The following is a 140,166-nucleotide window of genomic DNA, read 5'->3' as shown; positions in this document are numbered from 1 at the left end:
CAGAGCTTGTTCAGTGGCTGGCGGGGGCCCGGAGCTGCCACCCAGCTAAGCACAAGCAAGTCTGCCTCTCGCGGGAGGCAGGGGGGTACCAAGGCGACGCCCAGTCCTGGGCACCCCGAGAACCGTCACCCACACGCATGCCCCAGACCAGAGTCCTCTGCTCTGCTCTAGACACTGCCCAGCATGTTCAACAAACACAAGCCTAGCAACAGCCTATGCTTGCAGCCCCACTCACCCGATGACGCAGGTGTGGAACAACCCGGTGGCAGGGAATATGGTGAGAGTCACAGTCTCCCACCAGAGCCCCCCTCACTCTGGCTGGGCAAGGCCGAGAGTTCAAAGGAGGCTGGATCTGGCCATCCTGTGAGCCCTCATCCCTGTGGGATCCCTTGGCCGGCAGGGGAGAGGGGGCTGTTGTGAACTCAGGGAGAAGAGGATTTGAGAAGCCAGCTCCTAAAGGACCAGAGGGGCTAGCGACCAGGGGAGGCTGGTGAGGGAGCTTAGAGACAGAGCGTGAGAGCAGGATACACCTAATGAATGTTCTCTTAACACATGGATGGCAGGGAAAGCTTCCCCTTGGGGAGATGAGCCCCTCCCTCACTGTGGCCCCTGAGACCAGAAAAGTTCTGTGCCCCTGCCACAGGTCCAGGGCCACAGCAGGGAGCAAGATCTTCTCCAGCCCCAAGGATGTGGTGGGGGGAGATTTTTCTGGGGGCTCCAAATTTGCCACTGCCCCCCTGGTGACATGAGGTTTGGGGAGGCTTAATCTCCCCTAGCCTCCATTATGCACTGCCTATCCCTAAACTTGGGCCAGTAATACCCCCCTGCGCAAGTGTGCGCACACACACACTCACACCCACACACACGCCAACAAATCAACCCTGCACAAATAGAAAGAATGCAGCCGGAAGTGCAGCTGGTGTGTGTGTGTGCGCTCGGGGCAAGCAGCTCCTGGTGCTCACAGACCAGGTATGAGCTCTTGGGACCAGAGTAGCTGAAGTGGAGGAGTTAAAAGAGACAGAAAGGTACAGAGACGAAACTTTCCGGGCACCGTAGAATGGTCCCACCCCCCATCTGACAGCCTTTGTGCCGTAGGCACCGACTCCAGGGGTGTTCAGGGGCTGGATCACCCAAGGGGAAAAAAGCACCCACCAGCAGCCCACCAGCAGCTCCTCCTTTTCCCCCCAGCACCTCCTGCTCACCAGCGGGTCCTGCTAATCAGTGTCCCCCCCTTCTCTCCCAGTGCCTCCCGCCCGCTGCGGATCAGCTGTTTAGAGGTGCTCAGGAGGCTCTGGGTGGGAGGGGGAGGAGCGAGGGTGGGGCGTGCTCAGGGTAAGGGCTGGGAAGATGTGAGGCAGGGGCATGAAAAGGTGGGGCAGGGGGAAGGGGTGGAGTGGGAGCACAGCCTGGGGCAAAGTGGGGGGTCGAGCACTCCCTGGGAAAGGACAAAGTCGGCGCCTGTGCTCTGTGCTGTTGAGGAGGATAAAAGTCTCAGGGAAGGAGAGCATGCAGCTGGAGTGCAGAGAAATGAGTCCATAATTGGGACCCTCCTTCCAGCAGATGTCATGGGATCCTCTTGCACTGAGGACACCCCACCAGGGGAGGGGATCCTGGTTATGAGGAAGAGACCGGTCATAACGATGGAGGAGTCGATTATTAGAAATTAAGGTAGCTGGGTTTGTGATGACCAGAACAGCCTGGTGAATTGCCTGCTGGTTGTGAAGGTTAAGGGCCTCTCAAGACATCTAGCTAGATTTATGGGCAGTGCTGGGGAGGAGCTGGTGGCTGTAGTACACATAGGTACCAGTAACCCAGGGAAAGGAAGGAGAGAGGTTCTGGAGGCCAAATTTAGGCTGGTCATAGATTACAGTCCAAGACTTCCTCTTAAATGCATGTGCAGGACCAGCTAGGCGGAACTGCAGGGTCTCAACGCACGGCTAAGAGACGGCGTTTGGAGGAGGGATTTAGATTTATTAGGAACTGGGGAACCTTTTGGGAAAGGAGGAGCCTACACAGGAAGGACGGGTTGCACCTAAACCAAAACGGAAGGAGGTGGCTGGCATGGAAAATTAAAAAGGTCACGGAGGAGTTTTTAAACAACGGCTGTGGGAAAGCCGACAGCTGTGGAGGAGCACACGGCTCGGACAGGGACAGCCCATTAAAAATCTGAAATGACTCAAACAGTGCTATCGCATCTCTGTGGATAGCACAGGCGCCAGCTTCCTTCAGGGCCCCAGAGGTGCTCAACCCCCAGCTCCGCCCCAGGCCCCGGCCACACTCCACACTTTCCCCAAGCCCCCACCCCTGCCCCACCTCTTCTCACCCCTGCTCTGCCCCAGGCCCTGCCCCCACCCTGCCCCACCTCTTCCCACCCAGTTCCGCCCTCTCCCGCAAGCATGTCCCGTCCCCACTCCTCCCCCTCCCCAGCACCTCCTGCACGCTGCAGAGCACCTGATTGTAGCAGACAGGAAGCACTGGGAGAGATGGGGAGGAGTTGATCCACAGGGCTGCTGGCGGCTGGGAGCTGCTGGTGCGGGGTGGGGTAGAATTGGCTGCTGGTGGGTGCTAAGCACCCACAAATTTTTTTCCATGGGTGCTCCAGCCCTGGTGGATAGAAATTCAAGGCTTGAATAATAAGAGTATAGCAGTAGGAATATACGACTGACTACCTGATCAGGATGGTGATAGTGACTGTGAAATGCTCAGGGAAATTAGACAGGCTACAAAAACAAAAAAACTAATAATAACGGAGGATTTCAGCTATTCTATATTGACTGGGAACATGTCATCTTGGGGCATGATGCAGAGATACAATTTCTAGACACTATTAATGACGGCTTCTTGGAGCAGCTAGTCCTGGCACCCATGAGGGGAGGGGCAGTTCTTGATTTACTTCTAAATGAAGCACAGGATCTGGCCCAAGAAGTGAATATAGCTGAACCGCTTAGTAACAGTGATCACAGTGTGTCATAAACAGATAGCTAAGGGTTAATGTCTCTTTCACCTGAAGCACCTGACCAGAGGACCAATCAGGAAACCGGATTTTTTCAACTTTGGGTGGAGGGAATTGAGTGTCTGAGTCTTTTGTCTTTTGTCTGCCTGCCTGCTTTCTCTGAGCTTTGGAGAAGTAGCTCTACTTTCTAATTTTCTGTTTCTAAGTGTAAGGACAAAGAGATCAGATAGTAAGTTCTATGGTTTCTTTTCTTTGGTATTTGCATGAATATAAGTGCTGGAGTGCTTTGATTTGTCTTCTTTTTGAATAAGGCTGTTCATTCAATATTCTTTTAAGCAATTGACCCTGTGTTGTATCATCTTAATACAGAGAGCCCATTTGTATTTTTCTTTCTTTTTATATAAAGCTTTCTTTTAAGACCTGTTGGAGTTTTTCTTTACTTCAGGGAAATTGAGTCTGTACTCACCAGGGAATTGGTGGGAGGAAGAAATCGGGGAGATCTGTGTGTTGGATTGCTAGCCTGATTTTGCATTCCCTCTGGGGGAATAGGAAAGTACTTTTTGTTTCCAGGATTGGGAACAGAGAGGGGGGAGTCTCTGTGTAGTTTCACAGAGCTTGTGTCTGTGTATCTCTCCAGGAGCACCTGGAGGGGGGAAGGGGAAAAGGATTATTTCCCTTTGTTGTGAGACTCAAGGGATTTGGGTCTTGGGGTCCCCAGGGAAGGTTTTTCAGAGGGACCAGAGTGCCCCAAAACACTCTAATTTTTTGGGTGGTGGCAGCAGGTACCAGGTCCAAGCTGGTAACTAAGCTTGGAGGTTTTCATACTAACCCCCATATTTTGGACGCTAAGGTCCAAATCTGGGACTAAGGTTATGTCACAGTGTAATTAAATTTAACATCCTGGTAGGGAGAAAAACACCAAAGAAATCCACCCCAGGAACATTTCACTTCAAAAAAGGGAACTACACAACACAGAGAAGGATAGTTAAATGGAAATTAAAAGGAACATTCACAAGCGTGAAATGCCGGCAAGCAGCATTGAAACTTTTTAGAAACTTAATAAAAGAGGCTCAAACTATATGTATACCCCAAATAAAAAACAAAATAGCAAGAGGCCCAAAACAATCTTGCCATTTAATAAGACAGAAAATACCATATTGCCTCTATATAAATCCATGGTGTGATGAAGTGGGGGTGTTTCTTGGTTTTTCCTTGTTTTTTTTTCCAATGGTTTGCATGCAGGGGGGGTGGGACTCAGTTTCCCTGGGTGTTACTGGTTTAATTAGGTGATGGGAGAGGGAAGTTGTTATTACAGAGGACCGTGACGGAACTTGAGACCCCGGCCAATGGTCTGGAGAATGGATACCCCAGCGACTGGTGACCTGGTGGCCCAGCTCAGGAGTCACCAGGAGTCAGAGACGTTCTGGCCAGTGGGAGGACAATGGGCTACGAAGAGAGGACCCTGGTGACCTGACCAGCTAGTTCCAGTCAGAGCAGGCCAGAGGACAGAAGAGAGGAGAGAAGAGGAGACCCAGGTGACCCTGTTTATGACCCTGTTTACCTGGATAGAAGACAATGGACAGAGGCGGGACTTGGGGTCAGTGATATTGGATGCTCAGCTGGGAAGCAGGGGGCTTGGGACTGGAGAGGGGGAGCACGCAGAGCCCAGCTCAATGCAGGGGAGACTTGGATGTGCTGTGCTGAGGGAGGCCAGGCCTGATGCCATAAGAGTTTCCTATGTTGTGTTCAGACGCTCAATAAACCCTCTTGTTTTATGCTGGCTGACAGTCGCTCCGGTCTAGAGACCAGGGGGCATTATTCCCTCTGGGAGTGGAGGCCTGGGGGGTCCAGAGCGAGTGGACTCCCTGAGGGGGCCCATAGCAAGAGACAGGCATGCGAAGGCTCAGAGAGGTGAGGCTCCAGCAGGTGGAGAGGCTTAACCCCTGAGAGACAGTGGACGCCAGAGAAGGGCTGTCACACTGAAGGTGGTTCCCCCCAGGGACTGTATAGGGCCAAGAGTGGGCACAACCTGTGAGTCCGAGACACGTGGTACACCCACATCTTGAACACTGCGTGCAGATGTGGTCACTCCCTCTCAAAAAAGATATATTTGAATTAGAAAAGGTTCAGAAAAGGGCAAAAAAAGTGATTAGAGGTATGGAACCACCTATGAGGAAAGATTAATAAAACTGGGACTTTTCAGCTTGAAAAAGAGATGACTAAGGGGAGATATGATAGAGGTCTATAAAATCATGACTGATGCAGAGAAAGTAGATAAGGAAGTGTTATTTACTCCTTCTCATAACGCAATAACTAGGAGTCACCAAATGAAATTAATAGGCAGCAGGTTTAAAACAAACAAAAGGAAGTATTTTTTCACACAACACACAGTCAACCTGTGGAACTCCTTGCCAGAGGATATTGTGAAGGCCAAGACTATAACAAGGTTCAAAAAAAGAACTAGATAAGTTCATGGAGGACAGGTCCATCAGCAGCTATTAGCCAGGATGGGCAGGGATAGTGTGCCTAGCCTTTGTTTGCCAGAAGCTGGGAATGGGCAACAGGGGATGGATCATTTGATGATTACCTGTTCTGTTCATTCCCTCTGGGGCATCTGGCATTGGCCACTGTTCAAAGACAGGATACTGGTCTAGATGGACCTTTGGTCTGACTCTGTATGGCGGTTCTTATGTTCTTACCATGACTAATCAAAAGAGTTAGAGACAAAAGGACATTCTTTAAAAATTAAAAGTAAAATCCTACCGAGGAAAATAGAAAGGAACAACTTCTGGCAAGTCAAGCATAAAAGTATAATTAGGGAGGCCAAAAAAAGAATTTGAAGAGCAACTAGCAAAAGACACAAACTAACACTAAAATTTTTTAAAGCACACTCAGTGGCGCCACTGGACAGCTGAGGATCTAAAGGAGCACGCAAGGAAGACAAGGCCATTGAGGAGAAGCTAAATGATTCCTTTGCATCAATCGTCACTGCAAAGGATGTGAGGGAGATTCCCACACCTGAGCCATTCATTTTAGGTGACCGATCTGAAGAACTGTCCCAGATTGAGGTGTCAGTAGAGGAGGTTTTGGAACAAACTCTTAAATTAAGCAGTAATAAGTCACCAGAATCAGATGGCATTCACCCAAGAATTCTGAAGGAACTCAAATATGAAATTGCAGAACTACTAACTGTGGTTTGCAATCTGTCATTTAAATCAGCTTCTGTACCAGATGACTGGGGAGAGCTAGCACCAATTTTTTAAAAAGGGCTCCCGAGACGATCCTGGCAATTACAAGCCAATGAGCCTAACTTCAGTACCAGGCAAAATGGTTGAAACTACAGTGAAGAACAGAATTATTGGACATATAGATGAACACAATAAGTTGGGGAAGAGTCAACATGGCTTTTGTAAAGGAAAATCATGCCTCACCATATCTTCGTCAACAACTTAGATGTTGGCATAGAAAGTACGCTTATTAAGTTTGCAGACGATACCAAACTGGGAGGGATTGCAACTGCTTTGGAGGACAGGGTCAAAATTCAAAATGATCTGGACAAATTGGAGAAATGGTCTGAGGTAAACCGGATGAAGTTCAATAAAAACAAATGCAAAGTGCTCCACTTAGGAAGGAACAATCAGTTTCACACATACAGAATGGGAAGAGACTGTCTAGGAAGGAGTATGGCAGAAAGAGATCTAGGGGTCATAGTGGACCACAAGCTAAATATGAGTCAACAGTGTGATACCGTTGCAAAGAAAGCAAATGTGATTCTGGGATGCATTAACAGGTGTGTTGTAAACAAGACACGAGAAGTCAGTCTTCCGCTCTACTCTGCGCTGGTTAGGCCTCAACTGGAGTATTGTGTCCAGTTCTGGGCACTGCATTTCAAGAAAGATGTGGAGAAATTGGAGAGGGTCCAGAGAAGAGCAACAAGAATGATTAAAGGTCTTGAGAACATGACTTATGAAGGAAGGCTGAAGGAATTGGGTTTATTTAGTTTGGAAAAGAGAAGACTGAGAGGGGACATGATAGCAGTTTTCAGGTATCTAAAAGGGTATCATCAGGAAGAGGGAGAAAACTTGTTCACCTGAGCCTCTAATGATAGAACAAGAAGCAATGGGCTTAAACTGCAGCAAAGGAGATTTAGGTTGGACATTAGGAAAAAGTTCCTAACTGTCAGGGTAGTTAAACACTGGAATAAATTGCCTAGGGAGGTTGTGGAATCTCCATCTCTGGAGATATTTAAGAGTAGGTTAGATAAATGTCTATCAGGGATGGTCTAGACTGTATTTGGTCCTGTCATGAGGGCAGGGGACTGGACTCGATGACCTCTCGAGGTCCCTTCCAGTCCTAGAGTCTATGAATCTATGAATCACCAATCTATTAGAATTCTTTGAGGGTGTCAACAAACATGTGGCCAAGGGTGATCCAATGGACATAGTGAACTTGGACCTTCAGAAAACCTTGGACAAGATCCCTCACCAAAGGCTCTTAAGCAAAGTAAGCAATTATTGGATAAGAGGCAAGGTGCTCTCATGGGTCATTAACTGGTTAACAGACAGGAAACAAAGGGTAGGAATATACTGTCAGTTTTCACAGTGATAAATAGCATAAATAGCGGGGTCCCCCAAGGATCTGTACTGGGCCCAGTGCTGTTCAATGTTGTGACAGGCTGTCACCCCCCAGGGTGCAGTCTGGGAGCCGTGGGAACTGCTGCGCCCTTCTAACCTCCCAGCTGGACTTACCTTTCCTAAACTGCTTTGTTAGTGACTCACAGCCCCTTCAGGCCCTGTTATCACCCAACATGACAGCAGGTGGCGCCACACACCCAAACTGAGCTACCTGTGCATCTTAATCGAAAACGGCAGGAGACAAGGTCCAATTTCCCAGCTCCTCCGCTTTGCACTAGGGTGACCAGACAGCAGGTGTGAAAAATCGGGACAGAGGGTGGAGGGTAACAGGCACCTATGTAAGAAAAAAATATTGGGACTGTCCCTATAAAATCAGGACATCTGGCCACCCTGTTTTGCACCCTTGCTGGAGTATAAACCCAGAATGACACCGTCTTACACTGCACAGGGCTCTCAACGAAGTAAGCTTACGAATATGTTTGCTCTCCCCTCAATGTGGGGAAAATATGCACCACACGCTGGTGTTAACCAAGCTGAGATTTTTCTCAGACGCTTCACTTAAAGGCACACTGGTTTAGATTAAAATATTAAAAAAGTTTATGAACTACAAAAGATAGATTTGAAGTGTTTATGAGTGACAGCAAACAGAACAAAGCAGATTACCTAGTAAATAAACAAAAATAACAAATTAAGCCTAAAATACTAGAAAGATCGGATATGAATTAGCAAATTCTGATCCTGGCTGATGGTACAAGCAGCCCACCAGGTTTCCATAGAGAGGCTAGAAAGCCTTTTAGCCTGGGACCAGCACTTCCCCCTGGTTCAGTCTTTGTGCCTCAGGAGTTCTCTTGTGTGGGGAGTGAGGTCCTTAGATGATGTCACACCCTGCCTTATATAGCTTTAAGTTATGGCGGGAACCCTTTGTCTCAAACACAGTTCCCAGCCCCCTTTATGGAAAAATACAGGCATCAAAATAAGGTTCAGTGTCAGGTGACATGGTCATCTGCCCTCGCTGAGTCAGAGCAGTTGTCTGGAGCATTCTCAGGAAGGCTCCCCAGGTGGGGGATAAGCTTCTCCTAAGACCTATTGTTTTTCCTAATGGCCCATTACCTGAACTGGGCCTTCACAACCAGTTGTCCAGACTGGAAGCCTTTTGCCTAGTGAGCGCTACGCAGGTGTAACCACATTTGAAATACAGATACCTAGTCAATATTGCTAACTTCAGGTACAAAAATGATACATGCACACCAATAAGATAATCCCATTTAGCAAATCATACCTTTTCCACAGGCACCTGACAAGACACATCCGATACAAAATACATCATAGTTATGTCATAGCTAGTCAGTGATCCCTCGAGGTCGAGGATGATTTCTTTCACAGGTTTTACTTTTCATGGGTCCTTTGGTGACTGAAGAGTCTGATAGGTGAAGTGATCACCAGGAGTCCCTAGTCAGAGATACACACGCAGGCCCTGAACTGGGATGGGGGGGCATTTTCAGCAGCAGCAGTCATGACTGAGCAGGCCTCTTTAGGAACCCCTCTGCTCACCCCATATAGGGAAGGGGCTAGAAAAGGCTATCCCACCATACCTGCCTGGAGAACCACGTCCAGAGGGCTCACTCCCAATGCAGTCCAAAAACGAAAATGTTTCTTGCAGCTTGGAATGTCCGACTAGATGACTCAAAAAGTGGAAGACCCAAACGCAGACCAGCAATTGTTGCCCAAGAACTCTTGAGGTACAACATCGACATCGCTGTTCTCAGCGAAACAAGACATGCCAATGAAGGCCGCTTGAGGGAAGAGAGCGGCGGTTACACTTTCTTCTGGAAAGGAAAGCCAGCAAGAGACAGGCGAATACACGGTGTTGGCTTTGCAGTCAAAAATCTTCTAGTCAACCACCTGACTGAGCTTCCCGTTGGCATCAATGAGCATCTTATGACCCTCCGCATCCAACTGGTCAATAAGTCATCTGCCACTCTCATCAGTGTATATGCACCAACTCTTGATGTTGAAGAAGAACAGAAAGAATCCTTCTACACTGCCATAATAATATCATAATCATGCAGCTATGAAGAATATGGGGGTGCAATGTCACAAACATATTCATATGGGGAAAGAGGTAAACAGTGGGGTGGCAAAGTTTGCAGACAAAACAGAATTATTCAATATAGTTAAGTCCAAAGCTGACTGTGGAAAGTTACAAAGGGGCTTCACAGAACTGGGTGACAGGGTAACAAAATGACGGATGAAATTCAATGTCAATAAATGCAAAGTAATGCACATTGAAGAACACAATCCCAACTGTACGTATAAAACGAAGGGCTCTAAATTAGCTGTTGCCACTCAAGAAAGAAATCTTGGAGTCATCATGGAAAGTACTCTGAAAACCTCCACTCAATGTGCAGCGGCGTCAAAAAAGGGAACAGAATGTTGGGAACCATTAGGAAAGGGATAGATAATAAGACAGAAAATATTATAATTCCACAATATAAATCCATGGTACCACCTTGAATTTAGTGTGCAGTTCTGGTGGCCTCATCTCAAAAAAGATAAAATTGGTGCAGATACAAGGGGAGGGCAACAAACATGTATCAGGCCATATGAACAACTTCCACATGAGGAGAGATTAAAAGGCTTGGGACTGTGTATCTTAGAAAAGAGGCGAGTAAGGGGTGATATGATAGAAGTCTATAAAATCATGAAGGATACGATTCTGTCACAGAGGTCACAGATCCCGTGACTTTCCAGGACCTCCATGACTTCTTCCTGGGTAGGGTGGAGCAGCCATCAACCCCGGGGCCACCAGAGCAGCGGTCGGCAGTCAGCCCTCGGACCACCAGAGCAGTGGTCCGCAGGCCCCTGGAGCAGTGTCCTCAGGGCTGAAGCAGCATCTGGGGTTGGGTCGGCCGTCCAGGGGCTGGAGCAGCAGCAGGAGGTCAGCCCCCAGCAGCATTCTGAGTATTAGCCCAGGGTATTTTTTAAAAGTCAGGGACAGGCCACGGGCTTCCGAGAATTTTTGTTTATTGCCCATGATCTGCCCCTGACTTCTACTAACAATACGCATGACAGAATCTTAACCTTAAATAGCACGACTGGTGTGGAGAAAATGACTAGGGAAATGTTTCTTACCTCTTCCCATAACACAAGAACTAGGGGTCACCAAATGAAATTATTAGGCAGCAGGTTTAAAATAAATGAAAGGGAGTATTTCTTCCCCCAGTGCACAGTCAACCAGTGGAACTCTCTGCCAGAGGATGTTGTGAAGGCCAAAAGTATAACTGGGTTAAAAATAAAGTTAGATACGTTCCTGGAGGACAGGTCCATCAATGACTATTAACCAAGATGGTCAGGGATGCAACCCCATGCTCTAGGTGTTCCTAAATCTCTGACTGACAGAAGCTGGGAGTGGACGACAGAGGATGGATCGCTCAATAAATTGCCCTGTTCTGTTCGTTTCTTCTGAAGCACCTGGCACTGGCCACTGTCAGAAGACAAGATACTGGGCTAGCTGGACCATTAGTCTGACCCACTATGGCCATTCTTATTTTCCCTCAGAGCACTGGAGAACACAGGGGCTTTGCAGCCTGCCCTGGTCTGCAGAGCAATGGGAGCTGCTGGGTGCTTGGCTTCTTAGCAAATCTTGTCTCACTGATGGCCGCTGAACACTTTGCAAAGCCCTTCGTGCCCCTGAACATCCCTGCACTGAAGCAGGATGGGCCCGCCTTGCTGTTACTTATCTGGGTTGGTTCCACACTCAAGGAAGGGCTGCCATGGGGCAGGAAGGGTTCCATATGCACTGGGCCTTTGGACACCAGACTGTTCCCACTTTCATCACATCCCCTTGGGGTGGGAGCAGTAGGGAAAGAGGGGTGGGGGTTGTGTCCTCCCCATGGCTTAGAGGGAGGGAGACCTTGGGCTGCAACTGAGCTTGTTCATCCTAAAGCAGCTGCTGGTGGCTTCTCCCGTAGCATCTCTGTGGGCATTGTGAGCTGTCACCCAACAGCCCTGCTGAAACTCGCATCCTTCTGTGCCATGGCTCCAGCCCCCAAATGGCAGGGGGGCTGCGGGTCGGGATTGAGGGGCACTGGCAGAGCTGTGTGGGGAGGTTAGCAGGGGGCTGCAGCCTGCAGGTCAGCAGGTCATTGGCAGACTGGGCGGAAACATGGGTGTCATGGAATGCTAAACTGTATTTTACTGTTGAACCACGAGGTGGTGCGTGTGTAGCGTGGTTTATTCAAGCTAACCTCAGCGGTACCTGGACCTTAGGGAAGACACATCAGCTGTGTATCTCTCTGAGATGGAAGCTAGGTAGCCAGCCCATATCTGGTACACTTACCCCAGATCAACTGGTACTCCAAATCTTACACCACAGACAATGCTGGCAGCCAATTCTGTAGTAAACTAATGAACGGCTTATTAGCTAAGAAAAGAAAATGAGAGTTACTAAGAGATTAAAGCAGGTGAACGATACGCAGCGGTGAGTCACAGCTTGTAATGCCAAACAGTGGCAGTGATGTCATAAACTGCCAGTTTCCCAAAAGTCTTTTCAGGGTACCCAGATTGTCTCTGGGAATCTCTGCTTTGCATCTGCTACGTTTCCCTGTCAGAGTCCAAACAGTCCAGAGATGATGGAGCTTTCCTTGGATCCCTTCTTATAGCTTCTTCTCACAGAAAACAAGCTGTCAGGGTCACTACCCGCGTGGGCTTTTCCTCTGATGAGGGTGAATGAGGAATGCACTTAGATTCTTTGACCTCTGGTCATCACACACAATGACCACTTGCTTTGAAATTAGCACTTTTCTGTGAAAGTCCTTCATTAGCATTCCACAAGGCTTCTTTGCTGGGTTATATAGTTACAGGGCTATATACAGTGTAAATGTTTCCTGCTGCATCATAACAGGATACAGAGAAGTGAAAACAATGCTAGTAACGTCCCAATAGTTTTATGAAGTCTAAACACTAAACACACTCTTCTACCTTCAACAAGCACATTGATCTATACCAATACGCAAGTGAATTGACCTGAATACACTCTGGCATGACCTGGACTGCCAGTGTCACATTTTATACATCAGAGAATTATGATTTATGGAAGAGCATGTTTTCAGCGGAGAATTTAAGGAGCGGGGGAAATGTTGGATGTTTTATAAGGGCTCTGCATACATTGACTGAAAAATGTGATTTTGAAACTGCAAAATATGAAAATATCAGTGACAAGCTGGTTATTGGAGTTAACGGATAAAAATCTTCCACAACAGCTACAATTAAAAACAGATTTAACCCTACGCACAGCTATTCAGATAGCAAAGCAGTGTGAGCTGGCGAGACAGCAAAACAACTTGCCAAAGTTGCAAAACAAAAACTAGCTTACAAGTGTTACAATATGCAGCATGGGTGCTACAAGTCATTACCATTAGACATCTGAGGAAAGGAGGAGAGAACTCCCAGGCTAAGAGGAATAAATTCCAGTCATACACCAAAGCCTAACAGCCTAAATGCACAAGATGTGGAAAAATTCATATCCCAGGAGATGATGCATGGCCAGCCAAAAGCACAAGGTGCAATAAATGCACAAAATATGGACATTTGCAGCTGTTTGCCACACTAAAGCAGTTAGGGAGCTGACTTATATTACAGACAATCAAGAGCCATTGTTTCTGTGATCTTTCATGTGTGATCATAGAATCACAGAATAATAGAACTCGAAGGGACCTCGAGAGGTCATCTAGTCCAGTCCCCTGCACTCAAGGTAGGACTAAGTATTATCTAGACCATCCCTGACAGGTGTTTGTCCAACCTGCTCTTAAAAATCCCCAGTGATGGAAATTCCACAGCCTCCCTAGGCAATTTATTCCTGCGCTTAACCACCCTGTCAGTTAAGAAGTTTTTCCTAATGCCCAACCTAAACTGCCCTTGCTGCAATTTAAACCCATTGCTTCTTGTCCTGTCCATAGAGATTAAGAAGAATAATTCTTCTCCCTCCTCCTTGTAACGAGCTTTTATGTACTTGAAAAATGTTAACATGTCGCCTCTTAGTTGTCTCTTCTCCAGACTAAACAAACCCAATTTTTTCAATCTTCCCTCATAGGTCATGTTTTCATGCCCTTTAATAATTTTTGTTGCTCTTCTCTGGACTTTCTCCAATTTGTCCACATCCTTCCTGAAATGTGGCACCCAGAACTGGACACAAAACTCCAGTTGAGGCCTAATCAATGCAGAGTAAAGCAGAAGAATTATTTCTTGTTGTGACGGGTTCAGTCACAGAGATCCCCTTGGGACTGTCACCATATGTGCTGAAATTACCTCTGAGCCTGTTTTCCCTGCCAGCATGGAACTTCCAGAACCCTGCCTTGTTGAGCCAGACATGCTAGCCTGCTGCAACACAGACCCAGGGTCTGGTCCACACCCCCAAAGCTGCAGACTTAATGGAAAACAGCTCAGCAGGTTACCGATCTCCGGCACCCAGACACCCAGTTCCCAATGGGATCCAAATACCAAATAAATCCATTTTACTCTGTACAAAGCTTATACAAGGTAAATTCATAAATTGTCCACCCTCTATATCACTGATAGAGAGATATGAACAGCTGTTTGCTCCCCCAGGTATTAATCACTTACTCTGGGTTTATTAATAAACAAAAGTGATTTTATTAAGTGTAAAAAGTAGGATTTACGTGGTTTCAAGTAATAACAGACAGAACAAAGTAAGTCACCAAACAAAATAAAACAAAACCATGCAAATCTAAGCCTAATAAATTAAGAACCTGATAACAGGTAAGATCTCACCCTAAGAGATGTTCCAATAAACTTCTTTCACATATTAGACTCCTTCCTAGCCTGGGCCTAATCCTTTCCCCTGGTACAGTCCTTGTTAGTTCCAGCAGCATCTCCGGTGATAAGCAGGGGTTTTCTCATGACTGGCAGCCCCTTTTGTCCTGCTCCATCCCCTTTTATAGCTTTGGCACAAGGCAGGAATCTTTTGTCTCTCTGGGTCCCCACCCCTCCTTCTAAATGGAAAAGTACCAGATTAAAATGGATTACAGTATCATGTGACATAGTCACATGTCATTGTAAGACCCCCTCCAGTCTCCATTTTTCCTGTGTTGGCCCACATGTACACAGGAAGGCTTGCAGGAAAACAAGCCATTTACAACCAATTGTCTTAGCTAATGGGAGCCATCAAGATTCTACATCACCATTAATGGCCCACACTTTGCATAACTACAACAGGACCTCAGAGTTATACTTCATATTTCTAGCTTCAGACACGAGAATGATACATGCATACAAATAGGAGGAATATATTCAGTAGATTATAACCTTTGTTATGATACCTTACAAGAGACCTTTTGCATAAAGCATATTCCAGTTACATCATATTCACACTCATAAGCATATTTCCATAAAACATATGGAGAGCAACGTCACACTTGTGTCTTGTTTACAATACTCCTGCTAATACATCCCACAATGATATTTGCTTTTTTTGAACAGTGTTACACTCTTGCCTCATATTTAGCTTGTGATCCAGTCTGACCCCTAGATCTCTTGCCACGCTACTCCTTCCTAGGCAGTCAGTTCCCATTTTGTATGATGAACAAAACCTGCCCAGAGAGTGAAACTAAAGTTTCATGGCAAGACTACTGACTTTAAATTGATTCAGGAGCAGATCGTCATAGTGATCTCAGAAGGGACTTACAATAACCGTCAGCCCCTTCCAGAGCTGAAGTCACCTGACACAGTCCTGACTAACCCTGGAGTTATTCTGAACTGCATGAGCCAGTTCACCACAGAAACAACTTACAAAGACAAAAGCTTTGCATTCATAGTGCATGTGATCAACCAAAGACCAAGAACCTTCTCAGCCGCAGCATGGCAACCATGATGGACCTAGTGAGGGAGGTGGAAGAACTTAAGGGCGTATTGGATGATATTGGACTTTTGAAAGGACATTCAGTACAAATCAACTTAAGAGACAATGCTGAACCATACAGTGTACAAACTCCTCTACCAGAGAGACCTTGGATGAGACTAGCTACAGATTTATGTGAATTCAGAGGACATCATTATCTAGTCATTATGGACTATTTTTCCTGGTAGATAGAAACCATGTATTTGAAAGAGATAACATGTCACAGTGGTATGGAGAAACTGAAGTGCCTGTTGGCTCACTGTGGTGTTCCAGAACAACTAGCGATGGACAACGGACACCCATTCACTTCAGCAGAATTTAAATAATTCCAAAGGAAATATGATTTTGATCATATTACTGGCAGCCCACATTACTCACAAATGAATGAAGAGGGTGAGAGAGCTGTACAGACAGCCAAGAAAATCCAGCAGCAGGAAGTTCCATTCCTTGCTCTTCTGAGCTACAGAGCAACACCAATAGCAGCTACTGGATACAGTCCAGCACAACTCCTAATTAGGAGACACCTCAGAACTACTGTTCCAACTTTGGAACGGATCCTATCTCCAAAGTGGCCAGACATGAAGACAGTAGCCAAATCAGATAAAGGGGCAAAAGGACCCTACGGACACTTTTGCAACAGATGTCAGTCAGCGAACTGCTGGATCTAGAACCTAGTGACCGTGTTTGTGCCAAATAGGATGAGGGAAAAGAAGGACATCTCCAGCTAGCGCAAAGAAAAGGAATTCAGCAGCCAGACCATATGGGATTGAGACCGATGGTGGAGAGTTCAACAGAAACCATCATCTACAGTTTGTTCCTCAGCAAGAGCAATCAACGAGCAAATGCTACAGATGGTGGATGCAGAAGAAGAAGAGACTCAAGGATTCCAAACTGACCCCAGGCAGTTGTTGCAGCTAACAGACAGCCGGATGAGCAGGTTGCTATGCGTTCAGGTTGCCCTCGCCCCCCTGCATCCCAACCTCCTGGCCCAGCCCAGAGCCCCCTCCTGCACCCCAAACTCCGAGGCAGAGCACCTCTCCCACACAGCGCCCCCTACTGCCAGCACTGCCTGAGGATAGAACCCCCTACACACACTCCCTGCAGCACAGCGCCCCCTACTGCCAGCACTGCCTGAGAAGAGAGCCCCCCCACACACAGAGAAGTGGCATTTTCTGTAACCATCTCCCCTCTGAGGGCACGAGAGCCTCTTTAGCTCCTAGCAGCCACCAGTCACTCTGGGATGGGCCCTCAGCTGCCAGCCCCAATTCGTGGCACACACAGTGGCCCCCTGGCCTAGGCGTGGAGCTGGTGTTTGCCTGGGCAGGACACTGTGTCTGGCTGCGAGATGAGCTCCTGCCTGGCCGCAGCTCCCGCCGCGCGTCAGATGGCCTTGGGGCAAAGAAATGCTGGACTCTGCTGGAACTGCAGGGGAGTTGGGGTGGGGGGGGAGTTATTTGTATCCTGGCATCACCAACATGCTCCAGCTGAGCCCAGGGCCCCACTGTGCTGGGTGCTGCACAGACACGCAGTCAGACAACCCCTGGAGTGGGACTGGGGCCAAGGCCCAGGGAGCCGTGGGAGGCAGCTGCTGCAGCGACCCCACCATAGCGCTGAGTGAGGCCGGTGCCTGCACTGACAGGGGAGTGTCACCCCCTAGTGGCTCTGGCGACGGGAGAAGCCCTCCCATCACCAGGTGTGTGGGTGTGTGTGTCGGATTCCCCCCCACCAGTGACGCAGTTGTTCTGGCAGACATTTGTAGTGTAGACCAGGGGTCAGCCCCAGGGTGAGGGAGGTCCTTGGCCAGTAGGTGGCAGCATCCCCTCGCCAATCCCCAGGGATTCTGGAACAATTTGTATAGTGGGGGGGCTGAGAGTCATTGAACCAAACTATAAACCCGGGGGTAGAATGGAAACCACTTCAAGCCATGGGGTGCGGCAGCACCCCTAGTTCCAGCACGTACCCCGATCCCCCACCCAGCCGCATCTCCTTTTCTTCTGTAATGTGTCCTGGCAATCAGGACTTGGGGGGGCAGCTGGGAGCAGCACAGCGGCTGGGGCTGTGTCCCCCATGGGCAGTGAGAGGGGCAGGGTCATTCCAGACAAATTGGGGGCAACAAGTTGTGCCAGCAAATAGGCTGTGATCTGTGAGTCCATCAGATCCTGGAGTGTCGGGAGGAGAGCAGATAAGACCTATGAAAAGTGTGGGGGGGGGGCAGCACTGGCCCTCTTCCCCACAGCAAACGCTGCCCCTGGACGGGGGCTCCCAGGCGACACACGCCAATGGTGGTGGTGGGAGATGTCCCATGGTGTGTTCTGTGCAGCGAGATGCTCACGTTTGCTGTGGCTGGGAGATTTAGGGTGGGTGGGGTCTGAGTCACCAGGGCTCTGCCAGGCAGCAAGGCCCACGTGTACATGAGATGGGAGGGGGGCACTGGGGGCCAGGGTGAACTGCCTTGCCCCAAAGGGCTCTGGCTGATCTCACACACACCCAGTTCAGAGAACTACAGCATTAGCCCCAGCTCCCCCCTAGGGGGTGAATGTTCTTCTCTGTGCACCCCCCACAGTCCCAAACCACCAGACGCTCCCCTTTAGGGCTTTGTTACCCTATGATCTGCAGCTGCATCGGGGCAGGGAGAGGCCGCCCCGGTACTAGGCTGGCCCCTGGTACCACAGCACCGGAGCCTCTCCATCATCTGTGGCCTCAAGCCGTGCAGGCCTGTATTATGGAGGGGAACTGAGGCACAGGGAGCAAGGGTTCTGTGGCAGAGTCTGGATTTGAACCCAGATCTCCCACAGCCCATGCCAGTGCTCTGACCACTAGGCCAGCCCTCCTCACCACAGGGCAGGGGCGGTGCCTGGACTGGGGTCGCCCTTCTCTGGGGGCAGCAGAGCTTTGTACCTGGGGGCCTGGGACTGAGGCAGTGATGAAGGGAAGGAGTCCAAATGCTCCCCGCAGAAGGGCACCACAGAGTGGCAGTGCTGGGGGCCCCCAAAGAGGCTGGTTTGTTCTACAGGGGAAGCAGGCACAAGAGGCGGCAAGGGAAGCATGGGCTGGGCCAGCTCCCAGTGTGGGAGTCCCAGGATCCCTAGCCAGCACCGTTGGACCGACACCATTACATGTCACCCCGACCAGAAAGCCGGAGGTGCTGGGCTCTGCACACGTTGCTGAGTCACTGGAAACTTTATGGGGAAGGAAACGTCCTGTCCAGAATCTGCGGAAGGAAACAGGGTTGATGCCACATCCCTTGGGGCTGGTGTTTCCCCCGCAGCCCCGGGGCCAACGGGAACATCGAGTGTCTTCTCTCTTGACCAGCAACACCAGGCAGGGTCAGGTGGGAGGTGACCCCCCCCCCCACCTCCACAGAGCCTCTGAGCTCAGCAAGACGGGAAGCGGGGCAAGTTTTGTGCACGTGGAAGACAAACAGAGAATCCCCTGGAGTCTGGAACTCCCTGCAGCCCCCCAGCTTAGCCTAGCTCTGGACTCCCCCTCCCCCCAGCTCTGCTGGTGCCCCTCAGTCCCAACCCACGGCCTCTGTTATCCCAGCCCTCGGCTCCCCCCAGCTCTGCCGGTGCCCCTCAATCCCAACCCGCAGCCCCCTGCTACCCCAGCCTTGGGCTTCCCCCAGCTTTGCTGGTGTTCCTCAATCCCGACCCACAGCCCTCTGCTACCGCAGCCCTGGGATCCTCCACACACACAGAGCTCTGCGGCTGCTGCTCCTCAATCCCAACCCACTGCCCTCTCCCCGCCCCACGTCTCATTCTTGAGCTGAGGCCCCCCCTGCGATTCCAGCGCTGGGCCCCTCCTGGCCAAAACCGAGGCTGAACTGGGCTGTGTTTCATGGTGGCACCGAGCGTCTTGAGGCTGCGGGAGCCATGGCCAGGCACAGAGCGATGGCACTGCTGCCTGAGCACGCTCTGTGCTGCCAGGGTCCCTCCTGCTGTGCTTTGGGATCTGCCCTGCCCCTAATTCTAGTCTCTGGTGGGGTCAGGCTTGCGGGGACAGTGGGGGCTCAGAAAGCCGGGGGGACCAGGCTGTGAGCACACAGACCCAGCCTTCCTGCGCATACAGCCCTCAGCCAGGGGCCAACAGCAGGAGCAAATGCTCCTGGAAATCAGATAAACCAGCCCTGCCCCCTCCTGTGGGTGATTCCCATACCCCCTCCCGCACATGCAGAGACCCCCTGGGTCCCCCCTCCCCTGCACACAGAGACCTCCTGGAACCCAGACTAGGGAAATCTGTTATCAAGGATAGGGAAGGGCCCAGAGGACTCACCACATCTAGACAATTACATACAAAAAACCAAGCCAGGATACCTGGAGCTTGGCCAGACTCCACCTCACTGAGCACCCAGCCCAGACAAACCCCAAACCTGAGTGTCAAGCAGGCCCCCCACAGAAGAGCTTCCCTTTTCCACCCCCAGCTTTCACTTCCCTACCCACCCAGGAGCCACCTTCCAACTTTTTTCTTAGAACACCCCATCCACCCCTCCCTCCTCTTCACACATCTCAGTGCCTATTGCTTGTCTCCCCTTGTGGCTCCCCTTCTCTGCCCAACCAAAGCCCAAAGGTTGGGGTGACCTTTCCCCCAGGGCAGACATGACACGACTCCAGGGCTCCGTGTTGGTCACCACTGGGATATTTGTTTATTTTTAAAAGAGACGCTTAAAACAGACACAAAAATGCAACACAAACCTGGCAGGTGGAATTATGGGTAAATAACATGGCAATAAAGCTGACTACCTCTGCCATTCCCCTTCTCTCCAACACGGGGAGCTAAGAGCGGCTTGGGTCCTGGCCTTCCAGCCCCGGGGCACAGATACTCAGTGTAGCCCTGTGGCCCAGGCCCTTGGCTCTCTGCCCAACCAAGTGCAGAAGTTTCCCTTGAATATCCCCTGCCGCATCCCGTGCTGCTGACGAAACACCCGCATGCCCCGGGCCTGTCCTGCTCGTTTCCTGCCGGCTAGGGCTGGCTGCTTCCATTTCACAACACCGAGGAGTTTCAAAAGTGACAGAGGGGCCCAGGACAGGGAGAGGGGGGAGGCTGGTGCTGGCCAGAGCCCAGGCCTCTGCTGGGCAAGGACACTTATTAGCACCGGCCTGTCTGCTGGGCAACGCAGCTCACCGGCACCAGCCCCTTGCTGGGTGATGACGATCGTTGGCACTGGGCCCTTGTTGGGTAGTGCTGCTTATGGGCACCAGGCACGTGCCAGCAACAGCACTCGTGGGCGCTGTGACCACTAGGTCATGCTGCTTCTTGGAGAGGCCTGCAGCCCAGCTCCTGTCCCTTGTGCTCCGATGCCCCTGTGAGAGGGGACCTCTGGCCTGTGTCATGGACTTACAGGTCGTGCCCATTCTTGGACCTGTGCGGTCCCTGGGGGGGAACCCCCTTCAGTACGACAGCCCTTTTCGGTTGTCCACTCTCTCTCGGGGCTTAAGCCCCTCTGCCTCATGGAACTGAACCTCTCTGAGCCTTAGCATGTCTGTCTCTTGTCGAGGGCTCCCTCAGGGAATCCACTCGCTCTGGACCCCCAGGGCCTCCGCTCCCAGAGGGAATAATGCCCCCTGGTCTCTAGACCAGAGCGACTCTCAGCCAGCGTAAGACAGGAGGATTTGTTGAGTGTCTGAACACAGCACAGGAAACTCTCAGGGCCTCAGGCCTGGCCTTCCTCAGCCCAGCACATCTAGGTCTGTCCAACCTCCAGGTGGGCTTTGCCTGCTCTCTCTCTCCAGTCCAGAGACCTCAGTTTTCCAGCGGGGCATCCGATCACCTGCCCCCAAGCCCTGCCTCTTTTGTCTTCTATCCAGGTACACAGGGTCACCTGGACCTCCCCTCCTCTCAGCCATCCTTTGTTCCCCTCTGGCTGGAACCAGCTGCTCAGGTCACTGGGTCCTTTCTCCACAGCCCATTGTCCTCCCACAATAGGGCTGTCCAGAGGGTGGGGAAAGTGGGGCAATTTTCCCCAGGCCCAGGGCCTCACAGGGGCCCCATGAGCCCTGGCCGAGAATCCCTTCCCTGGCTAGAGATGCCTTTTTAATTTTTACTTACCCAGTGGTGGTCCGGGTCTTCGGCGGCACTTTGGCAGCAGGCCCTTCACTTTCTCCAGGTCTTCGGCGGCATGTCGGCAGTGGGACCTTCATTCGCTCCGGGTCTTCATTGGCAGTGTGGCCTTCACTCGCTCTGGGTCTTCGGGGCGGGGCCTTCAGAGCTGCCAAAGACAAGACTCGGAGCGAGTGAAGGACCCGCTGCCGTCGAAGACTCGGAGCGCCGTCCAGTGAGTACCCGCAGTGGGTGGCGCCTTTTTTTATGTTTGCTCCCCTGCTTTGCCCCAGGTCCCCTGAATCCTCTGGGTGGCCCTGCTCCCATGGGCCAGAACCAGCTGTGACTCCCGAGCTGGGCCTCCTGGTCACCAGTCACTGGGTTATCCATTCTCCAGGCCATTGGCTGAGGTCCCAAGTTTCATCGCTGGTCCTTTGTAACAATAAACTCCCTCTCCCATCACCTAGTTAAACCAGTAACACCCAGGGAAACTGAGTCCCACCATCTCTGCATGCAAACCATTGAAAAAAGAAGAGAAAAACAAGAAAATCTCCCACTTTGTCACATCTCTCCTCCCTTCGAGTCTGAACTGAGTGGGATCACTTATCCAGTGACCTGGGGAAGTTCAGGGGCCCTGCTCCGTGATAAACCATTGGCTATAAAATTGGCACTTCCCCTCACATAGACCACCTCCATGTCATACCCCTGGAGGAGTAGGCCCCATCTCAGGAGCTTGGCGTGAAGCCACGTCGGGGAGAATGGTCAGTATACACAGAGAAGCATCGCCTAAATGGATATGGCTGCAGTTTTTTAAGGGTCCATACCATGGCCAGGCATTCCTTCTCCATGGCTGTGTAATTCTGCTCCCGGAGCAGCAGCTTCTTGCTCAGGTACACAATGGGGTGTCCCTCCCCCTTAGTATCAGTTTGCATCAGCACCACACTCAGCCCACTGTCTGAGGCGTTGGTGAACACCAGGAAGGGTTTGTTAAAATCTGGGTTTACCAGCACTGGACTTTGGATGAGTGCCTCCTTCAGCACACAGAGAGCCCTCTGGCATTGCTTGGTCCAGACCACCCTGTCTGGCTTTCCCTTCCTACAAAGCTCCATGAGGGGAGCTGTCAGGGAGCTAAAGTGGGGCACAAACCTCCAGTAGTACCCCGCCATCCCAATGAAAGCCTGGACCTGCTTCTTAGTCTGGGGAGCGGGCCAGTCCTGGATCACCTCCACATTGGCCGGCTCCGGCTTCAGGTGGCCGCTCCCCACCTTGTGGCCCTCTTCCATCTCCATCTTGCATTTTGCAGCTTTTATGGTCAGTCCTGCATCTTGGAGGGGACCCAGCACCCCCTCCACCTGGGATACATGGTCCTCCCAGGTTTGGCTAAATACACAGATATCGTCAATATATACTAGAGCAAAGTCCTCCATCCTCTCAGTAACTGATCCACCAGGTGCTGGAAGGTGGCAGGTGCCCGCTTGAGGCCAAAAGGCAGGACCAGGAACTCAGAGCCCTACTAGGGTGATGAAAGCAGATTTCACCCTGGCCTCTGAGTCCAAAGGCACCTGCCAGTAGTCTTTGGTGAGATCCATGGTAGTGAGGTATCAGGCAGCCCTCAACTCATCTAGGATCATATCGGTCCTAGGCATGGGGTAGACATTGGACACGGTGATTGCATTGAGCTTCCGATAGTCACCACAGAACTGGACTGACCCATCCTTCTAGGGGACCAGTACCACAGGTGAGGCCCAGGGGCTGACGGAAAGCTGGATCACCCCTAAAGCCAGCATGTCTCCGACCTCTCTCTCCAGGTCCTGGGCTGCTTTCCCAGTGACACTGAATGGGGAACACCTGATGGGAGGGTTTACTCCCATCTCCACCTGGTGGACAGCCAGGTTCGTGAGCCCAGGCCGGTTGGAGAACAGCTGACGGTGTGAATGTAGCACCTCTCTGATCTCTGCCTGCTGGGCAGGGGTTAGCTGGTCTGAGAGGAGAATTGATTCCAGCGAGGGGTTAGCCCCAGCCTCAGGGAGGAGTCCCAGCAGGGCATCCTCTCCCTTCTCCTCCCACTGCCCACACACAGCCGGCACCAACATCTCCCTGTCCCAGTAGGGCTTCATCATGTTGACATGGTGCACTCAGTGGCTGGGTGTCCGGTTGGACAGTTCCACTATATAGTTCACCTTGTTTACCTGTCTGATGACCTCTAAGGGGCCGTCCCATGCAACTTGCAGCCTGTTCTTCCTCACAGGGATGAGAAGCATCACCTGGTCCCCGGTAACATAGGAGTGGGCACATGCTGAGCAGTTGTACCAGACCTTCTGCTTCCTTTGTGTCCTGGGTCAGTTTCCCCTGGCCAAGCCCATGAGCTCAGCAAACTTTCCCAGAAGGTTCATGTGACGAACTGGGACTGTTCTTAATGTGGTATGTGAATGCTGAGTGGGGAGTGTTGGCCTGGGAGGATGATCTGCACTGAGGGATGGGAGACTGGCCTTGAGGGAAGATACCTGAGCATGTAACATGAGAATCCAGGAAGGGGTTAGAGGCCAGGTGACACCTCTGCCCGGGAAGCTGAACAAATGCTGGGAGGAGGAGACCGTGGGGAGAGAGAGTTTCAGGAGCTGACTAAGGAAGGGAGGGGAGCCCAGACAGGGCTCTGACCCTCCATTGGGGCTGTGGTGTCCCTGGGACCCCAAGATGGACCTAATTGGGGAGGATCCTGTTGTCTGTACCTGCAAGACCTGTCTTGCACTGTGTTCCTGTCATCTAAATAAACCTGCTTTACTGGCTGGCTGAGAGTCATGGTGAATCGCAGAAAGCCGGAGGTGCAGGGCCTTGTGTCCCCCACACTCCGTGACAGTCTGTACATACTCCACCACTGATTCTCCATCGGGAGAGGCCTTCCCCTCCCACTCGTCCCTCATCAAATCCAGGGGTCCCCTCACTCTCTTCCCATACAGCAACTTGAACGGGGAAAACCCTGTGGCTTCCTGGGGCACTTCCCTGTATGCATACAGCAGGTGGGCTAAATATTTGTCCCAGTCCTGCAGGTGCTGGCTCATAAAGGTTTTCAGCATCATCTTTAGTGTCCCATTGAACCTCTCCACCAGCCCGTTGGACTGAGGGTGATACGCTGAGGCCCAGGTGTATCAGACCCCACACTTCTCCCACAAGCACTGGAGCAGGGTTGACATGAAGTTGGACCCCTGGTCTGTAAGGACTCTTTGGGGAACCCCACTATGCTGAAAATGGTCAGCAGCGGGTCTGCCACAGTGACTGCCTTGATAGAGGACAAAGTCACTGCCTTGGGGTAGAGTGTAGCGAAATCCACCACCACCAGAATGTTTCTTCCCCGACCTAGTCACCTTGCTGAGGGGCCCTACTATGTCCATAGCCACCTTCTGGACAGGCTTCTTTATGATGGGAAAAGGTCTCAGAGGTGCTTTACACTTATCCTGGGCTTTCCTCACCTTCTGACAGGAGTCACAGGACCTGCAATACTGTTGGACAGCATGATTCCTGCTACCGGAATCCCTTCTCCCACAGGAATCTCTCCTGGCGGTCCTCCCTCTAGGATCCTGCACTGCCATGGCCAGCAAGGGCCCTCAGCTTCTCTAAGGAGGGATTCTCCTGCAGCTCTGTCTGGAATTCAGCTGCTTGGTTTGAGGGTACAGCCCTGGCTGGTGGTGTCTCAGTTTCTCCACCTTGAGATAGAGGCTCCACCCCATCTCTGTCAAGCCCTACCCTCAGTGCTTCATGTCCCCGCCTTCGGGAGGTCCCGTTTTCCCTCTCTGGCTCTGATTCCAGGCAAGGACCAGGGCGCTCTGAGTGCCATCTGGCTAGTCCTCCCAGTCATGACCCAATAGCACCTTGGTAGGCAGGTGATCGTGCACCCCAACCTCTTTGGGACCCTTCTTAGCCCTCCATTTCAGGTGTATCCTTGCTACAGGCATCTTGATGGGGGCCCGGAACACTCCCCTCAGTGTCATGTAGGCCTCGGGCACTAGCTGGTCTGGGCCCACCACCTCAGGCTGTGCCAGCATCACCTCTGCACCTGTGTCCCAGAACCCCTGGACGCTCCTTTCCCCCACCTCAATGGGGATGATGTGGCAACTGTCCCCCCGCTGTCCCACAGTCACCCGGCAGATTGAGTACGGGTGCTCTAGACCTGGATCCCCGCCTTCCCCTGCTGGCCTGGCCTGGCGATCCCCTCCCTCTGGCACAGTAGGGTCGACTGCACCCCCCTGGACTGCCGGTGCCCCTTCGGGGTGGTCTTCCACCAGTTGACACTCCGTGGGTTCTGCTTGGCCGCCATTTCCTTCTTCTTCAGGCACTGCACTACCTTGTGTCCCTTTTGGCCATAGTAATTACATTTCAGGTCCCATGAGGGAGGTCAGCTCTCCCTGGTCTTCACAGGCACCCCTGAGTTAGGCTTCCTGGAGTCCCACCTTTGAGAGGTCTCTGGGTGACTCCCCTTCTGAGCTGATGTGAGTCTCTCTCCTCCCCACCCCGATCTGCTGTTCACAAACTCATCCGCCACTGTGCAGATCTTTCGGCTTCTGGTCCATTAACCACATCTTAAGGTCTGGAAGGCAGATGTCATACAGCTGCTCCAACCCCACCAGGTTATACACATCCTCTGCGGTAGTTTCCCCTGTGTCCTTCCCCCACTTGCGGAGATATTTCCCCAGCAGGTTGGCGAACTCCTTGTAAGTGACACCTGTGGTCCTGCATACACCCTGGAATCATTTCCTGTACATCTCAGGGGTCAGTTCAAACTTCAGCAGCAAAGCCTGTTTGAATGCGTTGTAGTCCATCCATTTGGCTGAACCCCTCTATGGCCTTGGAACCCAGCAGAGGGGTCAGACAGCAGAGTCTGTCTGCAGGGTCAATCTGATTCAGATCATAGGCCCTCTCAAAGGCTGTGAGATAGGCATCAACATCCTCCCTCTTCTTAAACTGGGGCAGCAGTTTGGTGTTTAGATTCTCCACAGAACTGGCATCTCAGGACCCTTCCCCACTTACCCCCCGGCAGGCCCTCTTGGCCCGCCTCTCTGTCAACTCCAACTCATGCTTTCACTGTTCTGCACGGTCCACCAGCCCCCGCTCCACCAGCTCCAGTCTCTGCAGCTTCTCCAGGGAGAAACCTGACTGGTCCCCACCCCTCCGCTGACTGAGGAGTTGGTTCTGATAGACTCCCTGCTGCTACATGAACTGCCCCCACAGCTCCTTGGGCATCCTGGGAACCCCACTGGGGTCTGGAGCCTGTTCCTCAGGCTGGTCATTCTCCACAAGCTGAACCATCAGCTGCTCCTTAGTGAGCCTCTCCACACTCACCCTTTTCTCCTTGCAGACATGTCAGGTCCCTCTTATGGAGCTGGTTATAGGCCATTTCCACGCTGGTTTCTTCAACTCCCTCGTTTTATTGCTAGCAGCCACTCAGTGAAAAGCACCTGTGCTCACAGCCACCTGTCTACATTGTGCATCCACAAACCATTCTCTGCTACCACCATGTCACAGACTCCCAGGTCGTGCCCACTCTTGGCCCCGTGCGATCCCTGGAGGGAACCCCCTTCAGTGCGACAACACTTCTCAGGGGTCCACTCTCTCTCTCATGGGCTAAGCTCCTCCACCTCCTGGAACAGCACCTCTCTGAGCCTTAGCACACCCGTATCCCAACGTGGGCCCCCTCAGGGAGTCCACTTGCTCTGGCGTCCCGGGACCTCCGTTCCCAGAGGGAATAATGCAACCCTGTTCTCTAGACCAGAGCGACTCTCAGCCAGCGTAAAACAGGAGGGTTTATTGAGCGTCTGAACGCAGCCTAGGAAACTCTCAGGGCCTCAGGCCTGGCCTCCCTCAGCACAGCACATCTAGGTCTGTCCCACAACCAGGTAGGCTTTGCCTGCTCTCTCTCTCCAGTCCTAAGACCCCACGCTTTCCAGTTGGGCATCCGATATCACCTGCCCCCAAGCCCCATCTCTGTCCTTTGTCTTCTGTCCTGGTAAACAAGGTCACCTGGGCCTCCTCTCCTCTCTTCCGTCCTTGGTTCCCCACTGGCTGGAACCAGCTGGTCAGGTCACTGAGTCCTCTCTCCTCAGCCCATTGTCCTCCCACTGGCCAGAACCAGCTGTGACTCGTGTGACTCCTGGTCACCAGTCGCTGGGGGACCACGGCCAATGGGTACCAAGTTCCGTCACAGGTCCTCTGTAATAACAAACTCCCTTGCCCATCACCTCGTTAAACCAGTAACACCCAAGGAAACTGAATCCCACCCCCTTAGCATGCAAACCACTGAAAAGACCAAGAAAATCCCCAGCTTCGTCACAGTCTGTTAGTAAACTTGGAATGCAAGAATCTCATTCCCCCACCCACCCCCGGCTCTGTGCAATATGTAATCCTGGGTACCCCCCTTCTCCACTCCGTCAGCAGAGAACAAAAGGGGTGGATGCAACTCGGAGCCTTGTGCAATCTCTTCAGGCAAGTACAGGCCACCCAGGCAGCATGGGACAGGGGCGCTGGGGCCACACACAGAGGAGGCTGGAAGTGACTGGAAGCTCATAGGGATGGGGATGGGGGGGAGGGAGGAAGATTGTGCAGATGTAGGGGGTGGGCTGAGCTGGGAATGCTCTGCCAGGATGTGTGTGTGAATCCCACTCCCCAGACACCAGGGGAGACCCAGCAACAGCTCTTCTGCCCCACAGAGGGGAGCTCCAGGGGGCATTGTGGCTGCTTCAACACCCCTCCCACCTCATGCACACCGTGTCTCTCTCTCTCACACACACACACACACACACACTGTGGAGGTGGTTCCAGATCTGAGGGGCTCTGTTTGGGGGCAGAGCTCAGGCCTGGGGAGGTTGGGGGGGCTCTGAATGGAGGTTCCAGGCCTAGATGTAGGCTCTGGTAGGGGGCAGGTTACAGGTCTGGGGGACTCTGGTGGAGGGTCCAGGCCTGGGGCGCAGTTCCCTGCAGTGGCAGAATGATGCACGGGTGTGTCTGGTTGGTGGGAAGGAAACGGATGTGTGGCCAGTGCCCTGGGGTCGCTGGGTGGGCACTGCCGTCTCTTCTCAGGGGCCCAGGCATCAGCAGGGAGTGGAGAGAGTGGGCTCAGCCCCTGTTTGCTGGCTGCATGGGCCCAGAGTGAGCCCCCAGCCGGTGATGACCCCTGAGCTGCGCTAGAGAGGAAGGAGGTGGTGCTAGCAAAGGACCAGGGTGAGGGCTGGAGGCGGGGGTCCTGAGAGGCAGTGAGGAGCGGGAGGCAATGGAGATCCCAGCATGGAACCAGCCCCGGCTGGGCTGAGCTTTGCGCTGGCTCAGAACCAAGTGCCGTCCCTTTGGCTTCAGCCTGTTTGTGCCCGGATGGACCCTGCGCTCCCTTGGCCACCTCACAACCCACCCACCTCAGCCCTGTGCCAAGTGTTGTTCCCCAGGGCCGCCACCTGCCCTGTTGCCCCTTGCACAAGCCTGGCTGGGTCTCTGTCAGCCGGGCCCCTCATCCCTTTGTAATGCAGGTGATGGGGAAGGGGTAACCCTTGGGGGGGGGGCAACCCTGTGTGCCAGCTGAGGGCCAGGACCAGCTGCTCTGCTGGGAGCAGGGGTGTGGCAGGCTCTGCCCCTGCCCCCCGGCTGAGCTCTGCGGGCATGTCCCACAGACTCGGGGCCAGTGGGTGCGGTGGGAGTGCTCTGCCACGGGGCCAAGCTCTGCTCTGGTGGACCTAGGGGCCAGGGCCACCCTTATCCCACAGTGAGTGCGGCAGGGGCCTCTCCCCACTAGCCATCAGGGCAGGAGCCCTCTTTGCGGATAAAGAGGCAGCAGTGGAACAGGATCTAAGCCCAGCCCTTCCTCATGCAGCCCCAACCCCCACCCCTGTGTGGCCCAGCCCTGCCATGGGTCCCGTCCCTTCCGTATTTACTCTCCATCTAGAGCTGACAGTCCCACACAAAGCAAAGGCTGGCCCTGGCTCTCTGCCCTGGGGCCCATCTGCCACAGCGAGGCACTGTGTGTTGGGGGAGCTGCACAGCCTCCCGCCCCCCCGACCTCCCCAGCCCTTCAGAGAGTTTGGGGTCAGAAATGCCCATTGGGCTCAGCCAGCTTGAGTTGAGGCCCCTGCGCCAGGGCAGGGCACAGAGCAGGGCCTGTTGGACTGTAGGGCAGCCCTACAAACCCCCCTCCTCTCCCTGGGGGGGCCCTGAGCTGCGGCGGCCCTGCAAGCCGAGGACTGGGCTCCCCCTGCAGCAGACCTCTAGGTGAGGGGCTGGCGAGGGGTCTCCCACCAGGATCTTGGCACCGGCTTCTCGCGCCCTTCCCAGCCAGAGCACCAGCACCTGCAGTGATGCCCTGCTCTGGGTCCAGCTCTGGGGGCTGCGCAGTGCCAGGCTGGGGCTCTCCAGGTATTGGTCCCCTTGCCCTGCATGGATCCTGGTCGTACCCTGGCCTGAGGAGCCAGAGTCCCAGAGAGCTCTGAATACGCAGCTGTGAGCCCCCCTTTACCACCTCTCGGGGCTCCCTGCCCCCCCAGCTTGGGCTGCACCCCAGATCCCTTTGCCAGATCAGCCACGTGGTGATGCTGAACCCCAATCACCCATCCCCCAGGGCTGGGCTCACTAAAGACCCCGTCACTGGGCTTTCGGCAGCACATTGCCAGTTGGAGGCCCAAGGCTGAGGATAGATAGGGGTGGGGTGGGGGGTATGGCCTTGGGGTGGGTTGGACCTAGAACAACCCAGGACCTCACTAATATCCCTCCCCCAGCCCTGGTGCTTGGATCCGCACACAGCCCAGACCTATGGTCGGCCACAGCCCCAGGTCCCCCCACCCCACGGCCGATGGGGGGGCTCGTCCGCTGGCTGGGAACAGGCAATGCAGCCGATACTAGATACACAGGGATCCGTTTATTGCGGCAGTGCTAGAAAAATGACAGGGTGTGAATCAGGGATGGCAGGGCCTAGCTGGCCTCCACCACCTCACTAGGCCAAGGACGGTGGGTAAAGGGACAGTCCATGCTGGCACTCTGCTAAGGCAGTGCTGGCGGCGCACGTGGGGCAGGGCTCAGCACCAACCTGCCCCTGCCACCCCCACCCCCCCGAGACAGGGCAGTTCCTCTTGCCACCAGCAGGAGGCACCAGGGCAGGGCAAAGCCACATCCAGCATGAGTCTGTGTTTGGGTCCAACGTCCTCCCCTGGGGAAAGACAGGATATGGGGTCCCCCTAAGGGCAGCCCTGCCCCCTGCCGCCCCAGCCCTCAGAGGCACCGGAGGCAGCGCGAGATGATGGAGATCACACGGGTGTAGGCCTCGCGGAACTGGCGGTTCATGGCGGCGTACAGCACCGGGTTGATGCAGCTGTTCAGCCAGGTCAGGTTGGCGGCCACCATGTGCAGCGCTGTGGGCGCCCGGTTCTTGGCATCAAAGATGTTGAGGAGGAGGAAGGGGATGTAGCTGAGGACAAAGAAGAGGAAGACCACGAAGCACATGCGGGTGACCTTCCGGAACTCCTTGTTGCTGTCCTTGGGCTGGGAAGGCAGGCTTTTGGGCACCGCCGGGGCCTGAGCCGTGGGAGCGGGGACGGGGGCTGGGGTGGGGGCTGAGGCTGAGCCATTGTCCGTGACCAGCGTCTTGGAGGTGTGGCCCTGCTCCGAGATGCTGGAGGGCTGGGAGACACCCGTGTCGACGCCACTGTCCAGCTCCACAAACTGGCCCGGCGTGGCCGAGCTGGCCCCAGCGACGTAAGCCCCCTTCACACTGGCCTTCTTCAGCTTGTAGCGGTCCATGGCGTGGGACGCCCCCTTCACCTTGCGGTGGATGAGGAAGTAGAAGATGCCCACGCAGCTGAGGCCCACCACAAAGTAGAAGGCCATCAGGATAGTGGTGTAGGGCCGGCCCCTGATGCGGTGGAAGCTGCAAGTGCAGACTTTGGGAACTAACACAAAGACGGACCAGAGCGGGGCAAAGCTGGCAAAGCCGAGGACCCAGGTGCCCAGGGCCACGAGCCCCACGCCCAGGCGGGAGAAGACCCGGTTGAAGAGGGCCGAGTTGGCAATGAGTATGTAGCGGCTGACAGCGATGAGGCAGAGCGTCAGGATGGAGACCGAGTTGGAGACGAAGAGCAGCATGCCAAAAACGCGGCAGAAGCTGGGGCCGGCCCGCCAGTGCAGGTGCAGGTAGGAGTCCACGGAGAAGGGCTGCAGCACGGCGCAGTACAGCAGGTCGGCCAGCGTCAGGTTGACGATGAGCAGATTGAAGCGGGTCTGCACCTTAGCGTCGACTGCGAAGGCCAGGAGGGTTAGCACGTTGCCCAGCGTGCCCACCACGGTGACCACCACGCCCCAGGTCACGGCCACGTAGCGGTACCCCACGATGGATGCCTCATAGCATGAGAAGTTATCCATGGTGACGTTCGCCATCGTCTCAAGGAGGGGGAGGGCTGGGTCTCGGGGAGGGGATCGGGTCCTGGAGCTCGGTCCTGGCCTAGATCCTCGGCTTCTAGGAACTGAAGTAAAAGAAAAGGGGGTCAGGCAAAGCACAACCCCCTGCCCCAGGAACCCCACCCTCCATTGCTCCAGCTGAGCCAGAATCAGCCACACATTCAAAGCATCCTGGGGAGGCACAGACGGGCTGCGTCACCAGGGCTGGGGGCACCACCTGGGTTGGGCCAGTGGGAAGAGGCAGGAGGGCAGGACATCCCTTTGCTCCATTTGCCAGCCACAGCAAAACCCAGGCCAGGGCATGAGTTAGGGCAGCCGGAGGGCTCCTGCCCCTGCACCCCAGCTGGCTGAGCCCCGGCAGCCTTGGGTCTGGGGAGAGTGAGCTGCTCGGCTCAGCTCCAGCCCAAAGGCAGCTGTAAGCAGAGAGGGCTGGGAGAGCAGTGGGAGGGGAGGCAGAGCTGGGGTGGGGGTGGGGAGAGGCAGGATGGAGGGGTGGGGGGCAGGGAGGGCAGAGAAGTGGGGCACAGATCCTTCTATTAAACCATCTGGGGCTGGGAGCCCATCTTGACTCACAGGCATCGGGTCGCTAGAAACACAGGGGTCTCTCCTGGCTGCTGTGGGCTGGACTGGCCTCCCCACAGCTGGGACCCAGACCCCTCCCCAGGGCCCAACCGCTCTGACATAGCTGTATAGTTACAGAGGCAGCATGTCCTAGTGGGAGGCCATGGGGGCTGGGACTCAGGACCAGCTCTGCCACTGGCCTGCTGGGTGCCCATGGGCACGTCACTTCCCTTCCCCATGCCTCAGTTTCCCCTTCCCCTTGTGCCTGTTCAGACTGTGAGCTCTGCGGGGAGGGAGTCTCTCTCACTCCATGTCTGTTCATCGGCTGGCCGGGGAGGCTGTGACGAAGTTGGAGATTTTTGTAGCGTTTTACATGAATAGCGTGTGCGTGCCTCAGTTTCCCTGTATGCTGCATGTTCAACAAGGTGATGGGAGAGGGTTGTTGTTGCAGAGGATCAGGTGTGACCTCGCCTAGCAGCCGAGACCCCCATACAATGGCCTGGAGATGGGGAATCCTAATAACTGGCAACCTGGTGACTAAGAGGATCACCAGTTCTGGCCAGTGGAAGGACAATGGGCTGAGGAGAGAGGACCCCAGTGACCTGACCCGCCAGTTCCAGCCAGAGGGGAACAAAGGACGGAAGAGAGAGGGCCCCAGCCACCTGTTTGCCTGGGACAGAAGACAAAGGACAGAGGAGGAGCTGTTGGCGCCCCAGCTGGAAGGAGGGGGTCTCTGGGCTGGGAGGAGAGAGCAGCCAGAGCCCACCTGGATGTGGGACGGACCTAGATGTGCTGGGCTGAGGGAGGCCAGGCCTGAGGCCCTGAGAGTTTCCTGTGCTGTGTTCAGATGCTGAATAAACCGGCCTGTGTTACGCTGGCTGAGATTCGCTTCGGTCTAGAGACCAAGGGGCATTATTCCCTCTGGGAGTGGAGGCCCCGGGGATCCAGAGCGAGTGGACTCCCTGAGGGGGCCCAGAGAGGTGCAGTTCCAGGAGGTGGAGGGGCTTATCCCCTGGGAGGGAGTGGACACCCTAGAAGGGCTGTCGCACTGAAAGGGGTCCCCCCCCGGGACCGTATGGAGCCGAGAGAGCACAAGTCCAGTGAGTCCAAGACAGAGGCTCCTGTTGTGACGCACCATTTCCCCTCCAGCCACAGCCCAGGGCCCCAAGCTGCCCCGGGCGGGGAGAGCAGGGAGCAGATGCTGGATCCCAGGCAGGCCCGGGCAGGACCCTGGAACGAGGCACCAGCGAGCACAGGCCCCTGGCAGCCTCCTGGAAGGGAGATCAAACGCGGCCCCATTCTTTCCATCCTGGGCCTAATTGGGGCGTTTCCACGGAAACCGATGTCTCAGATGTCTGCAGAGCAGGTGAGGCCCCACCTGGCTCCCTTGTGAGTTAGGACTGAGCCAGCCCCTTCCCCAGCCCTGGGCATGCCAGGGCGTCAGGGGACCTGGCATAACGAGGCCAGCCTGGAGCCAAGTGTCCTGCTCACATGCCCCAGCGAATGCACAGGAATCTGCACCCCTTTCCCTAGAGGGCATCATTATGTGACCCCCACCGAGCTCATCGCGCCAGGCGCTGCACAGACGCAGCCTGAGACAGTCCCTGCCCCCAGAGCTCAGTCTGAATAGACACAGGCAAGGGGGCAAGGTCTGTGACCCTCTGGGGAGGGGACATACTGCCTGGCCCGAGGGGACTGTGTCTCCCAGCTGACGCAGAGGGCTCAGGGCTGGCGCAGTGCAGGAGACCCCAGCTCTTGTGCAAGCTACTCCAGATATCGCTCTTGCTCTGCAGCCACCGAGACCCGGCCCATACACCCCACCAGGGCCCACGGGCTCGAGTCCAGAGGCCAGAGCCCTGGCTCTGTGGCAGGGGCGTGGCCCCAAAAAGGATTCAGTGAGCAGCAGGGACTGGTAACAAGGCTCCCAGCTCCGTAGCAACAGCCACCCTGAGCCCAGAGCCGCGTGCGAAAGGCAATAAGCATCATATGGAGAAGACCAGCAGGCTCGGCACACACCCCAGCTCAGCTAGCCTGCTTGGCAGCCAGGATTGGGGGCTGCTCCCCCCACACCAGCTCTCATCTGGGCGCTAAAGACCAGAGTCCCATCTCCTCCCTCAGTAGCCCCCTTACCCCATGAATCACCACACTGGGGATAGCATGGGCCCTGGGCACCCTAAGTGCTGCCCCTTCTCCCAAGCCCGATGAGCCGCAAGGAGCCAAGGACTCTGTCAATCAAGCGAAAGGCCCAGAAGACCGGCCAGCCCCTCTCCCTCCCATGCACTCTGTTTCCCAGCCACTCCCTAGCCTGCCATCAAACCCTGTGCCTGCCCTGCCTGCGCCACCCTCCCTCGCCCTAGGCACAGTGCCCGCTCTGGCTGGGAGAGTTCCCCCAGCAGGGCGGTCCATGACCCAGCCCCTCACAGATCTGATCAGCTCCAATAGTGGCTGCACACCGCCCCCTGCTGGACAACCCGGAGCCCCAGGGGCTGCACTACCATGAGCCCAGCTCCCCATGGCTAGGCGCAGACCATCCGGGAGGGTCAAAACCCAGAGCGACTTACCGAGCCGAGGGGCAGATGTGCCCAGCTGTGCTTGGAGCGATCTGCCGGCACAGCCTCGCTCGCTGGCTATTTATGGGCTTCACGCCCCGGCAGCAAGAGAGAAAAGCCCCGAGTTGCCAAAGCCTATGAGGCAACTTCCTCCTTCCTTGGTGCAGGCGTGAGCGGTGGGGCTGTTTGGAGAGAGGAGATTTAACGCAGTCGCTGAGGTTGGGGGTGGAGGCATCAATCACAGCTGAACACACAGGGCTCCCAAGAACACCAGGGCAAGCGCACAGGTGTTGGGTCGGAGGCTGCATGTTCCCTGCCAGAAGGGGGCGCCAGGGGAGCTCAGAGGGGAGGGCTAGTGCTTGCAAAGGGCTGTGGCAGGGCGTAGGGCAGGGCTGGGCTGGCTACGAAGGAGGTCAGCGCTGAGGCAGCTGTCCGCAGACCCCCCGTGGCTCTCCCTGGCTCCTGGCTGCAGGCCTGTGGGAGAGGAATAGTTCAGTGGTTTGAGCATTGGCCTGTTAAACCCAGGGTTGTGAGTTCAATCCCTGAGGGGGCCATTTGGGGCAAAAATTTGTCTGGGGATTGGCCCTGCTTTGAGCAAGGGGTTGGGCTAGATGACCTCCTGAGGTCCCTTCTGACCCTGATATTCTATGATTCAATGATACGCTAAGGCCTGGCCTGCCCCAGCAGTCACACAAGGGCCTGGCGATGAGCCAAAGCCCCAGCCCTGCCTCTCCCACCCCATGCTGGGGGAAGGTGAGATGTGGCCCAGCCAGCCCTTAGCTGAGTACCAAGCCCCCATGTTAGACTGGGTGACTGCTTAGGGCTCTGCCCTGAAAGGGGAGGGGTTCTGTCTGTTGGAGGGCAGGGCTCCCCTCCTGTGGAGCTCCTTACTGGCCCCCTCCCCAGCCATGGGGCAGCAGAGGAGGGGGCAGTAGGGTAGGGAGTTATTTGAAGCCCTGGCATGGAACTTGTGGGCTGGCCAGGGGGTGCCAGCTGCCCCCTTAGGCCAGGGCTCAGGAGCTGCCATGGCCTGAGAGCTGATGGGCCAGGCTACCCCGGGGGGAGCTTCTGCAACTGGCAAGAGGCTCCTGAACCCTGATATTCTATGACAACCCCCTGCCCCCCCCAGCATGGGCACCAGCAGCCCTGGTGCTCAGAACCAGGCTTCACCTCTGGGGAAGGGAGACCCCATTTCTCCCACCCCCTGCCAAGGAGCCCCAGACACCACAGTGCCCTGCCACCAGCATCTACCAGTCACGCACTTTGATGGTTAGCGCCAGCAGGGGGCAGCGCAGCCTGCGAGCCTGACTGGTGTGAGTACAAGTTCCAGGGGTTGGAGGGGGTTTGGATGGTTAGAAGTGAAGATTGGCACCCAGGACACCGGGGTTCTATTCTCTTAGTGAGCGGCGGTCAGGACTCCTGGGTTCTTTTCCCCACTGACGGACCCCAGGCAAGTCTCTTCCGTCTCAGGCCCAGCTACCCAGCTGGCTCCTGGGGACGAGACACAGCGGGCACTCTGCCACTCATGCCAGGGCTCAAAGTGTGGGAGAAGTGCCAGTGAAATAGCCCACTCAGCAGCAGGGGAACAGTGCCCAGAGCTGTGCTCTAACAATTAGGCTGCCAGGACTCACAGGAAGGTTCGACAAGAGCTGCAAGAACCAGTCAGAGACCCGTGGGGGAGAAGGGCGAAGCGCTGGTGCCTCTGGGACTCCCCCGAGGAATGTGAGGGATCCCTGACAGGGAGCTAAGCACCCTTCCATCCTGCCCCCCATTTCCCCTTCCTTTGTGGAGCTGAGCACCCCCTGCCCCCCTACTTTCCCTTCACTTGTGGAACTGAGCACCCTCCACCCTGCCCCCCCACTTCCTCTTCCCTTGTGGAAGTGAGCGCCCCCATCCTGCCCCCCACTGCCCTGCCCCCATTTTATTGCCCCACAAGCCATGGCCTGCAAAGCCTCAAGGGAGGTGGCACTCGGAACTCATCCACACAGCACAGCAGCCCGTGGTCAAAAGGGACGTTGCAGCAGGAAGGGGCCCTGCTCTGCAGGGTTTGGCGCTGGGGTGACGTGATTTCCCAGCATGCACCGAGGTGCTAGCCCACACTCTGTCCCGTGCATGGCTTAAGCTGGGTTTGCCATAGCTGAGAGCCCCCAGTCCACTGCCCCCATCCGTCAGCTGCATGGGGTGCTGCAGGCAGCACAGAAATCCGGCTGGCCACACGCTCCGAGAACCTCCCCCGCTGCTCTCCGCCCGTGGTGTGCCACAGGCCTGCTGAGTTCTCTTTAGGACTGTTTTTAAGCAGCGAAAGCTCTTGGGCTCCCAGATGAATTAATGCCAATAAAGCACAGATTTACACAACACGTTAACCTGTGGAACTGCCTGCCACTGGGACTCATTGAGGCCAAAGTAGCACAGTTCACAAAAGGGCTCCATGTGGATGCTGTGGACATGCACATTTACACCGGAGACTCGGCTACAGCCGTAAACCCTCGTGCGCCAGACCCAATTTATCCAGGGCCCTCAATCGGCCGGGACCCCTGGGCACAGGCCCTGTTGGCCCAGTGGCTAATCCGCTGCCACTGCCTGCAACGCTGCTGGGGTAGGGCTGCAGCCAGGGCTTTGCTAGGTGGCCCACCCCTCTCCACAGGCCATTGCCTGCTTCTAATATTAAATGCATGGGAGCCTGCAGACTTCCAAACTCCGTAGGGAGCCCTCCTGCCTTCAGCACCCACCCGGGGGCCCTGCCACGTTCAGCACCTGCCCTGGGGCCCTGCTGCTGTCAGCGCCAGCCAGGGAGCCCTGCCACACTTAGTGCCTGCCCAGGGGCCCTGCCATGTTCAGCACCAGTCTGCACGCCCTGCCTTCTGGGGCTGGCATTCTATCCTGTGGCTGGTAAATGCTCAGTGGCTGCATCTTGGGCCCAAGCTCTAAACTCCCCTGTGGCTGAGACCTTGAATTATGCTGTTGCTATATTCTGGCCTTCTGTAGTGTGCCTCTCTGGGGCTGGCCCATGTGAAGGGTAAGCACCTACTACTGCTGCTAGGTGCTGGTGTTACTCTGCTAGCTTATCAGGGAGCGTGCTGTCCTATGGGGCTGGCTTGGTCCCCCCCTAGAGACCCGAGCTGGGAGGGTTGTGTCACCGGGGTATCCCTTCACGTGGGCTTTGGAGCACTCAAGCATCTGCTTGGCTGGGGGATCTGTAAAGCTGTCCCCAGGCAGGGACATGATGCTCCCAGGGAGTCGGGGGCCTTCTCTGTGAGGAGCAGCTGGGCCTAGGGGAGCATCCACAGGGCCCAGTGGAGTCAGCACTGGATCCGTTGGGGGGCCCGGCCTGAGGCTACACTGGCTTTGTTTTCCATGGGGGCGCCCCTTCTCTGGGAGCACAGGCCCTTTGCCAACTTCCCCGCATGGGCAGGAGGCTGGTTCGTCTCCGGACTGTGCCCTTTGCAGAGGAAGCCAGCGTGGGCCTGGCGGGCTGGCCCAGAGTGCCAGGAGGGGCTCATGTGCTGGGGGGGGGTCTCAGATCCTGGGGAGGCGGCATTTGTTTATTTGCCTTTGAGTTGACGTGAGGGGGAAACGGAGCAACATAAACAAACCCAGCTCTGCTAAGTGTGTCTGTCCGGCCTAATCCAAACACTTTCCAGCACGGCGTGTGCCACGGGGCTCCGGGCCGAGGGCTGCACGGGCACCACTCGAGTCCAACCCCGAGCTGCCCCACCCCACCCCCTGGCTCCGGGACGAGCACAGCACGGGCCCCACTCGAGTCCAGCTCCGAGTCCTGACCCCTGTCCCCCGGCTTCGGGCCGAGCACAGCACGGGCCCCGCTTGAGTCCAGCTCCGAGCGCCCCCCGATCCCCCAGCACCAGGCCGAGCGCAGCACGGGCCCCGCTTGAGTCCAGCTCCGAGCGCCCCCCGACCCCCCAGCACCAGGCCGAGCGCAGCACAGTCCCTGCCCAAATTCAGCTCCGAGCCCCTTGAACCCCCCAGAACCCCCTGTGGGGCCAAGCACAGCACAAGCCCCTCCCAAGTGCAGCTCCGAGCCCCCCTCAGGCCTCCCACGTGGCACCGGGCCGAGCGCAGCACCTGCCTTGCCAACATCCTGCTCCAAGCCCCTGCCGCAGCCCCGCCCCACGGCTGCTCAGTGCAATAAGTGTTTTCATTCCCTTCCCCCAAACAGCCAGGACAAGCTGAGATTGTTGGCAATGGTGGCAAAGCCCTTGGGGTGACCACGCAAAGTTGTGGCCAATAAGAGCAGCCCCTAGCCCCTCCCTATGCTCCATCTGCCCCCATGCTGTGCCTCGAGCTGCCTCACACTGCTTCTGCCCTGCGATGCCCCCCAGCCCACGTGGCCCTATGCCAAGCTATGGTGGAGGGGACTTAGCCAGCCGCAGGCTGAGATATGAGGCGGGAGGCAGCCTCTGGTCCCTGAGAGCGGTTCCCATCTGATGGCCACTCAGCAGCAAAGGATGGGGTGGGACTCAGGCCAGTTCTGAGCCACCAGGGCATCAGGGCGGGTCCCGGGACCTGGCATGCAGAGATGCCAGGAGCGGGTGGGCTGCCAAGGCTCTCTGGCGATGGCCCTAGTGACGGGCCGAGCTGGGAATCCCGCCGTGGGTCCGTCCCAGATCAGAACCAGCACGTTTGAGCTAGTAGAAGCGATTGGTTTTGATACCATCAAACTGTTAGTGCAGGAATCAGGGACCGGCCGCTCCTCAGGCAGGACACGCTGCCCGTGGAGATCAGGGACTCTTCTCACATTTCTACAGGTAACGTCTCAGCTAATGAGTCCGATCATCCGGCATGTGACAGCCAGGACTCCCCAGGGCCCCCCCAGTCAGAGCTCCATGCTAGCCCAGCCCTCCGAGTGGTGTCTCCGCAGCCGGCTAGGCGTGAGCCGCGCCTCACTAGGGGCTGTAAGTCTCGTTTGCCCTCCAGCCTCGACCCATCAGCTGAATCTCAGGCCGTGGTCAGTGCTTCACACCCCCGAGCAGAGCTCACAAGCTCACAGGAGGAACACTCCTGTGGTTAGGGCCGGAAATCAGGGGACCTGGGCTCTGTTTCTGTCTGTGTCACATGCTTCCTGCATGACCCCTGTCCACTGACCTCACATCAGGCCTGGCTGACAGGGAGCAGCGGTGCCCAGATGATACAGCGATGGGCCACAGGACAGCCTACAATAAGCAGCATTCACCATCCAGCTGGGGCATTTGCCTCCGATGGCAGCATGGGTGCCCCTTGCAGGTGCCGCCTAGGAAAGCACCTCTGGTCCCAGCGCTGGGACCTCCTCTCTCTGCCCCCCAGCGAGGGGCTGAGACGACCCACGGCAGGCACGGTGCTGTGGCGGCTGCTCGCACCAATCTCAGCCAGCGGGGAGGAGTGCAGGGTTGTGGGGGAGGGGACAGGTTCTGGCAGAACTGGAAAAACCACCCCATGGGCTTGCCTTGCCCAGCTCGGTTCTAGGTTTAATTGGAACCCGGGGCACCTCCCAGCTCTGAGCCCTGCCCGGCCCCTGGCAGGTGGGGCTGGGACCAGGCACTTCCCGTTCTGCAGAGGGTGAGCTGGCTTTATTGCCTCTTTATGGGACAGAGGCCCCGGTTGCAGCTTTTTTTCTTTTTTGGCTTGGGCTTTTCACCCAATAAATCCAGCTCCTTGTTTTCCCACGACTGTCTGGGGATGGCTGGAGAACGGATGGGGTTCTGGCCCTGGGGCAGCAGGAGCCAGAGTGGGCGGGTTTTACTCAGCCAGCCCTCCTGCTCTGTTCGGGGGCTGCGTGGGGTCAGCTGTGATTTAACTCAAATGCCCAGTGCACAGTGGGAGAAAAGATCTCTGTGATAAAGTCACTGAAAGGTGGGGCTTGCCATGGGCCTTCATCACAGGGCCTGCCCCAGAGCCCCTGCCCAAGCAGGGACTGAGTCATTGCTAGTGTTCAATGTGGGCCAGAAAGGAGAGCCATGTGGGAAAAACACCCAGGCCTGGCAGCATCGACTAGTGCAGGGGTAGCCGCAGAGTGCGACCCCCAACTCTTGCTGGGGCCGCACTGGCAATTTTCCCTGAAATATTGAATTAACTTTAGAAAAAACAAATAAATATCCACAGATACGTCCATGGCTCTGGCTCTGCCTCCCATGGCACTTCAGCAGGGGCCTGTGCTGGGGAAGGTGGGCCAGGAGCACACCAGACTCCTGCAGCTCCCCAGGGTCATAGAATCATAGAATATCAGGGTTGGAAGGGACCTCAGGAGGTATCTAGTCCACCCCTTGCTCAAGGCAGGACCAATTCCCAACTAAATCATCCCAGCCAGGGTTTTGTCAAGCCTGACCTTAAAAACCTCTAAGGAAAGAGATTCCACCACCTCTCTAGGTAACCCATTCCAGTGCTTCACCATCCTCCTAGTGAAAACATTTGTCCTAATATCCAACCTAAACCTCCCCCACTGCAACTTGAGACCATTACTCCTTGTTCTGTCGTCTGCTACCACTGAGAACAGTCTAGATCCATCCTCTTTGGAACCCCCTTTCAGGTAGTTGAAAGCAGCTATCAAATCCCCCTTCATTCTTCCCTTCTGCAGACTAAACAATCCCAGTTCCCTCAGCCTTTCCTCATAAGTCATGTGCCCCAGCCCCCTAATCATTTTTGTTGCCCTCCGCTGGACTCTTTCCAATTTGTTCATATCCTTCTTGTAGTGTGGGCCCCAAAACTGGACACAGTACTTCAGATGAGGTCTCACCAATGTCAAATAGAGAGGAATGATCATGTCCCTCGATCTGCTAGCAATGCCCCTACTTACACAGCCCAAAATGCCATTAGCCTTCTTGGCAACAAGGGCACACTGTTGACTCTTATCCAGCTTCTCATCCACTGTAACCCCTGGGAACCCCTGGGTCCTTTTCTGTGGAACTGCTGCCTAGCCACTCGGTCCCTAGTCTGTAGCAGTGCATGGGATTCTTCCGTCCTAAGTGCAGGACTCTGCACTTGTCCGTGTTGAACCTCATCAGCTTTCTTTTGGCCCTGTCCTCTAATTTGTCTAGTTCCCTCTGTAGCCTATCCCTACCCTTCAGCGTATCTACCACTCCTCCCAGTTTAGTGTCATCTGCAAACTTGCTGAGAGTGCAGTCCATGCTGTCCTCCAGATCATTAATGAAGATATTGAACAAAACAGGCCCCAGAACCGACCTGGGGCACTCCGCTAGATACCTGCTGCCAACTAGAGATGGAGCCGTTGATCACTACCCGCTGAGCCCGATGATCTAGCCAGCTTTCTATCCACCTTATAGTCCATTCATCCAGCCCATACTTCTTTAACTTGCTGGCAAGAATACTGTGGGAGATCGTATCAAAAGCTTTGCTAAAGTCAAGGAATAACACATCCACTGCTTTCCCCTCACCCACAGATCCAGTTATCTCCTCATAGAAGGCAATTAGGTTAGTCAGGCATGACTTTCCCTTGGTGAATCCATGCTGACTGTTCCTGATCACTTTCCTCTCCTCTAAGTGCCTTGGAATTGATTCCTTGAGGACCTGCTCCATGATTTTTCCAGGGACTGAGGTGAGGCTGACTGGCCTGTAGTTCCCTGGATCCTCCTTATTCCCTGTTTTAAAGATGGACACTACAGTAGCCTTTTTCCAGTCATCTGGGACCTCCACCGATCACCATGAGTTTTCAAAGATAATGGCCAATGGCTCTGCAATCACATCCGCCAACTCCTTTAGCACCCTGGGATGCAGCGCATCCGGCCCCATGGACTTGTGCTCATCCAGCTTTTCTAAAGAGCCACAAACTGCTTGCGAGCCCCATGAGCTGCTTGTGGCTTTTTGTTCCTTTGCATTGACACAAATTGAACTCACAAAGGGTTAATAGCTCTCCTGGTGGAACGGGTGGGGGGTTACAGAGGCAGGACCTGAGTTTGCCTCAAAGGGGCCAGGGCTCCATGGAGGTATTCCAGACTGACATCAGAGCCAGGGAGGCTAGAATAGAACCAGGCCTGGGAGGTGGGTAATAAGCATCATTAGCTCCGTTGTACCAATAGGGAAACTGAAGCACAGAGAGGGGACGGCCATACAGCTGAGATTTGAACCAAGGAATCCTGACTTCCAGGCCCCCACTTCTCTAACCATTAGACCCACTCGCTTCCCAACTCAGAACCCAGGTGTCCTGGTTCCTAGCTCCCCTGTTTAAACCACTAGCCCCTACTCCCCCACCCCAGCCAATGGGATGTAATTCACCTGTGTGAATGCTGGCCCTGGCATGGGAGCCCAGCAGTCAGCCTGTCCCACTGTGGGCAGGCTGCCCAAGCATGCAACTGAACTGAGTGATTGGTGGGGCCTATAGCACACATCATTTACAAAGCAAATGAGCAGGATCAGGCTGGCTGACAGGCCCTGACTCAGCCATGGGGGAAAGAGGAGGAGAGGGGCTGGCACATGGCCCCACTTTGGCTTGGAGACACAGGGAAGGACCTTTGGGCTCCATATGCCTTGAGAACCCACACAGCTGGCTGAAGCTGTGGGGCTCTGACCACAGGGGGCAGGGGCTGGGGGATACTGATGTCGGGTTTGTGGGTTCCAGGGATTTCCCTACCCGCCCCCCCCCCCCCGAATTCCACCCCCTCAGTTTTGTGAACTAGTTACATGCAGTGTTGCCAATGTAGTGACTGTTGGGAAATTTGAACTGAAATTGAAACATTAATACACACTTTAAAAGCAGATACAATGTATGATAAAATACATGTATCTGAAAAAAATATAATGGATTTGAAAAGTATGAACAGAGACTAGCTTCCTTATACAGCTGCTGTTTTTTATGACAATGTCAGTGCATTCATTTCGGTGATGTTGGCCAACCTAATAATTTCAAATGATGATTTATAAGCAAAGTCTAAATGAGCTCTCCCTGACAGCCAGTGATGAGCTGGGGCTGGGGGAAACGGCTTCAGGACCAGATTGTATTTATAGTCACACCTAATCTACCTAGGTATCCAGCACACAGAGCTGTGTTGCCCAAGTGATAGATTTTGGCTGGGGTTGGGTTACAAATCACTTGAATGCAGGAGGTGGGGGCGGTAATGAAATGATGTTATGTTTATTGTACGAGTAAAGGGCAGTGGAACTGTACATGGGCTGTGCTGATTTAGGGCATCAAGAGAGAGGGTGGGGATAGGTGTTTTGCTTGATGGTCTGCCTGAGTCACAAGTACTATTTGACCTGCCCTCTCCACTGTTTAAAGACAGAGCTGATTAGGCTCCATAGATCAGAGGTGGGCAAACTACGGCCCAGGGGCCACATCCGGCCCTTCAGATGTTTTAATCTGGTTCTCGAGCTCCTGCCGGGGAGTGAGGTTGGGGGCCCGCTCCGCACAGCTCCCAGAAGCAGCAGCACATCCTCTTTCTGGCTCCTACACATAGGGACAGCCAGGGGGATCCACAGGCTGCCACAAGCACTGCTTCCACATCTCCCATTGGCCAGCAAATGGGGCCAATGGGAGGTGCAGTGGTGGTGCCTGCAGACGGGGCAGTGCTCAGAGCCACCTGGCTGCTCATCCGCATAGAAGCCAGAGAGGGGACATGCCGCTGCTTCTGGGAGCTGCTTGAGATAAGTGCCACCCAGAGTCTGCACCCCTGACCTCCTCCCGTGCCCCACCCTCCTCTCGCCCTCCAAATCCCTTGCTCCCACCATTCTGCAACCCAGAGCCCTCACTCCCCACCTGCACCCCAACTCCCTCCCCCAGCCTGGAGCCCCCTCCCGCATCCTGAACTCCTAATTTCTGGCCCCAGCCCAGAGCCCATACCCCCAGCCAGAGCCCTCACCCCCTCCAGCACCTCAACCCCCAATTTTGTGAGCATTCATGGCCCACCATACAATTTCCATACCCATATGTGGCCCTTGGGCCAAAAAGTTTGCCCACTTCTGCCATAGATAGTCTTTTGTTTTGTTAAGTGACCACTACAGCTGAAATCACTGATAATCAGGTCTAAGTGCTTAGACCTGCTGTGGGATAGTGTTTCTGTGGAAGAGACGTCCCAGTCTGCACGAGCAGTGAGGTTCCCCCACTGAGAGCTCAGCTGAAATCACTGAGAGCTGGGTGGAACCTCAAGAGACCAACTCGCAGAGGTTACAGTGGCAGGTGGCAGCAGAAGGTGACGGTGCAGGGCCATTGACAACAGAGCGATGGAGTGAACGGTGACACAACAAATAGCAGTGGCCGGGGTGAACAGTGAGCAGCTGGAGGAATGAGCAAGGTGCCTTCTTGCCCCCACACCTGAGAGCTGAACTCATGTGAAAGCACCTCTGAACTCTGAGTCGCCACTGACAAAGGACAACAGTGGTGAGTGTCAATGAGACTGTTAAGAATGCTGGAGGTACGACACAGTTCATGTGAAGAAACATGGCTGTGGCATGCTATTTTCTATTTAAGCAAGAGACACCACACACTACAAACTGGAGACCAGTGTTAAGTGCATTGTCACTTGTTCATCCTGCAGTTGAACACTGGTTCCGAACAAGACCAGCAAATGCTCACTATCTTTCTGCAAGAAACTCAACTGACTGGCTAGAAGCATGTGGTGCTAAGGTGAAAGATTCAACAGTTGAAAAAGTGAAGAACTTCCTTCACAACATTCAAAAAATTTGCATACATGGCTGATGAATGCACCAATGCAAATGTACGTCAAGTATCAAGTCATTGTGTACGTTATCTTGATGTCAGTGGTAGGCCAGTAGATGCATTTCTAGATGTTCAAGTCGTAGAAGACACATCAGCTGCATCTGTGACCCATAACTTAGAAGAGTTAACTGCTTGTTGATTGGACCCCAAAGAGATGGCTGCTTGTGCATTTGATGAAGCTGCAAACTTCTCTGGAAGACATGGTGGAATACAAGCTTTGCTCAGAGAAAAGTATAACCCTAATCTCTCCTACACATATTGCAGAGGCCATCTACTCCAACTAGCGCTAGTACGAGCTGCAGACTCTTCAAAAGACATTTAAAAAGCTATAAATGTAATGTCTTCATTATATTCTTTTTTCAGCAAGAGTCCAAAAAGACTGAATATCTTGGAAAATAGAGAAGATACACTGGGACTGACGTTCAAATTCGCCTAACCTGAGAAAACCCTCTGGCTTTCTCATGAGCAATCCTTGGCTCTTGTCTTAAAATTACTCCAGGCATTATTCCTTGCTTTGGAAAGAATCTACCAAGATGGGATGGATCTAAGTAGTGAGACTGGTGGATTACTTTTGCGACTATGTTCAGAGAAGACTATTGCCATTCTCTCTCTCGTAAGTCTACCGCTGAAACCACTTGGGTCATTAAATAATTCCATCCGGGCATCTGCTACCCAGTAGCAGATCTTTGTCCAGCAAGAGAAGCTACATTTGGATCAATCAGAGATCTGTCCATTGAAAAAGTACTGGAAGAAGCAAAGACTTCAGTTGACTGATGAAGGCATTTATATTGAATCCTTAAGTGAAGAGGACAAGAAGTGTTTGTTAAGAGAACTGAAAAAGTGCACAGACAGGATTCTTAAAAATCTACAACAGCAACTTCTAGATTCTACTCAACCGCTACGTAGCTTTGACAGATCCCAGTCCTATAAAACACAGACAGGTGAGTGGAGTGAGGCACTACCAGCAATGGGGCTGCCATGTGCTCAGGACAGAAGAGAGAATTTGAACACAGAGTGGAATATCATACAATGAATGAATGAAGATTTGACATAAACTTCTTTTTTATCATCACTAGTGGCTCAACCCAATCTCTGTGTTATGTTTCCTGGGATGAAAGCCATAGGAATTCATCTCTTGCTGCTCCCAGTCACAACAGCTGCAGCTGAATGTTCTTTTTCATCACTGAATAGAATTTTGTGTTCTGAAATAAGTCACCTTCTGCCTGATCATGTGAATGCACCAATGAGCATATCAGTTGAAGGACTGGAAGTACTGGACACGTGAGAAGCCACCAAAGATGAATGCATTGCATTTGAGAAGTTCATTAACAGAGTTGTGCAAAATTATAACAAGAAACCAAGAAGGATGTAGACGTTGTGCTTCATAGAAGGCTTGAGTAGCCAACTTTAATTTGTGTGAGGATTTTAAAATGAGTTACATCTAATAAAATAGTCGTGAAACATTTTTCAGTTTTTACTGTGGTGCTATACAGCCCACCTTCCCCCTCACGGGTCTCACCTCTCATCGGCCCTGACCCCCCGCTGTAAATTCAACCCCCACTCCCCAATTTCAATTCCTGGGGAAAACACTGACCCACTCACTTCCTGGAACCCAGGTGTCTGGTTCTTAGCTCCCCTGTTCAAACCACTAGCTCTTACTCCCCACCCTAGACAGTGGGATGTAATTCATCTGTGTGAATACTGGCCCTGGCATGGGAGCCAAGTGCTCAGCCAGTCCCAGGTTGGGTAGGCTGCCCGGGCATGCAGCTGAAATGAGTGATTGATGGGGTCTATAGATCCGTTGTCTCCACCAGGTGCCAGTACACACCATTTACAAAGCAAATGAGCCGGGGCAGGCTGGCTGATGGACCGTGATCCAGCCATGGGGGAGGGGGGAGAATGGGGGGAGATGGGCTGGTGCATGGCCCCACTGTGACTTAGAGACACAGGGAAGGGCCTGTGGGCTCTATATACCCTGAGAGACCCATACAGCCGGCTGGAGTTGTGGGCCTCTGATCACAGGGGACAGGGGCTGGGGGGACGTGGGCTCAGACACTGGAGCTGGGGGCGGGGGCAGGAGCAGGCCAGGTCTCTCCCCACAGGGAGGACCAACAACAGCAGCTCCCACCTGATGCCCACTTGGTGTGACTTGAGTGTGAGGGCCTCAGCCCAGCTCCCGATGAGACAGGGGCCCTTCCCGGCACTAATCACCCACTGCTGAGAGGCCTGGCCTGGCTGAGCAGGGTGTGATGCCCCCAGTGGATCCCAGCAGGGCAGGGCAGGGCATGAGGGCAGCACTGGGGCTGCTGTGCCCGCAGGCCCCAGGGCAGTCCAGTGTCACTAGGTGGCACTCATGGCCCATTGCTGAGTCCAGGCTGTGGCACGTGTCCAGGCCCCTTCACTCCCTCTGAGGCTGGGCTGGGAGGCTGCCCCCACTCAGACCTGGGTGGGGCACCAAGGGCACCCACCCATGTTCTCCCACGACTGGTGGGAGGGGACTCAGGCCCTGGGCCCATCCCCCAGGACCATGGGGGGCGGGGAAGCCCTCGAGGGGCCTGGCTATGAAGGTGGGGAGGGACAGGGGGCATCTGTGTGTACTGGGGAGGAGGTGAAGGGGGCTGAGAGGTGGAGGCTGGGGGTATTGTCGTAACACTGTGGTAGCGGGAGGGGGGACAGTTCTGGTTCTGACCTGGGGTGGGGGGGGGAGTCTCACAAGCCCTGAGAGCCGCGAGGAGGGGGTGCTGGTGCCACCATAGCCTGGTTCTTGGCCTGTGTGGGAGGGCGGTTCCCCAGGGTCCTGTCCCCGCTCTGGGGCTATCAGTGCAGAACCCAGGAGTCTGAGCTCCCAGCCCCCCGACTCCCGCCATACTCTAACCCAGTAAACTCCACTTCCTGCCCTAACCATTGGGGAAGAACCCAGGAGTCCGGGCTCCGCCCACTGCTCTGACCATTCTTCCAGGCTCCTCCCTCCCTAGTGTGGTCACTGGGGTGACACTGCCCCTGCTGCTTGGGGTATTGGTGCCATCCCAGGCACTGCTGTCACCGTCGCTCTTGGATGGGGCAGCACCGCCACCTGCTGGAGGGTGCGTGAATGCAGGGCCTGGCTCAAGAATCTCAAGAGTTCGTCATTGTAGCAAATCCTGTCTCTGCCCCACCCCTCGGGCGCGGAGGAACTTTGAACCCACGAGCTAGGCGAGGCTGGGGGCCCATGGATGGGGAAGGTGGAGGGGACTGGGGGTCCATGAATCATAGAATCATAGACTATCAGGGTTGGAAGGGACCTCAGGAGGTCATCTAGTCCAACCCCCTGCTCAAAGCAGGACCAACCCCAAATAAATCATGCCATTCAGGGCTTTGTCAAGCCAGGCCTTAAAAACCTGTAAGGAAAGAGAGTTCACCACCTCCCTAGGTAACCCATTTCAGGATGGGGGATGTGGAGGGGGGGTGACTAGGGGCCTGTGGATGGGGGACATCAGGGGGGCTGAAGCAGGGCCGGTGCAATCTATTAGGTGACCTAGGAGGTCGCCTGTGACACTAGCATTTGGGGGGCAGCATTTTCTTCGGTGGCAACCACAACGGCCGGATCTTCGGCCACCCCAGCCGCCAGCATTTAGGCGGGGTGGGGAGCGCTGCAGTGCTCAGGGATGGGGTGGAGCAGAGGTGAACTGGGGTGCAAGGCCGCCCAGAGGATTCAGGGGGCCTGGGGTCTTCGGTGGCAGGTCCCAAGGTGGAAGGACTCCCCACCACCAATAGCTCCGGCGGCTCGGACCCCACAAGAGTTTTCCAGGGCTCCCAGAACAAGTGAAGGAACCCGCTCCAGGGGCCATGAAAAACTCTTGCGGGGGCCCCTGTGGGGCCCGAGGCAAATTGCCCCTCTTACCTCCCCCTCTGGGCAGCCCTGCTGGGGTGGGGAGCTGCCGCACGGCTCCTCGGGCCGGAAGGGGTGGGGAGCTGCTGCGGGGGGGTGTCACCTCAGGGCAGGGGCGGGGGCGGGGAGCTTCCGCAGTGGGGAAGGCACAAGGTGGAAGTTTCACTTAGGGCGCGAAACATCCTTGCACTGGCCCTAGGCTGAAGGACCAGTGGTGGGGAAGGTGGAGGAGAATGTGGGGTCCATGGATGGAGGAGACAGAGGGGCTGGGGGACCAGGGATGGGGAAGGTGTAGGGGGCTGGGGGCCTGTGGATGGGGGAGGCAGGGGGCTGAGGGGCCAGGGATGGCGAAGGTTGAGAGGGCTGGGGGTCCATAGATGGGGGAGGTGGGGAGGCTAGGGGGTCCATGGATGGGGAAGGTGAAGAGGGCTGGGGGCTTGTGGATGGGGGAGATGAGGGGGCTGGGGGACCAGGGATGGGGAAGGTGAAAGGGACTGGGGGCCTGTGGATGTGGGAGGTGGAGGGGTTGGAGGACCAGGTAGGGGAAGGTGGAGGGGGCTGGGGGCCTGCGGATGGGGGAGGTGGGGGGGCTGGAGGACCAGGGATGGGGAAGGTGTAGGGGGCTGGGGGCCTGTGGATGTGGGAGGTGGAGGGGTTGGAGGACCAGGGATGGGGAAGGTGGAGGGGGCTGGGGGCCTGCGGATGGGGGAGGTGGGGGGGCTGGAGGACCAGGGATGGGGAAGGTGTAGGGGGCTGGGGGCCTGTGGATGGGGGAGGTGGGGGGGGCTGGGGGACCAGGGATGGGGAAGGTGGAGAGGGCTGGGGGCCTGTGGATGGGGGAGGTGGAGGGGGCTGGGGGACCAGGGATGGGGAAGGTGGAGAGGGCTGGGGGCCTGTGGATGGGGTAGGTGGGGGGGGGGGGGCTGGGGGATCAGGGATGGGGAAGGTGGAAGGGACTGGGGGTCCATGGACGGGGGAGGTGGAGGAGCTGGAGGACCAGGGATGGGGAAGGTGGAGGGGGCTGCTGGGGGTCCATGGACGGGGGAGGTGGGGGGCCTGGGGGACCAGGGATGAGGAAGGGGGAGGGGGCCTATGGAGGGGGGGAAGCAGGGGTGGGACTGAGCAGTCACTCTCCCATGTGCCATAGGCCACGGGACCCAGGATTGGGGTCACTCCAGTGTGGGGCATCTGGTTACTATGGTGACAGCCTGGCAGAATCAATCCCCACCCTGTCTTTGTGGTCTCCCTTACCTGCCAGCTAGACTCATGGGGGGTGGGGAAGGGTCTCAGAGTCAGTCCCAGCCTCCACCTCCCAAGGGCTCCACTGCCATACTGGGCTGCTGAGTTGTCCGTCCCTGGAGTGCCAGGGTCATGCCCCCCCATTAGGGTGAGTCTCGCTCCCCTCCATGGAAACTGAGGAAAAAATGGGTGAGGGCAGCAGAGGATGCCCAGGGTAGGACATGGCATGGGCCAAAGGCTGGCACCAGGGCCACCCTTCCCCTGGGTGCCCCACTCCCATCACGCCTCTGGGTGCAGAGGAGCCCCAACAGGACACTGGCAGGCTCTCCCCGGGACTCAGGGTCCCAGTCTCTGTCGGCTCCTCCCTTGCTGGGCCTCCGGCTTGTATCTCCAGGGCCCCGCCGTGTGCCCCACAACCAGCCAGTGGAGCTAGGAGGGTGCCAAGGGCTGATGTCTCTCTGCAGCCTCCCTGGGGGGTTGTGACCAAATGCCCTAGGCACCTGCCCAACTGCACCCCTGCCCCTAGGCATAACCCACTGTGGCCTCAGCACCCTCTAGGGCCAGGTGATGATCCTGCCAGGGCTGGAGTCACATTTCTTCCCTGACACGCTCGATGGATGCAGGGACCAGCCACGTCATGGGCAGGGAAGCAGGGATCCATGTACGCAAGGCAGAGCCCAGAGCCAACCAGCAAGCACCATTCAGCCCAGGACACCAGCCACCCACAACCCTGCTGGTGGGAGGGGAGTGGGGGCTAGTGGTTAGAGCAGGGGAGGCTGGGAGTCAGGACTCCTGGGAACTAGCCCCAGCTCTGTCACTTACCCTTGGGCCAGTCTCAGGCCTGCTCTACACCTCAGTTCCCCCCTGAAGCAAGATTAACACTCCCACTTTACCTACTGCGGCTATGCTCGTGGGGATGCTACAGGCTGACTCCTCCGCTTCCTGCCTTGGGGAATCGGGCATTGCGGACCCAGCAAGAGCTGAACCAGGCTCAAGGCCCAGACCAGACCCCAGCGTCCTGGCCCTGCCCAGCCCTTCTGCCCAGTGCAGTGCAGGCTCCTCGCTGGGGGCCATGGGGCCTGGCCAGATTTGTCTTGTGGCTCCTGTTCCCTTTGCTGGGAAAATAAACTCCCTGGGCCTGAGCAGGGCTCAGAGGACAGCCCAGCGCCTGCACCAGGGTCGGGATCCCAGGGAGGGGGGCTTTCCAGCTGCCAGGCACACAGCAGGGGGGAGGGAGGACTTGGCCCATGCCTGCATTGCCAGTGCCAGGAACACAGAATTGACCCAACTGAAAAATCTCAAGGCTGCTTCGTCCCTTGGCTCCTTGGGCTGGGAATCCCCATGAGCAGCCTCGCTGAGCCAGTGCTTCGGCGCTCCGCCTAACAGCTGCCTTGCTGCAGCCCAGAGGTGGCTGCAATTCAGTGCTGGGAGCCTGCCCCACTCTGAGTGCCATGAGCCCTTTGCTGCCCTGGGGTGCCTTCCGGAGGGGGAAGGGGAGGGACCTGGGAACCTGGCCACACTGAGCCCCATCTGCAAAGGTTTGACAGCCTCATGCATGATGCTTCCCCGCAGACACTACTCCACAGCAAGCATGTCACCCATCCAGGCATTAGCCGGGCAATGAGCTGGCTGGTGGGCAGTGCCCATGCATGTGGGCACCACTGCCCTCTGCTGGCTGAAATCAGATGTGCTCTACTCTGAGTCATAACCCATGCACTGCCCCCAGCTAGCAGGGATTCTCTTTCACCTCCTGTACTGGGGCTGGGGGTCTCCTGGGTTCTAGCCCTGGGTGGGCGCAGCCTGTGCAGTGCCAGGGAGCTGAGTGAGGGATGGGTGCTATAGGGCCCAGGCCGGCGCAGCGACAGACACAGTGAACCTGGGTATTGTGGAGTCAAACCTTGAACTTTATTGTCGTCAGGGTGCAGGGGGCTCGAGCAGAAACACATCAGTGTCACGGCGAGAATCCAGCACAGGACGGACAGGGAGAGACGTCTGGGGTGGAGGCAAAGCCTGGGAGGCGGTGGGGGGGCGTGCAGGATCTCACCCGAGCGCCCCACGTAGGACAGTGCTTGGCTGAGGTAATGCAGGGAGCATGTGACCCGGCCCTCCCCCCCTCAGCGGAGCCCCCCTTTGTCTATTGCTTTTGCTTTATCACAGTTTTGCTGGCGGAGTTGGGAATTGCAGGCGCGAGCTTGGGGGATCTGATGCTGAGCTCTGAACCAGCAGGGGTATGGGCAGCATGGGGGGCTCAGGGGCCCAGGGCAGGAGCCAGTGTCTAGCCTGGAGCCTAACCCCAGCCCGACCCCCAATTGTCCCAGGGCGCTGAGCTCTGAGGCATTTCCCCCACCCCAAACCGTGGCTGAAGGAGGGGGTTGGGATGGCAGCATCCAGCCCCATCAAGTGCCTGCCCCACAGCTAAGGAGCTAGAGGGGCAGGACCCCTTGTCCCTGACCATGAGGGGGTGGCCCAAGGGCTAGATCAGCTCCCAGCCAACCCCTTTTTGGTAGAAGCTGAGCCCCTCAGGCCATGGGGGGGGAGGCAGGGCCTAGCATGGGTTGCAGCCCCAGGGAGGTAACAGCTAGGCATCCACACAGCCCAGGCTGGGTTCCTCTGCCCCACTTGGATCAGACCCCCAGGGCCCCACAGTTGAGATCAGCATCCCCTGCTGCCCCACAGGGTCAAGGGAGCCACAGGAGCTGAAACACTCCAGACAATCAGAGGCTGCATTTGGGCAAGTGGCCAGGCCAGGGGCCTGCTGAAGTGTCATGTGTCACGGGCCCCGCACTGTTGGGGGTGGAGGGCAATACTCCTCCGGCAGAATGGGCTTTGGGGGCAGTGACTGACACCTGGGGGGTGGGGGTGAGGTGCTGGCCTGTCGCACGAGCCCTTTGCTGGGGGACGCCCAGTCAATGGAGCACCAGGCACCATACAAAGGGGCAGCCATGGGGGCCAGGCCAGGGAGGTCAGTGGTCCCAGGGTTGCTGAGGTAAGGATGAGGGGCTGTAGGGTATTAGCCCCCCCTGTGCCTGGTACGGCCAGCCCCAGGCATTTAACGAGTGTCTGGGATTTATTGGCTGGGGGGCCTAGCGGGGACGGGAAGAGGGCTGGTTAATCTCCAGGAAATGACCTGGCCTCTCTGGCTAAGGCTAAGGGGCTTGGGGCCAGGCTGCTGGCTCATTGAGCAGCTTCGGGTGGCTCCACGGGGATGAGGATGTGCTGGGGGGGCGGCCGCCATGGCAACAGCATCACAACAGCCCTTCACAAGTCTGTGTCTGGGGCAGCGGTTTTCCAGCAGCACTTGGAGCTCCCCTGGGCACCCGCCCACCCCTCCCCTGGGCACACTAGCCCTTCCCTCCCATCCCCCGATGGGCACCCCACACATCCCTTCCCAATGTGCCACTGACCACTCGATCCACCCCCATCTCCTCCCATGGCCCCCCTGCACCGCATCCCTTCCCCTGGCCCCCAAGGGGCACCCCCTATCCCCTGCACACCCTAACCCCAGCCTCTCCATCCCAGGTATTTGAGCTAGGGTTTGGCCAGCTGACCCCCTACACATGGGGGGAGGGGTCCTTCCTGGAACTTGGGGCACCACCTGCTCCCTGGCACAGGGAACCCCACCCTTACTCCCTATTGGGGTAGCAGGGGCCCCATGGCAAGGCAAAGGGTGATTCAGCTTGTGCCCATTGCCTGGGCTGAGCCCCTCAGGCCGTGGGTGGGGGGGGGAGGCAGAGTCTAGCATGGGTTGCAGCCCCAGGGAGGTAACAGCTGGGCACCCACACAGCCCAGGCTGGGTTCCCCTGCCCCACTTGGATCAGACCCCCAGGGCCTGGCCGGGGCTCCGTCCCTGAAGCATCCGAGCAAGTGCCCTGGCTGCCCTGTGGACCCCCATCCAGTCCTGCCCTACAGGGTGGCCATCCCCAGCCCCTATCCCACCAGCTGGGACACCCCCTCTCATTCTCAGCACAGCTGATAATATCACCCAAATTTGGGGCTTCCCCTCAGCCTCCTGCCCCATGGCAGGGGGCTCAGGCCAGGCCCAGCCAGTGGCTCCCTAGGGACAGGGGGGAGGGCGCTACCTCTAGACACAAAGCTCCTGCCCGAAGGGTAGGGGGCGGGCACGGGGGGCACAGTGTGGGCCGCAGGCTGCTGGCCAGGGGCCGTGGTGGCAGCGGGAGGAAGCACGGGGGAGGGTGGGGGATGCTATGTACACGGGGCAGCCCAGGCCCCAACGTTATTGCAATGGTGTCCGTTCTCCTGGCGGGCCGGGCTCAGTGCAAATGGACATGGCTTGTGTAGCTGGCGGGCTCCCTGCCCCCACATGGATCTTGCTGGGGGGCTGTAGGGAGCCCCCCAGCTCTGGGAGGGATGGGGGCGCCTCCCCATGGAGAGAGAGATACAAAAAAGATTGCTTGCGATCAGTTCCCTGAGGTACCGGGGGACCCTCCCCCCGATCTGGGGTTGCCCCCCCAACCTGACACTCCATGGAGTCTGACGGGGGGCTTCTCCCCTCCCCCGTCCTTCTCCCAAGATTCAGATCCCCTCCACGCTTGGTACCAGGGAGAAAAGAGCAATGAAGGGGGCTGTGGGGGTCCCCTCGGACGCTTCCCCGGGGGGCCCAGCACTTGTGCAGAGTTGGCTGGGCCTGGGAGGACGGAGCTGGGGGGCGGGCGAGGGATGGGCTTGTCCCTTTTCTTCTGGGGAAAAAGGATCCGAATTCCAGTTAAAAAGCCAGAAACGAAAGGCCCCAAGCCCCGCCCAGCCCCCGCCCAGAACCCAGGAGCTCGAGTGGGCGCCGGGCGGGTCCAGCGGAGGTGGGCGTCGAGGGGCACAGCAGCGGGCGTCAGTACGGCGAGAAGAGGATGGGCCCGTGAGCAGTTCTGATGGGCCCCGGGGCCGGACGCAGCAGCGGGTGCGTCAGGGGAGGCCCCTGCAGGAGTGGGGGCGTTGGGCGCAGCGTCAGGGGGGCGGAGGCTGCGGCTGCCATCGCTGCTGCCATGGCCAAGGGGCTGGGCAGGAGTCCGGCTGCCAGCGACTTGGGCAGGTCCTTGGGGAAGGCCAGGGGGCTCTGCAAGAGAGAGAGAGGCGGGCTCAGGGGGTGCCCAGAGACAGAGCCGGGGGTGTGGGGGTGGGGTGCCACAGAGAGTGTCGGGCATGGGGGGAGGGGCACCCACAAACACAGCACCGGGCTAGGGGGCACCCACAGACAGAGCACTGGGGCGGGGGTGCCCAACCATGGGGGCAGACCAGGAAAGGCCAGGGTGTGCAAAGGGCACAGGGGGCCATATTTGTCAGCCACCCTCCAGCTGCCTGCCCACTGCATCCATCTGCCTATGGCACGGTTCTCAAACTGGGGGGTCAGAACCCCTCAAGGGGTCGCAAGGTTATTACATGGGGGGTCGCGAGCCGTCAACCTCCACCCCAAACCCCGCTTTGCCTCCAGCATTTATAATGGTGTAAAATGTATTAAAAAGTGTTTTTAATTTATAAGGGGGGGTCGCACTCAGAGGCTTGCTGTGTGAAAGGGGTCCCAGTACAAAAGTTTGAGAGCCACTGATCTATGGCACCCATCTGTGCCCGTGGCTTCCAGAATACCCGTCCGTCCGTCCCTCCATCTGTCCACGGAACCTCTCTCCAACTACCCTGGCCCTCGCCCTGGTGCTCCTGCCCCCTCGGCCCCTGCACTCCTAGGAAGCTCCAGCTCCGCTCCAGCGACCAGCCACAATTCTCTCTGCAGCTGGGCCCAGCAAGGTGAAGGGAGCACCCCCACCCCCTGCCTCTCAGCTCACCCCCCTACTTCCCCCCACCCCCGCCTCTCAGCTCACCCCCCTACTTCCCCCCACCCCCGCCTCTCAGCTCACCCCCCTACTTCCCCCCACCCCCGCCTCTCAGCTCACTCCCCTATTTCCCCCCACCCCCTGCCTCTCAGCTCACCCCCCTACTTCCCCCCACCCCCGCCTCTCAGCTCACCCCCCTACTTCCCCCCACCCCCGCCTCTCAGCTCACTCCCCTATTTCCCCCCACCCCTGCCTCTCAGCTCACCCTCCTACTTCCCCCCACCCCCGCCTCTCAGCTCACCCCCCTACTTCCCCCCACCCCCGCCTCTCAGCTCACTCCCCTATTTCCCCCCACCCCCTGCCTCTCAGCTCACCCCCCTACTTCCCCCCACCCCTGCCTCTCAGCTCACCCCCCTACTTCCCCCCACCCCCGCCTCTCAGCTCACCCCCCTACTTCCCCCCACCCCCTGCCTCTCAGCTCACCCCCCTACTTCCCCCCACCCCGCCTCTCAGCTCACCCCTCTACTTCCCCCCACCCCCTGCCTCTCAGCTCACCCCCCTACTTCCCCCCACCCCCGCCTCTCAGCTCACCCCTCTACTTCCTCCCACCCCCGCCTCTCAGCTCACCCCCCTACTTCCCCCCACCCCCTGCCTCTCAGCTCACCCCCCTACTTCCCCCCACCCCCGCCTCTCAGCTCACTCCCCTATTTCCCCCCACCCCCTGCCTCTCAGCTCACCCCCCTACTTCCCCCCACCCCTGCCTCTCAGCTCACCCCCCTACTTCCCCCCACCCCCTGCCTCTCAGCTCACCCCCTACTTCCCCCCACCCCCCGCCTCTCAGCTCACCCCCCTACTTCCCCCCACCCTCGCCTCTCAGCTCACTCCCCTATTTCGCCCCACCCCTGCCTCTCAGCTCACCCCCCTACTTCCCCCCACCCCCTGCCTCTCAGCTCACCCCCCTACTTCCCCCCACCCCTGCCTCTCAGCTCACCCCCCTACTTCCCCCCACCCCGCCTCTCAGCTCACCCCCCTACTTCCCCCCACCTCCACCTCCCCTGCCTCTCAGCTCACCCCCCTACTTCCCCCCACCCCCGCCTCTCAGCTCACCCCCCTACTTCCCCCCACCCCCGCCTCTCAGCTCACCCCCCTACTTCCCCCCACCCCCGCCTCTCAGCTCACCCTCCTACTTCCCCCCACCCCCGCCTCTCAGCTCACCCCCCTACTTCCCCCCACTCCCTGCCTCTCAGCTCACCCCCTACTTCCCCCCACCCCCTGCCTCTCAGCTCACCCCCCTACTTCCCCTCACCCCCGCCTCTCAGCTCACCCCCCTACTTCCCCCCACCCCTGCCTCTCAGCTCACCCCCCTACTTCCCCCCACCCCCGCCTCTCAGCTCACCTCCTACTTCCCCCCACCTCCACTTCCCCTGCCTCTCAGCTCACCCCCCTACTTCCCCCCACCCCCGCCTCTCAGCTCACCTCCTACTTCCCCCCACCTCCACTTCCCCTGCCTCTCAGCTCACCCCCCTACTTCCCCCCACCCCCGCCTCTCAGCTCACCCCCCTACTTCCCCCCACCCCCTGCCTCTCAGCTCACCCCCCTACTTCCCCCCACCCCCGCCTCTCAGCTCACCCCCCTACTTCCCCCCACCCCTGCCTCTCAGCTCACCCCCCTACTTCCCCCCACCCCCGCCTCTCAGCTCACCCCTCTACTTCCCCCCACCCCCGCCTCTCAGCTCACCCCCCTACTTCCCCCCACCCCCTGCCTCTCAGCTCACCCCACTACTTCCCCCCACTCCCTGCCTCTCAGCTCACCTCCCTACTTCCCCCCACTCCCTGCCTCTCAGGTCACCCCCCTACTTCCCCCCACCCCCGCCTCTCAGCTCACCTCCTACTTCCCCCCACCTCCACTTCCCCTGCCTCTCAGCTCACCCCCCTACTTCCCCCCACCCCCGCCTCTCAGCTCACCCCCCTACTTCCTCCCACCCCCGCCTCTCAGCTCACCCCCCTACTTCCCCCCACCCCCGCCTCTCAGCTCACCCCCCTACTTCCCCCCACCCCTGCCTCTCAGCTCACCCCCTACTTCCCCCCACCCCCCGCCTCTCAGCTCACCCTCCTGCTTCCCCCCACCTCCACCTCCCCTGCCTCTCAGCTCTCCCACTTACTTCCCCCCACTCCCTGCCTCTCAGCTCACCCCCCTACTTCCCCCCACTCCCTGCCTCTCAGCTCACCCCCCTGCTTCCCCCCACCCCTGCCTCTCAGCTCACCCCCCTGCTTCCCCTCACCCCCACCTCCCCACCTCTCAGCTCACCCCCCTGCTTCCGCCCACCCCCATCTCCCTGCCTCTCAGCTCACCCCCCTACTCCCCTCTGCCTCAGCTCACCCCCACTCTCACCTGTCCGCCTCTCAGCTCACCCCACCCCACTGCCTCTCCGCTCACTCGGGCCGGCTCCAGGCACCAGCTAAGGAAACTGGTGCTTGGGGCGGCCAATTGAAAGGGGCGGCACGTCCGTACGGTATCGGGGCGGCACGTCTGGGTCTTCGACGGGAATTTGGCGGCGGGTCCCTCATTCCCTCTCTTCCTCTTTGAGCTGCTGCCGAAGTACCACCGAAGAAGAGGAGAGGGACTGAAGGACCCACCGCCAAATTGCCGCTGAAGAAGTGGCGCGTTTGTGCTGGCACTGAAGTGCCGCCGCGCGTCTTTTTTGCCGCTTGGGGTGGCAGAAAAGCTGGTGCCGGCCCTGCAGCTCATCCCCACCCTCCCGCCTCTCAGCTCACCCCCCCACTCCCCGCCCCGCCTCTCAGCTCACCCCCAGCTCGGCTGAGCTGCGCTGCTTCTTGTGCCGGCTCAGCAGGGGGTTGGGCTTCCCGGCTACCCCATCCCGGTGTCTCCGGCTGGAAATGTGCTGCGGGGGGAAGGAGAGAGTCAGAGCCCTGCCTTGAGCTGCTAGAGTCTAGACCCTGCTCCCCTCCCAGAGCTGGGCAGGGAACCGAGGAATCCTGGCACCAGCCCTCTGCTCCAACCACTAGACCCTGCTCCGCTCCCAAAGCTGGGCATGGAACTCAGGAGTCCTGACTCCAGCCCGGGTTCAGAGCTGAGACTCAGTGTCTCCCAGCACCCCCAGCTGGGATCAGACCCAGGAGCCACCTCCTTCCTGACGTGGGAGACTGGCCTGCCCCCACCCCACATGCCCTGGGGGAGGAGTGATGGTGGGGTGGGGAGACTGGGAGGACATGGGGGTCCCCAGCAGTGCCTCACCTGTTTGAGCTGGATCTCTGAGTTGACCTTGACGTTGCAGATCTCACAGTGGAAGGTGCGCTCCTGAGCATTGGGGTCCTGGCTGCCTGGCTCCCCGCTGGCCGTGGGGCCCAGCCGCGGGTATGCCTTGATGGGCCCCAGCCCACTGCGCGCCTCCAGGATGGTTTTGTGCTTGGTACCTGGGCGGGGAGAGGGGGCAGTGAGGGGGAGCAGTGGTGGGAGCAACCCGGCCCTATGGCCAGCGCTCCCACCCTGCTCCCCACAGCACCCTCTGTTGGGAGAGGCTGGGCTGGAGGAGCTAGGAGCTCACCCCTCCATAGCCAGTGCTCCCATCCCACACCCCACAGCACCCTCTTTTGGAGAGGCTGGAGCCTTGATTAGTTTCACTTTGGATGGACTGAGTTTGCTGGCTCTTTGCTGGACCAATCAGAGGGCAGAAGCCCCCCCCACTTGGCCCCGTGCTCAGCTCGGTCGCAGCCAGTGGCCCAGGCCGGGGCAGATCCCTGGGGCTGGGGCTGTTTGGCACAGCACAGATGCTCCTCGCAGGGGCCTGGCTGCTGCCCCTCACACGCCCAGCACAGACAGGGCCACCGGCAGGGGGCAGGTAGGGAATTCCCTGGGCACTCACTGAGGGGCAGGAAGCTGGTCACAAACGTCCCCTGCCCAGCTCAGTTGCCCCAATCCGCAGCTCCCCCCACTCTGCCGTCCCAGCCCTGGCTCCCCACACACACAGTCGTGCCAATTCCCCTCAATCCTGACCCCCAGCCCCCTGCTACTCTAGCCCCGGCCTCCCTCACACAGCTCAGTCAATGTCTCTCAATCCCAACCCACAGAGCCCCTTTCTAGTGGGTGTGCCCGCAGGGCAGGTGGGGGAGGGTACGGCTGAGGGGGGGGGGCTAGATGAGCTGAGAGATGGCTGGAGGAGGTGTGGGGGTCGAGGAGCCAAGAGGATGACTAGACAAGCGGAGTGTGGCTGGATGAGCTGGGGGGGGCTAGACAAGCCAGGGGGTAGCTGGATGAGCAGGGTGTGGCTGCATGATCTGAAGGGGGAGGCTAGATGAGCTGGGGGGGCTGGATGCATGGGAAAGGCTAGACAAGCAAGGGGTGGCTAGAGGAGCGGAGGGGGTGGATTAGCCAGAGGGCTGAACGAACCAGGGGGTAGCTGGATGAGCAGGGTGTGGCTGGATGAGCTGGGGGGGGGCTAGACAAGTTGGGGGGGCTGGACGAGCTAGGGGGGCTGGACGCACGGAGGGCTGGATGAGCTGAGGGGGGGCTATACAAGTGGGAGAGGTGGCTGGACAAGCTGGGGGGGGCTGGACGAGCTGGGCAGGGGCTAGATGAGCCGGGGATAGCTGGATGAGCAGGTTGTGGCTGGATGAACTGGAGGAGGGGCTAGACAAGCAGGGGGTGGCTAGAGGAGCAGATAGGGTGGATTAGCCGAGGGGCTGAACGAACTGGGGGGTAGCTGGATGACTGGAGTGTGGCTGGATGAGCTGTGGGGGGCTGGACGCACAGGGGGGTGGCTGGATGAGCTTGGGATGGGGCTAGATGAGCTGGGCAGGGCAGGAGCTGGACACACGGGGGGCGTGGCTGGATGACTGGAGTGTGGCTGGATGAGCTTGTGACGGGGCTAGATAAGCTGGGGGGGCTGGAAGCACAGGGGGGCTGGAGGCAAGGGGGGGCTGGACGAGCTGGGGGGTAGCTGGATGAGTGGAGTGTGGCTAGATGAGCTGGGGGGGAGGCTGGACACACGGGGGGGTGGCTGGATGAGTGGAGTGTGGCTGGATGAGCTGGGGGGCCGGGGGCTGGACACACGGGGGGGTGGCTGGATGAGTGGAGTGTGGCTGGATGAGCTTGTGACGGGGCTAGATAAGCTGGGGGGGCTGGAAGCACAGGGGGGCTGGATGAGCTGGGGGTGCTGGATGCATGAGAGTGGGGGGTGGCTGGAAGAGCTGGGCAGCGGCTAGACGAGCCAGGGGGTGGCTGGATGAGTAGAGTGTGGCTGGACGAGCTGGGAGGGGCTAGACGAGCTGGCAGGGGGCTGGACGAGCCGGGGGGGTGGAGGAGGAGCCATGAGGGGTGGCTGGATAAGTGGAGTGGGGCTGGATGAGCTGGGGGGGGCTAGACGAGCTAGGGGGGTGGCTGGACGAGTCAGGGGGTGGCAGGATAAGTGGAGTGGGGCTGGATGAGCTGGGAGGGCTAGATGAGCTGTGGGGGGGCTGGACGAGCCGGGGGGGGCTGGACAAGCTGGGCAGCAGCTAGACGAGCTGGGTGGTAGCTGGATGAGTGGAGTGTGGCTGGATGAGCTGGGGAGGGGGGGGGCTAGACGAGCTAGGGGGGGCTGGATGAGCCGGGGGGGCTGGGCGAGCTGGGGGGGTGGCTGGACGAGCTGGGGGGTCGCAGGAGGAGCCATGGGGGGTGGCTGGATGGCAGCAGGCCTGGGAAGCGTGTTGCAGCCAGGCAGGGTGGGGCCGCCTGGACTCAGTGTGGCCCTTGCTCTGTTTTTCCAGGACTGGGGCAGGAAATGCAGGTCCCCGGGGAGGGCGCCGGGAGCTCAGGCCAGGGCCCGGGCCCGTCTCTGGCAGGCTCCGGAGGCCAGGCTGCTTCTGGAAATTTAGAGGCTCCCTGGCCTGAGCCCCAGCAGCTGAGCACGCTGGGAAATTCCAGACTGGTAAAGAAGGGCTGGGGTTGCAGGACTCAGGGAGAATGCTGGGGGGTTGGGACTGAGGGGCACTGGCAGAGCTGGGGGGGCAGAGCCCAGGGCTGGGCTAGCAGAGGGCTGCAGGATGGGATTGAGGGGCACCGGCAGCGCTTGGGGTTGGGGGGAGCCCAGAGCTGGGCTAACAGGGGGCTGCAGGCAGTGGCGGATTAACAAATTTGCCGCCCCTAGGCCCTCAAAAAATTGCCGCCCCCCTACGCGCCAGCTCACCTCCGCTCCCCCGTGGCAAGCCTGGGAGGGATGGGGGAGAAGGGGAGTTGCGGCGCGCTCGGGGATAGCGGAGGTGGCGTGGAGGTGACCTGGGGCAGGGAGTGATTCCCTCCCCCGAAGAGTTACTCCCCGCGCCCGCCGGCCCCAGGTCACCTCCGCTATCCCCCGATCGCGCCGCTACTCGCTTCTCCCTCCCAGCGCTTCCGCACGGCTAGCCTGGGAGGGAGGTGGAAGGAGGGAAGCGCGGCGCGCCTGGGGGAGGAGGCAGGCTGGGGATTTGGGGAAGGGATGGAGTTGGGGAGGGGGCGTGAGCAAATTTGCCGCCCCTGCAAATTTGCCGCTCCAGGCCTAGGCCTTGGCCTTGTTGGCCTAGGCGATAATACGTCGCTGGCTGCAGGTTGGGATTGGAGGCACTGCCAGAGCTCTGTGGGGAGCCACATAATTTCATAGATTTCTGCCCTAGGGAATGCGCCCCGGTGCTGCCCCTCCCCGGCTGCCAGCTGGCCTGGTGCTGCCCTGCCCACCCTACTGACATCCCTGATTGTAGAACCTTGGAATCTGTTTCGAAAAGGACCTGAACTTTCCCACGTGGCACTGTGTGGGGACCCAGTCCTGGGGCAAGGACCCGGTTATTTTAGTCTCTAGAATTAAGGCAGCATTGTTGGGCTTGGCAGAACCCAGATGGCCCAGGAGGAGGCGCCACATGGCCCAGGAGAAGGGGCCACATGGCCCTTGCTGGCACAGCCCATGGTGGAGCCCCTGTTCCACAGCAGGGCTGCCCGTCCCCCGTCCCTGTACCTTTGTTGTGGGCCTCCAGCTGCGACAGGGAGTTCACAGCCACCTTGCAGAGGGCGCAGTACAGCAGCTTCTTGGCCTTCTCCTCGTCTGACTTGGAGATCGCCCCTGGCCCCACGCTGCCATTGTTGCTGGGCACAGAGGTGCCAGCAGGCACTGACGCCACATCCCCCATGGCCAGCGTGTCCCTGGGCTCCTGGCTCGCTTCTGCAAAGGAGGCCTGGTTGGGTGGCACGGCTGGGACCGGAGATGCCAGGTAGGGCGGCTTGAAGGGTGAGGCGAGCGTCGAGGGCGCTGTCCCCCCCAGCCCGTTCTGCTGCTCGGCTGCAGGAGGAGAAAAGGTTCAGAGCTGGGGTGGGGTGGGGAGCCAGGCAGGGCTGCAGACACAGCTGGATCCTCGGGGTCTGTGCCCAACGGCAGGAGGGAGCAGCCAGTTGGGGTGCCTGGACGAGGGGTGAGGACCCCAGGTTACCTGGGCACAGGACAGGGTCAGTACCCCTGGGGCAGGGAAAGGACTGGCTGCAACCTCTTCCCCCTGTGTCCTGCCTATCCCTGAATACCCCACAGGCCCCCGTGCAACCCAGGTGCTGCAGAGCCAGCTAGCAGGGGGGAGGCTGCCCCCCACGGTGCCCATGGAGGGTGCGATCCTGGCCCAGTACATGCCCTGCTGTTGCAGTGCGAGTAAGTCAGTGGCGCCATTAGCACTTGCTGCTCACTCCTCGGGGCAGTGTGGCAGGAGATGGGCTGGTGGGGCTGGCAAAGGGGCGGCCTGTGGAGGGCCACTGGGGCTGGGATTCAGGGGCCTCGGCACAGCAGTGTGTGGTGAAGCCCTGGGCTGGGGGTTGGGCCTTAGGGGCATCACCCCCTCTATCCAAACCAGTCCGACTGGGCCACCAGGTCACGCCAGCTGAGCCAGGGGCACGGGGCAAACTCAAGTGAGCCCCACAGAGGAGCAGCTCCCACGAGGCTCGACAGGAGCCCAGGGCCCTTCCCCGCTGACTGCCCACAAGGGGCCAGCTGGGGTTGGGTGCAGGACAGGTTCTGGGGTGCCAGGCTGCACAGTGCCCCCTAGTGCCACTCTGGGGTCAGCCCTGCCTGAAGGGAGAGCACCCCCGACTGAGCCCCCCTGCTCCCTACAGCCCCTGTAGTGTTTTGCGGTGGGCTCCTGCGCCAGCCCTGCCCCTGCTCAGCCCAGCTGGCTGCCTGCCCCATGCCACAGGGGGAGGGATCAATCACTGAGCACGGCTGGGCAATGCCAACCATCGGCTCCGAGAATGAACCTGCCCGGCCCGTGCAGAGCCCATGGCCCCTCCAGACGGGCTTTCCTGGCTCAGGAGGCCCAGGCTGCCTCATACACAGGTCCCTCCCCCACCTAGTCCCCCCGCCATGCTGGCCCAGCCTCCTTTCCCCCCACCCAGCCTCCTCCCCCCAACACTAGCCGCCCTGCCCCCTGAGCACAAGGCCCAGAGTGCAAGTGCTGCTCTATAATTCATGAGGCCCCATTAAACATCCCCCCTGCCCCAGTTCCACTCGTGAGGAAAGTTTCCAGGCCAGGGACATGCAGGGCAGCGCAGCTCCGGTAACTGCGCTGATCGGGTTCCCAGCTCACACGGCGGTGGGGTGGGGGTCGGGGGCTTGGAGCCAGCTGGAGGCACCCATGGGCCGGCTGGGGTCCCACAACTGGGCACTAGCAGCAGGGGACGATCCCCCTCCCCCCAGCCTCCCTGTGCATGGAGCTAGGGCAGGATGGAGCTGGGGCTGGGGCTGGGTCCCTACCATCCCAGCCCCGGGCTTCCTGCCCCCCAGCTCTGCCAGTGTCCTCCAGCCCCCTGCCATCCCAGTCCTGGCCTTCTTGCCCCCACCTCTGCAAGTGCCCTCCAGCCCCCTGCCATCCAGCCCTGCCCTTCCTGCCTCCACCTCTGCCAGTGCCCCCCAGCCCCCTGCCATCCCAGCCCTGCCCTTCCTGCCCTCACCTCTGCCAGTGCCCCCCAGCCCCCTGCCATCCCAGTCCTGGCCTGGCCTTCCTGCCCCCCAGCTCTGCCAGTGCCCCATCGTCCCCTGTCCCCCAACCCAGTGCCCCACAGCCCCCTGCCATCCCAGCCCCGGGCTTCCTGCCCCCCAGCTCTACCAGTGCCCCCCAGCCCTCTGCCATCCCAGCCTGGCCTTCCTGCCCCCAGTTCTGCCAGTGCCCCACAGCCTCCTGCCATCCCAGCCCCGGGCTTCCTGCCCCCCAGCTCTACCAGTGCCCCCCAGCCCTCTGCCATCCCAGCCTGGCCTTCCTGCCCCCAGTTCTGCCAGTGCCCCACAGCTCCCTGCCATCCCAGCCCTGAGTTTCCTGCCCCACAGCTCTGCCAGTGCCCCCCAGCCCTCTGCCAACCCAGTCCTGGCCTGGCCTTCCTGCCCCCCACCTCTGCCAGTGTCCCATAGTCCCCTGTCCCTCAACCCAGTGCCCCACAGCCCCCTCTTCCCCAACCCAGTGCCCCACAGCCCCCTGCCATCTCAGCCCTGGGCTTCCTGCCCCCAGCTTTGCCAGTGCCCCCCAGCCTCCTGCCATCCCAGCCCTGGCCTTCCTTCCCCCCCAGCTCTGCCAAACCTGATGCCCACGCCCTTCTGTTGCAGCCTAGTTCGCTGTTGGCTCTAAGGATGTGATGCCAAGGAGAGAACAGGATCTGGATCCAGTCCGTCCCCTCCCCACTGCCCCCACGTATACAGCGACAGCTGCAGGTGCAAGCCATGATCTCAGCCTTGGGGTGGTGTGGGGATGGGCAGGGGTGTGTGTGTGTGTGTGTGTGTGTGTGTGTGTGTGGTGGTGGGGGGCACGAGTTAATTGTCCGGCAGCACCACAGCGCCAGACTCTGCAGAGCCACCCGGCTTCCGGGCGCCAAACGGCTCCATTACCCTCCTGTTGCAAGCGCAATCAATTTTTAATTCGATGCTATTTAATTAGCCGCCCAGCTCGGCTGACGGGCCAGCTCGGGTTCCCGCTGCAGAGGGAGCTGCCCCAGAGCTGGAGTATGGGCCGGGGCTTCCCTGTGTGGTTGGGGATGGGATAGAATTGCCCCTCAGTCCCAGGGTAGCGTTGCTGGGCACCATTGAGCAGCTGACGTCCCACCCCAGAACCAGCCGCAATTCAGCCTGTCACCGCAGGCTGGCAGCTGCCACGCAGGGCACTGCTGGGACTGCCCCCTGCCCTGTGCCGAGAATGGGTCCCCCTTCTGGCACTACCGCTGCCTGGGGCAGGATCCCCCAGCCCCCAACCCCAGGGGTGCCCCAGTACCCCCTCAGGCGCCAGCACCAGACCAAGGGGGTGGGGAAGGTGCTAAGGGGGGGTTAGCGCTGTGCGTGATCAGCAGCCGGGGGCATATGGGTGCCGAGGGCCCGGGGGGAAGTGGGAAGGGCCCATGGGGGCGGGGAGCACCTGGCTTGTCCGAGTCGCTCTCGCTGACGCTGGACATGGGGCTGCCCACGGGCCCCAGCTTGTCGCCCTCGCGGGGCCCCGACTCCTTCTGCCGCGTCTTGGCTGCCTCCATGCCCTTGACGCGCCGGGCGTGTCGGTTCCCCTTGTAGTGCGCCTCGGCCTGGCTCTGTGGGGAGAGGGGGGGTCAGGGCACCCTGGGAAACCCTGACAGAACGACCCCCACCTTACCCTCATCCTCCCCTGCCCTGCCCCCCAAGCCTCCCTGCCCTCCAACCTCCCCAAGCCCCAGCGCAGCCCCCCACATCAACCCCCGACCTGACACTTCCCCCACAGTGCAGACTCCCCACATCAACCCTTGACCCTCCCCCCACAGTATGGCCCCCCCCACACCAACTCCCTCCCCCTACAGCACGACCCCCCCACACCAACCCCCAATCCTCCCCCCACTGCACGGCCTCCCTACATCAACCTCCAACCTGACACTTCGCCCACAGTGTACATCCCCCACACCAACCCCCAAAACTCTCCCCACAGTGCACCTCCCCCCACCAGCCCGACCCTCCCCCACAGTGTGGCCCTCCCACACCAACTCCCCCTCCCCCCACAGTTCGCCCCCCCGACCAGTCCCTGCCCCCCCCCACAGTGTGCCCCCCCATACCAACCCCCGACCCTCTCCCCCACAGTGCGGGCCCCTCACACCAACCCCCGACCCTCCCCCCACAGTGCAACCCCTCCATAAACCCTTGACCCTCCCCCCACAGTGTGGCCTATCTACACCAACCCCTGACCCTCCCCCACAACATGCCCCCCCGAAACCCCCGACCCTCCCCCTACAATGCACCCCCATCAACCCCTGACCCTCCCCCACAGTGCAGCCCCCCCACATCAACCTCTGACCTAACACTTCCCTCACAGTGCGCCCCCATCAACCACTGACCTTCTCCCCATAGCTTCCTGACCCTCCTTGCCCCCCAGCAGCCTTCCCCAGTTGCTTGGCCCCCTCACCCTGCAGCCAGCACAGACCCTTGGGGCAGAACAGGCCCCAACCACCCCCAGCTGGCCACCCCCCTCCTGAGCTCCAGCCAGCTCAGAGCCGGCTGCAAGGGAGGGGTACAGTGCATCTTCTAGTAACTGCTGGCAACACCCTGCCATGAAGGATCCCAGCTGGGAGCTCTGACAGCCTGGGGAGGGGAGGGCCCAGCACATTGCAGTCGATGGGCCCCTGCCCCCATGCAGCTCCCCACTGGGGGACTGGAGCACTCAGCAACTGGGCCAGAGGGGAGAGCTGTGGGATCTAGTGATTAGAAAGGGCTGGGAGCCAGGACTCCTGGGTGCCATGCCCTGCTCTGGGAAGGTGAGGTGGTAAGAGCAGGGGGGTAGGAGCCAGGAGAAGGAATGATTGGGGTGCTGCTAACTCCCTGGGGTGGATCTGCTGCCTTCACAGCACCCCCACATGGCAGAGGGTCTTGCTGCAGCTAAGCCCAATATGGATTCTCTTCTGCTCCTAATGAGTCTCGTTGTTCTGGGGCCATTACCCCCAGGGCGCCCCGGGAGATCTCCTGAACCCCATCCTGCCCAGCTGGAGAGACACAGCCCTCCCCAGCCACACTGGCTACCAGAGCCGGCAGGGGCCACCCAGGAGCAGAGATGGGGCTGTGCTGGGCATGGGGCAGAGAGATGGGGGTGTGCGGCTCCTGGGAGGGCACGATGGATGGGAGTGTTGGGCTGTACGCTGCCCAGAGGGGGCACTGGATGTGGGGAGCTTCAGGCTGTACACCGCCCAGAAGGGGTGCTGGGGGGGGGAGCATCGGGCTGAACATTGCCCAAAGTGGGTGCTTGGTGGGGAGTGCCGGGTTGTAGCCGCCCGGAGCGGGTGCAGGGGGGAGCGCCGGCTGTACACTGCCTGGAGGGTGTGCTGGGGGGGAGTGCTGGGCTGTAGCCACCCAGAGGGGGTGCTGGGGGGGAGCGCAGGGCTGTAGCTGCCTGGAGGGGGTGCGGGGGGAAGTGCTGGGTTGTAGCTGCCCGGAGGGTGCTTGGGGGGGAGCGCAGGGCTGTAGCTGCCTGGAGGGGGTTCTGGGGGGGAGCACTGGGCTGTAGCCACTCGGAGGGAGTGCTGGGGGGGGAGTGCAGGGCTGTAGCTGCCTGGAGGGGATGCTGGGGGGGGAGCACTGGGGTGTAGCCGCCCGGAAAAGGTGCTGGGGGAGGGAACGCAGGCCTGTAGCCACCCGAAGGGGGTGCTGGGGGGAGGGAGCGCAGGGCTGTAGCCACCCTGAGGGGGTGCTGGGGGGGAGCACTGGGCTGTAGCTGCCTGAAGGGGGTGCTGGGGGGGAGCGCAGGGCTGTAGCTGCCTGGAGGGGATGCTGGGGGGGGAGAGCGCAGGGCTGTAGCTGCCTGGAGGGGGTGCTGGGGGGGAGCACTGGGCTGTAGCCGCCCGGAGGGGGTACTGGGGGGGGAGCGCAGGGCTGTAGCTGCCCGGAGGGGATGCTGGGGGGGAGCACTGGGCTGTAGCCGCCCGGAGGGGGTACTGGGGGAGGAGCACTGGGCTGTAGCTGCCCGGAGGGGATGCTGGGGCGGGAGAGCGCAGGGCTGTAGCTGCCTGGAGGGTGTGCTGGGGGGGAGTGCTGGGCTGTAGCTGCCTGGAGGGGGTGCGGGGGGGGGGAGCGGTGGGCTGTAGCTGCCCGGAGGGGATGCTGGGGCGGGAGAGCGCAGGGCTGTAGCTGTCTGGAGTGGGTGCTGGGGGGGAGCGCAGGGCTGTAGCTGCCTGGAGGGGATGCTGGGGGGGGGGAGCACTGGGCTGTAGCCGCCCGGAGGGGATGCTGGGGGGGGAGCACTGGGCTGTAGCCGCCTGGAGGGGGTGCTGGGGGGGAGCGCAGGGCTGTAGCCGCCCGGAGGGGGTGCTGGGGGGGAGCGCAGGGCTGTAGCTGCCCGGAGGGGGTGCTGGGGGGGGAGCGCAGGGCTGTAGCTGCCCGGAGGGGGTGCTGGGGGGGGAGCGCAGGGCTGTAGCTGCCCGGAGGGGGTGCTGGGGGGGGAGCGCAGGGCTGTAGCCGCCTAGAGGGGGTGCTGGGGGGGAGCACTGGGCTGTAGCCGCCCGGAGAGGGTGCTGGGGGGAACACCCAGCTGCAGCCGCCCCGGCCGAGGCTGCTGCTGGCCGCACTCACCCTTGTTTGTTTATCCCAGGACTCGGCGCCTGGGCTGCACCTGGGGTCACAGCTTGAGATGTGGCTGCAACCACAGCTGGGAGACAACAACAACCCGCAGCCGAGCTAATCCCCAGCCACCGGCCACCAGCCCCCGGCGCCACCCCCGCCCCGCCCCCCTCCAGTGCTGAGGGTCCACAGCCCCTGGCTGCTGCTGGGAGACAGACGAGCCCTAGGGCTCTGCCAGTGCCCCTCAATCCTGACCCGCAGCCCCGCTAGCCCAGCCCTGCCCCACGCCCCCCCAGTGCCCCTCAGTCCTGACCCGCAGCCTCCCGCTAGCCCAGCCTTGCCCCTCGCCCCCCAGTGCCCCTCAGTCCTGACCCGCAGCCCCACTAGCGCAGCCCTGCCCCCCGCCCCCCAGTGCCCCTCAATCCTGACCCGCAGCCCCGCTAGCCCAGCCCTGCCCCCCGCCCCCCCAGTGCCCCTCAGTCCTGACCCGCAGCCCCGCTAGCCCAGCCCTGCCCCACGCCCCCCAGTGCCCCTCAGTCCTGACCCGCAGCCCCGCTAGCCCAGCCCTGCCCCACGCCCCCCAGTGCCCCTCAATCCTGACCCGCAGCCCCACTAGCCCAGCCCTGCCCCACGCCCCCCAGTGCCCCTCAGTCCTGACCCGCAGCCCCGCTAGCCCAGCCCTGCCCCACGCCCCCCAGTGCCCCTCAATCCTGACCTGCAGCCCCACTAGCCCAGCCCTGCCCCCCGCCCCCCCAGTGCCCCTCAGTCCTGACCCGCAGCCTCCCGCTAGCCCAGCCTTGCCCCTCGCCCCCCAGTACCCCTCAGTCCTGACCCGCAGCCCCACTAGCCCAGCCCTGCCCCACGCCCCCCAGTGCCCCTCAATCCTGACCCGCAGCCCCGCTAGCCCAGCCCTGCCCCACGCCCCCCAGTGCCCCTCAGTCCTGACCCATAGCCCCCTGCTAGCCCAGCCTTGCCCCCCGCCCCCCAGTGCCCCTCAGACTGACCCGCAGCCCCTTGCTAGCCCAGCCTTGCCCCCCACCGCCCAGTGCCCCTCAGTCCTGACCCGCAGCCCCGTTAGCCCAGCTCTGCCCCACGGCCCGCAGTGCCCCTCAGTCCTGACCCACAGCCCCCTGCTAGCCCAGCCCTGCCCCCCGCCCCCCAGTGCCTCTCAATCCTGACCTGCAGCCCCTGCTAGCCAGCCCTGCCCTCCGCCCCCCAGTGCCTCTCTATCCTGACCCACAGCCCCTGCTAGCCCAGCCCTGCCCCCCGCCCCCCCGAGCCTCTCAGTCTCAAACCACAGCCCCTGCTAGCCAAGCCCTGCCCCCTCCAGTGCCCCTCAATCCTGACCCGCAGCCTCTGCTATCCCAGCCCTAGCTCCCCCCAGCTCTGCCGGTGCCCTGGTGCTGCTGGCAGGCCGTGGGGCTGGCTGTGGGGTGTTGGTGCCCGTGGGGAGATGGCACCCATTTTCGGGACGGGTTTCCGCCATTAGCAAGGGTTTAAACATCCAGTGACTCGTGCCATGTAGCAGCAGCCACCCCCATCCCCCACTGGGACCGGCACCCTTCACTCTGGCAGATACCTGCTGGCCCCACGCTGCACCCATGGGCTCCAAGTGCATCCTGGGGGGAGCAGATCCCCCTCCCTCACCTCCTTTGGAGCCGTTGGCCGGACGGGGGCTGGGAGCAGATCCTGGCCAGGTTGCGGGAGCCGATAGGAATAACAGCTGCACTGATGCAGGACAATGCGGCGGGGGGTAGGGGTGGGGGAATCTCTCCTGCTCACGTAGCTCGGCACAGCTGGCCAGGGGCAATGCAGATAAGCGGTGCCCAGCCTGCAGGGGGCACTGCTAGCCCCTGGTACCCCCTCCCTGTGCTCTGCCCAAGGGGCCCAGCCTCGGACGGGGCTCAGTCTAGCTGGGCCCCACCGCCAACCCGCTCCAGCCCAACTCGAACCATAGAGCTGCAAAGAACCCCACCCCCGAGACCCAGGCCCCAGGCCAAGGGCCTGATGCAGTGGGGAGCAGAGCCGGGGCAGGGGTGGGCAACAGAACAGAGCCCAGGGGTGCTCAGAGGGGTGCGGGGCTCAGCAAGGCGTGCTCTCCCCCCGGTCAGTGCTGACCCAGGTGCTAGGGGGTGCTGTGCCGGAGGGAGGGAGGCTTGGTCAGGGGCGCTCCCCTCCCGGTCAGCGCTGACTCGTGGGCCGTGTCCTGACTGCTCCCTGCATGCACCCCCCCGACACCACCCTCCCTACACGCACAAACTGCCTGCCGGACAGCACTTTCTGCACATTCCCACAATGCTCCTGGGCAGGGCAGGGGGCTCAGGGCAGGGGATTGGGGTGCAGGAGGGGGTGCGGCAGGGGGCTCAGGGCAGGGGGGTGGCATATAGGAGGGGTGCAGGGTGCGGCAGGCGGCTCAGGGCAGGGGATTGGGGAGCAGGAGGGGGTGCGGCAGGGGGCTCAGGGCAGGGGGTGGCATATAGGAGGGGTGCAGGGTGCGGCAGGGGGCTCAGGGCAGGGGGTTGGGGTGCAGGAGGGGGTGTGGCAGGGGGCTCAGGGCAGGGGATTGGGGTGCAGGAGGGGGTGCGGCAGGGGGCTCAGGGCAGGGGGGTGGCATATAGGAGGGGTGCAGGGTGCGGCAGGGGGCTCAGGGCAGGGGATTGGGGAGCAGGAGGGGGTGTGGCAGGGGGCTCAGGGCAGGGGGTTGGGGTGCAGGAGGGGTGCGGCAGGGGGCTCAGGGCAGGGGGTTGGGGTGCAGGAGGGGTGCGGAGTGAGGGCTCTAGCCCGGTGATGCTTACCTGGAGTGGCCCCGGGGTGGCAGTGGGGCTAAGGCAGACTCCCTGCCTGCCCTGGCCCCGCGACGCTCCTGGAAGCAGCTGGCACCATGTCCCTGCGGCCCCTGGCGGAGGAGGAGCAGAGGGCTCTGTGCACCTCCCTCGCCTGTGGGTACCTCCCCCAAAGCTCCCAGGGGCTGCAGGGACATGGTGCTGGTCACTTCCGGGAGCGGCACAGGGCCTGTGGCGCCACAGGGGTGGCAGTCCCGAGGGCCGGATCCAAAGCCCTGACGGGCCAGATCCAGCCCTCGGGCCGTAGTTTGCCCACCCTTAATTTAGACTAAGCCCCAGGGGGAGGGTCAGTGTCAGACAGGGGTCAGGCTATGGGGGGAGAGGAAAGGGTGTGACCCCAACCCACCCACCAGGAAACACACAGAACTCTCAGCAGCTCCAATGTCCGCTGGTGATCGAGGAGCCAGCCTGGTCTGTACAGCCAGCGCTGCCTAGGGAAGTCGTCCCATCCCTGGCCTGGTGCAGCTTGGCCTGCCCCGCCCCTCCTGTGGGGCCCAGACCAGCTCTGCCATCCCCCACCTCGGGTCACGTCCCCGGGGTCCAAGCAGAGCCGAGCCCCCATCAGCCCTGTGACCAAGTGGGAAGATTGAGTAATATTTTTTAAAAGCTGAGCTTTGCCTCAGTTTCCCCTGTGTGCAGCACTGCTCCCTAGTGCGGGGGAGGCCTGGGTGCTCTCGGGGCAGGCTAAGACACAGGTGGGTATCGCCGAGCTGTCTGGGCCTTGATCCCCACCTCAGGGCAAACCCAATCGCCACGACATGGCCACCAAGCAACCAAGGCCCCAGAGAGATACGGACGCCGCCTCTGTGCAGGGGGGTGAGCCCCTCCTGCTTGGGAGCCCAGGCTAGGCCTAAGCGCTGGCTGCTGGAGGAGCAGGGGGTTCAGGGGAAGCCCACTGAGGCACAGGCACCAACTTCTCCTGGTGCCAGTGGGTGCTTGCACCCCCCTGCCCCTGGCCCTGCCCTAACTCCAGCCCTGCCCCACACCCATTCCAACCCCTTCCCCAAAGTCCCCACCCCAACTCCACCCCCTCCCTGCCCCTATTGGACCCCTTCCCCAAATCCCGGCCCTGGCCCCGCCTCCTCCCCCTCCCTCCCACAGCCTGGGAGGAGAAGCGGGCACATGGGGCGCTCAGGGGAGGAGGTGGAGGTGAGCTGATGGGCGGGGCCGGGAGCTTGGCTGCCGGTGGGTGCAGAGCACCCACCAATTTTTCCCTGTGGGTGCTCCAGCCCCAGAGTTGGTGCGTATGCACTGAGGCCAGGCTGAGCGACAGAGGGGCTCGGGCTGCCCAGGATGGACTCTGCTAGCCAAGGACCCCGGTCCAGCGAGCCAAGAACCCTGCCTGTGTGGCTGCGCCGGCTGAGCATCCCTGTGTTGCTGGCAGCGAGCCGTGTGGCTTGCCCTGGGGGACGAGTGACACCCTAGGGGTCTGGGTCACTGAAGGGGGCGTCCCAGAGACTGGTCCAAAGCTGGGGCCACAGCTCCCAGCCCGTGGATCTGCGATAGGTTCTGGGTCCAGCCGCCCGGCTGGGGGGGGCTGGCAATACCGGCTCACAGTGTGGGGGCCTTTGCCAGGAGCCAGTGCAGCGGGGCACTCACCTCCGAGTTGAAGCGGATCTGGCAGACGTTGCAGGAGATGACGGGGCGCCGGGCCTTGCCGAGGGGCGCCCCGAAGGTATGGTTAATCACCGCCTTCTGCACCGGATCCATCTGTGGGGAGAGTGATGCTGTGAGGAGCCATGGGGAGCTGGGCACGCACAGAGTCCCAGGCACAACCTTGGGGGGCTCTCCTCCTGCAGGGACTGAGGGAACTGCTCCTGGGGAGGCTGGAGTAAACCCCCATGGGTGGGTCTCTCTCCAACGAGCAATGTCCCCAACCTGGGACGAGGTTGGCATTTCCGATGCCATGTTGTGGCCCAGGCTGGACAGCCTCTGATTCCTGCTGACCATTCATAGGGGGAGCTCCACTCCCAGCTCTCCCAGCCCCACCCCCCAGCTCTGCCAGTGTCCATGGGCAGGGTGGTAGTGGAGCAGCAAGCCCCCACCCCCTCTACCAGAGCCAAGGACACCCCCTGGAAAGCAAAAGGGAGGAGTCAAGCTCTGATGGGGAGTGTGACCCCAGGGACAGGAGGAGAGGGCTTGGCCCTGGCCCTGCCATGCTATCCCCAACTCTGCCTACTACACCCCACAGCCCCCAAAGCCGGGCTGAGAACCCAGCCCTTGCTCTGCCCACTATACCCCACAGCCCCCAAAGCCGGGCTGAGAACCCAGCCCCTGCTCTGGCCATTATACCCCACTGCCCCCAAAGCCAGGCTGAGAGCCCAGCCCACCAGTCCCTGCTCTGCCCACTATACCCCACAGCCCCCAAAGCCTGGCTGAGAACCCAGCCCCTGCTCTGCCCACTATACACCACAGCTCCCAAAGCCAGGCTGAGAACCCAGCCTCTGCTCTGCCCACTATACCCCACAGCCCTCAAAGCCGGGCTGAGAACCCAGCCCCCGCTCTGCCCACTGTACCCCACAGCCCCCCAAGCCATGCTGAGAACCCAGCCCTTGCTCTGCCTGCTATATCCCACAGCCCCCAAAGCCGGGCTGAGAAGCCAGCCCCTCAGCCCTGCTCTGCCCACTACACCTCACAGCCCCCCAAAACCAGCATTTCCATCTCTCCAGCCATATCTGAGCCATGGCAGATCCCCAGGGCTCCGTGCTGGCCGCTGCCCCGTGCTGTCCTGGCAATGCTGGCACACCAGCCAGCGAATCCGCTATGGCCAGCGCACGGCACAACGCCAGGGTGTTGGCTGCCATGTGGACGCTCTCCCCAAATGAACGGATGATGGGGAGGCGGATTAGCTGGTGTGATGGGTCTCAAGCATGAAGCAAGATGGGATCTGGGGCCACAGGGACACACAGAGTCTCACTAATGGGCTAGCCCAGCCCCCTGGATCCAAACAGCCCCCCTGTGATCCAGCTCCAACCAGCACCTTGGGCCCCTCCCTCGCTCCTGGGGGAGCTGACAGCACACCCTCCCCCCAACCACAGCCCCCCCAGCCGCTCCTCGATACACATGCTAGCAGCTTCCCCTTCCACCAGCCATGGCTCTCCTGCCTCCAATACAAACACTGGGGGCTCCCCCTTTCCCCCAGATACACACACTGGCACCCTGCCCTCCCCAGCACCTCCAGCCTGGCACCCTGCCCTCCCCAAAGCCCCCAGCCTAGCACCTTGTCCTCCCCAGCACCTCCAGTCTAGCACCTTGCCTTCCCCAAAGCCCCTAGCCTGGCACCCTGCCCTCCCCAAAGCCCCCAGCCTGGCATCCTGCCCTCCCCAGCACCTCCAGCTTGGCATCCTGCCCTCCCCAGCACCTCCAGCCTGGCACCCTGCCCTCCCCAAAGCCCCCAGCCTGGCACCCTGCCCTCCCCAGCACCTCAAGTCTGGCACCCTGCCCTCCCCAAAGCCCCCAGCCTGGCACCCTGCCCTCCCCAGCAGCCCAGCTCTGCCCCTGCTGATCCCCGGTGCCACCAGCCCTGCCACCTGCGCTTCCCCCAGACCCACCATTTTCCATTTGCTGCAGTAACTGGCTCAGATTAAAATTCCAGCTGCAAACACATCCTGTGCTTGCAGGGAGCGGGGGCGGGCGCCAGCCATGGGTGCTGGGAACGAGGATGGGCCACAACTGGGGGGTCAGCTGCAGAGGTCCAGGCCCCTGCAGGGATCGCGCTATCTCACCCCCGCCCCAGGGGAAGCCTGCAGCTCCTGATGCTGAAGTCCAGGAAGGGAGCTCGGCCTCCAGTCGGCTCAGTCCCCTCTGGGAAGCAGGGTCACAGGGCAGGGAACATGCAGCCACCCTGGCCCTGGAGGAGCTGGAGGGGGCTGGATCCACCTCCAGGCTGTGTTTGATGCGAGGCCGGACTTGCAGGGTATCCCCACAGCTCCTGCAGCCCACTCCCCTAACTCCAGCATCCCAGGCAGGCACTGCCTGGTGTACCACCCCCCACCCCAGAGCTCATCACTGCCCTAGTCCACCACTTCCTTAATCCCTCATCACCCACTTTAGTGCCCCCAGCCCCAACCCGGAGCCCCTCACCCGCCCTCATCCTCCCTCATCTGCCCCAGGACTTCTCACCTGCCCTAGTCCCCTATCACCTGCTCCCATCCCCCCTCACCTGCCCTGGGGCCCCTCACCTGCCCTAGTCCCTCATCACCTGCCCTGGGGCCCATCATCTGCCCTAGTCCCCCACCACCTGCCCCCATCCCCCATCACCTGCCCTCGTTCCCCACCACTTCCCTAGTCCCCCACTTCCATCCCAGGATGTGCTGCCACCCAGGGGTCTGGGCCCTGCTTGCAGGTTACTCTCCTGCCACCACACTCTGTTGGGTGCCATGATATCGGCTGCCCCAGATTGGGGATGGGTGGCACAGTCGGTCACAGATACAACCTGGAATAGAACCCAGGCGTCCTGACCCCACTCATCCTCTGCTCTGACCACTAGACCCCACTCCCCTCCCAGAGCTGGGATAGAGCCCAGCAATCCTGACTCCCAGCCCCCTGCTTTGACTATTAGGCATCACTCCCTCCGAGGACAATGCCCCGGTCTTGGGAGCACCCCCGAACATGTCACTTTCCCATTGGCTGTTTTGTTTATTCTAGTTTTTACCCCGAATGATTAGCGAACGCAGCGCTCTGATTGGGTGGTGACAAAGCCGTGCAGTGCTGACTGGCTGGCTAAGCACTGTGATTGGCCAGCACAGAGCTCGACCCATCAGGGGGCCAGACAGCATGACCCTTGGGGCGCTGGCATAGGGCCCAGCCTGGCCAGGCATTTGGCCCCGATTTTACAATAATTGTCAACCGCCTGGAACTGTGACAGCACCGAGGCCACAGAGCCCAGCACTACGACCCTCCCAGAGCCCAGCACTATGACCCCCCAGCACAGCACAGCCCTACCACCTCCCCAGAGCCCAGAGCTAACCCCCCCCCCGCCCCTCCAGAGCCCGGCACTACAACCCTCCCAGAGTGTGATGCTACCACCCCTCCAGAGCTAGGTGCTACCACCCCCTGGCAGAGCCCAGCCCTAACACCACCCCCACCCCAGAGATACCACCCCCACCCCTATGAGCCCAGCTCTGCCACCCTTCCAGAGACCAGACCTACCACCCCGCGGCAGAGCCCAGCCCAACCATCCCCCCCCGAGGCCGGAGCTAACCCCCTGTCCCCCACCGAGCCAGGTGCTACCACCCCTCCAGAGCCCGGCACTACAATCCTCCCAGAGTGTGATGCTACCACCCCTCCAGAGCTGGGTGCTACCACCCCCTGGCAGAGCCCAGCCCTAACACCACCCCCACCCCAGAGCCCGGAGCTACCACCCCCACCCCCATGAGCCCAGCACTACCACCCTGCGGCAGAGCCCAGCCCAATCATCCCCCCCCCGAGCCCGGAGCTAACCCCCATCCCAAGCCAGGTGCTACCACCCCTACAGAGCCCGGCACTACGACTCTCCCAGAGCCTGATGCTACTACCCCTCCAGAGCTGGGTGCTACCACCCCCCGGCAGAGCCCAGCCCTACCCCCACTCCCCAGAGCCCAGCACTACAACCCCACCACAGAGCCCAGCCCTACCACCCACTCACCCCCCAGAGCCCAGCACTACGACCCTCCCAGAGCCCGACGCTACCACCCCTCCCCCCGAGTCCAGCCCTAACACCACCCTCCAGAGCCTGGAGCTACCCACCCCGCCCCACCAGCCCAGCAGTATGACCCTTCCAGAGCCCACTGCTACCACCTCCCGGCAGAGCTGGGTGCTACCACCCCTTCCGAGCCCAGAGCTACCATCCCCCCCACATGAGCCCAGCACTACAACCCTCCCAGAGCCCGGCGCTACCACCCCCTGGGACAGCCCAGCACTATGACCCTCCCAGAGCCCTGTGCTACCACCTCCCGGCAGAGCCGGGTGCTACCACCCCTTCCGAGCCCAGAGCTACCATCCCCCCTACACGAGCCCAGCATTACAGTCCTCCCAGAGCCTAGCGCTACCACCCCCCAGGACAGCCCAGCACTATGACCCTCCCAGAGCCCGGCATGACCACCCCCTGGGAGAGCCGGGGACTACCACCCTCCCAGAGCCCAGCCCTACCACCCTGCCAGAGCTCAGCACTATGACCCCCTCGCAGAGCCAGGTGCTACCACCCCTACAGAGCCCGGCACTATGACCTGCCCAGAGCCTGGTGCTACCACCCTACAGAGCCTGGCCCTACCACCCCGTTCCCCCCCGAACCCGGCCCTTCCCCCCGCCCAGAGCCCAGCCCTACCACCCCCCCAGAGCCCGGCGCTACTGCTCCCTGGCAAAGCTGGGTGCTATCACCCCTACAGAGCCCAACCCTACCACCACTCCCAGAGCCTGGTGCTACCACCTCCACAGAACCCAGCGCTACCACCGCCCCCAGAGCTGGGTGCTACCACCCTTACGTAGCCTGGCCCTACCACCCCGCAAAAGACTGACACTGCCACACACATCCCCCAGAGCCTGGCCCTACCACCCTCCCAGAGCCCAGCACTGCCACCCTCCCAGAGCTCAGCACTATGACCCCCTCGCAGAGCTGGGTGCCACCACCCCTACAGAGCCCGGCACTATGACCTGCCCAGAGCCTGGTGCTACCACCCTACAGAGCCTGGCCCTACCACCCCCACAGAGCCCAGCACTGCCACCCTATCACAGAGTGTGGGGGAGTCAGGGCCCTGCACCCCTCTTCCTGGGATCACTGCAACTCTCAGCCAGCCAGTAAAATGGAAGGTTTATTGGACAATAGGAATGCAGCCTAAAACAGAGCTTGTAGGTACCAGGAGCCCTTAGTCAAGTCCTTCTGGGGGTCAGGGAGCTTAGACCCCAGCCTTACCGTTCCCTGCGTTCCACCACCCAGCACCAAACTGAAACTAAAAACTCCTCCAGCAGCTCTCTCCCCCCTCCCCCCAGCTCCTCCTCTCCTTTGTCCAGTCTCCCAACCCCCTTCCTGGCTCAGGTTACAGCTCAGGGATCTTCCTTCAAGGGAAGTCCCCCATCCCCAATGTAACTCCTCTGCAACATTCTCAGGTCATCTCCCCCCCCACCCCGTTGGAGACTGAACTGAATGGGGTCACTCTGACCAATGACGTGGGGAAGTTCAGGGCCCCCTCTCTGGGACAACGCATCCGCTATCATGTTGGCACTTCCCTTCACATGGACCATGTCCATGTCATAATCCTGCAGGAGCAGGCTCCACTCAGGAGCTTGGTGTTGGCTCCTTTCATCTGGTGTAGCCAGGTCAGGGGAGAGTGGTTGGTGTACATGGTGAAGTGTCGCCCAAACAGATACGGTTGTAGTTTTTTGAGGGCCCACACCATGGCCAGGCATTCCCTCTCGATGGCCGCGTAGTTCTGCTCCCAGGATAGCAACTTCTTGCTCAGATACACAATGGGGTATCTTTCCTCCTTTTCATCCTCCTGCATTAACACCATCCCCAGTCCCATGTCTGAGGTGTCGGTGAACACCATAAAGGGCTTGTCAAAGACTGGGTTTGCCAGAACTGGGCCACTGACCAGAGCCTCCTTCAGCGCCCGGAGAGCCTCCTGGCACTCCTCGGTCCAGACCATCTTGTCTGGCTTCCCCTTCTTGCACAGCTCAGTGATGGGGGCAGCTATGGCGCTAAAGTGAGACATAAACCTTTGATAGTACCTCACCATCACAATAAAGGCTTGGACCTGCTTTCTGGTTTGGGGAGCAGGCCAGTCTCTGATCACCTCCACTTTGGCTGGTTCCGGCTTTAGGCACCTGCTCCCCACCCGATGGCCCAGGTAAGATATTTCAGCCATCCCCATCTTGCATTTCTCAGCCTTTCTGCTCAGCCCAGTCTCCTGGAGTCGGTCCAGCACTTGTTTAACCTGGGAAACATGGTCCTCCCAGGTCTGGCTAAAGATACAGATGTCATCAATATACACCACAGCAAAACTCTCCATCTCCCTCAGTAGCTGATCCACCAGGCGCTGGAAGGTGGCCAGTGCTCCCTTGAGGCCGAAAGGCACGGTCAGGAACCCACAGAGCCCCAGTGGGTGATAAAGGCCTATTTCAGCCTGGCATCTGCATCCAGTGGCACTTGCCGGTAGCCCTTTGTAAGATCCATGGTGGTAAGGTACCGAGCACCTCGCAGCTTGTCTAGGAGCTCGTCAGGCCTGGGCATGGGGTAGGCATCGGGTACAGTGATGGCATTAAGCTTCCAATAGGCCACACAGAACCAGCTTGACCCATCCTTTTGGGGACCAGCACCACCGGCGAGGCCCAAGGGCTGGAAGATGGCTGGATTACCCCCAAAACCAGCATGTCATTGAGCTCTCTTTTCAGATCGTGAGCTGTTTTCCCTGTGACTTGGAAGGGAGAGCATCTTATAGGGGGGTGCAATCTTGTCTGCACCCGGTGGACAGTCAGATTAGTGCATTCAGGCTGGTTGGAAAACAGCTGTCGGTAGAGATGCAACACCCCTCTGATCTCAGCTTGCTGGGCAGGAGTTAGCTGATCAGAGAGGGGAATTGTTTCCAGTGGGGGGAGCCAGCTCTTGTCCCAGGGAATAGATCTACTAAAGGGTCATCTCCCTGCTCCTCCCAATGTCCACACATGGCCAACACCACATTCCCCCTGTCATAATATGGCTTCATTGTACTGACATGGTACACCCGGCAGTGGTGCGCCTGGCTAGACAGCTCCACTACGTAGTTTACCTCATTTAGTTGCTTGACCACCTTAAAAGGGCCTTCCCAGGCGGCCTGTAGTTTGTTTTTCCTCATGGGGATGAGAACCAGCACCTGATCCCCGGTGGCATAGGCACGGGCCCATGCCATGTAGCCATAGTAGACCTTCTGCTCCCTCTGGGCTCTGGAGAGATTCTCCCTGGCCAGGCCCATGAGTTCAGCAAGTTTCTCTCAGAAGATCAGGACATACTCCACCACCGATTCTCCATCGAGAGTAGCCTTCCCCTCCCATTCGTCTCTCATCAGGTCTAGGGGCCCCCTTACCCTCCTGTCATATAACAGTTCGAAAGGCAAAAATCTGGTAGACTCCTGGGGCACTCCCCTGTACGTGAACAGCAGGTGAGGTAAGTACTTGTCCCAATCCTGTAGGTACTGGTTCATAAAGGTTTTCAGCATCATCTTTAGTGTCCCATTGAACCTCTCCATCAGCCCATTGGACTGGGGGTGGTATGCTGAGGCCCAGCTGTGCCGAACCCCATATTCCTCCCACAAGCACTGGAGCAGGGCCGACATGAAGTTGGACCCTTGGTCTGTCAGTACGTTCTTGGGAAACTCCACTCGGTTGAAAATGGTCAGCAGCACATCCACCATGGTGTCCGCTTCAATGGAAGCTAAGGGCACTGCTTCGGGATAGCAGGCGGCGTAATCTACCACCACCAGAATGTATTTCTTCCCCGATCGGGTCGTCTTGCTGAGCGGCCCCACTATGTCCATAACCACCTTCTGAAAAGGCTCCTCTATGATGGGCAAAGGCCTCAAAGCCGCCTTCCCCTTGTCCCGGGCCTTCCCCACCCTCTGAGAGGGGTCACAGGATCGGCAGTACTGTTGGACCGTACTAAAGACCCCAGGCCAGTAAAAGTTCTGTAGCAGCCTCTGCCTGGTGCACTGGATTCCCTGGTGCCCTGCGAGAGGGATGTCATGGGCCAGGTACAGTAGCTTGTGGTGAAACTTCTGGGGGACCACCAGCTGCCTTCTGCTCCCCCATGACTCCACTTCCCCTGGGGGAGCCCATTCTCGGTACAGAAATCCCTTCTCCCACAGGAATCTCTCCTGGCAGCCTCTCCCCATACTCTGTATCACACTGAGGTCAGCCAGGTCCCTTAGCTTCTGCAAGGAGAGATCTTTCTGCAACTCGGCCTGGAACTCAGCGGCTGGGGAAGGGACGTGGGCCTGCTCCCTCTCGCTGGCCAGGTCTGAAGCTGCAGCCTCTCTGAGTCTTGTTCCTGGCACTGCCTCCCCACTACGGTAGCATCCAGCGCCTTCCTGAGGTCAGGGCATAGTGCCTCTCGCTGGCTCTGGCTACGGGTCACAACCAGGGCAGTCTGTGGGGTTGCTTGGACAGTCCTCTACGTCGTCCCCCCACCATCAACACCTCAGTGGGCAAATGATGGTGCACCTCCACTTCCTTAGGGCCCTCCTTGGCCACCCATTTCAGGTGTACTGTCACCACGGGCACCTTGAATGGGGTCCCGCCCACCCCCGTCAGGGTCAGGTAGGTGTTGGGCACCATCCAATCTGGGGCCACCACCTCGGGCTGGGTCAGCGTCACCTCAGAGCCCGTGTCCCAATATTCATTGATCTTCCTCCCATCCACCTCCAGGGGAACAAGGCACTCTCTCTGGAGGGACAGCTCACCCTGTAAACCAAGAACCCTGAGTCTGGAGCATCTATCCCTCCAGAGGAGCTGGCCTGGGGCACTCCTCCCTCCTGAGCAGGTGGTAAACTGTCAGTCCCCCTTGCTTGGGCCATCTGCCCCGCCTCCGGCAGGGTCTCTACCCAGTTAACCCTGAGTGGTTTGGGTCTGCTCAGTCTGTCCCTGAGCCTGGGGCACTGGGACCGTATGTGGCCTCTCTGGCCACAGTGATAGCAGTTCATGTCCCATTGGTCCCCTCAAGTGGGTCGGATGGTCCTGACTCCAGGTGATCCCCTTTGGAGGGGGTTCTCCATATTTCCCCGCTGGGAGGTCCCATGGTGACTCTCTCTCTGCATTGGGGTGGGTCTGTTCTTTTGGGACTCCTCCCTGCTATCCCCTGCCCAACTGTTCACAAACTCATTGGCCAGCTGCCCTGCGTGCTGCGGGTTCCCTGGCTTTTTGTCCACCAACCATAGCCTCAGGTTAGATGGGCATTGTTCATACAGTTGCTCCAGTACGATTAGGTCAAGCAGGTCCTCTTTAGCTTGGGCCCAGCTGTCCACTTGCAGGCATATCCTGCATCCGGTTGACCAGTTGTTGGTATGTGACCTCAGGGGTTTGATGCTGACTCCGGAATCTCTTCTGGTACACCTCGGGAGTCAGCCCAAACTCGTGGGGCAGGGCCTTTTTGAACAGTTCGTAGTCCCCTGCCTCCGTCCCTTTCATTCGGCTGTACACCTCCATGGCTTTGGAGTCCAGTAAGGGGGTGAGAAACTGGAGCCTGTCCACAGGGTCAGCCCTGTGCAGCTCACAGGCATTCTCAAAGGCTGTCAGGAAGCTATCCATGTCCTCCCCCTCCTTACGCTGGGCTAGGAAGCACTTATCAAAGCTCCTTGCAGTCTTGGGTCTCCTCTCACTCACTGCAGCCGGGAGCCCACTGCTCCTCAGCCTGGCCAGCTCCAGCTTATGCTGTCTCTGTCTCTCTTCATGCTGATGCTGTTTCTCCATCTCCTCCAGCTCATGCTGATGCTGCTTTTCTTCATGCTGCCGCTGCTTTTCCCGTTCTTCCTGCTCCTGCTTCAGTTCCTGCTGCCTCAACTCAAGCTCTTTCAGCCTCATCTCCCTCTCACATTCCAGCTGCCTCAGCTCCAGGGATGGGGAGCTCGGCCGGGACAATCCCCTGCTGGCCGCCGGAGTCAGGGGGCCCTTGGTATTCGCTGGGCTTCCCCCAACCCCTCCCCGAGGCATAGGTAGGAAGGGTCTCGGGATGTCCTCAGCAGCAGTAAGACCCCTTCCAGCCAGGTCACGCCCCGGGGCCCACGCTGCGTCCGCCAGGCGGCTTTCCTCAGGGACAGGGGATAGGTTCATTCAAGCGATCCTTCTCCTCCAACTGGGCAATCAGCTGTTCTTTGGTGGACCTCCCAATGTGCAGCCCCCTCTGCCTGCACAGCTCCACCAGGTCACTCTTAAGGCGTTTAGCATACATCTTCCTGCTGGCCACTCGCAGGTCTGTGCTCTCAGCTTTCCACAGTTTCTAGGAAGAACCCCTAGTGTGCCAGCCCTTCTTGAGGTCACCACTTCTTTGCCAGGGTCGAGCTGCAGACTCCTCCACCCCTGGGACCGCTTGCTGCAGTCCCCAAGGGAACCCTGTTACTGCAAAAGTCCTTCTCTCTGGTCACACACTCCCAGGGGTTAATCACCCCCTGAAACCGTCTCTCTCTGACTCTTCAGCACACTTGCTCCCTGACAATCCCCCTTTGTTTTACTGCTCCCCTGTCACTTACTGCAGGAAGCGCCATCCATGGGGTGCAGTAGATCCCACCACTGCCACCAGTTGTCACCAGGGTGGGGGAGTCAGGGCCCTGCACCCCTCTTCCTGGGATTCACCGTGACTCTCAGCCAGCCAGTAAAATGGAAGGTTTATTGGACAATAGGAACGCAGCCTAAAACAGAGCTTATAGGTATAACCAGGACCCCTCAGTCAAGTCCTTCTGGGGGCCAGGGAGCTTAGACACCAGCCTTGGGGTTCCCTCCGTTCCACCACCCAGCACCAAACTGAAAGGAAAAACTCCTCCAGTCGCTCTCTCCCTCCTCCCCCTCCTCTCCTTTGTCCAGTCTCAGGGCTAGAAGGTGTCACTTCTCCCAACCCTACTCCTGGCTTAGGTTACAGCTCAACTGTCTGCTTACTCCCCTCCTGTGCCTGATTCTCCCTGATCCACGCCCTGGGGAAGAGGGGTCCCTCTACAAACCCCCCCCCCAATTGATTTTAATGGGCCTTCCACAGCACTAGCTATCTCAACACCCCTTAACCCCATGCTGAAATGCATCTGTCTCGGGGTGGGACGGGGAGGAGGCAGCCAGTGTGAACAGCACACAGCATCGCTGCACAACAGATTAGGGCAGGACATGAAGGGTAATGACGTATCTAACTGAAAATACAGGGGGAGGTGGGATGTACCTGTCCAGCTCGTCTGGGAACACAGGGGATACGCAATGGCCAGAGGTGGCTGGTGTCTCACTTTGACAACTCTTTGACAAATAGCAGCCCCAAGCCTCATACTGGGACACTGGTTCAGCCCAGGCTGTGAGGGGAGAGCACCCCTTGCTGAGCCCCCGCCCTGCTCCCTGCAGCATAGCGCCCCCTGCTGACCCCGCCTTGCTGCCTGCAGCACAGCGCCCCTGTGACGAACTGGGAATGTTCTTAATGTTGCTCTGAATACTGTGTTGGTGCCTCAGTGTCCCCATGGCAGTTCTTAATATCTAGGTGGTGGGATAAGGGTGTGTGATTGCTGCAGAGCAAAGGGCCAGTGCACCTAAATGCCTGACACTCTGTCTCCTAGCAACTGATGGCCTGGGCCCCTCCTCTGCAAAGGTGCCAGCTGAAGGTGTTGGAGACAAAGGGATCAGGTGACCTCCTGGCCCGGGAAAGGGGCTGAGCAGAGAGGAGGGGCTGAAGGGGGTTGTCAGGCTGGAGCTGGATGAAGGCAGACGTGGGGGTCTGGCTCACTGCCCCCAGAATGGACCCGGCAGAGGGGTCCAACCTCCAAGCTCTGGTTTAGACCCTGTTCCTGTCATCGAATAAACCTCTGTGTTACTGGCTGGCTGAAAGTCACGTCTGACTGCAAAGTGGGGGTGCAGGACCCTGCGGCTTCCCCAGGACCCCGCTGGGGTGGACTCGCTGTGGGAAGCACACGGAGGGGCAGAGGATGCTGAATGCTCCAAGGAGAGACCCAGGAGGTGAAGATGTGTGAGCTTCTTGCCCTGAACAAGTCTGCTCCAAGGGAGAGGAGGCTCCCCAAAGTCCTGCCTGGCTTTGTGGGGAGCAGTTCCAGAGCATCGCCCGGGGACTCCGTGACAGCCCCCTAGAGCTGTGCTGAGTTCAGCACTGACTACGATGGGAGAGTGCCCCCTACTGAGCCCCCACCACACTCCATGCAGCACACCACCCCCCCCAAGTCTATACTGGGTTCAGCCCTGATTGCAAGGTGAGAGAGTCCCCTGCTGAGCTCCCATCTGGACCTCTTCAGCACAGCACCCCTTGCTGAGCCTCTGCCCCACTCTCTGCAGCACAGCACCCCTTGCTGAGCCCCTGTCCGGACCCCTTCAGCACAGTGCCCCCTGCTGAACCTCTGCCCAGCCCCCTGCAGCACAGCACTCCTGGCACCTCGTCAAGTTCAGCTCTGACGGGAGAGCGCCTCCTGCTAAGCCCCCACCAGCAGCTGACTTTTCCTAGTCTCCCATGCAGGCAAGGATGCCAGGTGCCCTGCTTAGCTCATGAACTGCCCGCGGAGGCCGAGTGGCTCCAGGAGCTGGAGGGGATGGGGCAGGCGATGGATTCGGCTCCCTGCAGTTGCGATCTCCCCTGTGCTGAGTGCTGGAAGGCCACCAGGGCAGCTGAGCCATCGTGCTCCCAGCCAAGCCCAGCAACTGTTCCAGCATTCGCTAGCGGGAGAGGAATTTCCCTTCTTGGCCCTGTCCTGCCCTTCCCAGCCATCCGGGAGGAGAGGGGCTCTCTGCTGCTCACGTGCGGCAAGGGCTGCAACTCAGGGCCAGCCCCGGCTTTCGGGGCAGAGCGTCCTAGCTCCTCTCCTCCCCAGCCCCTGGGAGCTGGATTCGCTTCACAGGGCAGCTGTTCAAACAACTGCCAGCAGCACCCCAGCCCACTTTAGGACAGGAAGTGAAGAGGCTTTGGAGCCAGCCAAAAGGATGGGGGCTGGGCGCAGCTCTTGGAGCTGGGGCTGGAGTCGAGCCTCACCCCAGGGTTCACACCTCAGCGTTAGGAAGGGGCGGCAGCAGCACTCATGTCTTTGCACAACCAGAGATGGGGATTTAAGCCTCAGCTGCAGCCCCAAGAGGTTGGCTGGGCCTGGCCTGGCTGTGGGGAGAGGGGAACTACCCAGCTGGGTCACCAGCACCCCTCTGAGCTCCCGCTCAGTCCTGAGATCTGGTCATGAACCCGGGGGGGGGGGATCCAGCCTCAGGGCAAGGCACAGACAAAGGGGGTTCAGGGGAGGCCGTGGGACAGCAAGTTCGACTTCCTGGTCTGCCACCAACTGCCTCTGTGGCCGTGGAGACTCAGGCAGCCCCTCTGGACCCCGGCTTCCCGCTGGGACATGGGGATGACAGCCCTGGCCAGCCTAGCCCAGCTCAAGCCTCTCCTGCCCTGCCCTTCCCAGCCTAGGCCTCTCCTGCCCATCCCTGCCCAGCCCAGCCTCTCAGGAGCGTTTGGCTGTGAGGCATCCAGATACCAGGGTGACAGGGGCCATAAGACAGACAGAACCGACAGAGCCCGATTCTGTACTGTATGGAGGACAATGCCCCCACCCCATGCTGGGCACCCCCTTGCGCTCACACCCCACCCCACACTGGGACCCTTGCTTTCACTCACACAGCCCAGATCCACCCCGACACATCCCACCAGCCACAGCCATGTTCCTTGTACCTATTGGGTTTCCGGGAAGTGGATCCCCCCACAGCCTAAGGAGAGGATCTACAGGACGTCAAAAACCCAAATGAGTTCGGGGGACAACTAATAAAAGAACAGGGACAGGAGTGCGGTCAGAGGGTCATAAGAAGGGAGCCTGACAGGGGCACCGAGCAGAGAACCTCGGACAACGCCCACTGCTCCTCGAAGGCGTCAAGGCAGCCAGTGGACGCTGCCCAGAGGAACTCCGCCCGGATACGTGAACGGACAAGGGATCAGAAACAAGCCCCACAGTCACAGGAGTCTCCATTGGCCAACCTCCTCTCCTTTTAGCCAGGGCGAGGAGGAGGTTGACCAGGAGGTCCCGCAACTTTGTGGGGCCACGGACAGGGAGTGCATAGAGAAGGAGGTGAGGGGAAAAGTGTAGCCAGAAACGCAACAGTATATTGGTGAGGAGCTGGTATAGGGGCTGCAACCTGGCGCACTCTAAGTAAACGTGCGCCAGGGTCTCCCTCACGCCGCAGAAGGGACAGGTGTCTGGGGCAGGGGTAAACCGCGCCAAGTACGCGCCTGTGCTCACGGCCTCATGAAGGAGGCCGCCAACTGATATCCCCGGCGGGCCTTGGGACCAGGGTAAAGTATAGGCTGGCCCACCGGGGTTCCTCACTCTCGAGAGGTGGCAGGAGGTCCCGCCACTTTGCATCGGGGTGGGACACAAGGGTGAGGAAGTGAAGGGTGTGGAGCATGAGCGTGTAGAGATGTTTCCTTGGCACGGTATGGAAGCGGATCAGCTGCATATCGTGCAGCTGGCTTGCGGAGAAGGGGCAGGGCGGCCGGTCGGGTCCACAGGGCAGGGGCCCGATGAAAAGGTCCAGAGGGCTCGGGGTGGAGGGTAGGCAGGGCGTGCCCTCATGTAGGACCCGTTCAAGGTAGGCCCGAGCAGCGGGCGGCAAAGCGGCCTTCACCTCTTGTAGTACATGCCGGGGAGTACAAGGTCTGGAGAGCCCCACACGCTGAGCGAGCGTCAGGGGATCCAGCCAGTCTCCCCAGTCATAGTCCAGGAGGTCTCTGACCCTGGTAGCTTCTGCCAGCACCAACCTCTGGCGCACCGCGGGGGACTCCGCCACCTGCACACGGAGCTGGGAGTTGTGTAGCGGGGCTCCGCAAGGAGGTTCCTTGTAACCAGATAAGCAGCTGCGACCCAGAGACCTATTAACTGGGGCAGGGAGGCAGGCAAGGAGCCAGGACCCCGGCTTCTAGTCCATGCCCAGCAGGGGAGGGAGTGCGGCTTTGTTGTTAGAGCAGGGATGAGTCAGGACTCCTGGGTTCCCTTCTTGCCACTGCCCCGCTGTGTGACCCTGCTGCAGGGCCCCATGGGGCGGCTGACTCTGGAAAGGAGCAATGGGGCAAATTTGGCCAAGCTCAAACAGGACGTGTGCGGCAAACCAGGGAACTGACCCAGGTCTCCCAAACGGACAGAGGAGCGTGCTAGGCACAAGGCCACCCTTCCTCTGCGAGGGGAGCTGCAGGGCAGCCACCACAAGCCCCCCGAACAGAGCTTGGGTACAGGTCTGGCACTCTCTGGGCCAGGACCCTGGGGGCCATCTTCCTGCAGGCTTCTGCTGTCCTGAGCCCAGGGTGCTGCCTACGGGCACAACTCCCTCCCAGCCCCATGCAGTCCTAGGCGGTAATTTGCACATGCCCCCTTGGCACCCTGGCCACCTGTATCCTAGTCTTTCATTCTCCCCGCACCCTCTCAGGTCCTGCTGACGGGCAGAGCCGGGAGCACAGAGAGTTAACCACGGCAGGCGGATTTCCGCCCAGCTAATCCAGCACGGGGCTCCCACAGCAGATTAGGGGGCGCTGAGCCATGGGGCACAGGGCCAGAGCAAACATCTGCATGCTGCCTCCAGGGGATTAGGGGCTTTATCTGGTCAGAGGCCCCACCCAGCCCATCCTCCCCAGCACAGCCAACTCCCCATGGATCACCCCTCCCAGCACCCCCACCACAGAGCGCTAGTTGGGGTGGGGGGCAGGGAACAGAGATTTCTGCTTCCACCTCATCTAACCTGTGGGTCGAGCCGACTCAGGCACCCCCTGCCCCCCTACAGCTGGTCACAGCCCAGGCTGATGACAAAGAGAGCCATGGGGGGGTGGGAATGTTCAGCAACGAGCCCTGTACGTTCCCTGCAATGGATCCCTGGCTCCGCTCCCCTACACCCTACTGAGCCCCAGCGCCACTCCCCCCAGTCCCGCAGAGCCCCAGCTCCACTCCCCAGACCTGCTCCCCCCCAGTCCCACAGAGTCCCAGCTATGCTACCCAGACCTGCTCCCCCCCAGCCCCACAGAGCCCCAGCTCCACTCCCCAGACCTGCTCCCCCCAGCCCCACAGAGCCCCAGCTATGCTCCCCAGACCTGCTCCCCCTAGACCCGCAGAGCCACTCCCCCGAATCCTGCAGAGCCCCAGCTCCACTCCCCAGACCTGCTCCCCCCCAGCCCCACAGAGCCCCAGCTACGCTCCCCAGACCTGCTCCCCCTAGACCCGCAGAGCCACTCCCCCGAATCCTGCAGAGTCCCAGCTCCACTCCTTAGACCTGCTCCCTCCCAGACCCGCAGAGCCCCAGCTCCACTCCTCAGACCTGCTTCCCCCACAATCCCGCAAAGCCCCAGATCCGCTCCCCAGACCTGCTCCCCACCAGCCCCACAGAGCCCCAGCTCTGCTCCCCCCGGCCCCATGGAACCCTAGACCTGCTCCCCCCTGCCCCACCAAGCCCCAGCTCCTCCCCCCACCCCACCAAGCCCCAGCCCCACTCCCCCCTGCCCCAGCTCTACTCCCTTCTGTCTCATGCAGCCCCAGCTCTGCTCCCCCCTGCCCCACAGAGCCCCAGCTCTGCTCCTCCCCCCCGTCCTGCTGAGCCCCGGATCTGTTCCCCCCACCTACCCTGTCCTGTGGAGCCCCAGATTTGCTCCCCCCTCCAGCCCCAGCTTTGCTCTCCCCGTGCCCTGCCCTGTGGAGCCCTGGCTCTGCTCCCTCCCACCCCAGGAGCACTGAGGCCTGTGCCAGAGTCACCTGCACCGGATGAGGGAGATGCATTGTCAGCCTCATGCAGCCTGGAAAGGTGACTTTGGGAGCCTGCAGAGCCAGCCCCTGCAGTGGGGCCGCTCAGGGGTGAGAGGATCCGGCCCTGAGGGAGGGACGCCCGCTGGCTGCCGAGGGAGGGGGATGCATGTGTGGCAGCAAAGCCTGGAGGCCCCAGACCTGCAATGCAGGGAAGAGAGCAAGCTCTGGGGCTGCCAAGGCCCTTTCACACCGACTGCAGCCTCTGGGAGGGGTTCCCTGCTAGCCTGCACCCCCAGGGCCAAGCTCCCCACACGGCTTCCGGCCCCTCATCTGCACCAAGCTCAGCACCACTGGGGGCCCTGGCCCTTCTGCTCCCACACCAACATCCTCTTCGGCCAGAGTGAGGGAACCCTGGCCAGAGGGGAGCAGCCCCAGCCCCGATTCCCATGTCCTCCACCTCTCAGTCCCAAGCACAGTCCAAGGTCACCCCAAGCCAGTGGCAGAGACAGAAAGGAAACCCAGGAGTCCTGACATGGCCCCTGCCCTAACAGCCAGCCAGGGGGTGCCGAGCTCCCATCCACCCTGGGAAGGCTCAGCCGCTCTTCCTGGTCTGTCCCCGCAGCATGAAACTAACCCCTGCCTCGCTGTCAGTTCCGCCCTAAGCCACTGGGTCACAGCCCCTACCCCTGGGCAGACGAGGGGTTTACCGAGAGTCTCAGCCCCCTTGACTGATAACTGTCCCGCATACTCCAGGCCCCACCCAGGCATTACCAGCCCTAGTTGGGACTAGAACCCAGGCCATAACCCCTCCCCACCTGGCCCAGAGCCCCAAGGGAGAATTTTCTATAATGTTTTTAGGAAGCCCCTGTGTGCCTCAGTTTCCCCTGTATTTCGCATGGCTACCCAGTGGGGGAAGGGACTGTTTGCTCTTAGGGCAGGCAGAGAGACCTAGGTACCAATGTCGCCAGCTGCCTGAGCCGGGATGGGTCATTAAAAAGGACTGGCCGAGGCGATCCTTTATCAATGGAGAATCCGTGAAGACAATGGCAAAGCCAAACACCAGGACGCTGACACCCAGCGCCCCAGGGAGATGGATTCCACCCCCTCACCCCGGGGAAGCTGGGCACAGACCCAGCAGAAAACAAAGGACAGGGAAGGTGTGTGGATATGAGCTGGCTGCTGGCAGACAGGCAGAGCCTGACCTACAGCTTGGCGGGGCCCCGGGCTGAGGACTCCAGTGCTGTGCTCCAGGGAACATAGCTGGGCTGGGGGAGGGGCGTCCGACCCTGAGGAGGGGACCCGGCTGCATCAGGTGGGGCAGGAGGGCTGGAGCCCCGAGGGTCAGTCTCAGGAGGCCAGGAAGCCCCAAGGCTGCCCTGGAGGAAGTGAGACCGCCGGGAGTCCAGCACATTAAAGGGGTCCCTCCAAGGGCCTGTCCCAAAGCTGGGGCGTGGCACCGATCCTAGGATCTGGGACAGGCCCTCACAGCACTTTGCAAATGAGGAAGCAGAGCCCTGCACTCTGACGCCAGGAGGCTCCATTACCCACTTGGGACAGATGAGTCATAGTCACAGCATGAGCCAGGAACAGACCCCAGGAGTCCTGACTCCCAGCCCCCTGCTCTAACCACTAGACATCACCCTCCTCCCAGAACTGGGGATAGACCCCAGGAGTCCTGACTCCCAGCCCTGTGCTCTAGCCATCAGATAAGGCTTCCTGGGCAGCGGGAGGAGACAGGCTGGCATGGGAGGGAGGGCTGGTTTCACTTGCTTTAAGGGAGCAAGGCTGAGCTGAGAGCTCCCCAGGGGTAATATCATTGGGTAGTTCCCCCCTACATGGCTGGGCCTGTCTTTCTCGGTGACTACCTGGTGTGGGCACCCCTGAGTGGATTAGCAAAATACAGTTCCACAGGGTGGCAAAGGCTGGTAGAATCATGGCACACCTAGAAGTCCCCCTTTGAATCCTGCTCCTGCCTGCTCTGCCAGAGGCTCCCCTTCTCCTGGCTGCTGTCTGCAGAGCTCCACCCCAGAGGTGGCTGCATTTCACTGGGGCACAAACAGCCACGAGATCGTTGGGCTCTGGTGAGATTTCACAGGCACATTAAAACAGCCCATCTCATTATTAACAGCCCTTGGGATTCCACAGCCCAGCAAGATGCATGGGGGCCTGGAAGTGTGTGATGATTCCCCTCCTACACTCCCGCCCAGCAGAAACCCAGCCCTGGTAATGGGGGCAGCAGAATGGAGGCCAGTGGCTGGCTCCGTGTGCTGGGCCGCAGGCATCATGCAGCCTGTGGAGCACGGTGCTGGTCACCAGGGAGAGGATGTGGCTACATCTTGTCACCGACAGTCAGCAAGCAACCCCCCAGGCCTAGCAGATAATGGCTTGGAATAAACCCAGAGCCAGGAATAGCTCCCTGGCGCTGACCCGTCTCCCAGGCCGGAGCAGGGCAGCTCCCTGCACGTTCCTGACCATGATTAGATGAGCTAATGGCCCTGCCCAAGTTGTCTCCTGCCCAGCCCGTTCCAAAGAAACCGGCCCAAGGACTCGCCCCTTCTGCACTCTGCCTTGTCTGTCTGCTCCTGTCCCCAGCCCCTCTCGGCGCAAGAGCATCCTCCACTGCAGCTCTGGAGCCGCCTCTCTGCATCACTCTGCCTCCTCAGCTCTTTCCCCGGCCGTCTGGCCTGGGATTTCCTACCAGTGCTGCCTGGACAGGAGCCTGGGTAACAGGCAGCGTGAAACCATGGCGCAGGAGCAGCGAGAGGAGGAGCTGGGAGCCCGGACTCCTGGGTTCTATTCCTGGCCAATCCCTTCCCCTCTCCCTGCTTCAGTTCACCCCACCTCTAAAAGCAGGCACAGCAACGCGGAGCCAGCAGGCCGGAGTGATTGGAGCTCAATTACCAGTCATGCAGCGTTTGGGTTCTCAGGAGCCAGAGTCGGGGGAATTGCTGCCAGCAAGCAGGGACTGGGCCCTAGTGGGCAGGGGAAAAGAGAAAGGGCTGGTTTATAATGGCTCCTTCGTGGGGGCGGGGATGGAGCTGGGGGGGATCTGCTGCAGTTCCCCGCACAGCCCCTGACTGAGCGGCAGGAGCCATCCCCCTTGGGGGTGGGGAGGGGAATTACCTCCAGAGCTGCCAGCTCTCAAGAGCGTTAGCAGAGACGCCCGTCTAGCAGAGGGCTCTTCGCACAGATGGGCTTGCACTGCCGCCTGGGAAAGGCCCCTCTTGGCAAGTGCTCCCCACAAGCCCCCTGCTGTTCCGCTTTCACACAGAGTTGCCCCCCCCCCAGCACGTTCCTCACGCACTCGCCTCTGAGACCTTCTGTTGCTGCACAGAGCAGAAGGCTGGGAGCAAGGATGTGTGGGATCTAGTCTTACCTATGGGAAGGGGAGTGCGGTCTACTGCTTAGGGAAGGAACCAGGAGTCAGGACTCCTGGGTTCTGTTCCCAGCTCTGGGAGGGGAGTGGGGTTCAGTGGCTAGGGCAGGGGTCTGGGGATCAAGGGGTCCCAGGGATGGATTTCCAGAGGGGTTGCACCCCCTTAAAGCTGGGATCGTGTGTGCTCAGCACCCTGACAGGCCAGTATCACCTGAGTGACCTTGGGTGAGTCCACCTCTGTGCCTCAGTTTCCCTAGCTGTAAAACAGGGGCAATTCTCCATCTGCCTGGGGGCCGTGAAGCAAAGTGCATCACTGCATGCTTACAAAACTCCCCCAGCCAGTTTCCCGGCAGGCAATGAAAACCCACAGAGGGGGCTGTGAGGAAAGTTGAACAGGTGAGCACCCCGTGGGGCTTCCTGGGAGTTAAAGGTACTTCCCACCCCCCAGACACCAAACCGCTGGGCTGATCACGGATACAGCTAGGGACCAGCTGCTGGATGCTGTTAAGGGAGCTGGGGTGGCTCTGCCACGGGGGGATCCCTACCTCGCTGTGGGAGTGGGGAGCTCCCCTCAGGGCAGTCTGTAGCGCTGGTGCAGGAGGGACTGCCTAGCGCTTGGAGGTCGCCGTGAAGGGACCTCAGGAGGGTGTGGGGTGGTGACACCCCGGGTGACCCGACCTCAGGGGAGACAGGAAACACGGTCTGCGTCTCAAAAATACATTAGCAAAACAACCATCAGGAAAGGAACTGAGGGGCGGGGGGGGGACGCTGCAGCGAAGCGGACGGAGTGCAGTGTGCTGCGGGGGGGGGTACACGGGGAGCGGGGCGCTGCGGGACCCGGAAAGCGGTGCAGGTGGATGCGGGGAGCCGGGGAGGACGGAGCGGGAGCCGGAGAAGGGCGCGGGGGACCGGCCTGCGGGGCTGGGCAGGGACCCTGGGGGATGAACGCGCTGGGGGGGAAGGAGATCGGGAGGGGGGGATCGGGAGCCGGACTCTCCCCCCCCCCCGCTAGTCCGGGACACCTGCCGCCTCCCCCGCGGGGCCGCGCTTCCCGCAGCAGCCTCCGGCGAGCCGGTCCCGCAACGCGTCGCGCCGCCGCCCCTTACCCCGCCCGCCGGGGGCGACGCCGCGCTCCCCCAGCCCCGCCGCGGCGCTGATCCCGGCCGAGTCCCCGGCGCAGCCCGGCAGCGGGCGGAGCCGCCGGGCCGGGGCGGAGCGAGCAAGAGGAGCCCACCCCGGCGCGCCGCCGGCTGCGCTCCGCCCGGGGCAGGAGCAGCGGGCCGGGGCCGTGCGCTCCGCCCAGCGGGGGCACCTGGGGCAGGGCGGTGAGCGCTCAGCCCTGTGCAGCCCGGGGGCACAAGCTAGCGGGGCCGAACAGAGGCCGGGCGCTGCAATCTGCCCCACTGGAGCTGCGCTGGCTGGGGGGCCAATGCCCCTGCTGGACCCCAACTGCCCCAGCCGCATTTGAACCCCGATCCCTCTGCAACGTTGGGGGCCTGAGAGCCAAGCCCCTGGCCCTGGCCCAGATGGCGGCTGAGGCCTGCCTTTCCAGGCGGGACGTGGGTTAACTGCGGGGACGGGACTGGTCCCTGTGGCGGGGGTCCTAGATGGCTCAACCCATTTCACCAAACACTTTGCGTCAGGCTTCAACCAGCCTGGGCAGTGCCAGCCCCCAAGGGCCTCGTTCCAGCCACTTACCAGCAACTGGACAGCGGGAAGAGGGAGGGTTCAGGCTGGAAGAGCCAAGCTTCCTGCTCCCTACACCCCCCACACACACACACGGGGACCCCCCTGCCATGCAGCAGCCTGAGACGGCCCTGGGGCCCTGGGCTCCCCCAACGCACTAGAAGAGGACGGACCGAGTCGCTCTGTGACCCCTCTGCTGTGTGGGTGCAGCCTGCTCCTGCTGGGGGGCCTGGAGAGGGGGGAAGCTCAGGTGTAGCTAGCACAGCTGGGCGGGGAGCCGGCCGGGTGCCATAATGATCTAATCAGGCCCTCCTGGAAGCCAGGCATCTGCTACACCAAGAGCTCATATATTATTTTAATCTATACATAACGGCTAATGTAATGGGCCTCTGATCTACAGCAACAGCAGCCCCTCCCGTGGGCTGAGGCCTGAAGAACGCATGCTTCTCCCAGACCACCCTGTTGTGGGGCTGGCTGGTTCCCCGCACCAAGCCAGGGGCTCCCAGGCCTCAGCACAAGTGAGAGAGACAGGAAGGGTCCTCGCTGCCTAAAGCAGCTGGGCTGTGCTGCCCCCTCCCCAGCCAATTGAGGAACTTGGCACCACCCTGCTATCAGGCAGGCCACTGATGCTGTGGGGATAGGGGAGTTAGCCACAGGCAGGTCCTGCTCTCAGGCAGCTGAGCCAAATCCAGGGCATGCAGCAGCCCTCCAGTGGGCACCACAGTCCCCCCGCACCCACACACACACAGACTGACTGACCAGCAGGGAGCCCAGTTTTCTGTCATTTAAAAAAAAAAAAAACTCAGATTTTAAAAAACCATAAAAATCTGTGTTTTTTCGCAATTAAAATGAAACATGGAACTTTACTTTCCCTACCACAATACGGGAGGGACCAATGGAACCCCGTGAACCCCGTTTGTCCAATCTAAGGGGACTGGGCCCAGCTTGGATAATCAAAAATTCAGATAATCCGGAGAGCTTCAGCCCTGGGCCATGGGGCTCCTGCTGTCAGTCTCACATGGCAGGATTTGGGCTTCACTTGACAGTTGGAGCCCGGAGCCCCACAGCCTGAACTGAGCTGCTCAGGACCCACAGCCCAAACCCTGCCACCCAGGGATGACAGCCCAAGTCCTGTTGCTCAGAGCCAGGCTGTCAGCTTCCGTTCGGTGAATACAGGGAGCCGGCTAATGGAGACTCGCTAAACAAAGTTCAGATGTTTCTCATTTTTCAAAAAGTATAAAAAGGCTAATTCAGCGTTTTCCCATGGCACACAGCTGTCGAGGCTCCCTGCTGGTCAGACAGCGCTCGTGACACTTGTGCATCAGTCAAGGGCTGTCATGCAGGCCCAGTGAAGTGCGTACAGATGGAGAGTCCTTCTCCGCACCAGGCCCACCCAAATCAGGGCAAAAGCCCCCCGAATCCACAGACTGGGAGGGAGGGAGTTGTCCCAGGTTGGGGGGGAAGGCGGGGCTTGTCAGGGCAGGTCTGGGTAGGGCTAGTGCTGAGACCGGAGATCGGAGCAGCGGCCAGCTGGGCAGACAGACACTGAGCCGGGGCAGGAGGGCCGGCTGGAGTTCAAACCGTGGTGGGGCTCTCTTCTGCCCCATGGGTGAGCCCTGCAGCCAGTGTGCCCCGGGCAGCCTCATCTTCTAGCACCTGCTAAGCGGTAGAGGGGGTGGGGGGAGGCAAACCCCCATCCCTCCTACCCCCGTTCATTGCCTGCCCACCTGAAAGTCGGGGCCCACCCAGGTTTCCTGTCCTAGCTACACCACTGCTCTTCACAGCCCCTAGCCTGGAGAAAAGCAGCGAACTCCCAGCCCTTCTACAGACTGTACTCGAGTCTTCTGCACCCCTAACCACCAATCCCCAGAGCCCCCCTCTGCGATGGAGGCAGCTCGCTCCCTCGAGGCAGCTGAGGGGCTGGACAAGGTAACTTCAGGGAGAGAACCCAAGACTCTCAAACAGCTGCACCCACTTTGCCATGCTGCCTTTCAGGGGGCACTGCCATGTTATGTGCTTCTCTGCCCCACATGACGACAGACGGGTTTCCATCCCTTTCCAGCGGCCAGATCACAAGGTGAGGTTTAGGAATCTGCCGCTGGGTGTTGTCCTTTAACTCGAATGGCAGCAGCTGGCGCTTTTAGTGCCAGAGAGCCCAGGCTCCTGCCTTCCAGAAGGCCAGTCCCATTGTTACATTGGCTATGGGGCCTATAACAGGAGGCTGCACCCTGCTGCCAGAGCCCGGCAGCCTCGGCCCCAGCCCGGTCACAAATAGCTGTGCGCAGCTGGGGTGCCATGTGGTTTGTCGCCTGCTCTAGGATGATCCTCTGTGATCCCAGCACCCAGCTGTCTGCAGCTATTCCCCTCCTGAAGGGCTGGGCCAGGGAGACAGGCATAAGGAATGGTGCCTGTGAAGTGGCTGTGCTTTGGAGAGGGTTGTGTTCAGAGGTGAGATCACTGTTTGTTTTACTGGTGTATTCTGAGTGTTTTGGATAATGGGTGAGTCCTGACAACTCATTTAGAAGAGGGAGGGGCCCCTCCTTAGCAGTTTGCTGGGATCAGAGAGAGGAGGCTGGGCTGGGCCAGCTCCCCAGAGAGCAGAACCGGGTTTAACAAATGTGTCTTTCCTGAGAGGCAGCTCTGTCCACGGGGGAGGTCAGCGTGGGGGACCGGCTGCCTCGGGGCATCGCTAATGAGACACAGAGCCCTTGGCCTGCTGGTCTCCGCCTGGATCAGCCCAGCGCAGCAGGGATTATCGAGGGACGTTCAGCAGTGAGGTGGGCTTGGGGGGTGGGGGGGTCTCAGCTCCAGCTCCTATATCACAAACTCCCCTCAGTGCTTTGAACTAATGGACCAACTCAGCCGGGAGCTGCTGGGGCCCTCAGGGAGTCAGAACTGCCCCAGACCTGGTCTCCTGCAGGAGCCGCCCCCCATTTTTGCTCATATGCAAATTAAGTACAAACATACAAACGCTCTCCTTACATAAAATGTTGCCCAGGGAGGTGCCCTAAGCTTGGCAGCCATGGACAGCAGGATGTTCCCGTCCCCGGCTGCAGGAGTCCCAGACCAGTGGTCCCTCCCCGTGCTGTGGCCCTGTGGCAGGGGCTCCTGTGCCCAGCAGAGCAGTAGCTGCTGCACGGTTATGGTGTCAGCAGTGGGCTCGGGAGCGCTCCGCTCTCTGCACTAACTCTATGGGCAGACGTCCAGCAGCCTCCGATCCCTGAGCCTCAACCACCCAACACAGCCACCTCTCATCCCCACTCTGAAGCTGGGCCAGATCCACAGTTCGGTGTTCGCCCAGGGCCCGGGCTCCCTTCTGCCCTCCCACTTAGCTGGGGTTCCACATGGATGCTGGACCCCCCCCGCCCCCCCGTTGCATCTGTTGAACATTGCCTGTGCCACACTCATCCCAGAGGTGGCTGCATTTCAGTGGTGGCTGGACGCACGCTACAGGAAGGCCAGCAGAGTCCAAAGGGACTTCAAAACTTTTAAAACCAAACCCAAACCAAACGACACCAGAACACAAACACTCCAAGACCACCCCAAGCCGCCCCCCGAAAAGGAGAGACAGACCCAGTAAGGTGCCCCAGCTGCTGCTGATCTGTGTGGTGCAGAAGGCAGATGCCCAGAGACGAAGGTGATGGGCAGCAGCAGCCCCAAGCCCTCAGGCTAAGTTCTGCAAGCCAGTTTGGAGAGCATGGCAGGCCCGTCTACTTCACGGGGACCCTAGGAACAGATCCAGCACAATGCCCCCAGCCCTGCCAGTGCCCCCTCTCCTGAACCACAGCCCCCACCTCTACTGTTCCAGTCCTGGGTTTGTAAAATACTCAAGGGAGCCCTCAAGGGACCTGGGTTTTGTAAAATACTCAACAGTGGATGTTCTGCCCCAATGCCAAGCAGGGCTCCGCACACACCGAGCCAGGCACTCAGCTGGGAATCAGGTGGCCTCCGTTCTGGTCTCACCTCTACTAACTCCTAGGGATTCTTCTGCACACTTAACAGTTCTCAATATTCACCAGCACTAGCTCCCCATTTTAGCTATGCTACTAGTGAGGTTACACAAGGTGAGTTGAAGCCAGCTGGGAACCGAATCTGAGTCCCTTATTACAGCAGACACAAGTCTTATCCACTCAGCCACATCACCTTTCAGATTAACTGTGCCAAGCATACATGCTTCAGTTATCCCACCTCTAATCAGTAAAGCGAGCCCCCCCCATACACACACCGCTCTAACCTACCAGACTCCACTGCTCTTCCAGAGCCGTAAATTGAACCCAGGAGTCCTGACTCCCAGACAACCCCACCCTACTTTAATCCACACTGCCCGCCCAAAGCCAGGAAAAGGACCCAGGAGTCCTGATGCCAAGCCCCCCTGCTCTAACGCACAAGCCCCCACTCCCCGCCCATGGATAGAACCCAGTTGTCCTGCTCTCCAGTGCTCTCCAGTTGTCTAACAAACAGGTGTTGGGTACTTTTTGCCCATCTTCCAACAGGGTATTTGAAGTGGAAGCCAGATTGCCAAAGTCCCTTCTCCCTGAGTTGCCCGTCACCACGGCATCTGGGCCCTCATGCCTCTAAAGAGCTCATTTCCAGATAGTGGGCATGATGTAATGCTACACCCCCTTAAAGTGCCAACGCTCCACCCAAAGGAGAATGCTTGTTTAGTTTCCCATGGCTGACACTGCGCCCTCCTGGGACCACCTTGCCCCACAGACCTGGACCAGGCTGCAAGGGCACCCCAGGGCTGGCAGAGAGAGAGCTGTGGGGTCAACCCCAGCCCCAAGATGGGGACAAAGGGGCAAGGCCAGTCAGGCATGGTGGGCACAGAGTCCTAGCCCCACTGCCCTGGCACCGACACAGACCGCTGGACAGACAGACACTAGCTGCCTCCTGTGGTTATAAAATGCCAGGGTGGCTAGTGGGCCCTGGCCATGGCTTCCCAGGCCCTCCAGTTCTGGGCCAGCGTTATCCCAGGGTGGGGTCCTTTCCCTGCTGTCGGCTGCCCCCTCCCTGTGGGGCGGAGCCTGGGGACAATTGTGAGAAGCCTGGCTCCAGTTAATGGGTGTTATGAGCTGAGCGTGACTCAGCAATGTCCCATCACCCCAGCACTGGATATGTGCCACAGCAAGGCTCTGGGGGGCTGGGCGAGGGGCCCTGCCCCTTGGAGCCCAGCCCAGGGCATGCGGTACCAGCAGCACCTTCCCCACAGCTGGAGTCTGGGGCCCTGGGTGAGTCTCTGCCAAGGGGGTGCAGCCGGGCCCCAGCTGAGGCGAAGCCTATGGGCCAAGCCTGGCTGGGCTGTGCGGACAGGGCTCCCCCAAGGGCAGGGCAGGACAGTGGGATGAATGCCCACAACCATCCCAGTCATGGGAAAGGCTGAACAAGGGCGATCGAGATGCTGGCTTGGACTGACCAGGCCCCTGGATCGAACTCCAGGGCGTGTGAAGATCCCACCCGGGACCCAGAGCCACGTGGGGCTGGAAACCAGCTCCCCAGCACTGATGTGTCGGAAATTAGGCCTAAGTGGTGGACAAGTGAATGGGTGCACTGGGGAGTCCCCCCACCATTCCCTAGTGTTGGGCTCCGTAAAGGAAGAGCCTTCGGAGGCTGGGGGTGCGGCCGGGGGTGCAGCCGGATGGACATAACTGGCTGAAAGGAGGGGAAGGGGCGAGTGGTGCCATCCTGGCTGCCATGGGACCCACCATCACCCTGCTGACCCTGACAGACGCCCCAGCCAGCCTGGGCCAGAGAGGCCACAGCAACACCAAGCCAGGAGCCAGCCCGCAGCCCAGGCAGCCCTGCTCTCGTGTGTGCTGAACACAGGTGTGCAGACACCGGGCAGCACTTCAGGGTCCTTAGCCCTCCCAGCCCATGTGTCTGAGCTCGGGTGGCTGGCCTGAGTCTCTGTCCACACTACTCGTTAGCGCAAGCGGGTCTGCCTGGGCCGGGGCATGTGGACACGCCCGGGGGGGGCTCACTGCCTGTCTGCCTGGTCCAGAGGCTCATGGACACGCCCAGAGAGGGACCCACAGCCTGTCTGCCCTGGACAGGGACATGTGGATAAGCCCAGAGAAGGACCTACTGCCTGTCTGCTCAGCCCGGGCACATGGACACACCCAGAGAGGGACCCACAGCCTGTCTGCCCTGGACAGGGACATGTGGATAAGCCCAGAGAAGGACCTACTGCCTGTCTGCTCCCGGGCACATGGACACACCCAGAGAGGGACCCACAGCCTGTCTGCCCTGGACAGGGACATGTGGATAAGCCCAGAGAAGGACCTACTGCCTGTCTGCCTGGGTCGGGGCACGTGGACATGCCCAGAGGGGGACTCAATGCCTGTCTGCCCGGGCCAGGGACACGTGGACACACCCAGAAAGGGACTCACTGCCTGTCTGCCCGGGCCAGGGACACGTTGACATGCCCAGAGAGGGACCCACTGCCTGTCTGCCCAGGCAGGGACACGTGGACACGCCCAGAGAGGGACCCACTGCCTGTCTGCCCGGGCCAGGGACACGTGGACACGCCCAGAGAGCGCCCACTGCCTGTCTGCTCAGTCCGAGGCCTCATGGACATGCCCAGAGGGGGACCCACTGCCTATCTGCCTAGGCCGGGGCACGTGGACATGCCCAGAGAAGGACCCACTGCCTGTCTGCTCAGCCCGGGGCCTCTTGGACACACCCAGAGGGGGACCCACTGCCATCAACACCTCCAGCTAAATCCCAACCACCACATGGGACATGAGACTTTCTGCCTGCTCCCGGCACCCCCTGCTGCCATGTGTCTCTTTCCCTTCCCCATCTTACTGCTCCTCTTTCCTCGCCTCCCTGTTTACCGTCTGGCTCACCAGAGTCTGGCCTTGCTGCCAAGACACTATATTTTGCAACACGGCTGCAAGCCTGTGCCCAAGGGAAGAGAAGAGCAATGCCTCAAGTTTGCCGGGTCTTGGCCTGGCTCATCAGCCCGTGGGCCAGGATGTAACACGCAGAGGAGAGAGACGCTGCTGGTCTCCTTCCCTCTGTGGGCGTTTGTTTTGTTTTGTTTTGTTCTGTCTGCAGGGAAACGGGATGGGACTTTAACAACAGCAGCGGCAGCTCCAGCCCAGCTCAGCCGGCAGCTCCGTCCTCCGGCCAAAGGCCAGTTACTCCCATGGCTGGTCTATCCAGGAGCTGAAGGGCTGGGGCCGGGCATCAAGGGGCGCTGGTCTGGGAAAAGCCTTTAATACCTTACAGCTCAAAGGCTTTCACTGGCTTTTCTTCTTCCCCTGGGCTTTCATACAGGCTTCCCGAGCTGTTCCCGGGGCGTTTGCCATGGCACTGCTCAGCTGAGAGCTCTGATAACCAAACCCCGAACCTTGTCTGATGCTGGACACAGACTGGGGCATGCTCATGCCCACGGCTGCCCGGGGAGGGGCAAGTGGGGCAATCTGCCCCAGGCCCCGGGCCCTGCAGGGGCCCCACGAGCCATGGCCCTGCGGCGGTCTGGGTCTTCAGCACCATTTTGGCAGCAGAGGGCCCTTCAGTGGTGCCGAAGACGTGGAGCGACTGAAGGGCCCCCCCACTCATAGACTCATAGACTCATAGACTCTAGGACTGGAAGGGACCTCGAGAGGTCATCGAGTCCAGTCCCCTGCCCTCATGGCAGGACCAAATACTGTCTAGACCATCCCTGATAGACATTTATCTAACCTACTCTTAAATATCTCCAGAGATGGAGATTCCACAACTTCCCTAGGCAATCTATTCCAGTGTTTAACTACCCTGACAGTTAGGAACTTTTTCCTAATGTCCAACCTAAATCTCCCTTGCTGCAGTTTAAGCCCATTGTTTCTTGTTCTATCATTGGAGGCTAAGGTGAACAAGTTTTCTCCCTCCTCCTGATGACACCCTTTTAGATACCTGAAAACTGCTATCATGTCCCCTCTCAGTCTTCTCTTTTCCAAACTAAACAAACCCAATTCCTTCAGCCTTCCTTCACAGGTCATGTTCTCAAGACCTTTAATCATTCTTGTTGCTCTTCTCTGGACCCTCTCCAATTTCTCAACATCTTTCTTGAAATGCGGTGCCCGGAACTGGACACAATACTCCAGTTGAGGCCTAAGCAGCGCAGAGTAAAGCGGAAGAATGACTTCTCGTGTCTTGTTTACAACACACCTGTTAATGCATCCCAGAATCACGTTTGCTTTTTTTGCAACAGTATCACACTGTTGACTCATATTAAGCTTGTGGTCCACTATGACCCCTAGATCTCTTTCTGCCATACTCCTTCCTAGACAGTCTCTTCCCATTCTGTATGTGTGAAACTGATTGTTCCTTCCTAAACAATGCTGCCGAAGACCTGGACCGCCGCCAGCTGAGTACAAGCGCCACAGCTCCCCCATTTTTCCCCAGGCCCCCTGAATCCTCTGGGCAACTCTGCTCACCCCTTGCACTCATTGGACCCCTATATTCCATTTAAACTAATACAACAGCACCCCCTGGGGGGCAGGGGATGTACAGGGTATGGCACCCCTGGGGCAGGGGACACGTGGGGCCTGGGCACTCTGATGGGGGGGCAGGGGACCATGGGCATGCTGGAGGGGGAGGGGATGTGTGGGGTACGGGCACCTAAAGACCTAGGTAAATCCATCTCTGTCTGTCTGTGAGGCCTGCGCAGGGCTTGCTGGGGCTTTGTGCTCTAACACTCATGACTCATAGACTTTAAAGTCAGAAGGGACCATTATGATCATCTAGTCTGACCTCCTGCACAATGCAGGCCACAGAATCTCACCCACCCACTCCTGTAACAAACCCCTAACCTATGTCTGAGTTATTGAAGTCCTCAAATCGCGGTTTGAAGATCTCAAGCTACAGAGAATCCTCCAGCAAGTGACCCGTGCCCCATGCTGCAGAGGAAGGCAAAAGACTTCCAAGGCCTCTGCCAATCTACCATGGAGGAAAATTCCTTCCCGACCCCAAATATGACGATCAGTGAAACCCTGAGCACGTGGGCAAGACTCACCAGCCAGCACCCAGGAAAGAATTCTCTGTAGTAACTCAGATCCCACCCCATCTAACATCCCATCACAGACCACTTGGCATACTCCCCCGGCTGTATCTCTCAGAGCCCCCAGCCCTGCCACGGGCCAGGATCCCTGTCCCTCCCCACTTCGCTCAAGTGCATCCCCGTCTCGCCTGCTTTCGGGGGTTCCCCAGGCCTGGACAGGGGAGGGGAAAGCGGAGAAGTGAGGCAGAGTCCTACCCGAGCCTGCAGGGCAGGGCATGGTGGCAGCCAGGGCCTTACCGTGCTGAATCCTGGGAACAGGCCCACGGCTGGCTGCGCCTCCATGGGGAAGGGCAGGAAATGCTTGATGTCCAGTGGCGGCTGGATCATGGCGGGGGGTGCGCGCAGCATGGCGTGGAGCGGGGCCGCCCGGCTCAGGCTCCCTAGACAAGAGACAAGGAGAGAGCGTTAGGAGCAGCATGGATGGGGGGGGCCCAGCAGGAGCCACGTCTGCAATGGGGAGGGGGAGTTTCCCCATCACCCGCAGGGATCCGACGTTCAGCTCCCAAACCACAGGCTCTGGGAGCAGCAGCTGCAACCTGCAGCTGGACACCAGGGGGCGCAAGGCTCCCACACACACTAAACCAGCCTGGGGTACAACCTCAGCGGGTGACGGCCTGGCCCATTAGGGTGACCAGATGTCCCGATTTTATAGGGACAGTCGCGATATTTGGGGCTTTTTCTTATACAGGTGCCAATTCCCCCCCCCCCAATTTTTCACACTTGTTATCTGGTCACCCTATGGTCTATAGGTGCTGGAACTGGGGGGGCTCACCCCAGGCTCAAAGTGGCTTACAGTTTGGTTCAATGGCTCTCAGCCCCCCACTATACAAATTGTTCCAGCCCCCCTGGTTTGACCCACCTGCAGAGGGAGCCCCCAGGACAGGGCAAGGGGCTCTGGCCTGGTCAGCACAGGCAGGATCCAGGCCTGAGCCTCACTAGCCAGCGTCCATCCTCCTGGGCCGGTCTGTGCCAGGCCTGGGACTGGCTCCCTGGTTGCAGCACCCAGGTGCATTGGCCACAGGGCCAGGGACAGAACAAGTCCCCTGGGTGAGGCATGTGCTGCTCACTGCCCCCACCAGCAGGCGGCACCTCGCCCAGCCGTGGAGGGACTCAGAGACCAAGAGGGAGTTAACCCAAAACATGCTGGGCTGTCACAGCAAGGCAAACGAATGTATGTTGGGGGCTGTGGGTCAGAATTGAGGGGCACTGGCTGAGCTGGGTGTGAGGGAGCCCAGGGATGGGACAGCAGGGGATTATGGGATGGGACTGAGCAGCACTCGGGGGATAGTGCACACGTGTGTAAGTGTATTTTTGCACTTGCATGTGAACATGAGTGAGGGTTGCATGTTAGCATGTGTGGCGGGGAACACGTGCCCATCTGAGTGCAGCACAGTCTGGGAGGGCTGGGGCAAGTGGCACCTGTCTGGGTGTGGCTGGGTAAGAGGTGCCTGTCTGGGGAGGGCTGGGCGAGAGGCCCTGTCTGGGTGTGTCTGGATATCTCCATCTCCAGAAAGGCCCCCTGGAGCCGAGCTCTTTAATCCCCTCCCCTACTCTGGACAGACAGGGGCTCTAGGCTCCGACCCCCTCTCCTGTCTCGGTGACATCATGCTCCCTGGTGGTGGGACAAAGCAGCGCAGCCCTGCTCATGCCTGCTGATAAGGGCAGGGGCTGCCCTGGCTGAGGCTGCGCTGGGAGTCTGGTGGGGCGAAGGGTGAGGGACCTGCACCTCAGGTCACGGGCCAGTGGAATGATCTCCCAGAATGCACTGCAGCAGGCCAGCCACCCTGTTCACATGCTCCCACACGCATGGCCATGCACCCTGACACACGATGGGCCCCTCTTGCACACACGACATACAACACCCCCCTGTGCACAAGTGCCCAGTTGTGTTCTCAGGCACGCGTCACACCCCAGCAGCAGCCCCATGCAGCAGAAGGGCCCGCTGGAGGGGAGGTGGCTGGTGCCAGGGTGGAGCTGCAGGTGCTCTGTGCTTGGGCTCAGTCGTGCCTGTGCACCCTGGGAGGGCAGCTGGGCCTGCCCGAGCACAGCCCCAGAAGGTATCGCTGAGCATATCTTACCAGTTCCCTGGCAGAGAACAGGGGCACTGAGGCAGAGAGGCTGTGGGGCCTCCTGGCATTGCTGACCCCTGTGGGCAGGTCCTGGCTGGCAGGCCGAAGGGTCCTGCAGCGATTGCTGCTGGGAGCCCAGGCCCTGGGGGGCAGAGGGGTGGCTGGCAGTGTCCCTGGAAGCACAACTAGCTGAATGTGCCTATGCCCCCTGCCTGGGGTGGTGTGTTGGGGGTGGGCAGCCCCCTTTCTCCAGGCTGGGTTGAGCCAGCGGTGCTGCTCAGACAGCCGCGGTGCAGCAGAAATACCTGCCCAAGTGCAGTGAGATTAGAGCTGCAAAACCCTTTGCAACTCCCCCCTCCCCACTCCCACCCTGGGGCCCCAGGCTCCAGGGGGTGTCTCTGCCTAGGGAGCATCCCCTCCCCTCCCACACCCTAGCCCAGGGGTAGGCAACCTATGGCACACGTGCCGAAGGCGGCACACGAGCTGATTTTCAGTGGCACTCACACTGCCCGGGTCCTGGCCACCGGTCCGTGGCCTCCGCATTTTAATTTAATTTTAAATGAAACTTCTTAAACATTTTAAAAACGTTATTTACTTTACATACAACACTAGTTTAGTTATATATTATAGACTTATAGAAAGAGACCTTCTAAAAACGTTAAAATGTATCATTGGCACATGAAACCTTAAATTAGAGTGAATAAATGAAGACTCGGCACAGCACTTCTGAAGGGTTGACAACCCCTGCCTTAGCATCACCAGAGAGCCCCCCACCCACTGGCGAGGCCTGGGATCTGCCAGCGAGAGCCAAACCATCACGGTCAGCCCCATGGGCCCAACAGCCCGGTATCCCTCCCCCGCCCAGTCAGCCCCAAGGTCCCAACAGCCCGGTATCCCTCCCCCGCCCAGTCAGCCCCATGGGCCCAATAGCCCGGTATCCCTCCCCGGCCCAGTCAGCCCCATGGGCCCAACAGCCCGGTATCCCTCCCCCGCCCAGTCAGCCCCATGGGCCCAACAGCCCGGTATCCCTCCCCCGCCCAGTCAGCCCCATGGGCCCAACAGCCCGGTATCCCTCCCCCGCCCAGTCAGCCCCATGGGCTCAATAGCCCGGTATCCCTCCCTTCCCCCCACCCAATCAGCTCCAGGGGCCTAATAGCCCAGTATTCCCCACCACCACCCCGATCAGCCCCAGGGACTCAATAGCCTGGTATCCCTCCCTCCATTGGTCAGCCCCATGGGCCCAATAGCCCAGTATCTCTCCCTCCCCCCCACCCGATCAGCCCCATGGGCCCAATAGCCCGGTATCCCTCCCTCCCCCCAGTCAGCCCCAGGGGCCCAATAGCCCGGTGTCCCTCCCTCCCCTACCGGTCAGCCCCAGGGGCCCAATAGCCCGGTATCCCTCCCTCCCGCCCAGTCAGCCCCATGGGCCCAATAGCCCGATATCCCTCCCTCCCCCTAGGTCAGCCCCATGGGCCCAACAGTCCGATATCCCTCCTTTCTCCCCCCCACCGATCAGCCCCAGGGGCCCAATAGCCTGGTATCCCTCCCTCCCCCTCAGTCAGCCCCAGGGGCCCAATAGCCTGGTATCCCTCCCTCCCCCCCAGTCAGCCCCAGGGGCCCAATAGCCTGGTATCCCTCCCTCCCCGCCCCAGTCAGCCCCAGGGGCCCAATAGCCTGGCCCTCCCTCCCCGCCCCAGTCAGCCCCAGGGGCCCAATAGCCTGGTATCCCTCCCTCCCCGCCCCAGTCAGCCCCAGGGGCCCAATAGCCTGGCCCTTCCACCACTAGTGCCCCAGATCAGCTCCTTCTCCCTGAGTACCCACTGCTCCCCTGCCTGCCATGCCCTGGCAGAGCAATGGGTCCATCAAACCCGGAGTCCTCCCCTCCCCCGCACCCTATCCCTCCCCACTAGAGCACCCCCTCATTGAGTCCATGCTGGCTCCTGTTTCTGGCTCTGGTACAGGGTGCGATCCCCTCCCCCCCTGCCCCGGTTCAATCACGGAGCCAGACAATGTCCTGGTTTCTGATCCCCCGTCTCGTGGGCGCCGGGGTCAGCAAAGACCCAAGGGACTGTGCCCTGGAGAGCGTGGCTGCCAGGCCCCCGCACGGCTCTTGTGCCGCTAAACCAGCACTTCCCCTCACCCCCGCGGGGCCAGCGCAGCCAGGAGCAGCAGCCAGTTCCAGCCCAGCTCGCGGTACGCAGCCCTGGGGTCTGAGCCCAGCTGGGGCAGCAAGACTCCCACGCTCTAGCACCTTGCAGTGTTTGCCAAGGAACCCAGCTCCCCCGGGCTCTGAGCTGGGCCCACCAGGCTGGGGGTTGTCACAACTACAGCAACAACTACAGCAATGGCACCAGGCGCCTGCCAAGCGCCACGACCTCTGGCTGGAAAATCAGAAGGAGGGAGAGGGCTGGGTTTCTGCAAAGGAGCCTGCTGCGGGGGTCGGGAGAAAGACCCCAAGGCTGGGGGCAGGGGAGGCAGAAAGGCCCCAGGGATGAGGGAGGTTGGCAGGAAGACCCCAGAGCCTGGGATGGGGGGGTCGGGAGAAAGGCCCAGGGATGAGGAGGGTTGGGAGAAAGGCCCCAGAGCTTAGGGGTTGGGGTCAGGAGAAAGGCCCAGGGATGAGGGGGGTTGGGAGAAAGGCCCCAGAGCCTAGGGATGTGGGGTCGGGAGAAAGGCCCAGGGATGAGGGGGGTTGAGAGAAAGGCCCAAGAGCCTAGGGGTGGGGGTCAGGAGAAAGGCCCAGGGATGAGGGGGTTGGGAGAAAGGCCCCTGAGCCTGGGGGTGGGGGTCAGGAGAAAGGCCAGGGATGAGGGGGTTTGGGAGAAAGCCCCCAGAGCCTAGGGGTGGGGGTCAGGAGAAAAGCCCTGGGGACAATGGGGTTTGGGAGAAAGGCCCCAAACCCGGGGGAGTCGGGAGAAAGGTCCCAGGGCTGATCTGAATTCCCACTTGCCAGCACTTGCCAGCACTTGCCCCTTGTTCCTGCAAACCCCGCCCTGTCCCCCAGGGTTCGGCTGCCAGACTGCCGGGTTGTGAAAGGTGATGGGGCTGAGAGGGACCTGCCCGGGCTGAACATGCTGCAGACCCAGGCACTGAGCTCCCTGCAGCAAACCCTGCTGGGGTCTGTGAGTGGGCGCCTGCGCCGGGCGCTGCACGTCCACACCACCGCTAGCCGGCCTGGGGAACAGACACTCCTGGCACCCTCTGCAGGTGAAGTGGAGGCGGCGAGCGCCACTGCACCTACCTGCTGCCCAGCTAATCTGCATCTGCTCTCTGGCTCCCTTATGCGTAACTGAATGGCTCCCTCTCTAAATTTGCATCTAGGGCATGGTGTCATAAAGCTCCCCGAAATGCACAGCCAAGTGGCTCCCTGCGTGCCACGCTGACCCTGTGCTGGGGGGTAGGAGAACACCCTGCAGGTTACCCCAAAGGGAAGTGGCCGCTCTACGCTGGGAGGCTGCAGGGCAGGCAGACTGCCGAGCCTAACGCAGTTTCCTGATGTGGCAGGATGCTGCAGAGCCGGGGATGCTGGGGCGGCTCCGAGCTTCCTCTGGGGACCAGGGGGCACAAAGCATCCTGCAGCCAGGTGCTAAGAGCAGCAGCCCCTCCAGTAACAGGAGATCCAGCCCCCCGCACCATGGTAGCGCCAGAGGGTGCGACGGGATGGCCAGGTCTGGGATCAGGCAGAAGCGAGTGTTCAGGGAGGAGGTCACGCAGCAGAGCTGGGTGATGACAGTTAATGACAAAGCCCTCATAATCCTGCACATTGCTGGGCTGGGCTGTGGGTGAAATTGGGGCTGGGAAGCAGCTGGTGTGGTTGCTGCTTTAGCTCCATGCCGGCGTGGCTTGCTGCTGGCTTTTCTCCGAGCCGGCGTGGCTTGCTGCTGCTTTAGCACCGAGCCGGCGTGGCTTGCTGCTGCTTTAGCTCTGTGCCGGCATGGCTTGCTGCTGGCTTAGCTCCGTGCCGGTGTGGCTTGCTGCTAGCTTAGCTCCAAACTGGAGTGGCTTGCTGCTGCTTTAGCACCGAGCCGGCGTGGCTTGCTGCTGCTTTAGTTCTGTGCCGGCGTGGCTTGCTGCTGGCTTAGCTCCAAACTGGAGTGGCTTGCTTCTGCTTTAGCTTCGTGCCGGCGTGGCTTGCTGCTGGCTTAGCTCCGTGCCGGTGTGGCTTGCTGCTGGCTTAGCTCCAAACTGGAGTGGCTTGCTGCTGCTTTAGCACCGAGCCGGCGTGGCTTGCTGCTGCTTTAGCTCTGTGCCGGCATGGCTTGCGGCTGGCTTAGCTCCAAACTGGAGTGGCTTGCAGCTGGCTTAGCTCCAAGCCAGCATGGCTTGCTGCTTCTTTAGCTCCGAGCCGGCGTGGCTTGCGGCTGCTTTAGCTCCGAGCCGGCATGGCTTGCTGCTTCTTTAGCTCCGAGCCGGCGTGGCTTGCGGCTGCTTTAGCTCTGAGCCGGCGTGGCTTGCTGCTGGCTTAGCTCCGTGCCAGCTGAGCCCGACCAGGGGCCTAAGTGTTAAGTTTGAGAACCTCGGATCTGAAAATCACGGGTGTGGGGGGGTTGAGCCACCTGTTATTGGAGAAGCTGCTGCTGCTATTAGCACCTGGCTGCAGTGTTCCCCCTTCCCCCCAACAGCCCCACCCCACTGAGCTCAGGGTCTGGATAGACAAGATGAAGGAAGGAACATCATTCTCCCCAATTCCCCCCGGTGCAGCTGGGGGGCTCTGCACCCCCTTCCCCATGCAGCTCTTCGGTTGCGTCTCCAGTGGGGGGAGGTTGGACGAGCCCCATGGGCCAGGGATGAGTTCTCACTGGGAGCTTGGCCAAGGTAACCTTTCAGTGCAGACCAAGCCCTAGAGACATTAGGTAACTTCTTGGGCCCAGACCCCCAAGCCCCAGCCCAGGGCAGCACAAGCCCAGCCTGCCTCTCTCATCGGCTCTGTTTTCAGTCTGTGAAATCTCATTAGCTGGTTACCCCACAACATGCTTGTAAAATCTCCTCCTCTAATGGCTGGGCCAAGCGAAGATAACAACCTATTGCAACTGCTGCTGCTGCCAGCTAACAGAGCTACTCCCGCAGCTCCAACAACCGAGCCCTTGCTTCTAGCCCAGGGCCCCAGGTTCAAACCCAGCCGATGACAGCTGGTTACACTCACCCTGATCATCACAGCCATCCCAACGGCCAGCCGCACGCCTCCCCTGAGCACTCGCTTCTCAGCCCCAGCAGCAAACACCAGATCCCGTGTAACCTCCTAGCCCCTGGGCCGGGCACAACAGGGTTGGATCCGCTTTCGCAGGCCAGAGAGATGCTGCTTCCCTCCAGCTCCTATTCACAGCTCAGCTCCTGCTGCCCACAAAGGGGAACTGACTCCCCCCGCCCCCGGCCTCTGCACAGCAGCTCCCAATGAGCGCAGCTGGGGGGAGGGCGGGGGGGGCTGAGCTGTGCTCATGGACAGCCCCCTCGATGTACAGCCAGGGCATACACAGCACAAGGGGCTCCCTCCCTCCCTCAGTGACAAGCAGGGCCAGTGAAAGGATGTTTCACGCCCTAGGTGAAACTTCCACCTTGCGCCCCCCCCGTGCCCCCGCCCTGAGGCGCCCCCACCGCAGCAGCTCCCCCCGCTCCGCCCTAAGGCACCCACCTCGCCCCAGCTAACCCCTGCTCCACGCATGAGCATGAGCACCCCGAGCACGCTGTCGCTGCTTCACTTCTCCTGCCTCCCAGGCTTGCGGCACCAATCAGTTTAGGCGGGGCAGGGGTGAGCTGGGGCAGAGAATTCCCCTGCATGCTGCCTCCCCCCCACCTTACTTGCTGCAGGCAGCCCTCCCCGCGCCCCTCTGCCTCAGTTCCTTCCACCTAAATGCCGGCAGCGAACAGGGTGGCCGAAGATCCAGCCGCCAAGGTCGCTGCTGAAGAAAATGGCGCCCCCCAATCCCAGTGCCCTAGGTGACCACCTAGGTCGCCTAAATGGTTGCACCGGCCCTGGTGACAAGCACTAATTAGTCCCTGTCCTTAAGGTAACGACTTTTCTCCACCCCAAAGCACGTTCCACAGAGGGATCTGCACTGCCCTGCAGCCCCCTCTGGGGTGGAGCACGACAGCCACTGATCCATCCGCAGCAACGCCCTGCAGGAACAGAGCCAGGGAGCAAGGCACCTCATGAGAGCGGGTGGGGACCAGGGCTCAGAGCCCCCAGCCTGAGGGGGTTGCCCATGGCCGATAGATGCAGTTCCTGCGGCAATAGTGCAGGGGTGTGGGGTGGCCATCGCGGTGCAGAGTTCCTTAGCCCAGGCACGGTGTGCTGGTGCACGGGGCAGACACAACGCAAAAGGCGCAGGTGACATTCGGAGCTTCATTTGCTGGGGGGAGCAGCTCCCACTCCACATGGGGCCACCTCACCCTGTGCTGTCGGGATCCACGCAAGTCACCCCTGGCCTCAATGGCTGAGCACGGGAAGCAGAGACATGGGGGACGTGCTGCCCCTTCTGTCCTGAACCAAGGGCCCTCCCAGGCGGGGCACTTCGAATGTGGCTGGGCACAGGAACAGCTGCTCTCGGGAGGACCCTGGTTCGGGGATCACGGCCCTTGGGTATCTCTCAGGAGCATTGATCCCTGCTGAGCCCCCACCCCACTCTGTGCAGCACAGCGCCCCCTGCTGACTCCCCCTGCTCCCTGCAGCACAGTGCCCCCTGCTGATCTCCCCCACTCCCTGCAGCACAGCGCCCCCTGCTGACCTCCTGCCCTGCTCCCTGCAGCACAGCGCCCCCTGCTGACCTCCTTCCCTGCTCCCTGCAGCACAGTGCCCCCTGTTGAGCCCCCACCCTGCTCTCTGCAGCACAGCGCCCCCTGCTGAGCCCCCATCCCGCTCCCTGCAGCATAGCACCCCCTGCTGATCTCCCCAACTCCCTGCAGCACAGCACCCCCTGCTGATCCTCCTCCATTCTCCCTGCAGCACAGCGCCCCCTGCTCACCCCCGCCCTTCTCCCTGCAGCACAACGCCCTCATCTGAGCCCCCACCCCGCTCCCTGCAGCACAGCGCCCCCTGCTGACCTCCTTCCCTGCTCCCTGCAGCACAGTGCCCCCTGTTGAGCCCCCACCCTGCTCTCTGCAGCACAGCGCCCCCTGCTGAGCCCCCATCCCGCTCCCTGCAGCATAGCACCCCCTGCTGATCTCCCCAACTCCCTGCAGCACAGCGCCCCCTGCTGATCCTCCTCCATTCTCCCTGCAGCACAGCGCCCCCTGCTCACCCCCGCCCTTCTCCCTGCAGCACAACGCCCTCATCTGAGCCCCCACCCCGCTCCCTGCAGCACAGCGCCCCCTGCTGATCCTCCTCCATTCTCCCTGCAGCACAGCACCCCCTGCTGATCTCCCCAACTCCCTGCAGCACAGCACCCCCTGCTGATCCTCCTCCATTCTCCCTGCAGCACAGCGCCCCCTGCTGAGCCCCCACCCCGCTCCCTGCAGCACAGCACCCCCTGCTGATCTCCCCAACTCCCTGCAGCACAGCACCCCCTGCTGACTCCCCCTGCTCCCCGCAGCACAGCGCCCCCTGCTGAGCCCCACCTCGCTCCCTGCAGCACAGTGCCCCCTACTGAGCCCTGCCCCACTCCCAGCAGCACAGCACCCGCTGCTGAGCCCCCTACTGGCTGGACCCCTTACAGTCTGCTGGGTCAATCCAGTGTGTTGGGCTCTAGCCAGGGGAAGCTGCTAAAGGGGCAGCACAGCCCCCTCCTTGATCAGGTTGGGTACCAGTGCTGCTGCCATGGCTCAGAACAGCTCTGCAGCTGCTGAGGGTGGCACATTGGTGAGATGCCTGGGTGGGGGCCAGGGGACACCTGGGGGTGATGCTGGGGGGCTGAGGGCCTGGGACACAGAGGGGGAGAGGAGCAGCTCTCAGCTCCACCAGCCCCGAGTGGCCCCCGCCCAGCTCAGAGCCTTGCAGTAGCACAGGACCCAAAGGCAGCTGTGGTGTTACCCAAGAAAGCAGGAGAGGGTTGGCATAGCCGGAGTCATGAGCCCTGCCCAGATCCCCGGGCAAAGCCAAGGGTCCCCCTCTGGGGGTGGGACGGCTAATGAGACCAGCTCCCCTAACGAGGCTGCTCGATGCATTAATAAAAAACGACACCACAATTCCCACAGGGGGTGTGTGGCTGCTCTGACAGGGTCTCGGGGGTGAGGGTGCAAGGCTGGGGCTTGGGACAGGTCTCTATGCTGTTAGCTCCCCAGAGGCTGGGTGTGGGTGCAGGTGTGATGGGCAGGGCTGTCCCCAAGCCCCAAGGATGGGCAGAGAGTGAAGTGGTGGGTGGGACTCTTGAGTTCTCTCCCCGGCTCTGGGAGGGGAGTGAGGTCTAGTGGCTAGAGCAGGGGGGCTGAGAGTCAGGACTCCTGGGTTCCGTCCCCTGCAGTACAATGTGCTAGGGCACATCCCTGCCTCTCAGTTTCCCCTCTGTTGCAATGGCCCAATTGGAAGATGCTGGGAAGGACCCCACTGTTGCTGCTCATTGCTTCTTCTCCCACCACTGGCACCCAGTGCCCCTTGTAAAAGGGGTTGAAACCATCTCCCGCCTCCCCAGGGCACAGACCGCGCCATGCTGACACATGCACCCACTGTGCCAGCACCACACACCGGCCACCAGTTAAACCTATGAACCTGACAGCGCCAGATACCTGAGTGCAGGGGGGGCAATCTGTGCCCCCCAGTCTGCATCAGAGATGAGCCTGCAGAACCCAACCTGCTACCCCAGCCCTGGCCCCCAGCTCTGCCAGTGCCCCTCAAGCCCAACCTGCAGCCCCCTGCCATCCCAGCCCTGCCACCCCCAGCTTTGCCGGTGCCCCTCAAGCCCAACCTGTAGCCCCTTGCTATCCCAGTCCTGCCCCCAGCTCTGCCAGTGCCCCTCAGTCTCGACCTGCAGCCCCCAGCATCCCAGTCCTGCCCCCAGCTCTGCCAGTGCCCCTCAGTCTCGACCTGCAGCCCCCAGCATCCCAGCCCTGCCCCCAGCTCTGCTGGTGCCCGTCAATCCTGACCCACAGCCCCCTGCCATCTCAGCCTTGCCCCCGCAGCTCTGCTGGTGCCCCTCAAACACAACCCAGAGCCTCCTGCTATCTCAGCCCTGCCCCCCGGCTCTGCTGGTGCCCCTCAAACACGACCCAGAGCCCCCTGCTATTTCAGCCCTGCCCCCCTAGCTCTACTGGTGCCCCTCAACCCTGACCCACAGCACCCTGCCATCTCAACCCTGCCCCTCCCCCAGCTCTGCTAATGCCCCTCAGACTAAGCCACACAGCCTCTCCAGGCCCGTTCCCACCTCCGCGGGTCACTCTCCTTGGATCAGTGACGAGGCTCCAGGCTGGCGCTGCCCCCGCTCTGTGCATCGAGGAGGAGCCATTCATCAGTTCTCCTAGTGAGAGTCACTCGCAGGGACTCGGCCCTCCCCGGATGCTGGGGTCCCTGGCACTGGTCACCAGGGAGCTGTCACTGAGGCACGTCTATACCTCAATGCACTGTAACCCCTGCAACCAGGTGACCCCCAGCTGGAGCGAGACACTGAGACTGGCTGCCCCACACCCCCCGGCCAGGAGACATGCTCCCCCAGGGCCCTGGACCCCTGCATGGGCCCTGCCACCAGAGGGCGACAGGGCTCCCTACTCCCACGCTCAGTGCCAGCATGTTACCCTAGGGGGCGCTGTGGAGACCAGGCTCCCCTCCCCCCACCGCCCAGACACAGTAAACAGCCCCCCAGCCACCAGGGAGGGGTCACACAGCAGCCTGACAGTGGGAGGGGCCTGATCACCCCTCCCCCACAGCACCTCCCTCCCTCCTGCCTGGAGCTCCGACTGCTCAAGCTAGAGCCCTGCCCCTGTCCAGCACCCTGGGGTGACCTCTGCCCCCTGCAGCCCCCGCCCTGCCTGCCCCTCCCTCAGTCATCGCCGCAGCAGCTCCGAGCAAAGCGGTGCTGGGGGGGGAGAGGCCAGGGGGGCCAGCCTGGGTCCAGCTACCAAGCGTGGCTGGTGCTGAGCTGAGCAACCCTGACAGGCATGACAGGAGCCTCCAGACACCCATTGTCCAGTTAATCTGCCTGCTCCCGGGCCAGGCACCGAGCGCTCACCTGTGCAGGCCGAGTCCCTGCTGCTGCCCCCGGCGCTGGGTCCGGACAGGGCTCGGCTGGGAACAGAACCCGGTGTTCCGTTCTCCCCCCGCCCGGAGCCGCCCCTCCTCCCCGGTCGCTAACGGGCTCTGGGAACAGCAGCCAATTAAAGGCGCTCAAAAGTGGGGCAGGCGCGCGGCGGGGGGACGAGGGGGGGCGGGGAACCCGGCTTAGGGGAGGCATTACAGAAGATGACAGATCGGCTCCCTGGCCCCACAGCTGTCGGCATGCCGACTCCCACGGCCCAGCGAGCAGCCTGGCATGGACACGCGGGGGTGGGGGGCACTGACTCCATTGCTGCCCAAGCCGCACACAGCACGTAGATTGAGGGGATCAAATGCAGCGCCAGGGGCAGAGTTGGGGGGCTGGGAGACAGGACCCCTGGGTTCTCTCCCTGGCTCTGAGAGGGAGCAGGGTCTAGTGGTTAGAGCAGGGGGGGGTTGGGACGGGAACCAGGACTCCTGGGTTCTCTCCACAGCTCCTGCTCTACATCTCCGTGCCTGATATTCCAGAGAAGCCTCGCCAATGTGTCGGAAGCAAGTTCAGTTCATGACCTTTTGCAGAGTCTGCCCCTCCCCTGCCCCAGAGGCCTCCCTGCTCCTGCCCCACTCAGGCTGGGGGGCGGGGGGTTCCTGTTGCTCAAGGCAGACGGAGCTTGCAGGGGCAAGGGATGGGAGCGATCCCCAGCCAGCCAGCTGCTGGAACCTCCCCCATCTGGCAATAGTGCCCCCTCCTGTCCCCCAGATGGCTGCTGCGTGGTGCTGCCCTGGGACCAGACTTCCCGGAGTGGAGGGAGAGGAGGGGAATTCTGGGGTCAGGCCAGAGCACGGGGGTCCCAGCTCCTCCCAGGAACTTCCATGGATCCTATGGGGCTGAACCAGGCCCCAACCATGCAGCATGCCCCCCTTGCCAGAGTTCTAGTGCCAGGGAAGAGCACCAGGGGAGAGAGCCCCCTGCTGAGCTCCCACCCCATGCCCTGCAGCACAATGCCCCCAATGCCCCACTGACTGCCAGGGGAGAGTGCCTCCTGCTGAGCTCAATCCCGCTCCCTGCAGCACAGCACCCCCTAGTGCCCCACTGACTGCCAGGGGAGAGCACCCCCTGCTGTGCCCCCACCCCGTGCCCTGCAGCACAACGCCCCCAGTGCCCCACTGACTGCCAGGGGAGAGTGCCTCCTGCTGAGCTCAATCCCGCTCCCTGCAGCACAGCACCCCCTAGTGCCCCACTGACTGCCAGGGGAGAGTGCCCCCTGCTGTGCCCCCACCCTGTGCCCTGCAGTGGCCAGCTTTGCCCTGGGGGTCTCTATTCCAAGCTCTGTGGCCCGCCGGGACTCGCACCCAGCTCCTATCTGCCCCTCCCCCCTGCAGGCTCCCTGCAGTTTGTGGGCCCGAAGGACTCCAGTTTTGAGTTTCTCTAATTATCTGTTTTGTGGGAGTCTGCGCCCCACCCCCATCCCCATCCCCAGCATATAGGAAGTCCACCCTGCCCAGGTCGGGAAGGGAAAGGCTGCAGCTGCAGGGAGATCCCAGCGCCACTGAATTTCTGCCTTGGCCAAGCAGCAGGTGAGCGATGGGCTCCACCCCATCCTGCTCCGTGCAGCCTGGGACACAGGACAGGGGTGAAACCAGAAAGTCTCCCTCCTAGCTTCCCCCATGGTCCCCCACAACCCTCCCCCCACCCCCACGGCAGGGCTGTGCACTTGCCACATTCTTCAATTGCATTTTGTGGCCACACAAGGGGTATTCAAATCCCTGGCTACGGCACACAGCTCTGCTGGTGCCAGGGGCGGCTCCAGGCCCCAGCATGCCAAGCGCGTGCTTGGGGCAGCATGCCGCGGGGGGTGCTCTGCCGGTCGCTGGGAGGGCGGCAGGCAGGGCTCCGGTGGACCTCCCGCAGGCGCCGTGGGACCAGCGGACCCTTCGCAGGCATGCCTGTGGGAGGTCCACCGGAGCCGCGGAACCAGCGACCAGCAGAGCGCCCCCCGCGGCATGCCGCCGTGCTTGGGGGACAAAATGTCTAGAGCCACCCTTGGCTGGTGCTCCTCAGTCCCGACCCGCAGCCCCCCATTATACCAGACCTGGGCTCCCCCCCAACTCTGCCAGTGTTCCTCAATCCCAACCTGCAGACCCTTGTTACCTCAAGCCTGGGCTTCCCCCCGAGCTCTGCCAACACTTCTCAGTTCTGACCCACAGCCTCCTGTTACCCCAACCTTGGGCTCACCACCCCCAGCCAGACCCCTCATTCCCTACCCACAGCCTCCCATTACCCAAGCTGTGAGCTCCCCCTGCCCCCCAGCTTTGCCGGCGCTCCTCAATCCCAACCCACAGCCCCCCTTAGTTTGCTGCATTCCCTCCAGAGGCAAAGGACTCCGCCCTGTCTTGTCCTAAGCAGCTGTTCAGAGATGTTGCGAGCTGCTCTACATCACCCCAGAGGTGGCTGCAGTTTGCCAGCGTGTTTGTCCCTTATCCAGTAAGTGTTTTGGGACCTTTTGGGGGCAAGAAAATGGGACTGTCTGTAACACGAGGGCTCATTCGGGCCCTCATGTTTGTATTTTATGCCCCCCACCACACCTTGGAGCTTCCCGATGACAGGCAGGTCGGAGCCAGGATCCTCCTGCTCCCACAGACCAGGCGACTGATGAATCACAATTGCTATGGAGTGTACAGGGCCTATGACACGTGGCAGGTGTGAATCCTGCCAGCAGGGGGCAGTGGAGCTCCCGGACACACCCTGGTTGTAATTTTACTTCCAAGGGTAGGGGACATCCTAGGGAATAGTAACCATGGCGACCTGCATGGCCTTGCCCAGAGGAAGCTGGCCCCAGCTGACCTACAGCCCTGCCCCCTCAGCCATTCCCCCCCAGCTCACCCATGACCTGTGTGCCTCTGGGTGGGGCGGCTGGTGGGGGAACGCAGGGTGCGCCCAGGGTGGGGTGAGGAGGACGCGGGCACCAGGCCAGGCTGCTGGGTGTGACGCCTGCTGGGACGTGGGGCCTGGGGGTGAGGATGGACGAGGTGCTGGGGTGGCAAACGGCTCCTGAACTGCTCAGCTCCGCTCCTCAATCCCGACCCGCAGCCCCCAGGGCTCCCCACTAGCTCTGCCAATGCTCCTCAATCCCGACCTGCAGCCCCCAGGGCTCCCCCCCAGCTCTCCCAATGCTCCTCAATCCCGAACCACAGCCCCCGGGGCTCCCCCTAGCTCTGCCAATGCTCCTCAATCCCGACCCGCAGCCCCCAGGGCTCCCCACTAGCTCTGCCAATGCTCCTCAATCCCGACCCGCAGCCCCTAGGGCTCCCCACTAGCTCTGCCAATGCTCCTCAATCCCGACCTGCAGCCCCCAGGGCTCCCCCCCAGCTCTACCAATGCTCCTCAGTCCCGACCCGCAGCCCCCAGGGCTCCCCCCCAGCTCTACCAATGCTCCTCAGTCCCGACCCGCAGCCCCCAGGGCTCCCCCCCAGCTCTGCCAATGCTCCTCAATCCCGACCCGCAGCCCCCAGGGCTCCCCCCCAGCTCTGCCAATGCTCCTCAATCCCGAACCGCAGCTCCCAGGGCTCCCCCCCAGCTCTGCCAATGCTCCTCAATCCCGAACCACAGCTCCCAGGGCTCCCCCCCAGCTCTGCCAATGCTCCTCAATCCCGAACCGCAGCTCCCAGGGCTCCCCCCTAGCTCTGCCAATGCTCCTCAATCCCGAACCACAGCCCCCAGGGCTCCCCCCCAGCTCTGCCAATGCTCCTCAATCCCGAACCACAGCCCCAGAGCTCCCCCCCAGTTCTACCAATGCTCCTCAATCCCAACCCGCAGCCCCCAGGGCTCCCCCCCAGCTCTACCAATGCTCCTCAATCCCGAACCACAGCCCCCAGGGCTCCCCCCCAGCTCTGCCAATGCTCCTCAATCCCGACCTGCAGCCCCCAGGGCTCCCCCCAGCTCTACCAATGCTCCTCAGTCCCGACCCGCAGCCCCCAGGGCTCCCCCCCAACTCTGCCAATGCTCCTCAATCCCGACCCGCAGCCCCCAGGGCTCCCCCCCAGCTCTGCCAATGCTCCTCAGTCCCGACCCGCAGCCCCCAGGGCTCCCCCCCAGCTCTGCCAATGCTCCTCAATTTCAACCCACAGCGCCCAGGGCTCCCCCCCAGCTCTGCCAATGCTCCTCAATTCCAACCCACAGCCCCCAGGGCTCCCCCCTAGCTCTGCCAATGCTCCTCAGTCCCGACTCACAGCTCCCAGAGCTCCCCCCCAGCTCTGCCAATGCTCCTCAATCCCGACACAGCCTCCAGGGCTCCCCTCCAGCTCTGCCAATGCTCCTCAATCCCGACACAGCCTCCAGGGCTCCCCTCCAGCTCTGCCAATGCTCCTCAATCCCGACCCGCAGCCCCCAGGGCTCCCCTCCAGCTCTACCAATGCTCCTCAATCCCGAACCACAGCTCCCAGGGCTCCCCCCCAGCTCTGCCAATGCTCCTCAATCCCGAACCACCGCTCCCAGGGCTCCCCCCCAGCTCTGCCAATGCTCCTCAATCCCGACACAGCCCCCAGGGCTCCCCCCCAGCTCTGCCAATGCTCCTCAATCCCGACTCGCAGCTCCCAGGGCTCCCCTCCAGCTCCCAGGGCTCCCAGGGCTCCCCTCGCAGCTCCCAGGGCTCCCCTCCAGCTCTGCAAATGCTCCTCAATTCCGACCCACAGCTCTGCCAATGCTCCTCAATCCTGACACAGCCCCCAGGGCTCCCCTCCAGATCTGCCAATGCTCCTCAATCCCGACTCGCAGCTCCCAGGGCTCCCCTCCAGCTCCCAGGGCTCCCAGGGCTCCCCTCGCAGCTCCCAGGGCTCTCCCCCAGCTCTGCCAATGCTCCTCAATCCCGACCCGCAGCCCCCAGGGCTCCCCAGCAGCTCTGCCAATGCATCTCAATCCCGACTCGCAGCTCCCAGGGCTCCCCCCTGACTCTGCCAATGCTCCTCAATCCCGACACAGCCCCCAGGGCTCCCCCCCAGCTCTGCCAATACTCCTCAATCCCGACTCAGCCCCCAGGGCTTCCCCCCAGCTCTGCCAATGCTCCTCAATCCCGATCTGCAGCCCCCAGGGCTCCCCCCAGCTCTGTCAATACTCCTCAATTCTGACTCAGCCCCCAGGGCTTCCCCCCAGCTCTGCAGATGCTCCTCAATCCCAACCCGCAGCCCCCAGGGCTTCCTCCCAGCTCTGCCAATGCTCCTCAATCCTGACTCACGGCCCCCACGGCTTCCCCCCAGCTCTGCGGGTGCCCCTAATCCTGACCCATAGCCCCCTGGGCTCCCTACCACACTTCTGCCAGGGCTCCTCAATCCCGACCCACAGGCCCTGCTGTCCCAGCTGTTTTGGTCCAAGAGACAGGTGTTGAGGGTGGAGTCAACCCTGACCCCACCCTGGGAGAGTCTCTGGGGTGGGCATTTGGGGCCCTGCCCACACAGCCTGCTCCAGCAAAGAGGAGACCCATTCAGGGTGACAGGGCCCGGTCTGGGGGCAGGAACAGAGCCCACCAGGGGCACCCAAGCACCCTCCAGGGCACAGCTGGCAGGGGGCAGGCACAGTGATATAAGTCTGGGGACTCTGCACAGCACCGGCGGCTGCCCACCACAGGAGCTCTCCAGACACCCCTCCCTAGGAGGCAGGTCCATCACATGGCTGGGGATACTGCGGCATGGAGGGGGTGTGAGGTTACCCACGGTAACAGCGAGTCAGGAACAGAACTCAGGAGTCCTGACTCCCAGACCACCGCCCCCCATTCTAATCCCACTCCCCTCGCAGAGCTGGGGACAGAACCCAGGAGTCCTGCCTCCCAGCCCCCAACCTCCCACTCTAACCCACCAGATCCCACTCCCCTCCCAGAGCTGGGCATGGAACCCAGGCGTCCTGGCCCCCAGCCCAGCACTCGCAGCACGTTGTCTCTGGGACACTTGCCAGCAGGGTCACACTCTGGTCCCTGATCCCATGGAACTTAAAGGCTAGATTCCCACGGGCTCCAGGGGGACCGGCCCCTCCCCAACTGAGCCCCCCACATTCCCCTCCCCAAATACAGAGGGGGGCTTGAAACTCATCTCCCAGCCCGGCTAGAGCAGAACCTACTTTCGGGGGGGAATTTGTGGCCTCCTCTCCAATGACCCCCCCAGCCCCTCTGAGCAGCCGAGGCATCAGCTCTCCTATGTTTGCCCCCCATGCTTCACGCACCCTGGAGCGGGTGGAAGGGATCAGTGCAGACCCTGCTATGGGGGCAGCGAGGTGAAGATGAAAGGCAGCGGGCTCCGCAGCAGGGAGAAAGGCCCGTTCACCCCCCAGCCCCACCCAGAGTAGAGGTCCTGCGTTCAGCCTGTCCTTGAGTCCTGGGGGGCTGCGTACAGCTCCTGTGTGCTCCTCCTGAGTCCCCAACTTCCCCCGCTCCAGGGTGCTGCGACCCAGCGCAGGGCCCAGCCTGGGGTGTGCATAGCCCTGTCTGCACCTGGAACAGCTCCGGCCAGAGAGGTCCAGGGACACAGGGAGTGGGACCCGACTCCCAGGGGCAGAGCACGCCAGCAACAGCTGGAGCCTCCCTCAGCGGAGACCCAAGGGGCAGGGCCACACTGGTCACCGGGTGGGGGAGCCCGAGGCTCCTAGCCCAAGGGCCCTGCTGGCAAAGGCCCCAGGGCTGCCTCCAGGAGATTCCTGCTGCACCCACAGCAGATCTTAGGAAAAAACATCCCGGCTGCATGGGAATGGGAGCGTTGCCAGCACCAGCAACTCCTCCATAGCCCAGGGGAAATTCCCCTCCCTGGGGGAAACTTGCACCTCAGTTCCCATCTGATCAACTTCCAGCCATTGGAGCTTAGAAAGAACCCAGGCATCCTGGCTCCCAGGACCCTGCTCTAACCACTAGACCCTGCTCCCCATCCAGGGCCAGAATCCAGGTGTCCTGCTCTAACCACTAGACTCTGCTCTGCCCCCTTCCAAGGGCAGAACCCAGGCATCCTGACTCCCAGGCCCCTGGTCTAACCCCAGACTATCACAGTCCCCTTTTTGCCGCTCTCCTCCAAGACTCTCCATACGGCAGTGCAGTTGTGTGCACCGGTCACACGCTAAGACTGGCAGTGCCACTTCACTCCCCTGCCACCCGGTCTCTTCCTGGCTGGCAAAAGGTGCTGAGTGAGGGGCCAGTGCCTGTGGTTCTCCCCCACACCCCAACCAGAACCCCCATGACAGGAGGAGGGGCTGTCAGGATCCCACTGCCAGTCAGAAACTGAAGTTCCAGGATGCAACAGGGCACCACGCAAATTATGAGCCAGAGGAGAAGCTGGGGGGCTGTGGGGTCACTGGAGAGGCCCAAAAGAAATCCCTGGGTCCAGCCCCTCTCCCCCATTGGTTCTGATCCAATCTCTGGGCCTGACCCACTGCACCCCAGGAGCCAGGCAGGTGGGGGGGGGGGTCTCAGCACCCACCCAGCACATGCCCAGGCCTTGGGCACATCACTGCATTTAGCACTGAGTGAACAGCCCTGTGGCTGGCCGATGGGCACAAGGGGCGTGTGGGGAAGGACCAGGCACCGCCCCCATTCCCCCTCCAGAGTCAGCCCAGGCAGTTGGTGGCACACAGTGCAGGGTGGGAACTAGTGCCCAGTGGGGTGGGGTGGAGTGAGGACCGGCCTGGCCCTGCCGTCCCTTATGTGCCAGCCCGAGGCCAGCCCTGCTGCCTGCCCAGACACCAAGGGGAGGCAGGAAGCACGGTGGGAGACGGGAGTGATGCCCCGCCTGCCAACTGGCATCTCCGCAGCTATTTTTAGTTAGGGAAACGTTCACAGCAAGTGGGCCCAGGCCCAGCCTGGATTCAGGTTAATTACGCGCCCGCTGGCTGCTCACACGCGATGCTCCCTCCGCTAACCCGCAGCCTCTGGGCATGCACAAGGCTGGGATGGGGGGCTGGGAGTGGGGCTCCTACTCCCGCGGTCTGGGGGTGCCCAGTCTGGATTGACTGATATGTGTCAGGGCCCAGGGCTGCCTGGCTGGGCATGATGCCCCAGCTCGCTTACGCTCCCCTCCCCGCCCCCCCAGCATGCCAGCAGGTTTGGCCCTGGCTCCGTGAACCCCCAGCCCTTCCACATAGCAGGGTGGGCTGTGGTGCAAGCCCCCCAACCCCCCGGCCCTTGTGCGCTGGCTGCTGAGAGCCCAGGGGGCCCCCCTCGCCCATCCGGCTAGGCCCGTCTCTGCGCAGCCTGGGAGCAGTCGGGCAGAAAAGACCCTGATTGTTCCTGACAAACTGGCCCCATTTCTCCGCTGCCAGCGTGGCAGCTGGCGGGGGCTGAGAGGAGCAGGAGCGGCTCCGTCACCATGGGGGGCTGAGTGGGCACCGAGCGGGCAGCGGGATGGGCTGGGGGAGTTGCTAGAATCGGAGACTCCCCCAGATAAGCCTGCTGCCCAGCCCCCCATGTGAGCACCCCAACTTCCCCCTGACAAGCCCTCTCCTTGGCACCTCTCCCCTGCCCCCTCTGAATGTCAGCATTGGGGCAACCCCCCCCAGCCAGGCTCCGTGGGGTTTCATAGGCCCTGGGTGAGGGGGCACGTGCCACGGTGGGGCCGAAGGCTGTGGAGGTTTGCAGGCCCCAGGCTGGTTCCGGTGCTGGGCCCAGAGCGAATGCCTTCCCCAGGCCGGTGCTGACGGCTCCCCCTACCCAGGCAGAGCACCGGTGATACCCTGGGGACACAATGCTAGCCCCTCCCTGGCCTGCTCTGCCCAGGGCTTGGCTCGCTGGCATGGCAAGACCTCGTTACCCACCCACCCCACCACTTGGGCGCCACCGCCCCCCACAGCCAGAGAGACCTGCGATCTGCCAGGGCACGTGGAACCCAGGCAAGGCCCGGGGGATACTGAACCCAGGAGTCCTGACTACTGCTCCTCTCCCCAAGCCAGCAAGGGAACCCTGGAATCCTGCTCCCAATGCGAATCCCCATCAGGGCTAGTCTCAGGAGTGGCAGCCCCAGCTCTGTCCCCGCTTGGAGCAGGAGGGAGAATTCCCCCCCACCCCACAGCCAGGGCTCTGCTTGCTGCCCAGACACCAGGGAGGGGGCAGTGGAGGCCAGTGGGGGAGCAGACCCCTGGCTATCCATTCTGGGGGACTCTGTATCATCCCCTCTCGCTCACAAAGGACAGGCCTGAGAACCGGCAAACTCATCTCACAGTCGCCTGCTGGAGTCTGACCACCCCTCTGCCCCAGGGAGCTGCGGGGCTATCCCAGGGAGCAGCCCTTGGACCCACAGGTTCTGTCCCCACTTGGGGAGGGGAGTGGGGTCTAGTGGTTAGAGCATGGGGCTGCGTGTCAGGACTCCTGGGTTCTATTCATGACTCTGTGAACTTGGGTGCATTCTTCCCCACTCTGCGCCTTAGTTTCTCCTCTTGACTGTGGGGTGATATCCAGCTGCCCCTTGGTGGCTCTTGATATCCCTGCCTGTGAACGGCTGGGTGCTCCTCAGGGGAAGATGCCAGGGGACTTCCACGTTTTCAATCGCCCCCTGGCCAGTGCCTAGGACAATGTGGCCCTGGCACATGGGTGTCTGACCCTGCAGCAGTGCGGCTCGGAGCAGTTGCTGTTGGGGGGGCAGAGGGCAGCAGAGCCATGACAGGGGCAGCTGTAGGGACGGGGGTTCGGGTTGGGGCTGTTGCCTCCCTGTCTCTAATATGCTGTGGGGGGGATACCTGAGTCCTGGGAGCCGACTGCCCCGCCCTGCCCCAGGAAGCCCTCACCCTGCGTCTCTGCCACAGGGCCATGGGTCTACCCAACCCCGACAGTCAGGCATGGCCACTGGTAGCTGGGCAACTTCCTAGATCAGACACCTGCCCGGCCAGGGCCGGAGCCCCCAGAGCCTGGTGAGAGACTCACCCACTGGGGCATCTGGCACTGCCCGCTGGGGGGAGGGGGAAAGCAACAAGGTGCAGAAGATCCCGCAAAACAGAAAGTTCCCAGCTAAGCTCCTGCAACTTGCTCAGACCCTGAGCCAGGCTGGGGGTGGAGGGCAGGGGCTGGGGCTCTTGGGGGGCTGGAGTCCTTGGGGAGCCTGGGCTCTTGAGGGCTGTGTGTGTAGGAGAGGGGGTCCGTTCTGATTTCCTCAGGATCCCAGCAGGACCACAATCCCAGAGCAGGTGTTTGGCCCTGCTCGAGTCCCTAATCCCCTCCTGGATCCTCCACACCGCGAGGCCTAGAGGGACCAAATCCATCTGAGCCAGGCACTAATTGGGAAGGTCTCAGAAGGGTGGCCAAGGTAGCAGATGATGCCAAGTGCCTGGAGGGAAGGTGACCCTCGCCCGGCTGGGCCTGCTCAGTACCCCCAGGCTGGCACTGATACTGGCTATGCCATCAGCCTGCCTGGAACTGTGTCCTGCAGCGCCAGCATGGGGTGAGCACTGGGCACCCCATCCTGTGGGGATGGAAAAGGGATTCTGCCCTGGGACAATGCAAATCACGTCCCTCCAGAACCCAGCCTCCTCCTACACCCCACCTTCCCCCACCAGCTCCAGTACAGCCATGTCCCTTCCCACCCCATGCCCCCCAAATTCCCAGCAGCCCTGCCGATGCCACAATATCTCCAGTGCCCCCTGGAGCCCCTGCAGATACCAGCATAACTTTCTAGCAAACCACATGCCACTTCTCTTCTGACCCACTGTAAGATAACTGCCCACTACTGCTGCCAGCCAGTGGAGTCGCTCCTGTAGCCTGAGGGGGGGCACAGGAAGCTGGGGGGCGGCAGGTTCATGTTCCCCATGGTGCGGGTGCCAGGCAGTGGCTCGGGGATGCACATGAGCTTGGCCTCTGTCTAGCCAGGATCCCCGGAGTGGTGCCAATGGCCCAGGCAGTGACACCGTAAGGAAACAGCAGGACCTGTCAGGCAGAGCTGCTCTGGGGCCGGGCCAAGTGCCCAATACAGTCCTGGCATTGCTCGAGGCAGAGCCACTTCCCTGCCCCATGGCCAGGCACCCACCAGAACAAGCAGGATTAACCAGCCCCCCCCCCACCCTGGAAGACCCCCAATGACTCCCACCCCCCCAGCCACTCTCAGAGACCCCTGTGCAGATCTCAGCACCTCCCTCCCGCAACAATTCCCCCACTGCCCGCACAACCCCCATCCCCACCCCTCCCACCCCCTCCAGGTCACTGCACAGCCATGTGGCCCCCAAGGCACATAGTCCCCCAGTAGTTCCACTCCCCAGATCAGCCCCTCCAGCTGCCCTCAGGTCCTGTCCCATCCCCGCCCACACACACACATGCCTGGCCCAGGAAGGGCCCTGTCTCACCTGCCACCCAAACCAGCCCCTCACCACAAAGGCCCCACTCTGGGGTGGGGAGTCAGTATCCACCAGATGGCAGCACTATGCCAAGGGGGCAGAGGGAGCAAGAACGGGGGTGGGGTGAGAGGCAGCAACAACTGGGGTTGGGAGCCAGGATTCCTGGGTTCTATCCCAAGCCCTGCACACTGTGTGCCCTGGGAAGACTCCTACCACCGTGTGACGCAGTTTCTTTCTTTGTGCTATAGGCATTAGTGATGCTGACATGCTTGGGAACCCCAGGTGGATAACAAGCAGCACCATGTATCCCCAGCAGGGGTCACTCTGCTGCCCAGATCACAAGCAGCCTTCCCAGGTGGCCTGGCATGCAGCTGTGCTGACCACCTTGTGGTGGGGCTGGTGCCCTGACCCATCAAGTCCCCACCCCCCTGGGCCCCAATGCCAGCTTGCCCCATGGGAGAGGGGCTGCCCCAGCTGGCCGCACGCAGTATTGGGTCACCTGCCTAAGGAGCGTGGTGCCCCCCGATGGGCCGTGGCTGAGCTGCTGCCCACAAAGCCGGGACAGAGCTGAGCCCGACACCCCCTTGCCGGGTGGGGCATGTCTCACTGGTGGCCCCGGCAAGCAGCTCTGCTGCGAGGGCAGCTGGTGGCTCCTGGCCCTCCTGCCTCAGGCCCCACAGACACCAGCCAGGGCCATTCATTCAGATTCACCCCCTCCCTGGGCAGGCAAGGCCGAATGGCCCAGTCCAGCATAGACCCTGGGGTGCAGGCCCTGAGCCGCTGCCTGCAGGGACGTGACGCTCCCTTCTCCTCTGTCAGGTCCTCCTTGCAGGCGCTTTCACTGGCATTGTCTGTGGTCAGATGGGGGGGCCCCGACAGAGAGGCTGGGTCACCCACACGGTGAGGGATTCGGGGGCATCAAGACATTGAGGCCACTAACAGAAGCTAGGGATCTGTGGTGCAGGGTGGGCTCTGAGCACAGGGGGCTGGCACCCGGGGACGGGAGTCTCCATGCTGACTGCTCCCCAGGCCCAGCCACACGGGGAGGAGGGATCTGGGGTTTGGTGCCATCTCTGCTGGAAGTGGCAGGACTGGCCTGGCCCCAGGCCGCAGGCACTGTGGCAAAGGGGCAGCCGTGCTGCAGGGCAAACTGCCAGGCTCAAGGTCGTGGCCCTGGCACGGCCCGGGTGATTCGGTGCAAGTGAGGACGGGAGGGCACCGCAGTCAGCCAGCGGGAACCGAGCTCTCCCCAAGGACCAAGGTGTGCTCGGCTCAGCCCAGCCGGGCTGGCCTCCTGGCTGCTGACAGTGGAGGAAGTATCTGAAAAGGGAACCCATCAGCACGACTCTGCTCAGGGATAAAAATAACCCGTTAAGCCACAACAACTTGCTTATATAAAGGCCGGCTGGTGCCGCGATACAGCCAAGAGCGACCGGCCTCCAGTCGGGGGTGGGAAGAAGGAGGAGAGAACAGACACACCAACCAAGCCAAGGTCCCTCGGTTCCCACTGCCCAAAGCACTGCTTACTGGCTTCAACGCCACACCAAATATATAGGAACCCTACAATAACAATGCAGTGCACATGGCCCACTGAGCACCCTACCAAAACTATCCAGTTTGTGGCAAGCCCTGAGTACCCTACCAAAACAATCCAGGGTGTGACACACACTGAAAACCCTACCCTAACAATCCAGTGTGTACAACCCACTGAACAACCTACCGAGATAACCCAATGTGTGATATGCACTGAGCACCCTACCGTAACAATCCAGTGTGAGACACCCACACAGCACCCTGCCAAAACAATGAAGTTTGTGACACCCACTGAGCACCCTAACAAAACAATCTAGAGTGTGACACCCACTGAGCACCTTACCAAAACAATCCAGTGTGTGTCACTCACTCAGCACCCTACCGTAACAATCCAGTGATTGACACCCACTCAGCACCCTACCAAAACAATCTGGTATGTGACACCCACTCAGAACCGTAACAAAACAATCCACGGCGTGACACCCATTGAGAACCCTAACCAAACAATCCAGTGTGTGACACCCATTCAGCACCCTACAATAACAATCCAGTGTGTGACATCCCCTGAGCACCCACCAAAACAATCCAGTTTATGAATCCAAGGCAGGACCCTGCCACAACAATCCAGTGTGTGATACTCACTGAGCACCCTACCACAACAATCCAGTGTGTGATACACACTGAGCACCCTACCACAACAATCCAATGTGTGATACTCACTGAGCACCCTACCACAACAATCCAGTGTGTGATACACACTGAGCACCCTACCAGAATTGTTCAACGTGTGTCACACATTGAACAACCTACCAAAACAAACCTCTCTGCGACACCCACAGAGCACCCTAACACAACAATCCAGGATGTAACACGCACTGAGCACCCTCCCTTAACAACCCCGTGTGTGACACCCACTAAGCACCCTAGCAAAACAATTAAGTGACACCCATTCAGCACCTTGCCAAAACAATCCAGGGTGTAAAACCCACTGAGCCCCTTATGAGAACATTCAGAGTGTGACACCCACTCAGCACGTTACCAAAACAATCCAGTGTGTGACACCCACTTAGCAACCTACCAAAAAATCCTGGGTCTGACACCCACAGAAAACCCTACCACAATAATCCAGGATGTGACACCCACTGAGTACCCCACCATTGCAATCCAGTGTGTGACACATAGTGAGCACCCAACCAAAACAATACAAGGTATGATACCCACTAAGCAACCTTCCCAAATAATCCCATGTGTGACACCCACTGAGCACCCTAGCAAAACAATCCAGATGGTGACACCCACTGAGCACCCTAGCAAAACAATCCAGTGTGTAGCAGCCACAGAGCACCCTAACAAAACACTCCAGTCTCTGACACTCACTGAGAACCCTACCAAAACAACCCAGTGTGAGACACCCACTGAACAACCTACTGTAACAATCCGGGTATTGTAACACCCACTAAGCACCCTAGCAAACCAATCGAGTGTGTGACATCCACTCAGCACCCGAACAAAACAATCCAGTGTGTGACACCCACTCAGCGCCCTACAATAACAATCCAGTGTGTGACACCGATTAAGCACCCTAACGTAAATCCAGTGTGTGACACACACTGACAACCCTACCAAAACAATCCAGAGTGTCACACCCCCTAAGCATCCTACTAAAATAATCCAGTGTGTGACACCAGCTATGCACCCCAATGTAAATCCAGTGTATGTTCTGGCTGGCTGCTCAGGGGTTGTCAATCTAGTGTGTGACACTCACTGAGAACACTAGCAAAACAATCCAGGATATGACACCTACATAGTACCATGCACTTAAAATCCAGGGTGTGACACCCACTAAGCACCTTGCCAAAACAATCCAGTGACACCCATTCAGCAGCCTAACAATTAAGTCTGGGACACCCAATGAGCACCCTAGCAAAACAATCCAGGGTGTGACACCCACCGAGCATCCGACCAGGACAACCCAGGGTGTGACACCCTCTGAGCACCCTACCAAAACAATCCACGGTATGACACTCACAGAGCACCCTACCAGGACAACCCAGGGTATGACACTCATGGCGGCCCCTACCCTAACAGTCTAGTGTGTGACACCCATTGAGCACCCTAAAAAACATTCTGTGTGTGACACCCACTGAGCACGCCACCAAGACAATCCAGGATGTGACGCCCACTGACCACTCAACCAAAACAATCCAGTCTGTGAAATCCTCTGAACACCCAGCTAAAACAATCCAGGGTGTGACACCCACTGATGACCCTACCAAAACAATCCAATGTGTGACACTCACTGAGCACTCTACCCTAACAATCCAGTGTGTGACACCCACTCTGTATGCTACCATAATAATCCAGCATGTCACACCCACTGAGAAACCTACCAAAACAATTCAGTGTGTGACACCCACTGAGCACGTTACACTAACAATCCAGTGTGTGACATGCACTCAGCACCCTACAATAAGAATCCAGTGTGTAATACCCACTGAGAGCTCTACTGTAACTATCCAGTGTGTTACACCCACTCAGCCCCCTACCAAAACATTCCAGTGTGTGACCCACACTGAGAACCCTACCAAAACACTTGAGCGTGTCACACCAGCTGGGCACCCTACTGTAACAATCTAGTGTTTGACACCCACTAAGCACCCTACCAAAACAATCCAGGTTGTGACATCCATTCAGCAACCTGCCAAGACAATCCAGGGTGTGACACTCACTGAGCACCCTACCAAAACAATGCACTGTGTGACACAACCCTGCACCCTAAGAATCCTGCCTGAGACACCCACTGAGCACCCTACCAAAACAATCCAATGTGTCACACCCACTGAGCACCCTACCAAAACAATATGGGGTATGACAACCACTCAAGAGCCCAGTGAGGATAGCCTAGATCAGTCTTGCCTGCCATGAGGAGCCTGGTGAGGGGGTGCAGCCCTGGGCCGGACAGAATACATGGAGCACAGCACTGCCCGGCAGGGGGACTTCATGCTGTCCAGGGGGACAAGACGGGTTTGTTGGGAGGTTGCAAACCCCAAGTGCCCATGTAACGCCCCAGAGCCACCACACCGTGGAACCGCAGAGATGGGAAAGTGGGCAGAGGCATGGTAACCAGGCACAGCTCCCTCCAGCTCTCTGGCCCGCAGCCCCCTGCCAGGAGAGCCCAGGGCTCTCCCTTTCCCCACCACAGAGCTCTGCTGGTGCCCCTCAGTCCCGACCCACAGCCCCCCTAACATGCCAGTTCTGGGCCTCCGCAAAGTGGCTCGGCCAAGGCCACCCACGCACTCACGCATGGTCCCCCCACACCACATAGTAGCACTGAAGTGCCCCGTCTGCCCTGCAGCACCCCCTGCTGGACCCTTGGAGCACAGACATGCCCCCAGGATGCTGACTGTAGTCAGCCTCCCAAACCAGCCCAGAGCCTGTCTCCCTCGGCTCACATGCCCTGTAGCTCTCCGGTTCTGTTCTGCCCACTCAGCACCGAAGTGACCATGACACCTGCTGAGTGAGGGTTCCCGCGATCCCTGCCCGGTCTGCACCATGATGAGCAATGGCTGGCAGCCAGGGGAGGCGTTCAAGTGGGGTGGAGCAGTGTTCGGTGCAGGTCCCCACCTTCCCCCAGGGGTGTCCTCCTCGCCACGTCCCGGCTCCAGCACTCCACAGGGAGCTCTCCGCACCCCGCCCCGTCGCTAACGCCCCCAGTCACCAGACAGGCAGGAAAGAGCACAGTTGTCTGTTCTTGTCCTAACCTGCTGGGGTTCCCGCCTTCCGCCCCCCACGGCTTTGTTTGGGTCTCACCCCAATACTCTACATCCCCCCAAATTCATTCGTTCCTGTGCACCCCCGACAACAATGTACCAGTTCTCCTCCCCGCTAGCCAAGCTGCCCACCCCGTGGGGGGGACCCTGCTCACACACAGATACACACTCACATACACATGCTGACACACAGGCACACCGACACACACACACACTCTGACATGCAGACACACACTGCTAATTCACACTGAGTTTTTCCACACCAACTGACATATTCAATATTCTTTGCTAGACAATCTAATATGGCCTCAGCCTCTCAATCCTGACCCACAACCCCCTGCTAGCCCAGCCCTGGGCTCCCCCCATAGCCCCCAGGTCTGCCAGTGCCCCTCAATCCCAACCCTGCCTTGCCCAGCTCCTCCTGCCTGGCTCAGTCACTGTTCTCTGCCCAGCTGGGTGTCTGCGTGCGGATAATTTCTTCGGTAGCTCCCCCTTGCCCCGTGCTGTCAATCCCTGATGCTGATCAGACGAACACAGCACTGTGAGCCTCGGGCTGCCCCTCCATTATGGGACCCTGGGGATAGTGCAGTGGGGGGAGGATGTTTTGGTGCAGCCAGGGCAGCGCGGCCTGGGAATCAGGCCGGGATCCCTGAGACTCTGGGGCAGGCGGGGTCCTGGGACAGCAGGGTCAGCAGGGCAGTTACCCCCCAGCCTGCCCAGCAGCGGGAGCTGGGGGGGTATCACTCCATGGCCTGTGGCATGCCCAGCTCCTCGCCCGGGGCCCAGTGCCCCCACTGGTTGTGGGATGGGCCCTGCCATGTGCTGGGGGGGGGTCTCCCGCCCTGGCACAGGGCAGCTGAAGGACAAGGCACTGGCTCTTCTTCCAGCTCCTGTGGGCGCCTCGCCTGCCAGCCCTGGTTCTGTTACTATGCTCAGCCTCAGACAGAGACACCCCCCCACACACACACACACAGGAGCGATCTTCTAGGTGTCCCTAGCGAGCCTTTGCCAATGGGTTTGGGGCTGGAACCTGGTTGTCCACCATAGTCAGCACCCACCTTGGGGAACACTGCTGGGCCCCTGCAGTCCCCCCCTCTGGGGGGGAGGGCGGTACAGTGAACACGACGCAGCAGTTTAGCACAGGAAGTGAAGGAGACCCCCATATCCAACATCAGAAAGGCTGGCATGGCAGGGGGCAGAACGCTCCCAGGACAGGCCTGCACACGCCGGGAACGCCAGCGCTTGGCAAGGCGCTGAGGGAGCGGCACAGGACATGGATGCCCAAGTTTCTCACTTCATCAGAAAGCTGGTTCTCTCACCAGGCCCACTGCTGTGCCCCCACCCCAGTGCTGCCACCAAGCGCTTCCCCGCAACCAGACCCCCCTGCACTGCTGCCAAGCACCGCCCCAAGATGGTGATGCCACCAACTGCCACCCCGCAACGGGACCACCAGCACTGCTGCCAAGCACTGCCCTGCGATGTGAACCCCCAGCACAACCACCACAGCGGGATGCCCCGGTGCTGCTGCCGATCGCTGCCCCGAGACAGGACCCCTCCAAGGCAGTGCCACCGAGCCCCACCTCTCCATGACAGGACCCCCTGCCACCCTGCGATGGGACCCCCTGGTGCTGCCGCCGAGCGCCGCCCCATGACAGGACCCCCCAGGCGCTGCTGCTGGATGGGATCCTGGGAGTGTCTCTGGCACCTACCTGGGAAATATCTGGGGCTCTGGCCTGAGTCCATGTCACACACACAAGAGAGTTAGAGGCATAAGACCAAGCACTGAAAGAGAGGGAGGGTGAGAGGAGTGGGGAGATAGGGAGCGAGCAAGAGATGGGCCCAGACAGACAGCCCCTGACACAGACAGCCCCAGACACACGGGCAGTCCTGGACACGCACAGCACCGGACACAGGCAGACCCAGTCCCAGCCCAAGTGCTACTGCAGGGCTCTCGGATTCTTTCTGGGCTGGTTCCAGCCAAGACCAGAGCTGCCAACATGCCAGCACAGGGCCCTTCTCCTGGCATGGCCACCCCAGCCATCCAGAGCAGGGAACCCACTGCCACCATTAGAGCCATCCAGAGCAGGGAACCCACTGTCACCATTAGAGCAGAGGGGTAGATGGGGGAGGCTGGGGCCCAATAGAGCCGCAGGTTGGGGGGCTGAGCTAAGATGCCCCAGAGTCTTAGGGAGCCTGGGGGGGCCATCATCTCCCACCCCCAACTCCTCACGAATAACAGCTTGTGACACAGCCAGGGCAGGGGTGGCCACAGACTCAGCAGCGAGGGCAGCACCTGCTTCTGGGATTGGAGGTTACAGACGCCCTAATGCCCCACTTCCTGCAGCCCCCATAACCTCTACAGACCAGTGACCCAACCCCCGGCAAAGGAGTCAGAGGGGCTTTGTCATCTGCAAGGGCCACTTCCACCCCCTCCCAAACCTCCCGCAACTGATGTGAGATACAGCAGGACTGAGGGGCACTGGCTGAGCTCGGGGGAGGGGGAGAGCCCAGGGCCCCCGTTCTGACTGAGCTTATGGGGAGAGGAGGATGACGGGGGCAGAGGGATGGGATGGAGGTTTGAGGGGGGGAAGAGGGATGGGACAGGAGGTGCTGAGGGGCAGAGGGATGGGACAGGGACAGAGGGATGTGACAGGGAATGCCAGGGGGAAGAGGGATGGGACAGGGAGTGCTGGAGGGCAGAGGGACCAGACAGGAGCAGAGGGACACGATGGGAGGTGCCAGGGGGCAGAGGGATGGGACGGGGACAGAGGGATGTGACAGGGGATGCCGGGGGCAGAGGGATGCGATGGGGGCAGAGGGACATGACAGGGGATGCCAGGGGGCAGAGGGACAGGATGGGAGGCGCCAGAGGGCAGAGGGATGGGGGCAGAGGGATGGGATGGGGGCAGAGGGACGCGATGGGGGTACCATGGGGCAAAGAGACAGGACAAGGCAGAGGAACAGGACGGGGGCAGAGGGATGGACGGGGGGTGCCAGAGGGCAGAAGGATGGGGGCAAAGGGATGGGATGGGAGGTGTCGGGGGCAGAGGGATGCGATGGGGCAGAGGGATGGGACAGGGACAGAGGGACGTGACATGGGATGCCGGGGGGCAGAGGGACAGGACGGGAGCCACCAGGGGGCAGAGGGATGGGGGCAGAGGGATGGGACGGGGTAGAGAGACGTGATGGGGTTACCATGGGGCACAGGCACAGGACAAGGCAGACGAATGGGACAGGGCAGAGGAACAGGACGGGGGCACAGGGACGGGAAGGGGGGCACCAGAGGGCAGAGGAATGGGGGCAGAGGGAAGGGATGGGGGGCACCAGAGGGCAGAGGGATAGGATGGAGGCAGAGGGATAGGATGGGGGCAGAGGGACGTGACAGGGGATGCCAGAGGGCAGAGGGATGGGACGGTGGGTGCCAGAGGACAGAGGGACGGGGGCAGAGGGACGGGATGGGAGTATCGGGGAGCAGAGGAACGGGACAGAGTCAGCAGCCCCACACTTCAGACTCCTTTGCTTCTCACTCCTGACTGCTGTGAACACCATCTGGGGCGTCACCTCCCCCAGGCCAAGCTCCAGGCCTGCCCCCCCCAGCACCCCCCACCCCAGGACTAGGGAGCAATGGAGCCTGTCACCCAGCCACCCACAAGGCTGGAGCAGAGCATCTCCCACCCCTCTCCCACCTCCCTCCAGGGTGACAGCATCGCTGGGCAGAGGCTGCCTTGGGGACCCCGATACTGGGGACACGGAGGGGGCAGGGCTGCGCAGGGACAGGGAGGATGGAGCCAGGATCTAGGTCAGAGATGAAGCTTCAGCCATGAGGGGCACATCCTGCCCAGCACCCCCCCCCCTCCCGCAGAACCAGCAGCCCCCCGCGGGTCAGGGCAGCCAAGGCACCCCCCTCCCCCGTCCTCACCCAGCTGCCAGAGTCAGGCCCAGGGGGAGAACAGGCAGGACTGAGCTAAATAATAGCCGTGGAGATCAGATCGTTCTGTCCCCCCAATCCCCTTGTGCCCCCCCGCGCTCCCCACTCCTTCACCCCCACAGCCCTGATCACTCCTCTCCCCTCCCCCCCGCCACACACACACACACACACACACACACACACACACACACACCCCAGACCAAGGCTGGAAGCAGAACTGGTCTGAAATGACAAAAAGTTCCATATTGTGCCCCGGTGGTCTAAGGCGGGGGGGGGGGAGAATGGAGAGGAGCAGGCAAGGGGAGGGGGATGGAGTAGGGGAGATGGGGTAGGCGGCAGAGTGGGGGTCCGGGGTGGGAGGGGTTTGGAGTGGGGGCAGAGGAGGGGGCAGGCAGTGGGGCAGGGGGAAGAGTGGGCGTCCAGGCGAATTCCGCACAACTGTCCCCCGCCCCCCAGCTCTGTGTAAGCTGCCCCTCTCCCCCCGCAGCCCGGGGAAGTTTCACACGCGTCCGACCAGCGCCATCCCGGGGGCGATACTGTCCCCCCTCCCCAGCACACATAAGGTCCGACAGGCGCAGCGGGTCCAACTCCCGGGGCTGGGCAGTCACGGATTGGGCCGAATCAAAGAGTTAGGGAGGGGGTCGCCGGACACACGGACGGACGGACAGAGCATCCACTCACCCAGAATCATCCCGCGGGCTCCGGGCGCAGCCCCAGCGATCCAGGTGTGGGGGGGGGGTCAGGCAGCCCCAGCGATCCAGGTGTGTGTAGGGGGAGTCAGGCAGCCCCAGCGATCCAGGTGTGTGGGGGGGGCAGGCAGCCCCAACGATCCAGGTATGTGTGTGTGGAGGGGGGAGTCAGGCAGCCCCAGCGATCCAGGTGGGGGGGGGTCAGGCAGCCCCAGCGATCCAGGTGTGTGTGGGGGTCAGGCAGCCCCAGCGATCCAGGTGTGTGGGCGGGTTAGGCAGCCCCAGCGATCCAGGTGTGTGTGGGGGTCAGGAAGCCCCGGCGATCCAGGTGTGTGTGGGGGGTCAGGCAGCCTCAGCGATCCAGGTGTGTGTGTGTGGAGGGGGCAGAGTCAAGCAGCCCCAGCGATGCAGATGGGGGGGGGTCAGGCAGCCCCAGAGATCCAGGCGGGGGGGGGGGTCAGGCAGCCCCAGAGATCCAGGCGGGGGGGGGGTCAGGCAGCCCCAGCGATCCAGATGGGGGGGGTCAGGCAGCCCCAGCGATCCAGGGTGAGGGGGGCGGTGAAGGGCTCCCCGGGCCGGGCCGGAGCGGAGATGGGCGGCAGGGTCCGTGCACACAGAAGCCGAAGCCGCAGCACCAACAATGTGAACCCCGAGCAGGCAGCGCGGCTCCTGGGCAGGGACCCCCGGGGCGACTCGCCTGCCCGGCCCGCGATTGGCTGCGCTGCCAACTCCAGAGCCAATGGCAGCGGCCAGAGCGCAAGGAGCAGCCAGCGAGCGGCGGGGGCCGGGCCGGGCCGCCCAGGGCTGCGTTACCCGGCAGGGCCCAGGTGAGCGAGCGCACCTTGCCGCGCCGGGCCGAGCCGGGCCGGGCCGGCGGGCGGAGACATGGCCCCCGCCCGCCGACTGACACCCACTGCTGGACAGACAGACAGACACACACACTGGGGGAGCAGCGGGACAGCCACACATACACACACACACTGCGGGACAGACAGACACACACGCACACTGGGGGAGCAGCGGGACAGCCACACATACACACACACACTGCGGGACAGACAGACACACACGCACACTGGGGGAGCAGCGGGACAGCCACACATACACACACACACACTGCGGGACGGACAGACACACATGTACACTGGGGGATAGACACACACACACACACGCACACACTGGGGGAGCAGCGGGACAACCACACATACACACGCACACTGTGGGACAGACAGACACACATGTACACTGGGAGACAGACACACACACACACACTGGGGGAGCAGTGGGACAGCCA

General features: G+C 60.2%; 2 protein-coding genes across 4 annotated transcripts; both read right to left on the bottom strand.

Moving 5' to 3' along the window:
- Positions 1–30,412: 30,412 nt before the first annotated feature.
- GPR84 (G protein-coupled receptor 84) lies at positions 30,413–35,137 on the bottom strand. Its single transcript, XM_050925939.1, has 2 exons — positions 35,080–35,137; positions 30,413–32,022 (listed from the first exon to the last, which is right to left on the bottom strand). Exon 2 carries the CDS (start codon positions 31,934–31,936, stop codon positions 30,776–30,778), a length of 1,161 nt encoding a protein of 386 aa, XP_050781896.1. The 5' UTR covers positions 31,937–32,022; positions 35,080–35,137; the 3' UTR covers positions 30,413–30,775.
- Positions 35,138–54,272: 19,135 nt separating this feature from the next.
- On the bottom strand, positions 54,273–112,785 carry ZNF385A (zinc finger protein 385A). 3 transcript variants are annotated; one of them, XM_050925934.1, is made up of 8 exons: positions 112,701–112,785; positions 105,726–105,868; positions 74,594–74,704; positions 67,006–67,171; positions 63,591–63,911; positions 59,864–60,042; positions 59,415–59,510; positions 54,273–55,899 (listed from the first exon to the last, which is right to left on the bottom strand). In XM_050925934.1, the coding sequence occupies exons 2-8, from the start codon at positions 105,834–105,836 to the stop codon at positions 55,675–55,677; spliced, it is 1,209 nt and encodes a 402-aa protein (XP_050781891.1). In that variant the 5' UTR covers positions 105,837–105,868; positions 112,701–112,785; the 3' UTR covers positions 54,273–55,674. The 3 variants fall into 3 exon arrangements, with proteins under 3 accessions (XP_050781891.1, XP_050781892.1, XP_050781893.1); XM_050925935.1 differs by lacking the exons at positions 105,726–105,868; positions 112,701–112,785 and adding an exon at positions 95,866–95,918; XM_050925936.1 differs by lacking the exons at positions 105,726–105,868; positions 112,701–112,785 and adding an exon at positions 91,393–91,406.
- Between the last annotated feature and the right edge of the window lie 27,381 nt (positions 112,786–140,166).

Source organism: Gopherus flavomarginatus, chromosome 16 (assembly GCF_025201925.1).
Source record: "Gopherus flavomarginatus isolate rGopFla2 chromosome 16, rGopFla2.mat.asm, whole genome shotgun sequence".
In the NCBI taxonomy this organism is placed as follows: Eukaryota; Metazoa; Chordata; order Testudines; family Testudinidae; genus Gopherus; species Gopherus flavomarginatus.
The sequence above is the reverse complement of the archived record's forward strand: the minus strand, read 5'-3'. Positions and strand labels throughout refer to the sequence as shown.

Coding starts and splice junctions, on each gene's coding strand:
- GPR84 (XM_050925939.1), bottom strand. CDS start 31,936: ATGGCGAACGTCACCATGGATAACTTCTCATGCTATGAGGCATCCATC.
- ZNF385A (XM_050925934.1), bottom strand. CDS start 105,836: ATGCTGCGCGCACCCCCCGCCATGATCCAGCCGCCACTGGACATCAAG. Junction 74,705..105,725: donor TGTTCCCAGGATTCAGCACG/GTAAGGCCCTGG, acceptor CTCTCCCCACAG/ATGGATCCGGTGCAGAAGGC. Junction 59,511..59,863: donor CAGAGATCCAGCTCAAACAG/GTGAGGCACTGC, acceptor TTCCCCCCGCAG/CACATTTCCAGCCGGAGACA.